The following is a 144,179-nucleotide window of genomic DNA, read 5'->3' on the forward strand; positions in this document are numbered from 1 at the left end:
TGAGTTAAAAATGTCATCCCATACTTTCTTCTCCTCTGTAATGTCTAAGGCCTAGATTTGGAGTTCGGCGGTAGCCGTCAAAACCAGCGTTAGAGGCTCCTAACGCTGGTTTTGGCCGCCCGCTGGTATTTGGAGTCAGTGATTAAAGGGTCTAACGCTCACTTTTCAGCCGCGACTTTTCCATACCGCAGATCCCCTTACGTCAATTGCGTATCCTATCTTTTCAATGGGATCTTTCTAACTCCGGTATTTAGAGTCGTTTCTGAAGTGAGCGTTAGAGCTCTAACGACAAAACTCCAGCCGCCTGAAAATAGCAGGAGTTAAGAGCTTTCTGGCTAACGCCGGTTCATAAAGCTCTTAACTACTGTACCCTAAAGTACACTAACACCCATAAACTACCTATGTACCCCTAAACCGAGCTCCCCCCACATCGCCGCCACTCGATTAAAATTTTTAACCCCTAATCTGCCGACCGCCACCTACGTTATACTTATGTACCCCTAATCTGCTGCCCCTAACCCCGCCGACCCCTATATTACATTTATTAACCCCTAACCTGCCCCCCACAACGTCGCCGCCAGCTACTTAAAATAATTAACCCCTAATCTTCCGACCGCAAAGCGCCGCCACCTACGTTATCCCTATGTACCCCTAATCTGCTACCCCTAACACCGCCGACCCCTATATTATATTTATTAAGCCCTAATCTGCCCCCCTCAACGTCGCCGACACCTGCCTACACTTATTAACCCCTAATCTGCCGAGCGGACCTGAGCGCTACTATAATAAAGTTATTAACCCCTAATCCGCCTCACTAACCCTATCATAAATAGTATTAACCCCTAATCTGCCCTCCCTAACATCGCCGACACCTACCTTCAATTATTAACCCCTAATCTGCCGAGCGGAGCTCACCGCTATTCTAATAAATGTATTAACCCCTAAAGCTAAGTCTAACCCTAACACTAACACCCCCCTAAGTTAAATATAATTTACATCTAACGAAATAAATTAACTCTTATTAAATAAATGATTCCTATTTAAAGCTAAATACTTACCTGTAAAATAAATCCTAATATAGCTACAATATAAATTATAATTATATTATAGCTATTTTAGGATTAATATTTATTTTACAGGCAACTTTGTAATTATTTTAACCAGGTACAATAGCTATTAAATAGTTAAGAACTATTTAATAGCTAAAATAGTTAAAATAATTACAAAATTACCTGTAAAATAAATCCTAACCTAAGATATAATTAAACCTAACACTACCCTATCAATAAATTAATTAAATAAACTACCTACAATTACCTACAATTAACCTAACACTACACTATCAATAAATTAATTAAACACAATTCCTACAAATAAATACAATTAAATAAACTAGCTAAAGTACAAAAAATAAAAAAGAACTAAGTTACAAAAAATAAAAAAATATTTACAAACATAAGAAAAATATTACAACAATTTTAAACTAATTACACCTACTCTAAGCCCCCTAATAAAATAACAAAGCCCCCCAAAATAAAAAATTCCCTACCCTATTCTAAATTAAAAAAGTTACAAGCTCTTTTACCTTACCAGCCCTGAACAGGGCCCTTTGCGGGGCATGCCCCAAGAAGTTCAGCTCTTTTGCCTGTAAAAGAATAAATACAATACCCCCCCCCCCAACATTACAACCCACCACCCACATACCCCTAATCTAACCCAAACCCCCCTTAAATAAACCTAACACTAAGCCCCTGAAGATCTTCCTACCTTGTCTTCACCATACCAGGTATCACCGATCCGTCCTGGCTCCAACATCTTCATCCAACCCAAGCGGGGGTTGGCGATCCATCATCCGGTGCTGAAGAGGTCCAGAAGAGGCTCCAAAGTCTTCCTCCTATCCGGCAAGAAGAGGACATCCGGACCGGCAAACATCTTCTCCAAGCGGCATCTTCGATCTTCTTCCATCCGGTGCGGAGCGGGTCCATCTTGAAGCAGCCGACGCGGATCCATCCTCTTCTTCCAGCGTCTCCCGACGAATGACGGTTCCTGTAAGGGACGTCATCCAAGATGGCGTCCCTCGAATTCCGATTGGCTGATAGGATTCTATCAGCCAATCGGAATTAAGGTAGGAATTTTCTGATTGGCTGATGGAATCAGCCAATCAGAATCAAGTTCAATCCGATTGGCTGATCCAATCAGCCAATCAGATTGAGCTCGCATTCTATTGGCTGATCGGAACAGCCAATAGAATGCGAGCTCAATCTGATTGGCTGATTGGATCAGCCAATCGGATTGAACTTGATTCTGATTGGCTGATGGAATCAGCCAATCAGAAAATTCCTACCTTAATTCCGATTGGCTGATAGAATCCTATCAGCCAATCGGAATTCGAGGGACGCCATCTTGGATGACGTCCCTTAAAGGAACAGTCATTTGTCGTTCAGTCGTCGGTCCGGATGGATGTTCCGCGCTGGAGGTCTTCAGGATCCTGCCGCTTCGCTCCGGATGGAATACCATAGAAGATGCCGCCTGGATGATGACTTCAATCGGATGGAAGATCCTCTTCTGCCCCGCTTGGATGAAGACTTTGACCGGATCATGGACCTCTTCAGCCCCCCGCTTGGGCTTGGATCAGGACATCGGAGGAGCTCTTCAGGACGGATCGGTGAACCTGGATGGTGAAGACAAGGTAGGAAGATCTTCAGGGGCTTAGTGTTAGGTTTATTTAAGGGGGGTTTGGGTTAGATTAGGGGTATGTGGGTGGTGGGTTGTAATGTTTGGGGGGGTATTGTATTTATTCTTTTACAGGCAAAAGAGCTGAACTTCTTGGGGCATGCCCCGCAAAGGGCCCTGTTCAGGGCTGGTAAGGTAAAAGAGCTTGTAACTTTTTTAATTTAGAATAGGGTAGGGAATTTTTTATTTTGGGGGGCTTTGTTATTTTATTAGGGGGCTTAGAGTAGGTGTAATTAGTTTAAAATTGTTGTAATATTTTTCTTATGTTTGTAAATATTTTTTTATTTTTTGTAACTTAGTTCTTTTTTATTTTTTGTACTTTAGCTAGTTTATTTAATTGTATTTATTTGTAGGAATTGTGTTTAATTAATTTATTGATAGTGTAGTGTTAGGTTAATTGTAGGTAATTGTAGGTAGTTTATTTAATTAATTTATTGATAGGGTAGTGTTAGGTTTAATTATATCTTAGGTTAGGATTTATTTTACAGGTAAATTAGTTATTATTTTAACTAGGTAACTATTAAATAGTTCTTAACTATTTAATAGCTATTGTACCTGGTTAAAATAATTACAAAGTTGCCTGTAAAATAAATATTAATCCTAAAATAGCTACAATATAATTATAATTTATATTGTAGCTATATTAGGATTTATTTTACAGGTAAGTATTTAGCTTTAAATAGGAATAATTTATTTAATAAGAGTTAATTTATTTTGTTAGATGTAAATTATATTTAACTTAGGGGGGTGTTAGTGTTAGGGTTAGACTTAGCTTTAGGGGTTAATACATTTATTAGAATAGCGGTGAGCTCCGCTCGGCAGATTAGGGGTTAATAATTGAAGGTAGGTGTCGGCGATGTTAGGGAGGGCAGATTAGGGGTTAATACTATTTATGATAGGGTTAGTGAGGCGGATTAGGGGTTAATAACTTTATTATAGTAGCGCTCAGGTCCGCTCGGCAGATTAGGGGTTAATAAGTGTAGGCAGGTGTCGGCGACGTTGTGGGGGGCAGATTAGGGGTTACTAAATATAATATAGGGGTCGGCGGTGTTAGGGGCAGCAGATTAGGGGTACATAGGGATAATGTAGGTGGCGGCGGTGTACGGAGCGGCAGATTAGGGGTTAAAAAAAAAATGCAGGGGTCAGCGATAGCGGGGGCGGCAGATTAGGGGTTAATAAGTGTAAGGGTAGGGGTGTTTAGACTCAGGGTACATGTTAGAGTGTTAGGTGCAGACGTAGGAAGTGTTTCCCCATAGGAAACAATGGGGCTGCGTTAGGAGCTGAACGCGGCTTTTTTGCAGGTGTTAGGTTTTTTTTCAGCTCAAACAGCCCCATTGTTTCCTATGGGGGAATCGTGCACGAGCACGTTTTTGAGGCCGGCCGCGTCCGTAAGCAACTCTGGTATCGAGAGTTGCATTTGCGGTAAAAATGCTCTACGCTCCTTTTTTGGAGCCTAACGCAGCATTTGTTTGAACTCTCGATACCAGAGTTAAATTTATGGTGCGGCCAGAAAAAAGCCCGCGGAGCGTTAACAGCCCTTTTACCGCCAAACTCCAAATCTAGGCCTAAGTCTTTTTCACATTTCAATATTATTGATGATTTTGTGTCATTAAACAATTATTAGATCGCTGTGTATAGTCTGGAGTTAGTTTGTTTGGGTCTATGTGGAGTTTTCAGTAGAATCTCAATAATTGTGGACTCTGAGTGATGTGGTGAACGAATGTGTTGTTGGATAGCTGATGTGACTTGAAGATATTGATACCACTGTAGTTTCAGTGGTTTTAAGATGTTCTGTAATTGATTAAAAGTCATGGGTTTCCCGACGTCCACTACATCTGCTACCCTATATAACCGCTTGTTTGCCCATTTGTCAACTGTTGTTTGAGTGTCTTTAGGTATGAGGTATCTAAGAGGTGACAACAATGTGTGTGTTCTTTAATTTAGCCATAGTAGAGCAAATATGAACAGTAGAATCTAAAGTGGGGAGTTTATACTTTCCGCATTACTTGTTCTGAGTGAATTTTCACATAAAATCTCATCTGGGTGAGAGGACCCATATAGATTGGCCTCCAGATGGGTCCAATGGACTTCTCTGGATTTTCCTCCTAATAAAATCGTTTGTGCTTATCTCGATGCTTTGTAATAATCTAACAGATTTGGAGCTCCCACCCCTCCTAGTGTTCTTTGTCTTGTAATAGTCGAGATTGGTATTCTCAACATTTTTTTTCCCTCTAATGAATGCCACTAATTCTTTTTGCAGAGACGCTAAGTCAGGTTTTGGAATTTTAATGGGAAGAGCCCCAAACAGGTATAGCAGGCAGGGTAGAATAGTAATTTTTACTACTGATAATCTTCCCAGCCAAGAAAGTGTAAACTTATTCCACTTATTTATGTCCTTTCTTATCTCTTTAAATATTGCTAAGTAATTATGTTTATAGAGTTGATTAAACTGTGTAGTGAGATGTATCCCCAGATATTTAAGAGAATGATTAGGTCAAAGTTAGTCTCTATTATCTTCTTAGTATGTTCTGCTAAGGCTATTGGTAAAGCTTCGCATTTGTTGAGGTTATCTTATATCCTGAGATTTCACAGAATTGGTCTAAGAGATTATACAGATTGGGTAATGAAATAAGGGGTCTTGTCAGAGTCAGCAAGATGTCGTCAGCGAATAGTGTTAGTTTGTAATCCTGGTCCCCTATCCCTACACCCATGATGTCTGGAGTATTTCTAATTTTAGCTGCTAAAGGATCAATGAATGCACAGAGCAAAAATGAGGGGGGACAAGGGGCAACCTTGCCTTGTACCATTTAGTATGGGGACATTTTTTGATTTATATACAGAGATCGAAATCGGAGCCAACAGTGTCGAGTAAATCATTTGTATTGCCTTAAGAAAAGAGCGCTCGAACCCCATGTGAGCCAAAACCGCCTTCATATAGTCCCAATCTATTCTGTCGAATGCCTTCTCAGCATCCAAGGATAGGAGCAGAGAAGGCATCCGACATTCACCCAGATAATCTATGATGTTGATCATCTGCCTAATATTATCCGGTGCTTCTCTGTCTCTGACAAAATCCACTTGATCCTGGTGTATTAACGTAGGAAGGATATGTTTTAATCAATTGGCTAGGATTTTGGTTAGTATTTTTAGGTCTTTTTATGAGTGAAATGGGGCGGTAATTGGAGCATAATTTAGTATTTTTCCTAGGTTTTGGAATTACCACTATTTTGGCCTGTAACATTTCAGGAGGGATCGGATGACCCTCTAGAATGTGGTTACAGAAGTCTGTAAGATGGGAAACTAATATATCTTTAAAAGTCTTATAATATTCGCCAGCAAATCCATCCGGTCCTGCCGCTTTCCCCTTCTTAAGGTCTTTTATAACTGTTAAGACTTCCATCTTTGTAATTGTAGTGTTAAGGATGTCCCTATCCTCTTTAGAGATGGCTTTTAAGTTTGCTTCTTCCAAGAAAATTTTGTTTTTTGTGCTTAGGTTTGGGGGAGGGTATTATCTTTTTACCATTGTATAGTGTCCCGTAAAAGTCTGCAAATGTGTCTACAATCTACTGTGGGTGAGTGGTCAGTGAGCCATTTGATATCAAAATAGAGGGGATATTTAAAGCTTTACATCTTTCCCTCAATTTATGTGCTAGGAATTTATCCGGCTTGTTTGCAAAATAATAGTATTGTGTTTTCAGCTTTTGAATTGCTCTAATGGATTGTGCGTTCAACATGGCTGCCAGTGATTGTCTTGGTTTCCAATTATTTATGGATACTTGGCCTTTGAGTGAGTTTATGTTGTATTTCCATCTTCTCTATTTCCCGATGAAGTTGTGCTATGTAGGTTTTGTGCTGTTTAATTTGAAATTATCTACTTTGTATTAGTAGTCCCCTTATGTGTGCCTTGTGTGCGGCCCATGGGGTTATTGGATTATTGGTAGACCCTTTTTTAATAGTCCAAAACTCAGATAGTGATATTGTAAGTTTGTTCTTTCTTAGTGGATCTTTTAAATGAGTGAGGTCATAAGTCCAAGACTTGGACCTCTGATTATCCACTACTCCATCTAGATGTAAATAAAGAATGGAATGATCTGACCAAACACAGGTATGGATTGCTCAAGACCTAAGTAGTGATTGTAATATCCTACTGATATAGCTAATAGCTAATAGCTAATAGTAGGTAGTGTCTGTAGTGGCCCCATAAAGGGTAAACCAAGTATCTATTAGTGTATGGGGAGTAAGTGTTCTTGTATATTGTTAACCATTCTATTGTGTCTATATAATTTGGAGTTAGGTTTGCTTGGTATATCCGACCTTTTCGTCATTGTAATGTTAAAGTCTCCCGCTAAAATAATTCTGTATTGGGACCAGATGATTAATAATTTAGAAATATTTCGAAAAAAATATTATGTTGGCTGTCATTAGGTGCATAGATATTGCATAGGATGCAATAGGATGCATAGGATGATGTCTGAGTCAGAGATCTGACCTTTGACTTAAGTACCTGCCTTCCTCATCTGCTATTGTAGATTCATGTTTGAATACTAGTGTAGACTGAATTAATATTGATACTCCTCTATTTTTTTTATCTGTAGTCGCATGATAATGCTGGGTGTAGTTCCTTGACCAGTATTTGGGAATTTGTGCCTTGAAGTGAGTTTCCTGAAGGAAAACAATATTGGCCCCTAGATTCTGATATTGATTCATGGCTGTACGGCGTTTAACATCCGTGTTCAGACCTCTTACATTGTGTGAGATAAGGTGTATTTGGGAGGTCATGAGGATAATTTAGGAGAGTGCGGTGTTAATATTGATTTGTATATGAAATTTGTATGTGTTACTAACCTGAATAGAACAAGGAACTCCCCTGTTAAAGGATGGACATATTGGATTCCACAGAATTTTGGTACAATCTCGGTATCTCTAGCTAAACTATAATAGAAAAACCAAACAATAAATAACAAACATAAAATAGATAAATAGCAAAGGTCCTCTTTGAGGGGGTGAACATACATTAGAGGTGACTGCATCCACCTAATGGAAGCAAAAGCTGCATCTATATGTAAGCACATGGATAAAACATATGAAATCAGTAATATACAATATTTTTATTATTAAACCGGTAAACTAGTAACTGTAGAACTAAGGGGAAACCCAGAAACATAGGATCTGATCAGTCAACCTAGTGACCTGGATTTCAAAGTAACTTAAAAAGTCAATGTCAGTAAAGGATACATGTGATCAAGGATCCATTGTTGGATCAATATTAGTAGCGGGATGCTTCCCCGGGAATGTCATTTCTTAAACAGTTTCCTGTTCACTTTCTCCCATCTAGGGGTCCATCCGATAAAAATCGTCGCCCGCAAAAGCCGGCGACGCCAATATTTGCGCGGATTTGGTATCACATATACGGCGTAACCTAGAAGTTACGCGCGTATATTTCTGCCGTCGCCCGTAGTTTTTTGGGCTATAGGCAGGTATACCAAACCCGCGCAGTTTGGTATCCAATATGCAGCGTAAGGACTTACGTGGCGAAAATGGAGAAAACTTACTCCATTTTCACCTCGCCACAAAAAGCAGCCGTAAGAAGCCTTACGCTGACTATTGGAGCCCCGTAACTCCCTAAACTGGCTGCTAAAATAAACCTAACACCTAACGCATGCGCAATGTCTATCTCCCTGTCAACCGCGATCTGCTAAAATAAACCTAACACCTAACGCATGCGCAATGTCTATCTACCTGTCAACCACGATCCCCCCCCCCCGAAATCCCTAATAAAGTTATTAACCCCTAAACCGCCGCTCCCGGACCCCGCCGCCATCTACATAAACTAACCCCCTACTGTGAGCCCCTAAAACCGCCGCCATCTACCTTATCTATCCCCTAATTAGAACCCCTTACACCGCTGTCATCTACCTTATCTATCCCCTAATCTGACCCCTTACACCGCCGCCACCTATATAAAAATTATTAACCCCTAATCTAATCCCCCTATACCGCCGCCAGCTATATTAATATTATTAACCCCTAATGTAAGCCCCTTACACCGCCACCATCTCTATTAAAATGATTAACCCCTTATTTAATCTACCTACCCCGCCGCCAGCTATGTTATCTATATTAACCCTAAGTATATTATAGTTAATATAGGTATTACATTATATATATTAACTATATTAACCCTAATTATATTAGGGTTAATATATTTAATATAGTTACTATAGTATTTATATTAAGTATATTAACTCTATCTAACCCTAACACCCCTAACTAAATTTATATTAAATTAATCTAATTCATTTATAAACTAAAATATTCCTATTTAAATCTAAATACTTACCTATAAAATAAACCCTAAGATAGCTACAATATAATTAATAATTACATTGTAGCTATGTTAGGGTTAATATTTATTTTACAGGTAAATTGTTAATTATTTTAACTAGGTATAATAGCTATTAAATATCTACCTAGTTAAAATAATTACCCAATTACCTGTAAAATAAATCCTAACCTAAGTTACAAATACACCTACACTATCAATAAATTAAATAAACTACAAACATCTATCTAAAAATACAATTAAATTAACTAAACTAAATTACAAAAAAAACCAAACACTAAATTACAAAAAATAAAAAAAGATTACAAGATTTTTAAGCTAATTACACCTATTCTAAGCCCCCTAATAAAATAATAAACCCCCAAAATAAAAAAAATTCCCTGCCCTATTCTAAATTAAACAAATTTCAAAGCTCTTTACCTTACCAGCCCTTAAAAGGGCCTTTTGTGGGGCATGCCCCAAAGAATTCAGCTCTTTTGCATACAAATACAATACCCCCCCCATTACAACCCACCACCCACATACCCCTATTCTAAAACCACCCAAACCCCCCTTAAAAAAGCCTAACACTACCCCCCCTGAAGATCTCCCTACCTTGTCTTCACCACACCGGGCCGAACTCCTGATCCGATCCGGGCGATGTCTTCCTCCAAGCGGCAAAGAAGAATTCTTCCTCCGGCGATGTCTTCCTCCAAGCGGCAAAGAAGAATTCTTCCTCCGGCGATGTCTTCCTCCAAGCGGCAAAGAAGAATTCTTCCTCCGGCGACGTCTTCCTCCAAGCGGCAGCAAAGTCTTCATTCTTCCGGCGGCATCTTCAATCTTCTTTCTTCGCTCCGCCGCCGCGGAGCATCCATCCCGGACGACTACTGAACTTGGAATGAGGTACCTTTAAATGACGTCATCCAAGATGGCGTCCGCCGAATTCCGATTGGCTGATAGGATTCTATCAGCCAATCGGAATTAAGTTAGAAATATCTGATTGGCTGATTGAATCAGCCAATCAGATTCAAGTTCAATCCGATTGGCTGATCCAATCAGCCAATCAGATTGAGCTCGCATTCTATTGGCTGTTCCGATCAGCCAATAGAATGCGAGCTCAATCTGATTGGCTGATTGGATCAGCCAATCGGATTGAACTTGAATCTGATTGGCTGATTCAATCAGCCAATCAGATATTTCTAACTTAATTCCGATTGGCTGATAGAATCCTATCAGCCAATCAGAATTCGGCGGACGCCATCTTGCATGACGTCATTTAAAGGTACCTCATTCCAAGTTCAGTAGTCGTCCGGGATGGATGCTCCGCGGCGGCGGAGCGAAGAAAGAAGATTGAAGATGCCGCCGGAAGAATGAAGACTTTGCTGCCGCTTGGAGGAAGACGTCGCCGGAGGAAGAATTCTTCTTTGCCGCTTGGAGGAAGACATCGCCCGGATCGGATCAGGAGTTCGGCCCAGTGTGGTGAAGACAAGGTAGGGAGATCTTCAGGGGGGGTAGTGTTAGGCTTTTTTAAGGGGGGTTTGGGTGGTTTTAGAATAGGGGTATGTGGGTGGTGGGTTGTAATGGGGGGGGGGGGTATTGTATTTGTATGCAAAAGAGATGAATTCTTTGGGGCATGCCCCACAAAAGGCCCTTTTAAGGGCTGGTAAGGTAAAGAGCTTTGAAATTTGTTTAATTTAGAATAGGGCAGGGAATTTTTTTTATTTTGGGGGTTTATTATTTTATTAGGGGGCTTAGAATAGGTGTAATTAGCTTAAAAATCTTGTAATCTTTTTTTATTTTTTGTAATTTAGTTTAGTTAATTTAATTGTATTTTTTGATAGATGTTTGTAGTTTATTTAATTTATTTATAGTGTAGGTGTATTTGTAACTTAGGTTAGGATTTATTTTACAGGTAATTGGGTAATTATTTTAACTAGGTAGATATTAAATAGTTAATAACTATTTAATAGCTATTATACCTAGTTAAAATAATTAACAATTTACCTGTAAAATAAATATTAACCCTAACATAGCTACAATGTAATTATTAATTATATTGTAGCTATCTTAGGGTTTATTTTATAGGTAAGTATTTAGATTTAAATAGGAATATTTTAGTTTATAAATGAATTAGATTAATTTAATATAAATTTAGTTAGGGGTGTTAGGGTTAGATAGAGTTAATATAGTTAATATAAATACTATAGTAACTATATTAACTATATTAACCCTAATATAATTAGGGTTAATATAGTTAATATATATAATGTAATACCTATATTAACTATAATATACTTAGGGTTAATATAGATAACATAGCTGGCGGCGGGGTAGGTAGATTAAATAAGGGGTTAATCATTTTAATAGAGATTGCGGCGGTGTAAGGGGCTTACATTAGGGGTTAATAATATTAATATAGATGGCGGCGGTGTTAGGGGCTCACTTTAGGGGGTTATAGATATAATATAGCTGGCGGCGGGGTACGGGAGCGGCGGTTTAGGGGTTAATAACTTTATTAGGTTGCGGCGGGGTACGGGAGCGGCGGTTTAGGGGTTAATAGCTTTTTTTATTGTTAGGATAGTGAGGGGGGATAGCGGATAGAGGGTTAGACGTGTCGGGCTATGTTAGGGAGGCGTGTTAGACTTGTCGGGCTATGTTTAGGAGGCGTGTTAGACAGTGCGGGTGTTTTAGACTTTAGTCAGGTTTTATAGGCGCCGGCAGTTTCTAACGTGCCGCAAGTCACTGGCGACGCCAGAAATTTGTACTTGCGCAGATTTCTGGACATTGCTGGTTTGTCAGACTTACGGCACGTTAGCATCTGACGGCGACATATATGGGATAGCTCGAGTTGCGAGCTGAAACTGCGGGCGACGCCGGTTCCCTCGCTTGCGCCGCAAACTGCGATCTATATCGGATCGTGCCCCTAGATGGGTTTGAGGTATTGGGTTTCTGTGAGAGTGGTTCTTCGGTAGGGATGAGTGGTGGGTCCAGGCCCAGTATCTTGCATGTTGTTTGTATTTCTTCTATTTCTCTCAAGGTGATAGTTTTATTATCTTTCAATATGTGAAGGGCAAAGGGGAGCCTGCATCTATATTTTATTTGGTGCTTTTTCAAGATTGTAGTCAGGGGTCTAAGAAGACTTCTCCTTTGTAGCGTTCTAAGACTGAGATCTTGAAAAAATTGATTTATTGTTCCTTAAAATTTGAAGGTGGTATCACGCTCGGCCGCTGGGAAGCTCCAGCTGTCCTCTCTGTGTGCTTGATTGACAGGTAGTCTGAGCCGCCCCTTCCTGATGATGTCACTACCAGGCTTTTTATTCCGGGCTTCCTGTTTCCTCAGTGCCCGTTTGTTTGTTTCTCTTTGTGGCTCCTGTGAGGACTTCGCTGTGGAATCTCTCTAACTGCCAAACTCTGCAAAGACTGACTATCCTGGGTTAATCCTCTAACTTCCTGATAACCTGTTGCCGAACATTGCAAGTACTATTTATTCTGTGAATCTCTCAATCTGCATGTTTACCTGTTGCCAAAACTCTGCAAATACTGGTAATTCAGTGTAAACCTTCAAACTGCTTGATATCCTGTTGCCAAACATTGCAAAGACTGTCTATTCTGTGAAACTCTCACACTGCATGTTTACCTGTTGCCAAAACTCTGCAAATACTGGTAATTCAGTGTAAACCTTCAAACTGCTTGATATCCTGTTGCCAAACATTGCAAAGACTGTCTATTCTGTGAAACTCTCACACTGCATGTTTACCTGTTGCCAAAACTCTGCAAAACTGGTAAATCAGTGTAAACCTTCAAACTGCTAAATATCCTGTTGCCAAACATTGCAAAGACTGTCTATTCTGTGAAACTCTCAAACTGCATGACAACCTGTTGCCAATCCTTGCAAGTACTGATTAATCTGTATTAACCCTCAAACTACCTGTTATCCTGTTATCTAACTCTGCATGTACTGACTATTCAGTATCAACCTACAAACTGCCTGATAACCTGTTGCCAAACTCTTCAAGGACTGACTACACAGTATTAACCCTCAAACTGCCTGATAACAAGTTACCTATCCCTGCTCTCCTGATTCTGTGGAAGACTTTTCCTGTAACCAGTTCCTTACTCAGAAGTCTATTTGGCTGATATCTTGAATTACTTTGGACTCAGGCTAACCCTGCTCCATATCGTGAGTACATTGTTTTTTAGAGGTTGTCGTGGGGTCACATCCTGGAGTGCAAAGGTGTTGTTTAAGTTCGCCCTAGCATTTGGGTCTTCTTCTGGACTTTTCCTAACCTGACAGTACAAACGGGCCATAATATGGACCCTGATGAGTTATCCAGGGCTGTGGCTCTACAAGGGCAACTCATGGGAAATCATTCTGCTCATTTGCAATCTTTGGATTCCAAGCTTGACCAGTTACTGCTCTGCTACATAACCTCTCCGCTCCTTCTCTAGCTACTGTGACTCCTACTGCAGCTGCTACTAGCTCCAATGCTGTCTTTAACCCACCTCAACCTGTTGGACAGTATATACCACGAATCCCACTTCCAGATAAATATGACGGTAATCCTGAAGAATGCCGTGGATTCCTTAATCAATGTCATTTACACTTCAGAAACAATCCTCAAGTTTTTTCCAATTCTACTTCCAAGATCACCTTTATTATTTCCCTCATGAAGGGTAAGGCTCTAGCCTGGGTGTCTCCTGTTTTAGAGAAGAATGATCCTTTACTACAGGATGTGGAATTATTTGTGTCCATTTTTTCTTCTGTTTTTGACAAGCCTGGGAGGTCTGCAGCTGCAGAGGCAGGATTGTTGGATCTGAGACAGATATCCCTTTCGGTAGCTCAATATGCTATTGAATTCAGGATTTTAGCCACAGAAACTGATTGGAACCATGGAGCCTTATGGGCAGCCTTTCGCAAGGGACTTTGCAAACGCCTTAAGGATGAACTTGTATTTCGGGAACTCCCCGATTCATTGGAGGGTCTTATCAATTTGTGTATTACTCTTGACGCCCAGCATTCTGAACGTCTTCAGGAGAGAGATAAATCTTCTTTTCGTCCTCCTATTCGAACCTCAAGTCTGTCTCATAATAATTCTCAATCTCCTGAGTCTGTGGAACCCATGGAAGTAGGAGCTATTAAATTGATGGAAGCTGAATGCAATAGAAGGCGTACTCTTGGATTATGTCTGTATTGTGGTACCAAAGGACATTTACTGAAGGACTGTCCTATCCGGCCAGTAAAAGCCAAGGCTTAACTTTTGATAGAGGGACAGAGTTAAGCCAGAATCCCATGTCTTCCCTCAATTATAAACTTTTTGTTCCTGTAACTATCTCTTTTGGAGACACCAAGTTTCGAGCTCAAGCCCTCATTGACTCTGGAGCTGCTGGAGTTTTCATTGATTCAAACTTTGCTGACTCTCTCAGGATTCCTCTTTAAGCCAAGAAACAGTTAATTAAGGTAACCACTGTTAGTGGACAGCCTTTAGGTTCTGGTATCATACAAAATTCTACCATTCCTCTTCTTTTGTCTGTGGGCATACTCCATTCTGAAGTTATTAGTTTTGACGTCATCACTTCTCCCCACATACCGTTGATTCTGGGGTTACCTTGGTTGCAGCTTCATGATCCAGTCTTCTCATGGTCTAAAGGAGAACTTATTTCCTGGGGAACTACCTTTTTCAAACATTGCCTGCAAAATCCCTCAAAACCATCTGGTCCTGTCGTAGCTATGGTGGAAGTTCCTGATTCATTGCCTAATTACTATCATGCCTTTAGTGATGTGTTTTCTAAGATGGAGGCTGAGACATTACTTACACTCCGGATATTTGACTGTCCTATCAAATTGTTTTCAAGGGCTCCTCTACCTAAGGGAAGGACCTATCCCCTCTCTCGTCAAGAAAATGTCTCTCTTGAGGAATACATAAAGGACAACTTAGCCAGAGGATTTATTCGTCCTTCCTCATCACCTGTGGGTGCAGGTTTTTTCTTCATTGGGAAAAAGGATGGAGGTCTCCGTCCCTGTATCAATTATCGGGCCTTGGATCAGATTACTGTCAAAAACAGCTATCCTCTGCCGCTCATTCCTGAGCTTTTTGATCGTTTTCAAGGTGCTTCTATTTTTTCCAAGTTAGATCTCTGTGGGGCCTACAATTTGGTCAGAATACGTAAAGGAGACAAATGGAAGACGGCATTTAACACTAGATTTGGTGACTACGAGTATCTAGTAATGCCATTCGGATTGTGCAATGCACCAGCAGTATTTCAGCACTTTGTTAACGAAATCTTCAGAGACTATCTGAATCAATTTGTATTCATTTATCTCGACGACATTCTGATCTATTCCAAAACATTACAGGAACATGTACGTCATGTAAGAATGGTACTTCAGAGGTTACGAGACAATTCTCTGTTCACTAAATTGGAGAAATGCTCTTTTCATCAGAGTTCCATTCCCTTTTTGGGTTATATCATTTCAGAATCAGGTTTTGAGATGGATCCTGCTAAACTTTCGGCTATCAAGGACTGGCCCAGATCAACTACTCCCAAATCCCTTCAGAGGTTTCTTGGCTTTGCCAATTACTATAGAAATTTTATTAAGAACTTTGCTGACATCACGTCTCCGCTCACTTCACTTACTAAGAAAGGGCAAAATTGTAAGAACTGGTCCACTTCGGTAGTACAGGCTTTTGAAACGCTAAAATCAGCATTTTCTTTAGCACCTCTTCTCAGTCATCCAATTCCTGATCTCCAGTTTATTTTGGAGGTTGACGCTTCTTCTGTAGCAGCTGGAGCTGTTCTCTCCCAACGTGATCCGACTACCAGCAAGATACATCCTGTGGCGTTCTTTTCGAAAAAATTCAATCCTGCCGAGTTAAATTATGATGTGGGCAATAAGGAGCTTTTGGCTATAAAATTAGCTTTGGAGGAATGGAGGCATTGGTTAGAGGGTACCAGTCAACCTTTTTTCATTCTGACAGATCATAAGAATCTTTTATACCTCCATACAGCTACTCGTCTCAATCCTCGTCAGGCTCGGTGGGCCTTGTTCTTCTCCAGGTTTAATTTTGTACTTTCCTATGTTCCTGGTTCAAAAAATTCCAAGGCAGATGCTTTATCTAGGCAGTTCCAATCTTCTGAGCCTTCTCCTTTGGATTCTGAACCTATACTACGTCCAGTCAAAGTTTTGGCTCAAGTACCCTCTTTTCCAGTACAGGCTTTACATGCTGCTCAAGTCCGGGTACCATCTTCTTGCAAACTACCTTCTGGTATCCTGTATGTACCCAAAGCATTACGTCTTAAGCTTCTACGTTGGGCTCACGACAACATTTCAGCAGGTCATCCTGGAGTAACCAATACTTTGTGGAAACTGAAGCAGCATGTTTGGTGGTCCACTATGAGGAGGGATGTTAAGGATTATATTGCTGCTTGTGGTTTATGTGCTTCGAACAAACAATCTTCTCATCAACCGTTTGGTCTATTACACCCTCTTCCTATTCCTCATTACCCTTGGTCTCACTTATCCATGGACTTCGTTACAGATCTTCCTGTTTCTGCTGGAAATACGACCATTTGGGTAGTGGTGGATCGGTTCTCAAAGTCTGCTCACTTCATACCTCTTCCAGGCTTGCCTTCAGCTCAAAGACTTTCTGAACTCTTTGTTCTACATATATCTCGTTTACATGGTTTTCCCACTGACATAGTCTCAGATCGCGGAGTTCAATTTGTTTCCAAGTTTTGGAGGTCTTTTTGTAAGCACTTCGGAATCAACATATCACTTTCTACTGCACATCATCCTCAATCCAACGGACAGACTGAGCGTGTAAATCAAGCCTTAGAATCTTTTCTTAGACATTATGTAGACCATCACCACTCCAACTGGTCTCAGTTATTGCCTTTGGCGGAATTAGCTCACAACTCACATTATAACGCCTCATTACAGACCTCTCCCTTTAAGGCAGCTTATGGTTTTGAACCTAGAACCTTTCCTATGATTACCAGTTCTACTGAAGACCCTGGAGCAGATCGTATTGTGAAAAATCTCAGTAACCACTGGCAACTCATTCATCAAAATCTACTTTCTTCTTCCTTAAGACACAAGAGATTTGCTGATCGCAGAAGGTGTAAGGCTCCTTTACTTCGTACTGGAGACAGAGTATTTTTATACACCAGATTCATACGTCTAAAACAACCTTGTACTAAGTTGGGTCCTAAGTACATTGGACCTTTTCAAATTGTTTCTAAAGTTTGTTCTTCTGCATACTGCCTGGCTTTACCCAAGACTCTCAAGATCCATCCAGTGTTTCATGTCTCCTTACTCAAGCCAGTCATCTACAACCGGTACTCTATCAAGAGTAGACCACCTCCTCCACTTTCCGTAGAGGGAACTTCTGAGTTTGAAGTCAGACAGATTTTGGATTCCAAGCTACGGGCAATCGGCTGTACTACCTAGTCCATTGGAAAGGCTATCCTATCTCTGAACGATCTTGGGAACCAGCCTCTCATGTTCATGCTCCAGCTCTTGTCAAGTCTTTTCACAAGAAATACCCTGCCAGGCCCAGTCAGGTCCCCCGGAGGGGTCCTTGAGGAGGGGGCACTGTCACACTCTGCCACTGGGAAGCTCCAGCTGTCCTCTCTGTGTGCTTGATTGACAGGTAGTCTGAGCCGCCCCTTCCTGATGATGTCACTACCAGGCTTTTTATTCCAGGCTTCCTGTTTCCTCAGTGCCCGTTTGTTTGTTTCTCTTTGTGGCTCCTGTGAGGACTTCGCTGTGGAATCTTTCTAACTGCCAAACTCTGCAAAGACTGACTATCCTGGGTTAATCCTCTAACTTCCTGATGCCGAACATTGCAAGTACTATTTATTCTGTGAATCTCTCAATCTGCATGTTTACCTGTTGCCAAAACTCTGCAAATACTGGTAATTCAGTGTAAACCTTCAAACTGCTTGATATCCTGTTGCCAAACATTGCAAAGACTGTCTATTCTGTGAAACTCTCAAACTGCATGACAACCTGTTGCCAATCCTTGCAAGTACTGATTAATCTGCATTAACCCTCAAACTACCTGTTATCCTGCTATCTAACTCTGCATGTACTGCCTATTCAGTATAAACCTACAAACTGCCTGATAACCTGTTGCCAAACTCTTCAAGGACTGACTACACAGTATTAACCCTCAAACTGCCTGATAATAAGTTACCTACTCCTGCATTATTAACTGTTTCTTGTTTGCCCTTCCTCTGTCTGAGTATAAGTGACTATCCCTGCTCTCCTGATTCTGTGGAAGACTTTTCCTGTAACCAGTTCCTTACTCAGAAGTCTATTTGGCTGATATCTTGAATTACTTTGGACTCGGGCTAACCCTGCTCCATATCGTGAGTACATTGTTTTTTAGAGGTTGTCGTAGGGTCACGTCCTGGATTAAACTCAGAGTGCAAGGGTGTTGTTTAAGTTCGCCCTAGCATTTGGGTCTTCTTCTGGACTTTTCCTAACCTGACAGGTGGGATTATTTCTTGAGGCCTGGAGGATTCTTTCTTTGTCTTGAAAAAAGAGAATTTGATTATAACGTCTCTAGGAGGGGAATCCCCCTTAGGCCTTGCCTTTAAGGCTCTATGGGCCCTTTCCATTTCATAATCGGTGTCTTCTTTATCTCCTGTGACATGTTTGAAGAGTTGTTGTAGATATCGTTTGAGTTCGGTGTTAGTTATCGATTCTGGAACTCTTTTAAGTCGGATATTATTTCTTCGACTCCTATTCTCAAGGTCTACTTTATCTTGGATTTCTACAAAAGACTGTTGTTGTATTGATAGGTTCTGAGAGACTGTGGATAGTTCCTCTGTTATAGCCTCTTTGTGTTCTTCTAGTATTTCCAGTCTACCTCCCAAGTCGGCTATATCTGATCGAATCTCAGTGAGGCTTGCTGTAACTGCTGTGTGCATTAAGTCCATTTTTTTCCCATAGCCTCTCAAAATTAGAGGCTATGTCTTGCTTGGAGACAAGCTCACGTAAATCTGCTTTCGTTACTGGATTTTGGTCTTCCTCCTGTGCTAGCAGCATTTGTTCTGTATCAGACCAGTGACGTGCAGTGAGATCAAAGACTGGTGAGGCTCTGTCTTTGATACACCCAAGAAACACATACACACATACCTGAGAGGGTTCTCCATCTCATCAATATTTAAAATGTTCCAAGTTTGATATTTTTGCATGAAAGTTGTGTTTGTTTCAGTTTAGTAAGGATAGATTTATCCAGTCACTTCAAAAATTAACCTAAAAAAGTGCTGATCTGACACATGAAAATGCAGTCACTTGAAAATTATGCCAGGTGTAAATAGTCCAATTTACAAAACATAAATAAAAAACATACGGGAATACCAAGTCTTTAATTTTAACCAAAGGAGAAACAGGAAGCATTTCAAGTCTCCAGCACCATACAAGACATTTGATAAAACCCAAAACAAAAAGCTTGCCCACTTCCTCCCAGTCATCTAATTCATTAAAAGAGTTTGTTTGCTTTGGCAAAAGTAAGCTTTTTGCTGGTTTTGGCAAAATACAAAAAAAAATTATCAAGATCAAACAAATTACCTATTTTGGGAAGCTGAACATTTATTCCAGCAAAAATGAAACTTTGGGTCAGAATTATTGTATGAGATGTTAAGTCATATTTACAAAGGGGTTTTCTCTCTATGTTTTTGTTGTGGCTTATATCTTTGGAATGGGTGAAAATTACTTATTTGGCTGACATGTGGCAGTCTATATACACAAACACTCATACAGATTAGTTTAATTATTCAGGTATAAATATATTTATGACAGCAACACAGCAATTTGTCAGTTACTCTATAGGGCTGAGTATTTCAAAGCTTATATAGGTTGCATTAAAAAAAATCACAGATCTTTAAAGCTCTAGGTCTTCAAAATTAATAAAAAAATAACAAACATATATATAAAATTAATATAAAATTTGCAGTATACTTTTAATTTAATATATTGCAGAACCTGCAATATATTAAATAAAAAGTATTCCCTCCCTGGTAGTCTAGAGGGGGGAGCATTTAATCTGCACCTCTGACTGGCTCTCAGTGATGTGAGTCAGTGCATGCTGCACTCTTTCACACAAAGCTGGAACAAGGAGGAGATCAATTTGTATGGTCTGCATCAGAAGAGGTGCAGACCAAATGCTCCCCCACTAGACTACCAGGGAGGGAATACTTTTTATTTAATACTGTATATTGCAGTTCCTGTAATATAGTAAATCAAAAGTAAACTGCAAATTTGATAACTATGATGTTTAAAACAACCTTTATAAGCTTTGAAATACTCAGCCCTATTGAGTAACTGACAAATTGCTGTTTTTCTGTCATAAATATATATATATATATATACCTGAATATTTGAACTATTCTGTGAGTGTTTGTGTATAATTATGTATAGACTGCCACATTTCAGCCAAATTAGTAATTTTTACCCATTCCACAACAAAAACATAGATAGAAAACCCCTTTGTAAATATGATTTAACACCTTATACAATAATTCTGACCCAAAGTTTTCACTTTTTTTGCTGGAATAAATGTTCAGCTTTCCAAAATAGGTCATTTGTTTGAGCTTAATAACTTTTTTATTTTGCCAAAACCAGCAGAAAGCTTACTTTTGCCAAAGCAAGCAAACTCTTTTAAGTAGTCTGACTCACTGGCCCTGCTCGGTGCACTGCTAGCCCGCAGCAGGGCTAAAGGTGGGGGAAAAACATGGCCCATCATGCGACTCACAGTTCACACACACATCCTAACTTTAAATTTAGGCAGGGAGGGCAAGGGCGGACTTATAGGTGTTGCAGGCCTGAGGCTTTATTTTTAGTAAAACTAAAGCCTTAGTCCCGCAACATCTAAGTCCGCCCCTGCCCTCCCTTCCTAAGTTTAAAGTTGAGATGTGTGTGTGAACTGTGAGTCGCATGATGTACTATGTCAGTGTCACTTACCTGTACTGTAGAAGAGTCAAGTGACAGTAGTAGGCAGCAGCTGTCCTCCGCTATGAAAAAACAGGCTCTTCTGCTCTTCTTCCCTCTCTGGTGGTGCACTGTGGGGGGATCATTGGTTTGCGCATGCACACTGCGCAGGAAGTCAAAGAACGCCAGTCATGTTCTCCTGGTGCTGTCAATCACCAGGAGACCATACATGACTGGCGCTCTTTGGCTAAGAGGCTGCATGCCTCCTATATTAAGTTTTTAGCCGCGCTGCAGCACAAACCACCACCGGGTGGCGCAGCTGATTGGCTACAGATAGCAAATCATGCTACAAGTCAACCCCTGTGCCTCTCTATTGCGCAATATAGCGGGAAAAAAAAGAAAAAAAAAAGGAATTTTTTTATTTATTATTTTTTTGTTAAATTGATTTTTAAATAAAAAATACCCCAAATGGCAGGTGCGGCAGTGCCTCACCTGCCTCCTATGACTGCACGTCACTGTATCAGACTCCCCTTCTGCATCCATTTCTAACAATTCTGAGGTTTTGGTGTTTTTAGGGGTCTAAAAAAGTGCTCATTGTTGGATTTTTGTTCGATTTGTCACTTTTAGGAGGTTTTCTGGCAGACATTATCGCAGCTTTATATACCTATGCCTTTTTATTTAGGAATTAATTAATTGTATATATGTTGATGTTGTTCTGCTCTCCTTTCTGCGCTGAAGGGAAAGGGTCTGATGACTTTGTCTGATTTCCCCTTTTGTAGTAATGGATATTATTCCTCTGCATTCTAGAGGTATTTAGCCACGTATTTAGCCATATATTAGCCCCTTCAGTACATATATATAATTATATCACTTATATAGTCCTTTTCATTCTGTCCCCTACCAGATAAGAGTAAAAGGTAATTGGTATTTACCGGTCAGGGTCATTTGACTTTGCTGTAAAGATATGTCCTCCTAAATCCCCTTTACTTACTGCTTCTTATACAGCTTTCATTAGCTAGGGGACAAGTGATTTATATAGTTACTTCTGCATGTGATTGACAGAACCTGAGTTGCATCAAGATCTTCTAGCCGTCACTTGTTTTTTTTATATATATTTTTAGGGCCGGACTCTCTATTGTAGGTCCTCATACCTTCATCGCCCCCTTTTTTTTCCCTCTTTATTTTGTCGTGTTTCCTGTGTGGTGTTGTGGCTTACCGTTTTTCGCTGCTGACATAGGCTGCCTGTCAGGTGGAGACGAACCCATTGGCAGTCGTTCTCTATGTCCCCGGTGCTTGCATTGTCTCCTGCTATTAACGGATCGTTGCAGCTGCCCTGAGGACTGTTTTACTTTCCAACGGAGATGCGTAGTTCTGAGTAACAACCCGGAGTCATTTTGGCACGCTTCTGTTCCTCTATCCGTGTAAGTCTTGTATCTAAGTAATAGCTGCGGCTTACGTCCTCTGCGACTACCCTTATATTCAGCCTCTGTCCATCTGTGTTTTAGTCAAGGGATTCAAACCCATAGAGTAGTTTTAACCCTGATTTTTATCTATTGCAGCAAGGAGCTCAAAGATCAGGCATCCATCTCTGAGCTCGGTTAGGCTCTGCCTCCCCATTATGTGTATTTAAAGGGACATTAAACACAAACTGTAAACTACTTGATTATGAACCTTCATATATAATATTAATTTTGCAATCGAAACTGCATATTTATTTGGTCAAATAAGTATATTGTTTTATGTGTATTCCTTTTACTGATTTCCCTATCCCCAGAACAAAAGAACCCCTACAAACCAATATTCTATCTTTATTTGAAAAAGAAAGCATCTAAGCTTTCTTTGGAGCTCAGAACTCTGGACAGCACTTTTTTATTGGTGGATGAATTTATCCACCAATCAGCAAGAACAACCCAAGTTGTTCACCAAAAATGGGCTAGCATCTAAACTTACATTCTTGCATTTCAAATAAAGATACCAAGAGAATGAAGAAAATTTGATAATAGGAGTAAATTAGAAAGTTGCTTAAAAATGTCATGCTCTATCTGAATCACGAAAGAAAAAAATTGGGTTCAGTGTCCCTTTAAGGAGGTTTAGCACTCATTCAACTTAGTTACTGTTGCAAAGAATGATTTTCTATTAAGAATGTTGATGAAAACGAATAATCCAACTTTTAAAAGTATGTGACTCCATAGACGCTTCGGGAGGAATGTAAAAGTAAACAAAAGCTCACATAAATTGCCTTAAAGTATTTACCCAAGCCTCCCTGGGAGAAAGTCAAACAAGCACTATTTTAGATGTATTTTACAGCAAAAGACTGCAAAATAAATAATGAATGTACTGTATATTGCAATAATGTTTCACTTCCAATAATGAAACATTTTTGGGCTAGATTACAAGTGGATAGCTAATTTATTGTGCGTTCGCAACTAGGCAAATTTGCCCGTTTGCAGGCACACGATAAATAACCAGCCACACAAAATTGCTTTAGGAAATACAAGTATTATCACTTATTGTACCTTCACCATTTAGTGTGTCAATTCATTATTTTTTGCTTAAAGGAACAGTAAATTTTACTTTTTCTCAGAGTGTCTAAACATCATATATTATTATATTAATCTAAATGTGCAATATGAATTTGCTTTTTGTAAATAAAATAAATAAATAAATAAATAAATAGCTATTATATAAATTAAATAGACTTACTTCTGAATCCTAAAGTAATTAGTTTACTGTCCTTTTAAGGGGAAATCTCTATTCTTACTAAGTTCAAACCCAAAACCTCTGTTCTCCACTTTTAACAACCTTCTTCAACCCACCCCGACCTCCTATTTACACTTCTCTCTCAGCTAAAGATTTTGCCAATTACTTCACCAACAAAATAGACTCCATCAAAAATGAAATCATCTTCCAACACACTTCCAGTCTCCAACCCCCTCAACCAATAACCGATGTCCAAAACCTGCAAAGCCACAGACTCAGCTTTTTTGTTTCCACTATGGAGGAAGAAGTTTCTGCCCTTTCATCCTCCTCTCACCTCACTACCTGTCCCCCTGATCCCATCCAAACCCTCCAATCCTTCGGCATCTGTGACACAGCTCCCTCGTGGCTTTTCTCTTACCTGTCTAACCTGACCTTTAGTGTTACCTTCTCTAGCACATCCTCTGACCCTTTACCACTTTTTGTTGGGGTACCACAAAGCTCTGTCCTTGGTCCCCTTCTCTTCTCAATTTATACATCATCCTTAGGTTCCTTAATACAGTCCCATGGGTTTCAATACCATTTGAATGCTGATGATACCCAAATCTACATCTCTGCATCAGACCTATCCTCTTCCTTACTAACTCATGTCACTACTCACTAAAAGTCTTTCTAATATTTCATCCTGCATGTCCTCTCACTACCTTAAGCTAAATCTCTCAAAAACAGAGCTTCTTATTTTTCCCCCTTCTTCCAAAATCCCTATTCCCCAACTTTCTCTAACTGTTGATAACAACATCATTACCCCAACCCTGCATGCCCGATGTTTTGGGGTCACACTTGTCTCAGATCTCTCTTTCACTCCCCACATCCACTCTTTGGACAATTCTTGCTGCCTCCACATTTAAAACATCTCCAAAATTTGCTACTTCCTCACACAAGACACAACTAAGGCTTTAATTCACTCTTTAATCATTTCCCGCCTTAACTATTGAAACTCCATCCTCTCCGGCCTCCCTAGCTGCCGTCTATCTCTACTGTTTAGGGATGCATATAATATACACTAACATTTTTCTATCTTAGTTCCTCTCCTCCTTTAGTTATCCCTTGAACCCCTTAACATATAAGCCTGAGAGCCTAGCTGCTTTGTAGATCACTTTCATAAGAAATGATTTACAAGAGTGAAACTCTTGGCAGGGCCCTCTATCCCTTTGTCTCTCATAATTGTCACCTTGCATATTAGACCCATTTCTTTAGCGCTGCGGAACCTGTCGGCGCTCTACAAATAACTGATAATAATAATATAATAATAATAATAATAAATCTCACTGTTTATATGTTTCATTCTAATGAGAATCATTTGACACTCATTATTTTTATATATATATATATATATATATATATATATATATATATATATATATATATATATATATATATATATATATTTCTTTCATATAGGTGCCGAGAATCCACAAACTAGTTACTGATGGGATATACATTCCTACCAGGAGGGGGCAAAGTTACCCAAACCTCAAATGCCTATAAATACACGTCCAACCTCACTCATACCTCAGTTTTAAAAACTTTGCCTGATTTATTCAGTGAAAAGTGCTTCAAAGTATATTAAAGCCCAGTTCCTCTCTAAGTGCAGTGTTTGTCTGAGGGATGTGAAGAGAGTATTGCCTGATAATACCATGTTTTCGCCTATGGGAAAGCTTTTCATAAGGCTCTCTGTAAATCGGTCACAGAGATTCATCTGCTGCCTCCCTTTATAGATCAACAATATACTCTTGTACCATTACCTCTGCTGATATGTTTCAGTACTGGTTTGGCTGTCTGCTTTATGTGGATGGGTGTCTTACACAGTAAGTATATACAAGACACTCTCGGCTATGGATTGGGCACTTTTTAAGTAAAGTTGTTATATATTGTTTGTATACATGCCTTGAGTCAGTAATTCAGTGCTCTTTTTTAGCAACTTTATTTGTGGCTAAATATTTGGCAAGGTTGGTAGAGTCTTTGAAACATAAAGGTTTTTTTTTTGGAGCTAGTAATTTATTTATAAGTATTATGTTAGTCTCATGGCATGTTGATAATCCCATTTTATGCAGCTATAATAGAAGTATCTATTAGGCTTTATTTAGGTACATTTAGTTGATAGGTGTATTAGAAAATCCACTTCAGTTTTGAATGTCGCACATGTGATGATGCTATTTATGTCATAACGTGACGTGTCATCATTTTGCGCCATTTTTTTTTCGTGCCAAAAATTTTAATTTTCCTGCCAAAATTGCCTGTTATAAGCTCTGCCCCCAGCTAATTCAGTGTTCTCAGAAAACACTTAGAGAGCTTTCATGCAGCATTTTATTCAGTTTTCTTTTTTTCTTTTTTTTATACATTTTCACTCTGTTTCCCATTCTCTCAAACCCGCTTTATATATCATATATAGAAGCATGGATAAAAAATTTGCAGAATTAATTTCTTTTTTCAATTTTTTTTTTTTTTGCAATTATGTCTCAAACTGAACCTGCCTCTGATGTTACCATAGGATTTGAGCTGCCTGAACACGATATCTACCAAAGCTAAGTGTGTTTGTTGTAATAAAGCTGATCTAAATTCTTCAGCTCTATTATGTGGCTCTTGTTTTTACAAATTGTTAAATGCTGATAATATATCTATGAGTACAAATACACCCACTGTTATTCCATCTCAGTCTAATGTACATAGCATTACTGCAGAAATTAAAGATTTTAATGCTGCAGCTATAGAGAAGGAATGACTACTATTCCGCCTTCAAATAAACATAAAAGGGTTTTGCAACATTTTCCTAAACCTAGTGAATTAAGTTCTGACCTTCATCATACTCCTCCGATTTAGAGGATGCCACGTCAGAGACAGATATGGACAAATCTTTTTGAATTAAGATAGAATATATTCATTCTGTCTTAAAGGAAGTTTTGTTTACTTTGGGTATTGAGGAGTCTAAACCTCCTGATGATAAAGCTAGTAATCATCTAAATTCTGTATTTAAGACTACTGTTATTACTCCTGAAGTATTTCCTATTAATGATACTATCTCTAATGTGATTGCTAAAGAATGGTCTAAGCCTGGTACCTCTTTTAAACCTTTTTCTAGGTTTAAGAAATTGTATTCTTTACCTGTAACCAATTTAGAACTTTGGGAAACCATTCCTAAAGTTGATGGGGCAATTTCCACTCTTTCAAAACATACTACTATTCCTATGGAAGACAGTACTTCTTTTAAGGACCCTTTAGACAGGAAGCTTTAAACTAATCTAAGAAGGGCATATTTACATACTAGCTATATTCTTAGACCTGGTATATCTATGGCTGATGTTGCTGCTGCTTCTACTTTTTGGTTGGATAGTTTAGCACAGCAGTTGTCTTCAGATTCTGAATTATCTAACATTATTGTTTTACTTCAACATACAAATCATTTTATTTGTGATGCTATATTTGATGTTATGAAGATCAATGTCAAATCCATGTCTTTAGCCATTCTAACTAGAAGAGCTTTACGGCTTAAATCTTGGAATTCTGACATGGTGTCTAAAACAAGATTATTACTGTCATGGATACCAGGCTGCCAAGGCTACCTCCACCCCTCCTACTTGAATTACTATGCTTTGCCCTGTTTTCGGCCCATTGTGGATTACTGTGTGCCCCAAACTCCCTCCCTCTTGGGTTCTCACTGATTATACTTCATCTTAAAAAGAGCTGATCTCTTGCCACTTGGCTCCTTCCCGGGTGGCCAGACTTATGGAACTACTAGCCGGTCGGGCTACCCAGGAATCCAGCTGAACTTTACCCTAGGTTGCTTCAGAGGCCATTTGTCCCAGAGCGCTGCTCTTTTGAGGATTTGTTGTGCCTTTGGTGGCCAAGGGTTGGGGTGAATGCCGAGGGGGGAACAGTTCCTGGGCATCCCTGGTGGTGCTGGTACCCAAGCGGGACTGTACCACCCGATTTTGCGTAGACTACCATAGGCTTAAACGACAGAACCACAACTGATGCCTATCCTATACCCTCGGTGGATGACCTCCTGGACCTGGCGTTAACTTTCTGACCACCTTAGTCCTCGGCAAGGGGTACTGGCAGATTCCATTGGATCCGGTATCTATTCTGAAGTCGGCATTCATCACCCCATTCGGCCTGTACCAGTTTAAGGTCATGCCGTTTGGGATGAAGAATACTCCAGCGACCTTTCAGAGGATGGTAGATCACCTCCTCAATGGCTTCTAGGATTATGCCTGTGCATACCTGGATGATATCCAATCTACAGCGATACCTAGGAGGACCACTTGGTCCACCTAGGCACCGATTTGGACCGCATCAAGGCTGCAAGTCCAACGCTGAAAGCAGATAAATGTACGGTAGGGTGCGGTAGAGTGCTCGGAGGTCCAGTAGCTTGGACACAGAGAAGGCTGTGGGAAGCAGCAGCCAGAGCCGGCCAAGATTGAAGCAGTTGCAAACTGGCCAACCCCCTGGTCTGGCTCAACAAGGAGCACTGTCACGGATACCAGGTTGCCAAAGCGACCTCTACCCCCCTCCTACCTGAATTACTGTACTTTGCCCTGTTTTCTGGCCCATTGTGGATTACTTTGTGGCCGGGTAGTCGTACTTATGGAACAACTAGCCGACCAGGCTACCCAGGAATCCTGCTGAACTTTACCCTAGGTCGCTCCAGAGACCCTTTGTCCCAGAGCTCCGCTCTTTTGGGGATTTGTTGTGCCTTTGGTGGACAAGGGTTGGGTGATAGCCGAGGGGGAGCTCACCTGGGAACCGGGGGTTTTGGGCACCCCCACCTCAATAACTTTGCCAGGCTGCCGCTCCGGTCCCCAGTAACGAATCATGTCGCTTTTTGGACTGTGGCATCTGGGGACCGAGGGCTCTCCAACGACACCCTGGAATGGCCACCGCTCCCCGGGATCACCCCAAAACCGCAAACTAGCTATTGTGGGATTTCTATGGACCTATGGCTTCTATGGAGGAGCCAGTATGTCTGGAGGTGCGGGAATGGCGGGAGATCCTGGGAATAGATAAGACTCTTATCAAGATGAAAATGGTTATATAAGCTGTGTGGTTTTCCCACTAAAGTCTGTTTGTTTTTCACTTTAATACTGGTCTTGTCTGGTTATTAGGATGGGCACTTGCTAAAATCACTTCTTCCGCTCTACAGGTACAGGTTCCAGGTACAGCAAGGACCCTTTTGGTGGAGCTACACAGTTGGGGTAGCCAGAATCTGTCACAATTATCTCTCTCTTTTCAAGGTAAAAATGTTGGTTCACAATTGAATTCTATTATCTCCACTGTTACTGGTCTCCACTGTTACTGGGGTTAAGGGAGTTTTTCTGCCCTAAGACAAGAAATGTAAGGGTAAATTTAAAGCTCCCAATTATTTTAATTCCTTTCATCAGAATAGAGAATAGAAAACCACTCCTTCCCCTAAGGCCTCTGGCTCTAATTGGAGACAATCTCTGAATTGGAATAAATCCAAGCCTTATAAGAAACCAAATCCTGCCCCTTAACCTACAGACTAAAGCTATTTCAAAGAGTTTGGACAGACCCTCCAAAATCAGTGAATTCAGAATATAATTTCTCAGGGGTATCAAATAGGAATCAGAATAAGACTTAATTTGGGAAGATTCTTTCTTACCCATATATAAAAAAACAAAATAGTAAAAGCTCAAGCCTTTCTGAAATGTGTTTAAATCTATTCATTGTACCAAAGAAGGAAATTCTTTCAGACTAATTTTGGATCTGAAAACTTTAAGTCGTTTTGTAAGAGTCCCAACTTTCAAGATGGTGACAATAAGGACTATTCTGCCTTTTGTTCAGCAAGGTCACTTCATATCCACAATAAACTTACAGGACACTAACCTTCACAATCCGATTCATCCAGATCACTATCGATTTTTGAGATTCTCTTTTCTAAACAAGCATTACCAATTTGTCCGTTTGGCCTTGCAACAGCACCAAAAATATTGTCAATAGTTCTAGGTGCCCTTCTATCTGTAATCAGAGAGCAGGGTATTGCAGTGTTCCCTTATTGGGACGATATCTTGTTACTAGCTCAATCTATTCATTTAGCAGAATGTCACACAAAACAATTTCTGTTGTTTAATCAAAGACATGTTTGGAGAATCAATATACCAAAGAGTTTCTTGCTTCCTCAGACAAAGGTCACCTTTTTTTAGGTTTCCAGATAGGAATAGAGTCATGGACACTGAATCTAACAGAAAAGAGACATTTGAGATTGGTTTCAGCTTGTCTAAACCTTCAGTCTCTTATAATTTCCTTCAGTGGCTATGTGCATGGACGTTTTAGGTCTCATGTTTGCAGCATCGGATGCAATCCATTTTGCTTGTTTTCATATGAGACCTCTACAGCTTTGCATGTTGCACTAATGGTGCAGGGATTATACTCAGATAAACTTAAATCCCAACAATCACCTTATTGTTCTAGGAGCCTCCTGTATTCGTCCTACCTGGACTGTGATCACAACAGATGCAAGTCTCACAGGTTGGGGAGCTGTCTGGGGGTCTCTGACAGCTCAAGGAGTTTGGAATCCTCCAGAGGCGAGGTTACCAATCCATATTAATATCCCAGATGCAAAAGAACAAATTCCACTGTGTTAAGAAGCATACAGGCTAGGCCTTAAGCCTCAGAGTCTATTAGTTATAGTCTATTGTTTAATCAAAGACATGTTTGAAGAATCAATATACCAAAGAGTTTCTTGCTTCCCCAGACAAAGGTCGTCGTTTTTTAGGTTTCCAGATAGGAATAGAGCCATGGACACTGAAAATAACAGAAAAGAGACATTTGAGATTGGTTTCAGCTTGTCTAAACCTTCAGTCTCTTATAATTTCCTTCAGTGGCTATGTGCATGGAAGTTTTAGGTCTCATGTTTGCAGCATCGGACGCAATCCATTTTGCTTGTTTTCATATGAGACCTCTACAGCTTTGCATGTTGCACTAATGGTGCAGGGATTATACTCAGATATACTTAAATCCCAACAATAATCTTATTGTTCTAGGGGCCTCCTGTGTTCGTCCTACCTGGACTGTGATCACACCAGATGCAAGTCTCACAGGTTGGGGAGCTGTCTGGGGGTCTCTGACAGCTCAAGGAGTTTGGAATCCTCCAGAGGCGAGGTTACCAATCCATATTAATATCCCAAATGCAAAAGAACAAATTCCACTGTGTTAAGAAGCATGCAGACTAGGCCTTAAGCCTCAGAGTCTATTAGTTATAGTCTATTGACTCACTCTGGAGTTCACACAATGAGAAAACAAACCCATAAAAAATGCTGTTTGATAAGTAAATGTTAGCCGCTTATTAAAGCTGAATCAACTATGTCCCAGGAAGTATAGTGCAGGCATAACAAATTTTGTACTGTTTTTCTACCAATAAATATTAGAACTCTGTGCTATTTTCAGAGCTCTACAGGCTTGGCCTCTGTTAAACAGAGAACCATATATTCAGTTTCAAACAGACATATGTCAATAATCAAGGGGGGACTCGCAGTCCCCAGCAATGAAAGACGTGTCTCTAATACTTTCTTGAGCGGAATCCAGCTCTTGTTTAATTACTGCGATTCATATACCAGGTAAAGACAATTGGGAAGCGGATTATCTCAGCCATTAGATTCTACATCCGGGGAGTGGTGTCTCTATCCAGATGTGTTCTATCAGATTGTGCAGATGTGGGGTCTCCCACACATAGATCTGATGGCCTCTCGTCAAAACAAGAAACTTCCCAGATACATCTCCAGATCCAGGGATCCTTAGGCGGAATTGATGATCTAGCAGTTCCATGGTTTTACCAACCTGCTTACATTTTTCCACCTCTGGTTCTTCTTCCAAGAGGTATCTCAAAGATCATAATGTAACAATCTTACGTGTTTCTGATAGCATCAGCATGGCCTCATAGGTTCTGGTATGCAGACCTTGTCCGAATGTCCAGTTGTCAACTCTGGTCAATTCCTCTAAGACCATAAGACCAGAACTTCTTTCTCATGGCCCGTTTTTCTATCTGGATCTCAAATCTCTAAATTTGAAGACATGGAACTTGAACGCTTAGTCCTTAATCACAGAGTCAGAGAAAGCTTTATGACTAACACTATGATACAGGCTTGTAAGCCTGTTTCAAGGAAAATATATCACAAAGGTTTGGAAAATCTATATGGTGTTCCACTCATGATTATTCTTGGCATTCTGTTAGAGTTCCTAGGATTCTACAGTTTCTTTAGGATGGTTTGGATAAAGGTTTGTCTGCCAATACTTTGAAAGGACAAATCTCTGCTCTTTCTGTTTTGTTTTTTTTTGTTTTTTTTTATTGAGGTATGAAAAACAGTTACAAAGCAGATAAAAATTTGCCATATTCAACCAAAAGTAAAGGAACAAAATATAATAGAGAGTGCAAGTATATATGTAAGTACAATACACACCCCGCACAAGAGAATTCACTGTATATATACACTGTCAAGCCTTCATAAGAGTTAAGAGAAGGCAAATCTAATAGAAACCTCATATTTTATAGTGATCTATACCTCCTAGTGTATGGGTAGGCCACTTTTGGACCTTCTTATTAATAAAAGTTTATAGATGGAGGAAAGGTAATTGTGGACTATCGCCACTTTTGGGCTTGTGAATACATCAACAATATTTTATACACTGATGAGAACAGTTTAGTGTCACTGACTATGTGTAGAGGCCACATTGAAACGATATAAGGAACATGAACATGAACTCAAACCACCTAATACTGGTTACATGAATAATAACGAAAGAGTGACTGGCCATTTCCCTCAGCTCTGGGTAAAACTTTACACTGGTAACTGCGTAAAGGTGGAAGAAACCATTAGCGCAGTGGGTCATATAAAACCAGAGGTGCGCAGCAAGGTGAAGTCTGACAGGATGACATAGTCTTAGTTGACATCTAATTAGAAGGGCAAACCACAGGGAATTAACAGGACATACATACTATATTAGGAGCCCTATGCAGAGATAGTAGCTGACTGCATGAGGCTGAGTAGTAAAAGGAGGGTTTTCCCTCATATAAAATATTTTAGAGCTTATATATGTAAGTAGTTTGATGGAACTGACTGTCTCAAACTAAAAGGGATAATGACAGTCTTAAGACATACACTTGAGGCACCATAAAATTAAGGGAAGAAACCTTAGCTAAAAACAAATACTTAAGTCTGCGTCTGTATAATATAAGCAACATAGAAGATACCAGCGTTACACACCTTAATAGGGGGAGCTATACAGGACTGTAAAGTTATTGCTAATGGCAGATATTTAGACATGTCAATCCCACAAATACATATGTTATACCCATTTGACGTTAAACCAAAGTGAGACAGAGTAGCACAATGCAAGCCATAGACATCAGGCGAGTGACCATCCTAAAGCCCTGTAAACGTGTTGCAGTGTTTAGAGCCCAAGTTGACTCGGTTATGATTTAGCAAAGGAATACACAAAAATAAGCACGAGTATGCACAGACCACCAGGGATTATAGGAGAGGCTAAAAACATTTATATATCCCTTTAAGAGAACCTATAATAAACTAGGTAGCTTCCGTCCACAGTCAGTGCTATGACAATCCATATGGAAAATGTCTTTAACCTACGCCAGCTTTTGGAGTCAGGCTTCCATGCACAGAGTCTATGCTTCTATTAGTGTTTTTAGTCCCTGTCAGCAAACCTCCATATGGTGAGCAGCTCCAGCATCCCCAGAGTCTGATCCGGCCTCCACAGTAGCTCCACCGGAACGCTGCTCGCAGGCTGAGCACCTCTAGCTTGTCACCACGACCGCACTGGACCGTCCAACCGGGGGGTGTCTCCAAGGTAGGACTCAATTTGCAGATATCTGTAGCACTTATCCAGTGTCGCCACACTGTCTGTGCAAGCTGGCGAGTCACTCTCATTCTAACTGTCTGGGGCCGAGGTATCTGAGGTGGCGGAGTGGTACCATCTTGCACATATGCCATTTTCATACGTGCCTTCTCCCTCCCTGCAGCTGTCCCTCTATGTATCCTAGGTTTACCTCCCCTTGCAATCCATTGCTGCTGGGCTAGTTGGGAGCCGTTGACCAGTGAGGGGTTCTGCGCTATAGAGATTGCTCCAGATTCAGGGGTATCTGCCTCTCCATTATGTGTGGAAGCGGGATCTAGTCCCTGCCCGGCTGTTGAAGAGTTACATGCGGCAGTCATTGCTTGGGTCCCACTGCCGACCGTCTGCACCTTGTTTGTTGAGGTTCCACTATCATGCTGTATACCGGGCGGGCTCAAATATGCGCAGTGTGTGGAGGGCTCAGGGTCTCCTGCTCGTTTTGTATTTGTTAAAACAGACTCAGCTTTAGCAGGGTTCCCTTCGTATGCCCATGTTGCCGCCATCTTTTCTGAAAGTTGCAAGAAATGTTCATTCAGGAGGTTACAGATCCCCTCGATTAGTAAAGCTGCCTCAGGTTCCATATTGTTACATTTTTCAGTGTCTACGAACTGCATACCCGGCTTACAAGGTACCGGGGGGGGGGGGGTGTTGAGAGCCTCTCACTAAAGTGACTGCCTTAGGCCTCAACTCTCCGGATCAGTTATTAAGTGTGGTAGTCCCAATGTTGTAGTATCATTCGATTCCTCTTTGCAAGCAAAGCCTAATTATCAGGGAGAGGTAGATGGGAGATCCTCATAAACATTAATAAAAGGCAAAATATTAATGTCTCACTCAGAGCAACTGATAGTGCGTCCATTCAAGGAGCTGCCCAGAGTCACGCCCCCTGCTCTTTCTGTTTTATTTTACAGAAAGATTGCTAATCTTCCTGATGTTTAATGTTTTGTACATGCTTTGACTCACATCAAAGCTGTTATTAAATCCCTCTCTTCCTACTAAATTTTGTATTAAAGACTTTGCAGGCTCCTCCTTTTGAGCCTATGCATTCTTTGGACATTAAACTACTTTCTTGGAAAGTGTTATTTCTCTTAGCTATCTCTTCTGTTAGAAGAGTTTTTTAATTATCTGCTCTCTTGCAAGTCTCCTTATCTAATTTTCCATTAAGATAAAGTTGTTTAGCGAACTTCGTCTAAATTTTTGCCTAAAGTTGTGAATTCTAACAACATCAATAGGGAAATTATTGTTCCTTCCTTGTGTCCTAATCCTAAGAATACTCTTGAAAGGTCTTAATTCTTTGGATGTGGTAAGAGCTTTGAAATATTATGTTAAAGGTACTAAAGATTTCAGAAAGCCTTCTAGTCTGTTATTTTTTCTGGTTCCAGAAACGGTCAGAAATCCTCAGCCATTCTTTGGCATCTTGGTTGAAAGAATGAGGTTGAAAGAAGACAGAAGTCAATTGAGTTCAAACTATACAGATCCTACCTTTACAATAAAGTAGCAGCCAGTAGAACTTAAATGGATCTTCATACTAATTGCATTAATGTAACACATGCAATCATATCTATTAATTCTGTTTTTAGCCAGGAATGTATCTTTTAATTCCTAAATGTGATTGCTCTTACAGTGAAAAGCATTTACATTGCTGGAGATTAACTCTCCTTTCCTCTAGCTTGAAAGTGAGACTTCTTGTCACAAAACATTGCCCTGGAATAAACAGACCTTCCGCAAACCCTGTATATGGGTCTTGAATATATTTGTATAACTAATCATATCAAGCACCTTTTTTTCTAGTGTAAACAGACCCAATTTGGCTAACCTCTCCTTATGGCCTAGATTTATCAGTCAGACAGGGGTGTACATCTTTGCCCCTGTTTGTCCAGCATTTTGTCTAGCAGGCAGCAATACGCTACCAGCATTTAACATTGCACACTACGTGAAGTGCCATGAGAAAAGAATAAGCTGTTTATTGGTATTTTCATATTTTAAACAAAGGTTCTTTAAAAAATAAATACATTCATAAATAAATACAAATGCATTAGTGTTAGATCTCCTGAAAAAGTAAATTTCATTAGATATTTAATCACTTATGGAATTAGTACATGGTTTTTGTATAAAAAGAAAACCAAATTCCAGACAGCAGTGGAATAGTTATTTACCACCCCTTATTTTTTTGAGTACACAAGGCATGTTTAAACAGGTTTAATAGATAGCCAGCAAACAGACTCATGGAACTCAACAGAAAGCTTGAGTGACGGTCAGAGACAGACACTTTTTGGCCATGCTCCACCGAAGTTCAGTCTGTGCCTTATTGCTGATAATATTCCAACTGGGATCTTTCCGGCCAATCTCTGAGGAGGATCAGACTAGTAATGAAAATGCAGAGATCAACTCTGTTCCCATCTTGCAACCTCGGGGAATGAAGCCTGAGTCAAAGGTCCAGATAGACTCTGAACTTTTTAAGCTGGCAGCGGTAAGATTAAGGTTATATTTTTATTGTTGTAGTAACGTATAAAGGTTTAGATTTTTACTGTTTGGATAATAGTACACAAGACATGCTGTTTATTAGAGCATGTGTGTATAGGAATGTGTCTTCTAGTCTGGGTGTGCATGGATTCCAGTAGGCTTGCCCTGTATTTTGGACTCTTCTGTGGGTATTATTGCACACACTGATACCGGTAGAAATGTGTTGAGTACTATGTCCCTTTAACAAAGAGCAACAGTTAAAGGGATTTAAGAGTCAAAATTAAACTTCCATGATTCAGAGAGAAAATATTTTATGATACTTTTAAATTGATCTCTATTATCAAATTTACTTTGTTCTCTTGGTATCCTTTGTTAAAAATATGTACATATCCTAGACTACCAGGAGGTAGCTGGTTGGTGAATGGTGGCTATACACATTTGTCTCTTGTCAGTGGCTCACCAGATGTTTTCAGCTAGCTCCCAGTAGTGCACTGCTGCTCTGGAACTGCCTTTAATTATGTATTTAATCCATTTGCTAGGGTTAAACACACATTTATATACAAACAATACTTACTTTTTGTGAGTTTATATGCCTTTATGCATCTTTTTTTACATTTCTACATGGAAAAGGCTAATTAAAAGTTGTTCAAATTTAAGGTGAATCTAACAAAAAAAAAAAACACTGTAATTAGGGTGACCATATTTCCACTTTAAAAAGGGACGCATATGAAAAATACATATGTTAGGGCTGTTTAAAGAAATGTTTGGAATAATGTTCCATTATAAGAACCCTGACATATGTATTTTTCATGTGTCCCTTTTTAAAGCGGCAATATGGTCACCCTAACTGTAATGCATTCTGTAATGATCCCTTTAGAATGCAGCCAAGAAAGGTTGTGAATGTTTTGAATATCATGTCCCTTTAATGTGTGTATATGTGACCCTGTGTACTTTTATGCATACCTCATTCAATCGTTTTGTATTATAAAGTGTTTTTTCAACAACAACAAAATCCCAAAGCCAAGGACTTGCTGACTGCCACCTAAACTTATAGGGAATCCTGTTTTTCAATACAGCCCAGTTTTATAGGGAGGGGACATGGGCACTTAAAAAGAACATTGAAGTTATGTGTCATCTTGATTCTACCTCTTTATTGCACTTATGGGGAGCAACATGTGCTTATTTTACTTGAAACATATCCTGTTCGTGCAGCCTCCAGTCCAGAATGTTACTTTCAAATTGCATTTAGTTTTATGAGCATTTACATAAAGTAAATATGAATTACAAGGTATGTCTTAAAAATGCCTGCAGTCCTCTGATAGCATAATTAAAGGGACATTCAACTTTAACTATGTCTTCTTATACCTATAGTATGTGTTAAAGGGCCCATATAGTGACCCTGCCCCTCTATGTTTTTAATTTCCGCAAAGTACCATTTGGGACTCCCAGAGCACTACTGGTCCCAAAGTGAAAACTGCTGCTGACTGACCTAAAAAGCAATGCTAATAGCACAATCAAGCAATGTAAGTTGCAGTTTCCACTCTGGACCAGCAGCGCTCTGCAGATCCTGATAAGTACTTATACCTTGTGTTTATTTCTTTGCAAGGATTAAAGACACGGAGCATGTCATTATAAGCCTAATGATCATGCACCTCTAACAAATTAGAGAATATAATTTTTCAACTATAATGGCACATTTACACCTGTAAAGGAGTTTATGTGTAGTTAGTCAGCAGCAATACACTGGCAATCCTGAGAGGTGGCTTGTGATTAGCAGCTAATAAAATATGTGCAAATGGGTGTTAAATTTGCTATGATGTCTCTTTTTACTCTCCAGCTTCCCCAGGTTCTGTGTCATTGTCTACAGCTGATCATTAGAACTAGGTATACGTAAATGTTCGTATTCAGTGATCATTTTCTACACAAATGCTGAATACGGCTGCAGGCACAAAGATCTGGATTTACCCAGAGTTGTGTGTGTTGGTTTATTACACAAATACATCCAGCATCACAAATTGCTGAATGCATCTTGCTGAGAATAGGAACGTTTGCACCTAATCATAGCTCACTCATCTTTCAATTCTTTAATAAATCAGCTACATAGAATAATGGTGAGGCTAGAAAGATCACACATCTAATTGTGCTCAGTAAATCAGTGCTGGGCGTCATGTACATCTGTGATTTATCTATAACCAGCTAATCGGAAAAGACAACACATAACAATACTAGAGGAATTTTCAAGGAGTGAATCTTCAGACTGCACTGAAGTAAAATGCTGTGCAAGAAAATTACATTTATAAATGTTAAAGGGACACTGAACCCATATTTTTTCCTTTCGTGATTCAGATAGACAGAGCATGACATTTTAAGCAACTTTCTAATTTACTCCTATTATCAAATTTTCTTCATTCTCTTGGTATCTTTATTTGAAATGCAACAATGTAAGTTTAGATGCCGGCCCATTTTTGGTGAACAACCTGGGTTGTTCTTGCTGATTGGTGGATAAATTCATCCACCAATAAAAAAGTGCTGTCCAGAGTTCTGAACCCCCCAAAAAAGCTTAGATTACTTCTTTTTCAAATAAAGATAGCAAGAGAACAAAGAAAAAATGATAATAGGAGTAAAATAGAAAGTTGCTTAAAATTGCATGCTCTATCGGAATCAAGAAAGAAAACAAATTGGGTTCAGTGTCCCTTTAATAAAACATTTATATTTTCTGTAGTCTTTTGTGATGCTGTGTTTAATTGCTGCTATATACTGTGTTCATATAAATTACTTAATTAATCAAATTGCTTTTGTGTGTGTGTGCTCTTAGGCAGGGAAACCCTTCGATTTTGCGGGGCCCTTTGCAAGACAATTTTTTGGGGCCCTACAGTCCAGCACTCTTTTTCCCCTGCCCATGTATGCCCTGTATGGCCCACCCCGCCCTGTCCCAATATTTAGCGTTACCGATATAAAGAATTACGTTTATATTACCTCTCTTAAAACCATAAACACTTCTTCATAAACTAAATGCAAGACATACAGTGCACCTTCTCAGACCCTCACTCCTGAAAGTGATTAGGCTGTCGTTATGTCTGACTGAATGAGTTGTGCATATGAGGCAGTCTGCTATTTGTCTGTCAGTTTGCTGTGTGTGGTATCAGTGTATATTTAATCAAAATCATACATTTTAAGTCATTGAATACAGTGAACACAAATCTATTTTGCTTATGAAACCTATAGTCACACACACACACTGTATTTCATATCTTGTCTCCTTTGATATCTTGAGGCTACAGAGGGTCTAATTTACCTTCAAAGCACAAATAGTATGTGATAATTACAGTCCACCTGGTCCTTTATAATTACATCATGCATCTCTGATGTTTTCCTCCTCTGGGGAGGAAAAATTTACCTAGCAGTTATAAAGCAGAGCTTGTTACTGTGTAATTGGCTTAGACAGAGTAGTAAAGGCAGCACTCCTGGATTTAAATGATAAATGTGACTTGCACCACTGTAACCACTATTTTAGAAGAGGTTTTGTGCAATATCCTCTAGTGTTTTTATATACATTAAATACCTGAATAGTTGCAGACTGTACTTGTCCTTATAAAGCTGCAAGCTTGATACCCCTAGTAAGTCCAGTTGTACAAGTGGTGGATATTTTTTATACATAACAGCTTCTTATTTGGAAGACCTTGACCTAAAACATGTTAAAATATTTTGAATAAGAAAAAGATTTATAGCTTTTGATATTGAAGCATACAGAGAATAAGTAGCAATGTGCCCCCACAAGCATAAAAAACAAGTTTTTTTTCTTTTGCAAATTAACATCCTTATAAAAAAATATTATATGTATGAGGGAAAAAAAACAAATGTTGTGACATGTTATTTCCTCTAGAACTACCTCATAGATTTTGGGTACCTCCCTGATGAGAATGTTACAGAATACGCAGTACCAGATAGCCCCTATATCTCTGAGGATGACCTGCCAGAAGAGTTTATCAGTGGCCTGGAATGGTTCCAAAGACAGAATGGATTAAAAGTCACAGGTAACACATTTTACATAAAGTGTATCTCCAAACTGCAACGTTTAGCCCCATAATTAGCAAACTCCCAGACTGAGTCTGGGTGGACTAGTGGCAAGGTTCAGCTGCAGAGTCTTTTGTTTCAGTGTTTCTGATTGGTCAGTCCCAGATTTCTCTTAAAGGGACATGAAACCTCAAATCGTTTTATCATGATTTATATAGAGCGTACATTTCCAGTTTAATTCTATTATCAATTTTGCTTCATTAGCTTGGTATCCTTTAATGAAGGTGGAGCAATGCACTACTGGGAGCTGTAAACACATCGGCAAGCCAATGACAAAAGGCATAAATCCCAGCTCCTGATCCTACCTAGGTATGCCTTTCAACAAAGGATACCAAGAGTACAAAGCAAATGAGATAATAGAACTACATTGGAAAGTTGTATGTTCTTTCTGGATCACCAGAAAATCCCTATTTTTAGCCTTGGGCCTCTATGGCCTCTATTTATCAAGCTGTCAACCGCAAATACGCTGGAATTCTGCAGCATATTTGTGGCGAGCCTGAATCTTTTGGAAGTTATCAAGATCCTACCAGGTACGCTCGCCCCAGCGTACCTGGTTTTCAATCCGCCGCCCTGGAGGCGGCGGATGCCATAGGAATCAATGGGAGTCTGACAGCAGCGAAGGCTTATGTTCGCTGCTGCCTGATATCCCATTGATTCCTATGGGAAATGTCTACACCTAACACCCTAACATGTACCCCGAGTCTAAACACCCCTAATCTGCCCCCCCTACACCGCCACCTACATTATACTTATTAACCCCTAAACCGCCGCTCCCGGAGCCCACCGCCACTCTAATAAACTTATTAACCCCTAACCCGCCGCTCCCAGACCCCGCCGCCACCTACATTATATTTATTAACCCCTAATCTGCCCCCCCTACACCGCCGCCACCTACATTATATTTATTAACCCCTAATCTGCCCCCCCTACACCGCCAACACCTACATTATATTTATTAACCCCTAATCTGCCCCCCCTACACCGCCGCCACTATATTAATTTTATTAACCACTAAACCTAAGTCTAACCCTAACCTAACACCCCCTAACTTAAATATTATTTAAATTAATCTAAATAAATTTACTATTATTAACTAAATTATTCCTATTTAAAACTAAATACTTACCTATAAAATAAACCCTAAGATAGCTACAATATAATTAATAATTACATTGTAGCTATTTTAGGATTTATTTTTATTTTACAGGCAACTTTGTATTTATTTTAACTAGGTACAATAGTTATTAAATAGTTATTAACTATTTAATAAATAACTAGCTAAAATAAAGACAAAATTACCTGTAAAATAAAACCTAACCTAAGTTACAATTACACCTAACACTACACTATAATTAAAATAATTACATAAATTAACTACAATTAAATAAAACTAATTACAATTAAATAAAATTAACTAAAGTACAAAACCCCCCCACTAAATTACAGAAAATAAAAAAAATTACAAGAATTTTAAACTAATTACACCTACTCTAAGCCCCCTAATAAAATGAAAAAGCCCCCCAAAATAATAAAATTCCCTACCCTATACTAAATTACAAATAGCCCTTAAAAGGGCCTTTTGCAGGGCATTGCCCCAAAGTAATCAGCTCTTTTACCTGTAAAAAAAGAAATACAACCCCCCCAACATTAAAACCCACCACCCACACACCATCCCTACTCTAAAACCCACCCAAACCCCCCTTAAAAAAAACTAACACTAACCCCCTGAAGATCACCCTACCTTTAGCCGTCTTCACCCAGCCGGGCACAAGTGGATCTCCAGAGGGGCAGTAGTCTTCATCCGATCCGGGCAGAAGAGGACATCCAGACCAGCAGAAGTCTTCATCCAGGCGGCATCTTCTATCTTCATCCATCCGGAGCGGGTCCATCTTCAATCCATCCGACGCGGAGCATCCTCTTCCATCGACGTCCTAACAAAGAATGAAGGTTCCTTTAAATGATGTCATCCAAGATGGCGTCCCTTGAATTCCGATTGGCTGATAGGATTCTATCATCCAATAGAAATTAAGGTAAGAAAAATACTATTGGCTGATCCAATCAGCCAATAGGATTGAGTTTGCATTCTATTGGCTGTTCCAATCAGCCAATAGAATGCAAGCTCAATCCTATTGACTGATTGGATCAGCCAATAGGATTTTTCCTACCTTAATTCCGATTGGCTGATAGAATCCTAACAGCCAATCGGAATTCAAGGGACGCCATCTTGGATGACATAATATAAAGGAACCTTCATTCTTCGTTAGGATGTCGATGGAAGAGGATGCTCCGCGTTGGATGGATTGAAGATGGACTCGCTCCGCTCTGGATGGATGAAGATAGAAGATGCCGCCTGGATGAAGACTTCTGCCGGTCTGGAAGTCCTCTTCTGCCCGGATCGGATGAAGACTTCTGCCCCTCTGGAGGTCCACTTGTGCCCGGCTGGGTGAAGACGGCTCAAGGTAGGGTGATCTTCAGGGGGTTAGTGTTAGGTTTTTTTTAAGGGGGGTTTGGGTGAGTTTTAGAGTAGGGTTCAGTGTGTGGGTGGTGGGTTTTAATGTTGGGGGGGTTGTATTTCTTTTTTTACAAGTAAAAGAGCTGATTACTTTGGGGCAATGCCCCGCAAAAGGCCCTTTTAAGGGCTATTTGTAATTTAGTATAAGGTAGGGAATTTTATTATTTTGGGGGGCTTTTTTATTTTATTAGGGGGCTTAGAGAAGGTGTAATTAGTTTAAAATTCTTGTAATTTTTTTTATTTTCTGTAATTTTGTGTTTTTTTGTACTTTAGTTAATTGTATTTAATTGTAATTAGTTTTATTTAATTGTAGTTAATTTATGTAATTATTTTAATGATAGTGTAGTGTTAGGTGTAATTGTAACTTAGGTTAGGTTTCATTTTACAGGTAATTTTGTCTTTATTTTAGTTAGTTAGTTATTAAATAGTTAATAACTATTTAATAACTATTGTACCTAGTTAAAATAAATGCAAAGTTGCCTGTAAAATAAAAATAAATGCTAAAATAGCTACAATGTAATTATTAATTATATTGTAGCTATCTTAGGGTTTATTTTATAGGTAAGTATTTAGTTTTAAATAGGAATAATTTAGTTAATAATAGTAATATTTATTTAGATGTATTTAAATTATATTTAAGTTAGGGGGTGTTAGGGTTAGACATAGGTTTAGGGGTTAATAACTTTATTATAGTGGCGGCGGTGTAGGGGGGGCAGGATAGGGGTTAATATATATATATATATATATATATATATATATATATAATGTAGGTGGCGGCGGGCTCCGGGAGCAGTGGTTTAGGGGTTAAACATTTTATTTAGTTGCGGCGGGCTCCGGGTGCGGTGGTTTAGGGGTTAAACAATTTATTTAGTTGCGGCGGGGTCCGGGAGAGGTGGTTTAGGGGTTAATATATTTATTATAGTTGCGGCGGGCTCCGGGAGCGGCGGATTAGGGGTTAATAAGTTTATTTAGTTGCGGGGGGCTCCGCGGCAGTTTAGGGCGTAAAACTGTATAGTATAGTGTGGGTGCTTAGTGACAGGGTAGCAAGAAAGCTGCGAATAAGCCGAAGAGCAGCGAGATCGATAACTGTTAGTTAACAACAGTCTGCTGCTCATCGCACCGTACTTGGTGCGCAGCTTTTTTATAGCTTTCTTGATAAATTTGGCGAACGTATTCAGGTCCGCAGCGGCGGTTAGGTGATCTTAGGCGAGCGTATTGGGGCCGTCGAATGCAGGTAAGTAGACAGCTTGATAAATAGAGGCCTTGATCTGAACATATTAGAAGTAATATACAACAAGATAGCTGCAAATTTTAACAAAGAAAGTGTGTACTTTATTCCTGATTGTAGTCAGACTTGAAAGTGTTGCAAAAGGTAACAGCACACACAATCTCATACAACGCACACCACAAACACTTTCATACAACACACACACACACACCATATACTCTCATACAACACACACACACACACACCATATACTCTCATACAACACACACACACCATATACTCTCATACAACATACACACACACCATATACTCTCATACAACATACACACCCACCATATACTCTCATACAACACACACACACACCATATACTCTCATACAACACACACACACCATATACTCTCATACAACATACACACACACCATATACTCTCATACAACATACACACACACCATATACTCTCATACAACACACACACACACACCATATACTCTCATACAACACACACACCATATACTCTCATACAACACACACACACACCATATACTCTCATACAACATACACACACACCATATACTCTCATACAACACACACACACACCATATACTCTCATACAACACACATACACACACACACACACCATATACTCTCATACAACACACACTCTTATACAAAACACACACACACACTACACATACACTCTTATATAACAAACACACCAGACTCTCTCTCATACAACACATACATACACCCTAATACAACACTCACACACCACATACACTCTCCAACAACAAATACACACAAGTCGCGACCCAGTAATGGGTCCCGACATATGGTTTGAAGAACCCTTTGTGTATAGGTATGTTCATATGAAGCTGAACTTTGAAAGACATATGTCAAAAATATAAAAAAAAAATTGCCTGAAAAAATTAAAAAAAAAAAAGTTTAAGTTTAAAATGAAAGTAACACTGCAATGTTGGATGTGTATTTCATCCTAATTCTAACTACCAGAACAACTGACTGCCTCTGCAAGTGTGGCAAGAAATGATCATGCTTTAAAAAAATAAAAATAAAATGTTTTAGATGAAACAAATAGAAATGTTACATTACTGTTCATTTAAGCTGGCATTAAGTGTTAAGCTTGATGCAGTGATTGTTTAAAGTATGGTTCACTGTACATAGGCCTTTCTTATTTTTAACGTTGTAAATTTAACTAGAAATTTGTGTTGCTTTTGATGAGGTAGGGTTTGGTGACAAATGTTGAAAATAAGTGATTTTATTGCCAATCTCGTCTTAAAAGCACGTTGAAAAGTCTTATTATGCTTGTCCTGACCTGAAAACATGCTTAGTACACCTAAATATTATATGGTGCTATTCTCGGTCATTCTTTCCCAAAAATCAATTAAAATGTAAAAGGATAACTTATTTAGTTCCAAATAATAAAAAAATAATAATCCTATATTGTTCTTAGTTGACCGTTTCTAATCCTTTTAAACAGAGGAATCCCCAGAATGTAATTATTATGGGACACTTGTTGGAGGCCCACCAACATTTTGGGGGCAGGGCTTATTGGGTTTATGTGTGCTGTGGTTTGTGGGTGAGACTTGGTGGGGCTGGGGAAACCATTGACAGAGTGGTGATGGGAAAAGCAATGGGGGAATCACAGTTGGGGGGCAGCCATTATGCTGGAGGACCAGTGCTCCCATGCCCCTGGCAACATCACTGCATTTAAATAATTATATTTTATGACAAAAATGGAGTTACAATGGTATTAATTACACAAATATAAAAATAGATAACTTCAGTCCAATTATTAGTATTGTTCATTCTAATAATAATTAGAGGGTCATTTTCATTAGGTCAAACCGCAAATCTGCAAATCATGAAAGAAATCAATCTTCAACCAAAGATGGCACAAACTTCTTACATGGTCAGTTCTTGTCAAACAGTCATACAGTGATAAAAACAGAGGGGAAAAAATACATCATCAAGCGGAGACCCATTTAAGCCTTGTTAAACTTATTCATAACCATAATAGGCATTGAAACAACCTCCTTTAAATACCTCTAAACCACTACCAACACAACACCAATAGCAGATGGGTCTAATTTAAAATCATGCACAATTAATGCACAGAGCAAATCAGAAGAAAACTGAACATTAGTATGATAATATGGCTGACTAGTAAAATAAATGTAGTGAGAACGATATATGAAAATGAATTTAGCACAAATATAATAGACATTATATCTATGCAGATGACAGTAAAAAAAAGAGGTCACAGAGCACTTACTCTGGTGAGCTAAAGAAATTGTGTGGTAAAATATCTTCCTTTTTTAGAAAGAGATGTTCATGTTATATATATCGTCCGTTTTTACAGTTACGCTGCATTACTTTCAAGAGATTTAGTATTTAAGTATAATGTCCATTTAAGGGAACTAAATGGGTCACCCTTTTTTCCTTCCAAAAAATAAAAATACATAAAAATAATAATAAAAAAACCCACCCACACTGTTTGCAGGCTCTGGCTCTCTAGGCACTTATCATAGCCAATCAAAAAGGCCTAGAGACCACCATGATCACGTTTTAATAAAAAATAGTTGGCTAGATTACGAGTCTTGCGTTAGGCTTAAAAAGCAGCGTTGGCCGGTCCCAACGCTGCTTTTTAACGCCCGCTGATATTACGAGTCTTGAAGGTACAGGCTCACCGCTCACTTTTTTTGCCAGACTCGGAAATACCGCAAATCCACTTACGTCAATTGCGTATCCTCTTTTTTCAATGGGACTTGCATAGCGTATTACGAATCTGCCAAAAAGTGAGCGGTAGACCCTCTCCTGTCAAGCCCGGTACCGCATTTTAAAGTCAGTAGTTAAGAGTTTTACACTACAACGCCGTAGCATAAAACTCTTAACTAAAGTGCTAAAAAGTAAACTAACACCCATAAACTACCTATTAACCCCTAAACTGAGCCCCCCCCCACATCGCAAACACTTAAAAAAAATAATTAACCCCTAATCTGCCAAACCGGACATTGCCATCACTTTAATAAATATATTAACCCCTTAACCGCCGCACTCCCGCCTCACAAACACTAGTTACATTTTATTAACCTCTAATCTGCCGTCCCTAACATCGCCGACACCTACCTACGTTTATTTTTATTTTACAGGCAAGTTTGTATTTATTTTAACTAGGTAGAATAGTTACTAAATAGTTATTAACTATTTAATAACTACCTAGCTAAAATAAAGAGAAAAGTACCTGTAAAATAAAACCTAACCTAACCTACATTTACACCTAACTCTAACACTATAATTAAATTAATTCCCTAAATTAAATAAAATTATCTAAAGTACGAAAAAAACAAACACTAAATTACAGAAAATAATAAAAAAAATTACAAGACTTTTAAACGAATTACACCTAATCTAATCCCCCTAAAAAAATAAAAAGCCCCCCCCAAAATATAAAAAAGCCCTACCCTACACTAAATTACAAATAGCCCTTAAAAGGGCCTTTTGCGGGGCATTGCCCCAAAGTAATCAGCTCTTTTACCTGTAAAACAAATTACAAATCCCCCCCAACATTAAAACCCACCACCCACACAACCAACCCTACTCTAAAACCCACCCAATCCCCCCTTAAAAAAACCTAACACTAACCCCCTGAAGATCGACCTACCAGGAGACGTCTTCATCCAACCGGGCAGAAGTGGTCCTCCAGACGGGCAGAAGTCTTCATCCAGACGGCATCTTCTATCTTCATCCATCCGGCGCGGAGCGGGTCCATCTTCAAGACATCCGACGTGGAGCATCCTCTTCTTCCGACGGCTACAACTGAATGAAGGTTCCTTTAAATGACGTCATCCAAGATGGCGTCCCTTCAATTCCGATTTGCTGATAGAATTCTATCAGCCAATCGGAATTAAGGTAGAAAAAATCCTATTGGCTGATGCAATCAGCCAATAGGATTGAGCTCGCATTCTATTGGCTGATTAGAACAGCCAATAGAATGCCAGCTCAATCCTATTGGCTGATTGCATCAGCCAATAGAATTGAACTTCAATCCTATTGGCTGATCCAATCAGCCAATAGGATTTTGTCTACCTTAATTCCGATTGGCTGATAGAATTCTATCAGCCAATAGGAATTGAATGGACGCCATCTTGGATGACATCACTTAAAGGTACCTTCATTCAGTCATAGCCGTAGGAAGAGGATGCTCCGTATCGGATGTCTTGAAGATTGACCCGCTCTGCGCCGGATGGATGAAGATAGAAGATGCCGTCTGGATGAAGACTTCTGCCCATCTAGAGGACCACTTCTGCCCGGCTTGGATGAAGACTTCTGCCCGTCTGGAGGACCACTTCTGCCCGGTTGGATGAGGATGTCTCCCGGTAAGGTGATCTTCAGGGGGTTAGTGTTAGGTTTTTTTAAGGGGGGATTGGGTGGGTTTTAGAGTAGGGTTGGTTGTGTGGGTGGTGGGTTTTAATGTAGGGAGGGGGATTTGTAATTTATTTTACAGGTAAAAGAGCTGATTACTTTGGGGCAATGCCCCGCAAAAGGCCCTTTTAAGGGCTATTTGTAATTTAGTGTAGGGTAGGGCTTTTTTATTTTGGGGGGCTTTTTTATTTTGTTAGGGGGATTAGATTAGGTGTAATTAGTTTAAAATCTTGTAATTTTTGTATTATTTTCTGTAATTTAGTGGGGGGGGTTTTGTACTTTAGATAATTTTATTTAATTTAGGGAATTAATTTAATTGAACAATAACATATCAAACCCTAGAAAGTTTTGGAAACTCATAAACAACTTACAAAATCCACCAATCCACTCCCAACCCCCCACTGTCAATGTGGACAACCAAACCCTGCAACTCCCCTTAGAAGTAGCAAATGCCTTTAATAGTTATTTTGTCGGATGCTCCACAACCCTGATTGACCAACTAATAAATGACACGCATCCTGAAACTACAAATGTGGATCAGGCCCCACTAAATCAGCAAAGACCCAATATAGAGCAGTTCAATTTTAGACCTGTACCCATCAATGTCGTTAAGAAACACCTTAATAATCTAAAAATGAAAAACCAGTCTGGACCTGATCATATCCCAGCAATGCTGTTGAAGCTCAGTGCGCCGGCAATTGCTAAACCCATCACAACCCTAATTAACGAATCCTTGGTGTCTGGATACATACCCAAACTTTGGAAAACTGCAAGAGTAGTGCCTATCCATAAAAGTGGGGAGTTAACCTTGGTTTCTAATTATCGTCCTATATCTTTGCTCCCAGTATTGTCAAAAATCTTAGAAAAATGCATCCATATGCAACTATGTGAGTATTACCAACAATCTAACTACCTGACCCCTGATCAATCAGGTTTTCGCCCGAATCACTCCACTACAACTGTCCTCCTAAAAGTTTGCAATGACATACAAACTGGCATGGAACAAGGAGACCTAACTGGAGCTATTTTCCTTGATTTTGCAAAGACCTTTGACACAGTAGACCACGACATACTACTGCTCAAACTAAAAAAACTCAGGTATTGGTGATCGTCCGCTAACCTGGTTTTGATCATATGTATCAGATCGATCACAATTTGTCTCCGTTTCTGACAGCGACTCCCTCCCTCTCCCAGTCACGTGTGGTGTTCTCCAAGGTTCCATTCTCGACCCCCTACTATTCACATTATTTATAAATGATCTGCCTAATGTCTGCAAATCCTCAACTGTACACATGTATGCAGACGACACGGTAATCTATGCAAACAATTCCGATCTGCCGCAGCTTGAAGCAGTGCTCCAAGACCAATTCACAGAGGTAGAAAAGTGGATCTCAAAAAACAAACTCTTCCTAAACACTGACAAAACTGTCACAATAATCTTTGGAACGGGACCTAAATTACACAAATTACAAAGTTCCCATCTATGCATCAAAACAAAATCCAATTGCACACTGACCGCAGTCCACTCTTTCAAATACTTGGGTATGTTGTTAGACCCCAATCTATCTTTTGGCCTCCACATAGAAAAACTTGCATCTAAACTTTATCCAAAACTAGGTGCCCTGTACAGAAACAAATCCTGCCTCAGCCCTACAGTAAAGGAAAAGATTGTACAGCAAATGCTGATGCCTATCATGGATTATGCATCTGCTCCGCAAACTCACCTTAATAAACTTAATATATTGTATAACTCGTTCTGCCGCTTTGTGCTACAATGTAACTACAGGACCCACCATTGTGACATGCTAAAAGAACTAAACTGGCTGTCACTGGAATCCAGACGCTCCCTCCATCTTTCCTACCTTGTGTTTAAGAGCCTTTCTGGGAAGCTCCCACCCTACCTGAGCAGAATGCTCTCCCTGGCTATTCCCACCTCCTATAACCTCCGATCCCATACCAGCACATTATTTAGCTTGCCTCAATACAAAAAGAAATCAGTTCGATCCTCCTTTTCCTACAGAGCACCACAATTATGGAATGACCTCCCGCACACTTTCAAACCTTCACCAAGCCTAAAATCCTTTAAGAGATCCCTCTCTACATATCTCAAAACAGAATGTACCTGTCATGGTTGATTAAATATTTCCTACCTGTTCTATGTTACATTTTTTGCATATATTGTGTATTATTATTGTTTTTGTATTTTATTAACATAGAAACATAGAAACATAGATATTGACGGCAGATAAGAGCCATAGGCCCAGCAAGTCTGCCCGACCTTACCTAACAGTATAAACTTATCTAGTTCGTAGGATAGCCCTATGCTTGTCCCATGCATTTTTAAAGTCCCCCACAGTGTTTGTTGCTACTACCTCTTGAGGAAGTTTATTCCATAAATCAATCACTCTTTCTGTAAAGAAGTGCTTCCTCAAATTACTTCTGAATCTACTACCCTTTAGCTTGAGCTCATGACCCCTTGTTCTTGAATTTTCCATTTTATGAGGCTGTGGGTATTTTACATAAAATGGAAAATTCAAGAACAAGGGGTCATGAGCTCAAGCTAAAGGGTAGTAGATTCAGAAGTAATTTGAGGAAGCACTTCTTTACAGAAAGAGTGATTGATTTATGGAATAAACTTCCTCAAGAGGTAGTAGCAACAAACACTGTGGGGGACTTTAAAAATGCATGGGACAAGCATAGGGCTATCCTACGAACTAGATAAGTTTATACTGTTAGGTAAGGTCGGGCAGACTTGCTGGGCCTATGGCTCTTATCTGCCGTCAATATCTATGTTTCTATGTTTCTATGTTAATAAAATACAAAAACAATAATAATACACAATATATGCAAAAAATGTAACATAGAACAGGTAGGAAATATTTAATCAACCATGACAGGTACATTCTGTTTTGAGATATGTAGCCTATTGTATCAATGCAATGTCTTGTGGACCCAGGACATACTTGAAAACGAGAGAAATCTCAATGTATCCTTCCTGGTAAAATATTTTATAAATAAATAAATAAAATAAATTATAGTGGTAGTGTTAGGTGTAATTGTAACTTAGGTTAGGTTTTATTTTACAGGTACTTTTGTCTTTATTTTAGCTAGTTAGTTATTAAATAGTTAATAACTATTTAATAACTATTCTACCTAGTTAAAATAAGTACAAACTTGCCTGTAAAATAAAAATAAACCCTACGCTAGCTACAATGTAACTATTAGTTATATTGTAGCTATCTTAGGGTTTATTTTATAGGTAAGTATTTAGTTTTAAATAGGAATAATTTAGTTAATGATAGTTATTTTTATTTAGATTTATTTAAATTATATTTAAGTTAGGGGGTGTTAGGGTTAGACTTAGGTTTAGGGGTTAATAACTTTAATATAGTGGCGGCGACGTTGGGGGCGGCAGATTAGGGGTTAAGAAGTGTAGGTAGGTTGCGGCGACATTGGGGGCGGCAGATTAGGGGTTAATAATATAATGTAGGTGTCGGCGATGTTGGGGGCGTCAGATTAGGGGTTAATAAGTGTAATATTAGGGGTGTTTAGAATCAAGGTTCATGTTAGGGTGTTAGGTGTAGACATAAATGTATTTTCCCCATAGGAATCAATGGGGCTGCGTTAGGAGCTAAATGCTGCTTTTTTGCAGGTGTTAGTTTTTTTTCAGCCGGCTCTCCCCCATTGATTCCTATGGGGAAATCGTGCACAAGCACGTTTAGCCAGTTCACCGCTAACGTAAGCAGCGCTGGTATTGAGATGAGATGTGGAGCAAAATTTTGCTCTACGATCACTTTTTTGCGGTTAACGCCGGGTTTGTAAAAACCCGTAATACCAGCGGTGAGCATAAACTGCTCGTTAGCACCGCACAGCTTCTAACGCCAAACTCGTAATCTAGCCGAGTGTTAAGTTAAAATTCTCATTCTATTACGAAGCTCATGGTCTCGGAACAACATCAGCAAGGAATTCAGTGTCTCAGAACAATTGGTGAATCAAAGCAGAACACTAGTGAAGGTACAGAGGATCCTTCCCGGAGACAGGAAATATTATTTATATTTCTTATGGATCTGCAAACCAATATAAAAAAAACACACAAAAAAAGACACCAAGAATTTTGCCAATCTGTTTAACCAGGATTTCGGTATAAAAGCTTAATGGTACATCCTCACAATGTCTCACTGCAAAAATGTATGCAACAGGGCTGGAGGAACAATAAGCTTGAAACAACAAAAGCCAGTTTGCCAAGACAACAGAGGGTCAAATTTTCACCCTGAAGATATGTTCCTCTTTTGCAATGAGAAGATTAAGGAGGTTACACACATCTATGCCAAAAGCATGAACTGAAACTCAAGGATAGGTTTAATAAGTGTGAGAGATTTCCAGGTTCCAAAAAAATTTCAATTTTGAGGCAGTATCAGAGGGTACTATCAGAGGCTTCTGTACATCTGCATTGCAAAAGTTTGAAGAACATGCAGGGATTACATTTGTCCCCCTGATCCTACGGAATAACTATTTTCTATGATGAGAATAAATACCATGATATCACAAAAATGAAGCAAATGTGAAATAAATGTGATAAAATAATAAACAAAGGATGAAGACTAACAAAGTGTACTATAATATAAACTAAATACTCATAAAAAGTTCTTATAAGGATATGTGTGTGATTTTCGGAATCTTCAATCTTCTATTTTCTTTTGATCCTCATATAAAAAGAGAGAAAGAGATGCCACATAGCGTGATTCTGTGATTATTCAGAATGCAGAATGCGTGTTTACAAATGCTTACTCACATGAGATGGAGCTATAGCCTAGCTCAGGTTTATGCGCACACCCGATATTATACTGTTGGGTAAACAGTTGCTTGAACCGGATTTTAGTAAAAAAGATTTATTAAAATACAAGTGTAAAAAGCGTCACAAGAGCTGCAAGGAACACCAAATATACATAGGGTTGGCAATACAATTAAGTAATTGCTCGCATTGAGCTTATACACAGTACTAGAAACCTTGGTAAGGAGTGCAGAAACTTAACCACACAACCTTTCCATTCAGAGTCCAGCATATGTTGCTCTCCTTACTGGTGTGCAGATTCTTGGAAAGACGCCAAGGGTAAGAAACAATGTATCCGACGTACGTTTCGCAAAGGAGCTTTTTCAAGGAATGGTGTGCGCATGTCTGAAAGTCTTATTTGAGTATTTCTGATTTATTAAACCGGATATCCGGTATTGAGTCCTCCATTTTGAAAGTGGGCATATTTCTGGTTATTCCTTCTTATACTGCCGATAATTGTACACAGGAATCATAGGTACTATTTCTATATATATGAGTTAAGGGCAATAATGGTTTACATCAATTAACATTTATAAACGTCCTAATCATATTTTATTAAGACAATATTCGCTAGCAGGTCTAATACATAGCGTATCGTTCTATGACATTTGAGGATTATTGTGTGGCACATCGGTTTAAATCACATTATTCATCACTTGTACTTTCATATTATTTATCCATAACAAGAATATACATGTTTAAACTAAACATCACAAGGAATTAACCTTTAAGAAATATCTACACAGTATATATATAGATTAAATTTCCCACAACTCGTACTATTTGGTAACCTTCTCAGGCTGTATAAAACAGCATGTCCTCTTCAATCAGACACAGAGTTTTATCAGGATATCGATAATTTTTATATTATCTGATTTCACTATAAAGATATAAAATACTGAGGGAATTTTATAATAATGGGGGCTGAGTTATATTTTTATAAGAAATGATGTAACTCAAAATCCTTGTTAAGGCCGTTCGGTATGAAACTATCCATAATATGGATCCATTTCATCTCAAGCCGACCCAATTGATTTTGTACATCACCTCCTCTCCAGCTATATTCTACCTTCCTAATACCAAGGAAGTCAAGGTCTTCTATTCTCCTATTGTGTATTCTATCGAAATGTGCTGATAATGAGTGTTTTTGGAGGCCTTTTTCTATGTTGTAAATATGCTCATTTAGTCTGATTTTCAGAAGCCTAGAGGTACGACCAATGTAAATTAAATTGCACGAGCATCTTAATAGATATATTACGTTCTTACTGTTACATGTGATGAACTGATTAATATCATAAGTCTTATTGCCATCAGCAGAGTGGAATATGTTACAAGCTCTTGGTCCCTTTTTCATTTTTTTGCAAGCATTACAAAACTGACACCTTCTGAAGCCTGCTTGTGGAGAGGATAACCAGTTAGTATTAGGGTTTATTCTTTCCACTTTTGTTATATTATGTGAAAGTTGTAATTTTAAATTAGGTACTTTTTTAAAGATTATATTTGGTTTATCCTCTATAATTTCCGACATACTTGGGTCTCTAAAGAGAATACCCCAATGTTTCTGTATAATGTCTCTGACTTCTTTACTCTGAGTACTATGTTGTAGAATAAGTCTACTTGCTGTTTTTGTGTTGTTTAATGCCGATATCCCTTTATTTCTTTGTTTGTAATGTAATAATTCTTTCCTATCTAGTTTTGCAACTTCCTCTATTTTTTCCTCTAGGAAGGCTTTAGGATAGTTTTTTTCTTTAAATCTATCTTTTAATACTTTCGCTTGAGTCTGAAAAACAGTTTCGTCTTTACAGTTGCGTCTCAGACGAACAAATTGCCCCTTTGGTATATTCTTTAATCAATGTTTCTGGTGACAGCTGTCAAGACTGATATAATTATTCACATCGATACTTTTAAAAAAAAATTTTGTTTTCAGTGTATTGTCCTCTATGTAGATTTCCAAGTCGAGAAATTCTACCTTAGTATTACTATGGGTCCATGTTAATACTATGTTGAACTCATTGTTTGCCAGATATTTTTTAAATTCGTCCAACTGACATTCTGTTCCTGACCAGATCAGGAACAGGTCGTCTATGTAACGACGATAGGACACCAGATATTGCGCCCAGGGGGAATTATAGATGTAGAAGTTTTCCCAATTAGCCATATATAAATTGGCGTAGCTGGGCGCAAATCTGGTGCCCATCGCCGTTCCACTAATCTGAAGATAATAGTCATTGTTAAACCAGAAAAAATTGGTCTCAAGAATAATCCTAATCCCCTCCAGAATGAAATGTAATTGTTTAGGGTCAAGGGTAGTGTCTTCTTCTAAGATGTTTTGTACTGATGTAATACCTAACTCTTTATCTATAATGGTGTAGAGAGATGTTACATCTCCAGTTACTAATAGCCAATCTTTATTCCATTTGATATGTTCAAGATCATTTAATATACTAATCGTATCTTTTAAGTATGATTTTGTATTTTTGACATATGTTTGTAAAAACGTATCTATATAGGCTGATAAGTTGCTAGTATGTGAATTGATCCCAGACACGATCGGTCTCCCCGGGGTTTTTTTTTTATCTTTATGGATCTTGGGAAGTATATAGAAATTTGCAGTTTTAGGGAATTTATTATATATATATTGATATTCTTTCTTATTTAGAATGCTTTCTTTTAGCCCTTCATTTAAGTATTTTTCAATTCTTTTCTTGAAGGTAAATGTAGGATTAGAATCTAATTTTTTGTATGTGTTTGTATCGTTCAACTGTCTAAGACATTCCTCATTATATTTTTTTCTGTCCATAATGACTGTGCCCCCGCCCTTGTCGGCCGGCTTCACCACTATCTCATTGTTATTTTGTAATTCTTTTAATGCTACTTGTTCTTCCTTGGTTAAATTAGATGTATAGTTTGTTTTTAAATGTTTGATGTCCCTGTGTACTAATTCCAAGAAAGTTTCCATTGGGGCTGATTTGTATTGAGTGGGGTTAAACATAGATATGTTTTTAACTTCTGCATGTCTATATTTATTAGTTTCAGGGATTCTCTCTGTTATAAATGGACTGTTCAAAAAATACTTTTTAATACATAGGTTCCTTATAAATTTTTGTATTCCTATGTAAGTATCGAATTTATTAATCCTGTAGCTCGGGGCAAAGTTTAGTCCCCTATTCAGGACTGAAGTCTGTGCTTCTGTTAATGTTATTGTAGATAAATTAAAAATCCCTTTACCTGTTATCTCCTTATTTATATTTTCTGTAGTAGACTTTGGTTTACTGAATTTATTATTTGTCAGTGTTCTACCCTGTCCATATTTCTTCTCCTTTTGTTGAATAGGTCTGAATCTGTTCGATTGTACTTTCTTTTCCCTGCCTCTAAAAAAACCTCCTCATCTTCTTCTGAGTTATATCTATTAAGGGTGTCAAATCTGTTGTGTGTAGGGATGTCTTCCTGATAGTATACCCTCTGTTTTTTGAAGGGATTTCTGGGTTGTTGCCAGTCATAATCATCCTTCTTATATTGTTCTGTATGATAAAAATTCCCTTTATGTTGTATGTGGTTACCACCACCTGATTCATACTGGTAATCATTACCCTTATTACCCTGTCTTGGATCTCTCTCATTATTGTATGAGTAGTAATTTTCTCTTTCAGACATGCGCACACCATTCCTTGAAAAAGCTCCTTTGCGAAACGTACGTCGGATACATTGTTTCTTACCCTTGGCGTCTTTCCAAGAATCTGCACACCAGTAAGGAGAGCAACATATGCTGGACTCTGAATGGAAAGGTTGTGTGGTTAAGTTTCTGCACTCCTTACCAAGGTTTCTAGTACTGTGTATAAGCTCAATGCGAGCAATTACTTAATTGTATTGCCAACCCTATGTATATTTGGTGTTCCTTGCAGCTCTTGTGACGCTTTTTACACTTGTATTTTAATAAATCTTTTTTACTAAAATCCGGTTCAAGCAACTGTTTACCCAACAGTATAATATCGGGTGTGCGCATAAACCTGAGCTAGGCTATAGCTCCATCTCATGTGAGTAAGCATTTGTAAACACGCATTCTGCATTCTGAATAATCACAGAATCACGCTATGTGGCATCTCTTTCTCTCTTTTTATATGAGGATCAAAAGAAAATAGAAGATTGAAGATTCCGAAAATCACACACATATCCTTATAAGAACTTTTTATGAGTATTTAGTTTATATTATAGTACACTTTGTTAGTCTTCATCCTTTGTTTATTATTTTATCACATTTATTTCACATTTGCTTCATTTTTGTGATATCATGGTATTTATTCTCACTTTTTGTATTTGATACCGTTTCTTTGCCAGTGCACAGAACTTTTTGCAAAAAATTGTATAGATAGATTTTTAAGACATATCAAATTTTCGTAGCACTTTATGAATCATTAATAATTTAGCACTTCCTCGGTAGAGGATTCCGTGATTGTTTTGTAGTAGGTATTTGTTTTCACCATATGATACCGTCCACACGGTGCACAAAACTTTTACTGTTAGAAACTGTATAAATAGTTGGTTGATATATTTTCATAGCACCTAATCACAGGTTGTATCTTAGCACTTAATTATATGCATAAGGGTTTTTCTAGCATACTTAGTTCATATGAACTCATATACAAACTAAAAACACGTCTAGTCACTAATTTATAAATTTTATTATTTGTTTTTATAACATTTATCACCCGTAGCTATATGAATAGATAGGAAGACTAACACAATTGAAGTTGTCTTTTATACACCAACTCTGAAATAAATACTAATACGATTAGATAAGTTTGAAATTTAAGAAGCACTTTATTAGGATAAAGTTCTATTAATATTAGCAAATAATTATATTTGCTAATTTTTTTAGATCTAGACTTATTTCGCATCTAAGATAAAATAAGGACCAGAGATGTCTCTATTTCTTAATAGACGCACAACCACATCAGGTGCTGATGATTTCTTTGATAACTCTGACACCACTAATGAGAGCTTAGAAAATCTATTAAGGGAAGTAGAAAAACAGATGTCTAAAGAAATCAAATACCACCTAGAAATAGTTACTCTAGAAAAATATTTAAAAGAACAAATTACACCTAGAGGCTTAAGGATTTTTAAAAATCCAACCTTTGGACAAGACAATCTGATGTTTATAACTAAATGGAATCACATTCTTGAAGAATGTACTAAGAAATTGATGAACTTAATCATCAATGAAAGAAAGAAACTTTTGGATGCAGTAAATGAAGAAATTAATATGCTAGAACAAAAAATTATTCCTCATATGAGCAATAAAAATTATGAAGATTTGTCACAGAAAATAGCTGAAAACTTAGACTCTCTGAAGAAAGAGATAAAAAACACCAAGAGAAAAAAATACTTTAGAGATCATGATGATTACAAAGAGAGGAAAGAAAGGAATTTTAAAACCAGAAACTCCCGAGCTATTAATTTTAACGATAATAATAGAATTAACATAGACAGCCGACATAATGAAAACAGATCAAGACACAACAATAGAGCGATGTACAATAATAGTAATAGGAATAGATATTATCAGAACACTTTGGCAAACAGGGAGAGAGAAAATTACTACTCATACAATAATGAGAGAGATCCAAGACAGGGTAATAAGGGTAATGATTACCAGTATGAATCAGGTGGTGGTAACCACATACAACATAAAGGGAATTTTTATCATATAGAACAATATAAGAAGGATGATTATGACTGGCAACAACCCAGAAATCCCTTCAAAAAACAGAGGGTATACTATCAGGAAGACATCCCTACACACAACAGATTTGACACCCTTAATAGATATAACTCAGAAGAAGATGAGGAGGTTTTTTTAGAGGCAGGGAAAAGAAAGTACAATCGAACAGATTCAGACCTATTCAACAAAAGGAGAAGAAATATGGACAGGGTAGAACACTGACAAATAATAAATTCAGTAAACCAAAGTCTACTACAGAAAATATAAATAAGGAGATAACAGGTAAAGGGATTTTTAATTTATCTACAATAACATTAACAGAAGCACAGACTTCAGTCCTGAATAGGGGACTAAACTTTGCCCCGAGCTACAGGATTAATAAATTCGATACTTACATAGGAATACAAAAATTTATAAGGAACCTATGTATTAAAAAGTATTTTTTGAACAGTCCATTTATAACAGAGAGAATCCCTGAAACTAATAAATATAGACATGCAGAAGTTAAAAACATATCTATGTTTAACCCCACTCAATACAAATCAGCCCCAATGGAAACTTTCTTGGAATTAGTACACAGGGACATCAAACATTTAAAAACAAACTATACATCTAATTTAACCAAGGAAGAACAAGTAGCATTAAAAGAATTACAAAATAACAATGAGATAGTGGTGAAGCCGGCCGACAAGGGCGGGGGCACAGTCATTATGGACAGAAAAAAATATAATGAGGAATGTCTTAGACAGTTGAACGATACAAACACATACAAAAAATTAGATTCTAATCCTACATTTACCTTCAAGAAAAGAATTGAAAAATACTTAAATGAAGGGCTAAAAGAAAGCATTCTAAATAAGAAAGAATATCAATATATATATAATAAATTCCCTAAAACTGCAAATTTCTATATACTTCCCAAGATCCATAAAGATAAAAAAAAAAACCCCGGGGAGACCGATCGTGTCTGGGATCAATTCACATACTAGCAACTTATCAGCCTATATAGATACGTTTTTACAAACATATGTCAAAAATACAAAATCATACTTAAAAGATACGATTAGTATATTAAATGATCTTGAACATATCAAATGGAATAAAGATTGGCTATTAGTAACTGGAGATGTAACATCTCTCTACACCATTATAGATAAAGAGTTAGGTATTACATCAGTACAAAACATCTTAGAAGAAGACACTACCCTTGACCCTAAACAATTACATTTCATTCTGGAGGGGATTAGGATTATTCTTGAGACCAATTTTTTCTGGTTTAACAATGACTATTATCTTCAGATTAGTGGAACGGCGATGGGCACCAGATTTGCGCCCAGCTACGCCAATTTATATATGGCTAATTGGGAAAACTTCTACATCTATAATTCCCCCTGGGCGCAATATCTGGTGTCCTATCGTCGTTACATAGACGACCTGTTCCTGATCTGGTCAGGAACAGAATGTCAGTTGGACGAATTTAAAAAATATCTGGCAAACAATGAGTTCAACATAGTATTAACATGGACCCATAGTAATACTAAGGTAGAATTTCTCGACTTGGAAATCTACATAGAGGACAATACACTGAAAACAAAAAAAATTTTTTTAAAAGTATCGATGTGAATAATTATATCAGTCTTGACAGCTGTCACCAGAAACATTGGTTAAAGAATATACCAAAGGGGCAATTTGTTCGTCTGAGACGCAACTGTAAAGACGAAACTGTTTTTCAGACTCAAGCGAAAGTATTAAAAGATAGATTTAAAGAAAAAAACTATCCTAAAGCCTTCCTAGAGGAAAAAATAGAGGAAGTTGCAAAACTAGATAGGAAAGAATTATTACATTACAAACAAAGAGATAAAGGGATATCGGCATTAAACAACACAAAAACAGCAAGTAGACTTATTCTACAACATAGTACTCAGAGTAAAGAAGTCAGAGACATTATACAGAAACATTGGGGTATTCTCTTTAGAGATCCAAGTATGTCGGAAATTATAGAGGATAAACCAAATATAATCTTTAAAAAAGTACCTAATTTAAAATTACAACTTTCACATAATATAACAAAAGTGGAAAGAATAAACCCTAATACTAACTGGTTATCCTCTCCACAAGCAGGCTTCAGAAGGTGTCAGTTTTGTAATGCTTGCAAAAAAATGAAAAAGGGACCAAGAGCTTGTAACATATTCCACTCTGCTGATGGCAATAAGACTTATGATATTAATCAGTTCATCACATGTAACAGTAAGAACGTAATATATCTATTAAGATGCTCGTGCAATTTAATTTACATTGGTTGTACCTCTAGGCTTCTGAAAATCAGACTAAATGAGCATATTTACAACATAGAAAAAGGCCTCCAAAAACACTCATTATCAGCACATTTCGATAGAATACACAATAGGAGAATAGAAGACCTTGACTTCCTTGGTATTAGGAAGGTAGAATATAGCTGGAGAGGAGGTGATGTACAAAATCAATTGGGTCGGCTTGAGATGAAATGGATCCATATTATGGATAGTTTCATACCGAACGGCCTTAACAAGGATTTTGAGTTACATCATTTCTTATAAAAATATAACTCAGCCCCCATTATTATAAAATTCCCTCAGTATTTTATATCTTTATAGTGAAATCAGATAATATAAAAATTATCGATATCCTGATAAAACTCTGTGTCTGATTGAAGAGGACATGCTGTTTTATACAGCCTGAGAAGGTTACCAAATAGTACGAGTTGTGGGAAATTTAATCTATATATATACTGTGTAGATATTTCTTAAAGGTTAATTCCTTGTGATGTTTAGTTTAAACATGTATATTCTTGTTATGGATAAATAATATGAAAGTACAAGTGATGAATAATGTGATTTAAACCGATGTGCCACACAATAATCCTCAAATGTCATAGAACGATACGCTATGTATTAGACCTGCTAGCGAATATTGTCTTAATAAAATATGATTAGGACGTTTATAAATGTTAATTGATGTAAACCATTATTGCCCTTAACTCATATATATAGAAATAGTACCTATGATTCCTGTGTACAATTATCGGCAGTATAAGAAGGAATAACCAGAAATATGCCCACTTTCAAAATGGAGGACTCAATACCGGATATCCGGTTTAATAAATCAGAAATACTCAAATAAGACTTTCAGACATGCGCACACCATTCCTTGAAAAAGCTCCTTTGCGAAACGTACGTCGGATACATTGTTTCTTACCCTTGGCGTCTTTCCAAGAATCTGCACACCAGTAAGGAGAGCAACATATGCTGGACTCTGAATGGAAAGGTTGTGTGGTTAAGTTTCTGCACTCCTTACCAAGGTTTCTAGTACTGTGTATAAGCTCAATGCGAGCAATTACTTAATTGTATTGCCAACCCTATGTATATTTGGTGTTCCTTGCAGCTCTTGTGACGCTTTTTACACTTGTATTTTAATAAATCTTTTTTACTAAAATCCGGTTCAAGCAACTGTTTACCCAACAGTATAATATCGGGTGTGCGCATAAACCTGAGCTAGGCTATAGCTCCATCTCATGTGAGTAAGCATTTGTAAATAGAAGATTGAAGATTCCGAAAATCACACACATATCCTTATAAGAACTTTTTATGAGTATTTAGTTTATATTATAGTACACTTTGTTAGTCTTCATCCTTTGTTTATTTTCTATGATGACCAGTGGTGATTAGGCTTGATTGGCGACATCAGCGAGGAAAACTATGATGTTTTTCCAAAACATGAACTAAGAACATAATTCAAGATATCTACTGTGGACAAAGCATAGGTTCCCATGAACAATGTCCTCTGAAAATTGCTGAGTTAACTTCCGATACAATAAGCTCCCACAACAATTTTGAGACTGGGTGAGGAAATCACACAGCTTCTAATAAAAAAAATGCGGCATGAAATTAAGGTTTGTCAATCATAAACATTAGTGTAAAATAAAGTTCATTTTTATTATATGTTACATTTATATTACATCTTGCCACTTATATAAAGTAGGCTTTTCTACAGTTTTTTTCTACCCCTAGCTCTGTAACCTGTGGCATATCAAACTCATTTTTTTTACAGGAGAATGCTACTATAAATGACTTATCTGTAAACATTTTAGGTTCTTATCTGGTCCCCCATCATAGGTAATCAACCTGAAAAGGAGGGGAAATGTTTAAAAAAAAATCTGCACTTTCTTGATAAGCCTCAAACCTGAAATGTTCTGAATACCCACTATACTTTCCTAGGTACCCACTAAAAAAATTAGGACTGAGACTGGAACCATTTCCATTATAAATTGACCCTAAAAGTGGAACTTTTAGTGATTTTCATCATAACATTAGGACAAAGTGATAGTAAATCCTAGCGTTTGTGAAATGCTAGGATTTACTAGTGCAGGAAATAAAGGGGCCTTTTAGTCATGAAGTATAAAATACTTCATGCTGAAAGCTCCTTTATTGGACTGTAGCGTTCGCCGTGCTGAGCACTCTTAGGTCGTCCGCATCCACTAGCTATCCGTCATAATGCAAGCTGTGGTGCAAAGCAATTGGCTAAGCGGTGTAAAGTCACCTCATTGAAAAAAATAGTGTTCTGTTGCATGAGGCCTGAGGTGCTCAGATTGGCGAACTTTCAGCATTTTTTTAAATATATGTGTAGCACAATTATTGGCACCCATATGAGAAAAATATATTTGAAGTATATTCCCATTGATATTTTAAATTGTATTAGTACCCTTGGGTGACTAGGAACAGGACATTTTTCAACCATGACTTCCTGTTTCACAGGGGTATAAATATGAGCTAACACATAGGCCAAATGTATTTAGTCATTTATCACAATGGTTAAGACCAAGGAATATAGCTGTGATGTGTGGCAAAAGGTTGTTGAGCTTTACAAAATGGGAAGTGGCTATAAGAAAATAGAAAAAGCACTGAAAATGCCCATTCCCACCATCAGGGCAATAATTAAGAAGTTCCAGCCAACTTGAAATGTTATGTATCAACCTGGAAGAGGATGTGCGTCTATATTGTCTTAACGCACTATAAAGAGGATGATTTGAGTGGCCAAAATATCTCCAAGGACCACAGCTGGAGAATTGCAGTAGTTAGTGGCATCTAACTACAGAATGTCTCCAAAACTACAATCCAACATCACCTACATCACCACAAGTTGTTTGGAAGGGTTTCAATAAAAAAGCCACTACTCTCATCCAAAAACAAACTCAAGCATCTTCAGTTTGCCAGAAGCTACTGGTACTTCAAATGGGATTGGTTCTATGGTTAGATGAAGCTAAAATAGAGCTTTTTGGTAATAAACACCAGTGGTGGGTTTTGCGCACACAGAGAGGTAGCCATATGGAAGAGTACCTCATGCCCACAGTTAAATATGGTATGTTTTGGGGCTGTTTTTCTGCCAGAGGACCTGGACATTTTATTAGTTGTTCAGTTAATATATGTTTATAGTTGATAGATTCCATGATGCCATGTATCTTGACTGCCTCTGAAAACCTCTGCCTCAGAAAGCTTAAACTGGGCCATGGTTGGATCTTCTAGCAGGACAATGATCCAAAACATACATCAAATTCAACACAAAAATTGTTTACTGACCCACAAATTCAAGGTCCTGTCATGGCCATCCCAGTCCTCAGACTTGAACCCCATAAAAAAACCTGTAGGGTGAACTGGAGAGGAGAGTTCACCAGCATCAACTTCGAAATTTGAAGGATCTGGAGAGTTTCTGTATGAGGAATGGGCTCAGATCCCTTGCCATGTATTCTCCAACCTCATCAGGCATTATATGAGAAGACTCAGAGCTGTTATCTTGTCAAAGGGAGGGAGCACAAAGTATTGACTAAAAGGATGACAATAATTGTGCCACACATATATTTAACACAGATATTTTTTTATAACCAATAATAGCAAAATGGCATAACAGCACTAGTGGTTTTATGTGATATAATCACTCAAAAGCAGTGTAGTATTAATCTGGGGTGGAAGTCATATATATATATATATATATATATATATATATATATATATATATATATACAGGGAGTGCAGAATTATTAGGCAAATGAGTAGTTTGACCACATCATCCTCTTTATGCATGTTGTCTTACTCCAAGCTGTATAGGCTCGAAAGCCTACTACCAATTAAGCATATTAGGTGATGTGCATCTCTGTAATGAGAAGGGGTGTGGTCTAATGACATCAACACCCTATATCAGGTGTGCATAATTATTAGGCAACTTCCTTTCCTTTGGCAAAATGGGTCAAAAGAAGGACTTGACAGGCTCAGAAAAGTCAAAAATAGTGAGATATCTTGCAGAGGGATGCAGCACTCTTAAAATTGCAAAGCTTCTGAAGCGTGATCATCGAACAATCAAGCGTTTCATTCAAAATAGTCAACAGGGTCACAAGAAGCGTGTGGAAAAACCAAGGCGCAAAATAACTGCCCATGAACTGAGAAAAGTCAAGCGTGCAGCTGCCAAGATGCCACTTGCCACCAGTTTGGCCATATTTCAGAGCTGCAACATCACTGGAGTGCCCAAAAATACAAGGTGTGCAATACTCAGAGACATGGCCAAGGTAAGAAAGGCTGAAAGACGACCACCACTGAACAAGACACACAAGCTGAAACGTCAAGACTGGGCCAAGAAATATCTCAAGACTGATTTTTCTAAGGTTTTATGGACTGATGAAATGAGAGTGAGTCTTGATGGGCCAGATGGATGGGCCAGTGGCTGGATTGGTAAAGGGCAGAGAGCTCCAGTCCGACTCAGATGCCAGCAAGGTGGAGGTGGAGTACTGGTTTGGGCTGGTATCATCAAAGATGAGCTTGTGGGGCCTTTTCGGGTTGAGGATGTATCAAGCTCAACTCCCAGTCCTACTGCCAGTTTCTGGAAGACACCTTCTTCAAGCAGTGGTACAGGAAGAAGTCTGCATCCTTCAAGAAAAACATGATTTTCATGCAGGACAATGCTCCATCACACGCGTCCAAGTACTCCACAGCGTGGCTGGCAAGAAAGGGTATAAAAGAAGAAAATCTAATGACATGGCCTCCTTGTTCACCTGATCTGAACCCCATTGAGAACCTGTGGTCCATCATCAAATGTGAGATTTACAAGGAGGGAAAACAGTACACCTCTCTGAACAGTGTCTGAGAGGCTGTGGTTGCTGCTGCACGCAATGTTGATGGTGAACAGATCAAAACACTGACAGAATCCATGGATGGCAGGCTTTTGAGTGTCCTTGCAAAGAAAGGTGGCTATATTGGTCACTGATTTGTTTTTGTTTTGTTTTTGAATGTCAGAAATGTATATTTGTGAATGTTGAGATGTTATATTGGTTTCACTGGTAAAAATAAATAATTGAAATGGGTATATATTTGTTTTTTGTTAAGTTGCCTAATAATTATGCACAGTAATAGTCACCTGCACACACAGATATCCCCCTAAAATAGCTATAACTAAAAACAAACTAAAAACTACTTCCAAAACTATTCAGCTTTGATATTAATGAGTTTTTTGGGTTCATTGAGAACATGGTTGTTGTTCAATAATAAAATTAATCCTCAAAAATACAACTTGCCTAATAATTCTGCACTCCCTGTATATATATATATATATATATATATATATATATATATATATATATATATATATATATATATATATATATATATATATATATATATATATATATATATATATATATTTGCAAGAAAAAGTATGTGAACCCTTTGGAATGATATGGATTTCTGCACAAATTGGTCATAAAATGTGATCTGATCATCATCTAAGTCACAACAATAGACAATCACAGTCTGCTTAAACTAATAACACACAAAGCACAAAGAATGAAATGTTGCCATGTTTTTATTGAACACACCATGTAAACATTCACAGTGCAGGTGGAAAAAGTATTTGAATCCCTAGACTAATGACATCTCCAAGAGCTAATTGGAGTGAGATGTCAGCCAACTGGAGTCCAATCAATGAGATGAGATTGCAGGTGTTGGTTACAGCTGCCCTGCCCTATAAAAACACACACCAGTTCTGGGTTTGCTTTTCACAAGAAGCATTGCCTGATGTGAATGATGCCTCGCACAAAAAAGTTCTCAGAAGACCTACGATTAAGAATTGTTGACTTGCATAAAGCTGGAAAGGGTTATAAAAGTATCTCCAAAAGCCTTGCTGTTCATCAGTCCACGGTAAAACAAATTGTCTATAAATGGAGAAAGTTCAGCACTGCTGCTACTCTCCCTAGAAGTCCTGTAAAGATGACTGCAAGAGCACAGCGCAGACTGCTCAATGAGGTGAAGAAGAATCATAGAGTGTCAGCTAAAGACTTACAAAAGTTACTGGCAAATGCTAACATCCCTGTTAGCGAATCTACAATGCGTAAAACACTAAACAAGAATGGATTTCATGGGAGGATACCACAGAGGAAGCCACTGCTGTCCAAACAAAACATTGCTGCACGTTTCCAGTTTGCACAAGAGCACCTGGATGTTCCACAGCAGTACTGGCAAAATATTCTGTGGACAGATGAAACCAAAGTTGAGTTGTTTGGAAGAAACACACAACACTATGTGTGGCGAAAAAGAGGCACAGCACACCAACATCAAAACCTCATTCCGAACTGTGAAGTATGGTGGTGGGGGCATCATGGTTTTGGCTGCTTTGCTGCGTCAGGGCCTGGATGGATTGCTATCATTGAAGGAAAAATTAATTCCCAAGTTTATCAAGACATTTTGCAGGAGAACTTAAGGCTATCTGTCTACCAGCTGAAGCTCAACAGAAGATGGATGTTGCAACAGGACAATGACCCAAAGCATAGAAGTAAATCAACAACAGAATGGCTTAAACAGAAGAAAATACACCTTCTGAAGTGGCCCAGTCAGAGTCCTGACCTCAACCCGATTGAGATGCTGTGGCATGAGCTCAAGAAAGCGATTCACACCAGACATCCCAGGAATATTGCTGAACTGAAACAGTTCTGTAAAGAGGAATGGTCAAGAATGACTCCTGACCGTTGTGCACGTCTGATCTGCAACTATAGGAAACGTTTGGTTGAAGTTATTGCTGCCAAAGGAGGTTCAACCAGTTATTAAATCCAAGGGTTCACATACTTTTTCCACCTGCACTGTGAATGTTTACATGGTGTGTTCAATAAAAACATGGCAACATTTCATTCTTTGTGTGTAATTAGTTAAAAAAAAAAAAAAGCTTGAGAAAGGCTGTGAATCAGCCGAAACGCGTTGCTTAGTACTTTGATCGTTTTGGGCTTCCATAGCCTGAAGTTTCTGTTTTGGCGCACAGGAGCGCCTTGCTTTCTTGAAGTTCCGTCTGGCGGGCTGAGCTTTCTGGAGGCTGGTTGATACAGCAAAAGACACACCGGACCTCTGTCTGCTACAAAACCCTTGGGACACGCTGAGGAATTACAAGCGGTTCGCCATGAGAAGAGCCCCCTGAGACGGTTCTTAAACATCTGGTGTAAGTAAAAGTGTGCACCTTATGTTTTTTTGTATCTCCATATTGTTTAAAGGATTGTGTATATCCTTCTTCTCGCCCTATCACTTAGCTTTCACGCTGTCTATTAACCCATCAGGAGCTTGCTTGATGCCCTTTCTGCTTTTTTAACACACCAACTGGCATACCAAAATACTTTTTACCAACGGACTATATCTATTAAAGAGACTGTGCATTCGCTCTCCCTCTCTTACCAATTGTAATATTTGTTGTATTGTTGTGATTTTATTGTATATGTTTATGTACTACATTTTAAATGATTATGTGTGATTTTTACCTATAGGGATTAATATAAGCAATTAAATATTTTTAAAGTCAACCCCTTCACTTTTTGGTTGCTGCACTCATTTAGCTATCCGTTGAGAGAGCGCAGCAGTGGTCAATTACCTGGTTGCAGTTCTCTGCAATCAGTGTAATTAATTCTTTTTTAGTGTAATTAGTTTAAGCAGACTGTGATTGTCTATTGTTGTGACTTAGATGATGATCAGATCACATTTTATGACCAATTTGTGCAGAAATCCATATCATTCCAAAGGGTTCACATACTTTTTCTTGCAACTGTATATAAATACATACAAACACTCAGACGGCTAGATTTGGAGTTTGGCGGTAAAAGGGCTGTTAACGCTCCGCGGGTTTTTTTCTGGCCGCACCATAAATTTAACTCTGGTATCGAGAGTTCAAACAAATGCTGCGTTAGGCTCCAAAAAAGGAGCGTAGAGCATTTTTACCGCAAATGCAACTCTCGATACCAGAGTTGCTTACGGACGCGGCCGGCATCAAAAACGTGCTCGTGCACGATTCTCCCATAGGAAACAATGGGGCTGTTTGAGCTGAAAAAAAACCTAACACCTGCAAAAAAGCAGCGTTCAGCTCCTAACGCAGCCCCATTTTTTCCTATGGGGAAACACTTCCTACGTCTGCACCTAACACCCTAACATGTACCCCGAGTCTAAACACCCCTAACCTTACACTTATTAACTCCTAATCTGCCGCCCCCGCTATCGCTGAGCCCTGCATTACACTTTTAACCCCTAATCTGCCGCTCCGTAAACCGCCGCCACCTACGTTATCCCTATGTACCCCTAATCTGCTGCCCTAACATCGCCGACCCCTATGTTATATTTATTAACCCCTAATCTGCCCCCCACAACGTCGCCGACACCTGCCTACACTTATTAACCCCTAATCTGCCGAGCGGACCTGAGCGCTACTATAATAAAGTTATTAACCCCTAATCCGCCTCACTAACCCTATCATAAATAGTATTAACCCCTAATCTGCCCTCCCTAACATCGCCGACACCTACCTTCAATTATTAACCCCTAATCTGCCGACCGGAGCTCACCGCTATTCTAATAAATGTATTAACCCCTAAAGCTAAGTCTAACCCTAACACTAACACCCCCCTAAGTTAAATATAATATTTATCTAACTAAATAAATTAACTCTTATTAAATAACTTATTCCTATTTAAAGCTAAATACTTACCTGTAAAATAAATCCTAACCTAAGATATAATTAAACCTAACACTACCCTATCAATAAAATAATTAAATAAACTACCTACAATTACCTACAATTAACCTAACACTACACTATCAATAAATTAATTAAACACAATTGCTACAAATAAATACAATTAAATAAACTAGCTAAAGTACAAAAAATAAAAAAGAACTAAGTTACAGAAAATAATAAAATATTTACAAACATAAGAAAAATATTACAACAATTTTAAACTAATTACACCTACTCTAAGCCCCCTAATAAAATAACAAAGCCCCCCAAAATAAAAAATTCACTACCCTATTCTAAAATACAAATATTACAAGCTCTTTTACCTTACCAGCCCTGAACAGGGCCCTTTGCGGGGCATGCCCCAAGAATTTCAGCTCTTTTGCCTGTAAAAAAAAACATACAATACCCCCCCCCCCAACATTACAACCCACCACCCACATACCCCTAATCTAACCCAAACCCCCCTTAAATAAACCTAACACTACCCCCCTGATGATCTTCCTACCTTGTCTTCACCATGCCAGGTTCACCGATCCGTCCTGGCTCCAAGATCTTCATCCAACCCAAGCGGGGGCTAGACATCCACTGAAGAAGTCCAGAAGAGGGTCCAAAGTCTTCCTCCTATCCGGCAAGAAGAGGACATCCGGACCGGCAAACATCTTCTCCAAGCGGCATCTTCTATCTTCTTCCATCCGATGACGACCGGCTCCATCTTGAAGACCTCCAGCGCGGATCCATCCTCTTCTTCCGACGACTAGACGACGAATGACGGTTCCTTTAAGGGACGTCATCCAAGATGGCGTCCCTCGAATTCCGATTGGCTGATAGGATTCTATCAGCCAATCGGAATTAAGGTAGGAATTTTCTGATTGGCTGATGGAATCAGCCAATCAGAATCAAGTTCAATCCGATTGGCTGATCCAATCAGCCAATCAGATTGAGCTCGCATTCTATTGGCTGATCGGAACAACCAATAGAATGCGAGCTCAATCTGATTGGCTGATTGGATCAGCCAATCGGATTGAACTATATTCTGATTGGCTGATTCCATCAGCCAATCAGAAAATTCCTACCTTAATTCCGATTGGCTGATAGAATCCTATCAGCCAATCGGAATTCGAGGGACGCCATCTTGGATGACGTCCCTTAAAGGAACCGTCATTCGTCGTCTAGTCGTCGGAAGAAGAGGATGGATCCGCGCTGGAGGTCTTCAAGATGGAGCCGGTCGTCATCGGATGGAAGAAGATAGAAGATGCCGCTTGGAGAAGATGTTTGCCGGTCCGGATGTCCTCTTCTTGCCGGATAGGAGGAAGACTTTGGACCCTCTTCTGGACTTCTTCAGTGGATGTCTAGCCCCCGCTTGGGTTGGATGAAGATCTTGGAGCCAGGACGGATCGGTGAACCTGGCATGGTGAAGACAAGGTAGGAAGATCATCAGGGGGGTAGTGTTAGGTTTATTTAAGGGGGGTTTGGGTTAGATTAGGGGTATGTGGGTGGTGGGTTGTAATGTTGGGGGGGGTATTGTATGTTTTTTTTTACAGGCAAAAGAGCTGAAATTCTTGGGGCATGCCCCGCAAAGGGCCCTGTTCAGGGCTGGTAAGGTAAAAGAGCTTGTAATATTTGTATTTTAGAATAGGGTAGGGAATTTTTTATTTTGGGGGGCTTTGTTATTTTATTAGGGGGCTTAGAGTAGGTGTAATTAGTTTAAAATTGTTGTAATATTTTTCTTATCTTTGTAAATATTTTATTATTTTCTGTAACTTAGTTCTTTTTTATTTTTTGTACTTTAGATAGTTTATTTAATTTTATTTATTTGTAGCAATTGTGTTTAATTAATTTATTGATAGTGTAGTGTTAGGTTAATTGTAGGTAGTTTATTTAATTATTTTATTGATAGGGTAGTGTTAGGTTTAATTATATCTTAGGTTAGGATTTATTTTACAGGTAAATTTGTTATTATTTTAACTAGGTAACTATTAAATAGTTCTTAACTATTTAATAGCTATTGTACCTGGTTAAAATAATTACAAAGTTACCTGTAAAATAAATATTAATCCTAAAATAGCTATAATATAATTATAAATTATATTGTAGCTATATTAGGATTTATTTTACAGGTAAGTATTTAGCTTTAAATAGGAATTATTTATTTAATAAGAGTTAATTTATTTCGTTAGATAAAAATTATATTTAACTTAGGGGGGTGTTAGTGTTAGGGTTAGACTTAGCTTTAGGGGTTAATACATTTATTAGAATAGCGGTGAGCTCCGGTCGGCAGATTAGGGGTTAATAATTGAAGTTAGGTGTCGGCGATGTTAGGGAGGGCAGATTAGGGGTTAATACTATTTATGATAGGGTTAGTGAGGCGGATTAGGGGTTAATAACTTTATTATAGTAGCGCTCAGGTCCGCTCGGCAGATTAGGGGTTAATAAGTGTAGGTAGGTGTCGGCGACGTTGTGGGGGGCAGATTAGGGGTTAATAAATATAACATAGGGGTCGGCGATGTTAGGGGTAGCAGATTAGGGGTACATAGGGATAACGTAGGTGGCGGCGATTTGCGGTCGGAAGATTAGGGGTTAATTATTTTAAGTAGCTTGCGGCGACGTTGTGGGGGGCAAGTTAGGGGTTAATAGATATAATACAGGGGTCGGCGGTGTTAGGGGCAGCAGATTAGGGGTACATAAGTATAACGTAGGTGGCGGTCGGCAGATTAGGGGTTAAAATTTTTAATCGAGTGGCGGCGATGTGGGGGGACCTCGGTTTAGGGGTACATAGGTAGTTTATGGGTGTTAGTGTACTTTAGGGTACAGTAGTTAAGAGCTTTATAAACCGGCGTTAGCCAGAAAGCTCTTAACTCCTGCTATTTTCAGGCGGCTGGAATCTTGTCGTTAGAGCTCTAACGCTCACTGCAGAAACGACTCTAAATACCGGCGTTAGAAAGATCCCATTGAAAAGATAGGCTACGCAAATGGCGTAGGGGGATCTGCGGTATGGAAAAGTCGCGGCTGTAAAGTGAGCGTTAGACCCTTTAATCACTGACTCCAAATACCAGCGGGCGCCCAAAACCAGCGTTAGGAGCCTCTAACGCTGGTTTTGACGGCTACCGCCGAACTCTAAATCTAGGCCAGAGTATGCTGACAAACCAGAACGGTAAATAAATATTTACGATCAGTCACTTAGGCAGTATTTTTACTCGTTGCTTTTTACCATTTGGCTGCAACACGCCATCTCCACTGATTGACCTTCTGTTCTCACGCCTATTGTCCCTTAGGGTAACACTGCTTCCGGGTGCTGGTTCACTGCCTCAGCACTGTTTGTGAGAGCCCAGTGGTGTAGTCCATAATACTCGCACAGCTAGAAAACGATCACCAGAGCGGCTCAATCATCAACACCATTTATTGACTAAAAAATGTTTTAGTCAATAAATGGTGTTGATGATTGAGCCGCTCTGGTGATCGCTTTCTTGCTGTGTGATTTTTTTTTTATAAACCTGTGTTGTGTTTGCAATTGTTTGATATCCATGAGAGCAGAGTATTTTTGTGTATTTTTTTTAACAAAAGATCAAAAGGTTAAACAATAAAGACAATTTGTCATAGCCTTCTTTGCTCATATTTACCAAGGATGCCAATATTAGTGTAGGTCACTGTATGTGGTGGTTTCTCAGTGAAAATGGTAAGCATCTAAAACTCCAAAACAGCACAGTGGTGGAAATGGCTTAGGAGTTAAAGGGTTAAAAAAAAAAAAAAACAATTGAAGAATCCATTAGAGAATGGTACACCAATATGAAGTACTAAGTATTATTAGAATTCTGGCTAGTGATTTTGACATCCTGACTGTGAGCTCTTTTGGTACCTGAAAAAAGGTCTGAAATTTTGATAGATACAATTGAAATTAAGACCAATTTTGTCAAAACCTAAATGTCCATTTTATGGAAGACATGCTAATTATATTCCTTATATCATTATTTGTCACTTGCAAATTATTATTTTTTTCCATCCTTTTTGTTACCAGGAAAATTAGATTCAGACACAACCGAAGCAATGAAGTTACCTCGATGTGGAAAGCATGAACAGCGAATGTCCTTCAATGTGGGTTCCAAATGGAAGCAAGAGTCATTGACTTATAAGATCATCAACACCACTTCAATCATTTCTGAGAAACTGGTCAGGGCGGAATTAATAAAAGCTTTAAAGGTACCACTAACAAAAATAATTAAAATTACTTGACTAGAAGAGTGAATAGTCATTTTATGCTGGATAATATTGTTAGATCTTCTTTATATTTTCTAAATTTCTAAGCAAGCAAAATTATTGTTTTGTTGATACCGTGTTAGCCAGTTAACTAATTGAAAAAAATAAAATAACAAACAAATTGTATAATTGATACCTTTATTGGCTAATGAAAAAAAAACTATTTATTTTTTTGCAAGCTTTCAAAGAACTATGGCTCCATCAGTCAGTTTTCTGATGAAGGAGCCATAGTGCTTTAAAAGCTTGCAAAACAAATTCCTTTTCATTAGCCAATAAAGGTATCACATATACAATTTGTGTGATATTTTATTTTTTAGTAAATTTCTTATAAAGACTAATCCTATTGGCCTTAAGATATAGTAAGAAAGATGTTTATACAAGTAATTTGTTATATTCTTTCAGGTTTGGGAGGATGTGGTCAACCTGAAATTTGTTGAAGTTGATGTTAACAAGACTGCAGACATTGATATATTCTTTGTATCTGGCCTGCATAATGATGGAAACCGAAACGCCTTTGATGGACCAGGGCGTGTTCTGGGTCATGCCTTCATGCCACCATTCACTAAAAAGAAAAAGGATCTAGATGGAGACTTACACCTAGATAACGATGAGAAGTGGACACTCAATGAAAAGAAAGGTAAATGCATATGTTGTTGGGTTACTAATATTTTATTTTACAGCAGGAACCCCCTTCTGTCAGACCCTACTTTAAATATGTGCTGATAATATAGAAGTGAAAAATCAAAAGGCGTTCAACAAAAGGTGAACTGTGTTTTGTGACCGTTTATTGCCCCCCCCCAACTCCAAGTATAAATAGACATGGACTGTTAATTTGATTGATAGTCAGATAGAGATAGATAGATAGATAAAGAGTGTATATAAAAAGTCTACACACCTTTATGAAATTGCAGATTGTTTTATTCTTTGTGAATAAGTCTCTATTAACTTTGCACATCTACTCTTTGGAATTTTATCACACTCTTTTTTTCAACAAAGTTCAAGTTTCTTCACATTATGAGGAGATTTCAGGTGTACAGCTCACTTTGATTTTCCATTTCTGAAGCCATGCCTTGGTCAACTTGAACATGTACTTTGGGTCATTGTCATGATGGAATGTGAAATCCCCCTTCATCTTCAGCTTTCTGACAGACACCAGCAGGTTTTATGCCAAACTATCTTCATATTTGGAACTGTTTATTATGCCATCTATCTTGTCTATATGACAATAGTCATGACAATAGTCCCTGACCCAGCTGAAGATAAGCAGCCCCAAAGCATGATGCAATCACCACCATGCTTCAAAGTCTGTAAAGTGTGTGATGATGAGCTTTCTTGATTTTGTACCAAACATATATTTTCCAATTTTGGCCAAAAAGTAAAAACTTTGCTTCTCAGAATGTAGCACATTTTCCCACATGGTTTGGAGTGACTGAATGAATATTTTGGCATAATTTAGATGTTCCCTTTTGTAAGAAAGGGTTTCTGCCTTGCCACCCTACACTTATCCCAGACACATGCAGAATACGAGAGATGGTGGTGACATGCAATCAGCGACTGGTACCTGTCAGAAATTCCTTTACCTCCATTAGTGGTGCTATTGGCCTCTTTGTAGCCTCCCTGATGCTCCTCGTCATCTCATCAGCTTTGGAGGGTCATCCTGATTGTTGCAATGTCTCTGTGGTGCCACATTTTTTCCACCTATTCATGATGGTTTTGACAGTGCTCCATGGTACATCCACTGCCTTCAATATTCTTTAATATAGCTCTACTAATTGGTACTTTTAAACAATTATATCTAGCAGTTTCTTTGGCAACTCTTTGTAGACCATGGCTCTCCTAGTAGGATGCAACCCCAAACATTCAAGCAAAGTCTACTGCACAGTTGACTTTAATCTGTGTTTAAACAGAATCACTTTAATTGATAGCATATCCCTCTCTGCATATCTCAAAACAGAATACACCTGTCATGGTTGACTTTATATTTCCTACCTGTTCTATGTTAAATTCTGCATATGTTATGTATTAATATTGTTTTTGTACTATTGTACCCTATTGTATCAATGCAATGTTTTGTGGATCCAGGACATACTTGAAAACGAGAGAAATCTCAATGTATCCTTCCTGGTAAAATATTTTATAAATAAATAATAGCAGGTGTATGCTATTTACCTACAAACATGATTTAGAATTTGATTGGTTAACTGTGAACACAGCTAGAGCCAGCATTATGAAAGGGCAAAGTTCTGCAGGGTGTTTTTTTATTTTGTTTTTAATTTCTTAATAATTAACTTTGGGTTTTTTTTCCCTCTGGATTTTTGTTTGTTGGAAGATCACATTACAGATGGAAATATTACATTGTTATTTCTGTCTTTACATTCCAAAAACCTTCAACTTCCTGTGTAGACTTTTTTTATCCACTGTGCATGAGCATTTAGAGGTTTTGGATGCAAACGAATGCAGAAAAAGCAGTCTGCTCATGGCATTTGGCTCTCATCAGAGCCAGATTTCTTCTTGTGAAAGTGCAACAGACTAAGATCTGTGCAAATAGCAAAAAATAATTTAAAAAACCCAGTATTCAAATAACAAGCCAGGAATCAAAACCAGGGCTGGTAGTCAGACGAGCCGAGTCAGGAGCCAAAGCGAATAGTCAGATGAGCTGAGTCAGGAGCCAAAGCGAGTAGTCAGATGAGCCGGAATCAGGAACAAGGAGAACAGCAGAGTCAGGAACAAGCCAGGGATCAGGAACCAGGAGGGACGTCAGACAGCTAGGTAATACACAGGAGCTCTCACAAACAGGTCTGAGACAACGCAAGGGCAAAGCATACTGAACAGAGGCCCTTTAAATAATAAGTGATGACATCACAATTCTGAGACTCCATCCTGTCTCACACGGATGATGTACACCAGTCTGGCCATAAAAGGAAGTGCAGGAAATGAGCAGCATCACACAGTATGCACCAGAGTCAGCAAGAGAGGTGAGTAAAATGGCTGCCAGCAGCACATGGCAAACAAAGCAGGGAAAAAACCCTGACGGTACCCTCCCCTCAACAACCCCTCCCCGCGGGAGGACAAAAGGCTTATTGGGGAAACGGGCATGGAAGGCATGGAGGGGGGCTGGAGCATGAACATCAGAGGAGGGAACCCATGAACGCTCCTCCGGACCATAGCCCCTCCAGTGAACCAAATACTGTACGCGGCCACTGGACATACGAGAGTCAATAATGCTGCTGACCTCATACTCCTACTGGTTGTCAACAAAGATAGGACAGGGACGAGGCAACACAGTGGTAAACTGATTAAAAACCATTGGTTTCAAGAGGGAGACATGAAAAACATTGGAGATGCGCATTGCAGGAGGAAGGTCAAGAGCGTAGGCCACAGGATTGACCCGTTGGAGTATTCAAAAAGGACCAACATAACAGGGAGCCAGTTTATTGGAAGGCACATGAAGGTTCAAGTTGCGGGAGAACAGCCAAACTCTCTCACCAACCTGGTAGGAAGGTGTGGGCAGACACCTACAATCAGCCTGGAACTTTTGGCGCTGCATAGAACGATGAAGGCAATCCTGAATCTGCACCCATGTGGAACGGAGTTGCCGGAGATGCTCCTCCAAAGCCGGAATGCTCTGAGACATGAATGAATCGGGCAACAAGAATGGTTGAAACCCATAATTCGCCATGAACGGGGATAACTTGGAGGAAGCATTAATAGCACTATTACGAGCAAACTCTGCCCAAGGTAACAGTTCCGACCAATTATTGTGGTGATCTGAGACATAGCAACGGAGGAACCATGACAGAGCTTGATTAGACCGTTCCGCAGCCCCATTGGATTGAGGGTGATATGCTGAGGAGAAGGAAATAAGTACCACAATGGTCATTTTGTCACATTAAATCTGTATTTGATGTTTCAGTTTCTCAAAGGGACTGGATTTCTAAAATCACCTGAGAATAACAACTTTTCATTACATCTGAGAGGATTGCAGGCGTTATCCTTGCCTGGTAAACTGGTGTTTGTTTAAATATCCACTCGGTTTTGTCTGAACGAAGCGTCACCTTAAAGCAGTGCTTTCCAAACTGTGTGTCGGGACACACTAGTGTGTCGGCAGCAGTTTGTAGGTGTGTCCCTGCTTCAGCACAATTTTTTTTAATTTTTTTGGGGGTTTGTGACTTTCCACCTGCCTGCTACGCATATCACATGGTTGACATGTGATTGATACCTAGGGGGGATACATATCATCTTAACCAATTGACACAGCTCAGTGGGAACTGAAACTATTCCCATTGGTGGCACATTGGCTCCTGACTGCACATGTAGTCTCCTTAATTGGCTTGTGACTGTACGTGTAATCAGTGAGTGGGACAGTAGTGTGTTTGCAGTGTGGGCAGTAGTCAATCGCACTCACGGAGCTCTGAGGGCAGCAGCTTAAATGCTGAGCTGAAGTCAGTGGGGTTTTTTTTTGGCAACTAGCTCCCTGTAGTGCATTGCTGCTCCTGCTCTTGATATATGGATAGGAAGTGGAAGCTTAAAAATGCTTGATGATGAAATGCGAGTGTCTTTATCTAATATTCCACCTAATATTCAGAAATTGTGTTCATCCCATCAACCTCATACATCCCATTAAAATAGCAAGTAGCTATTTGTGTTATTAAACTTTTTTAATTCTTGCACATACTTTTACTTTTAAATACATTTCATTATTATATAATTTATGTATGTGTCTGTATCTCTTAAAACAAGTTAGTTTAACCTCCTTTTTGCTAGTACAACTGAATTACTGTGTCGCGAAATCATGTAGGTCTAAAAAGTGTGTCACTAACATAACAAGTTTGGAAAGCTCTGCCTTAAAGGGACACTCAAGTCAAAATTAAACTTCAAGATTCAGATACAACATGCAATTTTAAACAACTTTCCAATTTACTTCAATTAACAAAATGTGCACAGTCTTTTTATATTTACACTTTTTGAGTCACCAACTCCTACTGAGCATGTGCAAGAATTCACTGCATATACGTATATGCATTTGTGATTGGCTGATGACTGTCACATGATACAGGGGGAGTGGAAATAGACATAACTTTGCAATTTATTTAACAAAAATCTGCTACTCATTTGAAGTTCAGTTTAAGTGCTATTCCATTGTCTTCTTATCATGCATTTGTTGATTATGCAAATCTACTGTATTGACTGGTCCTTTAAAGGATAACTGTTTAATTCTAATCACTCTTTTAAGGATAGATTAGTTATCTGGGATAAAACGATGTGTCCTTTCTGGTTAGGAAAGGTAGCTTGAACTGTGTCATTCCAAACCTGTAAAAAAATAAGCCCTTCTAGGATTTCAACCATTAGGTCAATGATTATCCATGAGAAATGACAAAGCCTTGATGTTGTTAATAACTTACGGTCCTGAAAAGTCTATTGTCTATCAGAAATAAATAAATAATAATAATTTTCCACTTAAAAACTAAAAAGGTGTATACTTGAGTGTAAAAGACTGAATGAAGTTAAAGGGACAGTCAACCCAAAATTTGTCATGCGTCATTCCTATAAAGTTGCAAACACTTATTATTCCCAACTATAGCTCAATTTTGTAACATATATCATTTATAAGTAATAGTACTTACTTTTTACGCCTCTGCCTGTTTAAAATGTTCGCCTGCCCCTTCCCTATTTCGTCACAAGTATCGTCATCATGTTGCTGTGCTCGCAGTTATTTTTCAGTCGTACATGCTCCTGTGTTTGGCGAATGCCCAATGCGCCGATAAGACTGTAGGGGGAAGTTTCAAAAAGGAAATGAAAATACATTATCATTATCCTAGCCGTGTCCTATTTGTGGCGTACCGGTATGCTTCAAGCTCAACGCTCCAGCCGCAGTTCCAATACCATTTCACCGATTGCAAGTATATGGTATGTAATAAATTCTTTTCATGAGTGTTTTCCGACTGGACAGGGTTTGTAATGGTGTCATGTAACAAGCCTGATATCGGATTCAATGCTACACTTGGCAATGATACCTTGCTGTTCCTTACTAAAGTGGAAGTAGTCTGTTATCTTTCTTTGCCTTCAACTAAATAAGTCTCAACCATCTGACCTTTTTTTTTCACCAACAAATAAAATAAATATGTTTGGTTGCACTGTTTTCTATATAAGATTGGTCTCTGCCGCATGATGCACTATGTGAGAGTGGGAGATGGCAGTACATTGCTAACAAGAGCTCAGTATTACCTGCTCTCACTGTGGCTGTCTCTTCAGGAAGATCAGGCAGGTTACAGACGGGGAACACAGCAGATCAGAGGCACTCCCTGTGACGGTAAGAAGGAGGTGATGAGCTAAAAATCTGAAAGGGAAGCCATATGGAGTCATCATATAGCCATCTTGAAACAAAGAAGTGGAAAAATTAACTTTTTTTCTTGGGACAATGGAAACACTTTAATAAAAACCTTGTCCATAGGGTTTTAATGTTAGAAAGATTTCACTATCTTCAACAGGGAAAAATATAATTCTTCACAACATGATTTTTCTATGGGAAAGTTATATACATACCCCTTCCCAACAACACGCACATACACATTCAAATCAGCCAAATAGCCTTTACTGAAACCTAGTCAAATACTACTAGACCTAGGAAACAAGCATGTTTACACAGAGTAATCTATTATTCAAATAATATTATGGGTTCATTGAAAGGGCTAAGAGGCAAGAATTTTTTGTAGAGTTTAGAGTTCTTTAAAACAAGTATTTTCTATTACCATCTCAAACACTGTTACTATTTAGTATTGTGTATAACTGCTCAGCATAATGATCCCTTACCCAACATTCTGCGGACTAACCAAGGGACTGAAACTGGGATTAAAAAAACCAAGGTCCTCCATTTTATGACTATTATGAAAAATGACCAGAGAGAAATATTTTGAAACAGCTGTGCATCTTCTCTATGCACATTGTATTTGAAATTGCAACACTTTTTCTTATGTATTGTGTTAGTCAAAATTCAATAAAAAACACAAAAAAAACCTTGTCCATATTCCTGTAATGGAACAGAATGCATAACCAACAGGTTCTCAGTGACCTTCAGAAACATAATTTATGCTTATCTGAAAATTTTTTATTTCTTTCATAGTGGCGAGAGTCTATGATCCATTACATAAAGAATATAAATTCCTACCATCAGGAGGAGGCAAATTTTCCCAAACCCCAAGAGCTCTATAAAACCTCCAACACATACCTTAGTTTAACATGAAGCCAAGCAGTGAGGTTTAACAAGAAATAAGAGCCAAAAATTAAGTAGGAAAAAAAGATGTGCTTGAAACAAAAATAATCCTAGAAAAGGGTGGGGGCTTGTTGACTCTCGCCATCATGAAAGAAATTAATATATCAGGTAAGCATAAGTTATGTTTTCTTTCAAAATGGTGGTGAGAGTCCAAGATCCGTTACTTATGGAATCTAAAACACAAGCTGTGGAAGTCCACAAGTAACTATAAAGGGAGGGATTGAAAACAACAATTTTTTTTGCTGAGAAATTAAATCCATAACCTAAAAGCACATATATATCTTATAACAAACTCAAAAAGACATGCACAATCATCACACTGGGATAACTGCCTTAAGAACCTTTCTACCAAAGGCTGCTTTCAGAGGAAGAAACTTTTGTAAAGATATGCAAAGGCTGCTTTGCAACGTTGATCAACTGAAGGCTCATTTTTGAAAGCCGCAGAAGTGGCAACTGATCTAGTCGAATGAGCTGTAATTCTCTGAGGCAGAGGCTGGGCTGCCTCCAAATAAGCTCTGTGAATCAAAAGTTTTAACCAAGAGGTTAAACAGGGTCTTCTGACTTTTCCTAGAGCCAGAAAAAAGAACAGATAGACTAGAAGCTTGTCTGAAATCCTTAGAGCATTGAAATATTATGTTAATGCTACTAACAGCATCCAAAAAATGCAAAGATCTTTCAGAAGAATTTTTTTGGTTAGGACATGAGGGAACAACAATCTCCCTATTTATGTTGTGTGAGGAAACAACTTTAGGTAAAAACTTAAATGCAATCTGTAAAACAGCCTTATCCTGATGGAATATCAAATAAGGAGACTCACAAGAGAGCAGACAATTCAGAAACTCTTCTAGCAGAAGAGATGGCCAAAATATACAACAGTTTCCATGAAAGTAGTTTAATGTGCAATTTATGCAGAGGCTCAAAATGTGGAACCTGCAAAACCCTTAACACTAGGTTAAGACTACAAGGAGGAAAAATAGGCTTAATAACACGTTTAATTCGGACTAGAGCCTGAACGAAACAATGAATATTAGGAAGATTAGTAATCTTCCTGTGAAATAATACAGGAAGAGCAGACATTTGTCCTTTTGGAGAACTAGCAGATAAACCCTTATCTAAAACATCCTGCAAAAACTGAAGAATCCTAGGAATTCTAAAAGAATGCCAGGAACAAATTATGGTCAATACACCAATAAATGTAAGTTTTCCAAACTTTGTAATACATTTTCCTAGAAACAGGCTTACAAGCCTGAATCAGAGTGTTATTCACAGAATATGAGAATCATCTATGACTCAGAACTAAGCATTCCATTTCCATGCCATCAAGTTTAGATACTTTAAATCTGGATGGAAGAAAGGACCTTGAGACAGAAGGTCTGACTCTAGAGGAAGAGGCCAAAGTGAGCAACTGGACATTCAAACCAGATCCACATACCAAATACTGTGAGGCCACGCTGGGGTAATAAGGAATACAAATTACTTTCTATTTTATCTAGGAATAGGAAAGTAGAACGAGAGGAGTAATCAGATAAGCAGGCTGAATCACAAACCATACTTCCTCTGACAAGCACTGTACTTTGAGGGGAACTGGGCTTCGATATAGACTGAAAAGCCCCTTTCACTGAAGAAATCATGCACATCATCATGCTTCAACCACCTCCAATGGAGGAAAGTAATAACTAAGGTATGTGTGAGGTTGGAGGTGTTTTATAGGGCTATTGGGGTTTGGAAAACTTTGCCTCCTCCTGGTGGTAGGAATGTAAGTCGCATATGTAAAGGATTGTGGACTCTTGCCACCTATATGAAAAAAAGGAGACAAAATAGGACCTCAATGGCCTTCAAAAAGGAGACAAAAAACATGGGATAATTATCCTGATCACCCAAGGGCTTGTCTTAAGAAAAAAAAACTGCCTCCTATAGGGTTAGTTTTAAAGAGAGTAGAATCAAGGTCAGATCATATTTGACTTGCGTAATTTTTGCGTGTGTGATCCAGCAGAAATTAGTGGACCCAACCCATCACTTTCCTAATGCAAGATGTTAACCAAGAAACAAAAAATCTAATGTATATGCATCTATTAATTATAAAAGGAAGCACAGTAAATTGTCAGTGCATGGGATAGCAGTGCATAGTTCAATTGCATAAGACGTACATTTTTCATTTCAAAATGTCCTGAGTTATGGAAAGATTGCTCTGAAAAATATTTATAGATAAATCAGCATGCTTTGGTACTAGTTCAATAAAAGACTCTTGGGAGAAATAATGGGGGAGGACTGGGATAATATGTGATTGTCATGATAGCAGTAAAGTTCAAGTTTAATAGAAGGATAAAGATTATGGGATAGTTGGGCTGTGAGATAGTGAGAAGAGTTCTGTTGCCTCTGTAATGGATTATGTAAAGCAGTGTTTCTTAACCGCCATCCTCAAGTACCTACAACAGGCCATACACTGATGTAAAGAACTGAATTGTATAAATATTAGCAGAACAGGTGTGTGTGTGTGTGTGGGGGGGGGGACAGGACATAAACCTTGGACACACTACATACTGGTTGTTACTGTGTGTTTAACACATGCATAGCCACAGCCCACGGGGCAGGATTATTCGAAGTGAATGGGGTTAAAAATATATACTGCTGTTTCCAATAAACAGCAATCTGTACCTTTGTATAATAAAAGCCACATTTAGTATTAGAGTATTAGTCAGAGGTGAAAATAACCTGCGCAATGTATACATTCCTGTAGAATACTTTATAACAAAATGTTTAAAGAGCCATAAATATATTTACGCAGCTGTATCATTAAAGAGATACTAAACTCAACATTTTTATTTAATGATTCATTTTTGAAACCTTAATGGCCACATATAAATGTATGACTAATAAATAGTCAAATAATAATAATATTCTTCTTAAAAATGTTTGAAGGTACAGATGATATAGGTAAGGTTGCTGTTCTGCCCTCTAGAGAGCTCTTTTGAATTTTGGCCACCCCAAAACACACATTAATAGTTTGTTTGTTTTTTTCCAGGGGCCACAAAAACTACGGCACACATTCTTTCTTCTGCTTTTTCCTAGGGGCTGCAAAGACTAGTGCATAGGGCCAACAGTTTGCCATTCCTGCTCTAAATAACTGGAAACAAAACTGGAATATGAGAGTAATAATTACAGAGGCAGTGAAAGAGCCAGAGGACTTTGTACCTACTCCAATATAAGGTTGATTTATCAAGCTGCGGCGGACAGGGGCGCATATACGCACCCCTGTCCACCCCAGCTCGCCTCTGGTGGGCTGAGTTCCGCTACCGGAATTCAGCATTGCAGACGAGCACTGTTTTGCGTTCGCGTGCAATCCGCCCCCTGCTCGCGCAAGTTAATCATGTGCGGACAGGAGCGGTCTATCTCCGGGCTCAGACGAGCCCGGGGAGAGTGAAATTTGCCACCTAAGAGTTTGTGAAAAGTTAGGGAAGCAGCGGTCTAATGACAGCTGCTTGTTAAATACGGACTGCAGGTTCTCTTGTACGAACCTGCAGTCGTAGGCAGCCGAAGCCTGCCAAATGTGTTGATAAATCAACATGCAAATAGGCATGAAGTGACAATCAATCATAAACCTGGTGTCTTTAGAACATGAGAGACCTGTTTTATAATTATATTGTATTATACATATTTAAAGGAACAGTCTACACCAAAATCTTTATTGTTTTAAAAGATAGATAATCCATTTACTACCCATTCCCTAGTTTTGCATAACCAACACGGTTATATTAATATACTTTTTACCTCTGTGATTACTTTCTATCTAAGCTTCTTCAGACTGTCCCCTTATTTCAGTTCTTTTAACAGACTTGCATTTTAGCCAATCAGTGCTGACTCCTAGGTAACTGCACGTTGCGTGAGCACAGTGTTTTCTATATGACACACATGAACTAACACCTTCTAGTGGTGAAAAACTGTCAAAATGCATTCAGATAAGAGGCAGCCTTCAAGGTCTAAAAAATTAGCATATGAACCTCCTAGGTTTGTTCTCTTGGTATTCTTAGTTGAAAGCTAAATTGGTTATAAAAGTAAATTGGAAAGTTGTTTAAAATTACATGCCCAATCTGAATCATGAAAGTTTATTTTGGACTAGACTGTCCCTTTAAGAAATTATATTTTGTACAATGGCACTGCATTGCATTTACACTGATCTATATAAGAGTTCATGCGTATGTCTGTTCTTGTAGGGGTGAATCTGTTGCAGGCAGCAGCACATGAGCTGGGACATTCTCTGGGACTAGATCATTCCACCATTCCAGGAGCACTTATGGCCCCAACATACAAAGGTTATAACCCAAAGTTCAAACTTCACCAAGATGACATTGATGCAATCCAGGCTTTGTATGGTAAACCTCCCCCGAAAATCAGTCAGGGCTCAAGCTCTCCTCAGACAGCAAACATCTCCAAAGAGGCAGCATCTGTAGATGTTAAAAAAAATGCCACTGTTACTACAGGACCTTCAGTAAAAAATCAGGCTCCTAAGAAGCAATATAACATCCAAATGTGCGGAGAAGATCCAATTGATACATTTGCATCCATCAAAGAAGGTTCCATTTACTTATTCAAAGGTAGGTGTAGTTACTGCAAATAGACGTAAAACTATCCAGCTTTATTATAGAACCTTTCCAAAAATTACCTCTATTTTAATGTCATTTTTGGTTTAAAATAATAATTCTTTTGTGGAAAGCCATTTCAGTATCGCAATAATTTGTTTTGTTTTTTACAAGATGCTTGTATACCCTTGTTGTTATATATGTGACACATTTTTGCAGGAGACTATTTCTGGGAGTTAAGTCATGGGAAGCAGCCAATGACGCCTAAGAAAAAGCAACCGCAGCTCATTTCATCCAAGTGGAAAGAACTTCCAGGATCCATTGATGCCTCTATTAGAATGCAAAATCCTGCAGCAGACCAGGATGGGAAGATATTCTTTTTTAAGGTATTTGCTTTGGTTGGTTTCAGGCTAAGACACATTGACAGAACTCTTTACACATAATGGTGCTCTGGATTTTTAACAGAAACAAATATTTACCTATTTAAAGGGATATCATGTTCAAAAAGTAAAATATACTCTACCAAAGCATGGAGAGATAATAGGTGCGCCTATGCAAGATGTGGTTGTACACAATTACTTATGATATAAATATAAAATAGAGAAATCAAATCAAATATATATAAAATATTAAATGTATAATATAAAGTCTCTTGGAGATCACTTAAAAGTGAATATTTAAATGTCCCTTATGTGCCCCAGATGGGATCTTGTTTGGGGAAACAATAACTTACAGAATCCTCCAAAGTATGAGAGAAAAAATAAGCAGGCAGCTCTTCTGGAGTGAGGTGACCAATCACTTAATAGTAATCCTTTAAATAAACAGAAAGAAGGTGCCCATAGCGTAATATGTTCAAATTAAAAGAGAGGGATAGATATGTGAATAGATTTCACTCACATTTATTAGAGCACTATCAAGTGCTATACTGGCAGGCCAGATATTCAGGAGTAGTCTGGCTAACTCTCATCCCATGTCAGGAACCAGATTCTCAATCTCCTTTCCCTCAGGCAGCAAATAAAAAATGGATCCAATATTGCAGGGTAATGCTAGTTATAAAACCGCACCAATACCCCAATAAGACAATGTGTATAAAAAATGTTTGATAAAAAATAGTGTTTATTATCTAAAAACACATACACAGCGACTTGTTTCTCAGTGGATACACTGTTTCATCAGGCTGATCTAATAAATTTGATATAATAAACACTATTTTTTTATAAAGTACTGATTTCCCTCTCTTTGTAAGATATTTTAATTTCCCTAATTATTTATTTGATTTTGCATTAAAAATGTTCTTGCCTCCTATAGAGGACAAAAAAATAAATTCTAGAAGTATTATGCTACAAAATAATTAAATTGCCTTCTTACATGTAAAGTATTTATTTTCATAAATAGCTACAAAATAGTACTTGGCTACTGTCAGCATTGTCAAGTCACTTCTGTGAGAGAGTGTAGCCCACTATTTGATAACTATGCAGTACAATTGTGCAAGAAAACATCAAATTGAGCAACATGTTCCGGTGTAAAGCTAAAAAATTCTGCAATACAATTAGTCATTTCTAACACATGTTGTTCTGTTACCATTAAAAGCGCTAGTTCTTAAACTATATTCAGTTTCTGTATACAAAATTACTATCATTTTCTAAATAGCAGATAACTATAACCTAGTCTGCATTTTTAAAATATCAAAACAAGAGTAGTATCTTTTTAATATCTAATATGTTATAAATTAAAGGTTTGTTTACAAATTAAAATATTCGATTTTAAATGCACGCACAAGAGGTTAAAATGTGTTAAGGAAAAATAGTCTTCCAGTAATATTAAAGGGACACTGAACCCAAATGTTTTCTTTCATGATTCAAATAGAGCATACAATTTTAAGCAACTTTCTAATTTACTCCTATTATCACATTTTCTTCATTCTCTTGCTATCTTTATTTTAAAAGCAGGAATGTAAATCTTAGCAGCCAGCCCATTTTAGGTTCAGCACTATGGACAGCACTTGCTTATAGGAGGCTTACATTTACCCACCAATAAGCAAGCATAACCCAGGCTCTCAACCAAAAATAGCCCGGCTCCTATGCATCATATTCCTGCTTTTTAAATAAAGATATCAAGAGAACAAATAAAAATTGATAATAGGAGTAAATTAGAAAGTTGCTTATCATGAAAAAAATGGGTTTGGTGTCCCTTTAAATATAAATGAAAAGGAGGAAACAATGTGTATATTAGTTTGTTAGCTTCTATAGGCAAATGCCTTTTCTTTACAATAATATGAGATTTGAACTGTAAAATGTTGCTGATCCCTAAGATAAAGTAGTTACAGATTTATAACAAATCTTGTGAAACATCTCGTGTACTAAGTTTAAAAAATAAATAATGGTTTGCACTGAAAGTTCTGTCCTCTGAATTTCTAGATAATACGGTTTGGAGAACCTTGAACTTGAAATCAGAACAGATAAAAATCTATATATTAACATACAGACATGTTTATTCTCTTCATGACCTGACATTGCAGACCAAATGGTAGTGTATTGCCAGTGTAGTTCTGTTAATTATTAAATAAACAACTGTACATGCTAAAGATTATGATATATTTAAAGCTGAAATATGCTTTAGAACAATATATACATTTTGTTTTTAATTATATTAGTTTTATTAGTTCTTTAAATATTGAACGAAATATGTGATATGTCATAAAGTACTTTAGTTATTATAAAGTAAATGGAGCAGACATGTTCCAACCTAGGTTTCTCTTATCTAATCTTTTCAGGACAATTAGGGATAGGGACATTTTTGGGGAATATTAAGGTACCAATTAAAATTTCTTGCTATACACTACACAGTTATCGTTTGCACACTATTTCTTATTGTTCTAAATAGAATTGATTAGTTAAGAGAGAACCTAGATTTCAACATGGCAGTACCCAATACTTTATAGGAACTCATTGCAATTAAAAAGCCCACATCTTTCACAGTTAGATTTCAGAAAAAGGGAACCAAATAAATAACAAAAATATATTGCAATTTTTTTTAATGCACCTATTTAAACATTTTATATTACTATATTATATGATCTATATTTAAACATGTTTAATATCCCTTTAACTTTATAGCAGTGCTTTAGAATTTGATGTGACCCTTTTAATTGTATATAAAAAATTGTATATATATATACACACACAAACACTCCATGTGATACTAAAACAAAACCATTAAAGGGACATAAAGTCATATATTGTTATACCAGCTACAGTGTATAAAATGTATGGGAAAGTGATCCTTTAATTTGTTTTTGTATATGAAATAGTTTGCTTGTTTTTACCACAACCCATTAAGGACTAGATTTTGAGTGGCACACTAACTGTTGTGTGTGAGTAAAAAGGGGTATTATGAGTTAAAAGTAACCGTGTTTGCTTGAGCACAATTGAAAATGCACGTTAGGATACAGCAACTTTAGAGCTCTGTTTAACTGTTATGCTCGACTAAGAAGTAAAAAAAAAGAAATACACTCATCATAACACTGATAAAAATTTAAAAAAAAAATATTGCACAAAAAAAACAACTTATAAGGACTCAAAAGATATGAGGTCTCATTCAAATGGTACCACTCCACTTGTAATCTAGCCTCAAATGGGCTGAACTAACAAGAAGAGCAGTCAACCTTATCTTATCACTTATTTCCTAATCTTATACCTGTCTGCATACAACAAAGCCCAATGCTTTTTAGAGAACAACTGAAAATTAACATTTTAGTAGCTCTCCCTTCAACCTCCACTAGGAGTGTGATTTTTTTGCTCCGGCTCTTTTTCTGTAGCCATTACTGCAGTAATGTAGGTGGCAATTTCATCAAGCAAAATCATCTATTTCAAATGACAAAACAAAATTAAAGGAGCTATTTGTAAACTATTTAATACACTGCAGCAGGTAAATGGATCACTGGAACACATTAAATGTGAGAATTGTATACAGTACACTGTCACTTTAAGGATCAGTAAGGTGGGAAACTGTTTCACAAACACCTTTTTATTCTAATGACAGGGAAACAATTACTGGAAGTACAACAATGATCGCATGGAGCCTGGGTACCCCAAACTTATTAAGGACGGATTTCCAGGTGTTCCCAGCAATCTAGATGCTGCATTTACCCAACCAGCTATCATAGCAAAAGGAGGCAAAGTAATAAGGGATGAAAGGATATTCTTTATTAAAGGTATGAGAAAAACAAGGGTAAACACTCACTAAGATATCATGTACTCAGGGCTGCCAATTCAAATGGGAACAATTACATGGAAAATGTTCATGAAATATGGTTAATAATGTATTACTCTCCTGTAAATGTACTCATTGTGATAAAGTGTTAATAACGTTATGTTCTTTATCAGGAAAAAAGTACATTCTGTACGATCCAGCAACAGGAAACAGCACAAGCCCCCAATCACTACAAGACGACTGGGTGGGTGTTAAACTTCCTATCACAGCTGCCCTCAGCTTGAAGAATGAAATGTATCTAATTAGCAAGAAAAAGTTCCAAAAGATCCTTCTGCTAACGTACATACAAGATCGCGTCTATGGTAACATTCACCAGGCAAAGGATTTAAAGCATTTAATCCAATGTGAGGCTACAAATCTATAGTAGTAATCTGAAAAATATAGTGGCCTTTCTGTTGTCTGCCTTTTGTTCAGTATGAAATAATGGAAGATATATAAACATGTGTCTGTGCCTTTTACCTTGTTATTAAACTATTGGTATTACATTCTGCTTGATATCTATCACCCACTTAAGAATGATCTATTGCAACAATAACTCTATATGACAGAATATACATTTTATAAATAATGTAACATTTAAATGTTATCAATAATAAAATTGTTATGATCTATGATGCCAATTCTTGGGTAAGTTTATATGTGCACAGCAAGTAAAAAACAATTAAAGGGACAGTTCACTGTAAAATTGTTTTTCCCTGAATGTGTCCTCCATGACTTGTTATACCAGCTACAGTGTATAAAATGTATGAGAAATGTTGCTCATTTATGCTTCTTTTTGCAAAATAAATAGTTGGATTTACTCTTTGAAACCACAGTCTATCAAAATAATCTTGGCTTGATGAGAGATCAGATCTTGTGATCTTATCACTCAAATACTTCCCTTTCTTATCTCTTTCTCTGTACAATACTTAGAAAGAACAATTGAAAATGAACATTTTAGAACTTTATCTCTTCCACCTCCCACTGTGAGTGTGATTTCATCTGCTGGCTACATAGTTTCTCAATAGCCTAAACCTAGGTATAGAAACTTAGGCAGGGATACTACAGGCTAAATTAGTTATTTCAAATGCCAATATAAAGGCTAAGGAGCTATTTGTAAATAATTTAATATACTCCAGCTGGTAAAATGGATCATTGGGAACAAATTAAAGGAGAGAAACTTTTTTTTGTAAACTGCCCCTTTAAAAACAAATTATGGTCTCTGGATTTGAAGTCGTACCATACTTTCCTCTTACAGTGGATATATGCTTCAATGTCTTGTACCCACCCATAAGCAGGAATCAGTCCTTTGACTCCGAAGACTGGGAGTGCTAACAAAGATGACCACAAGCTATATAGGAAGGGTGGAAGATGGTATGGGTGTGGCGTGATCATTTTTCACTCTTTTCTTTTTAAATATCTTTTTTATTGTTAAGAAAGACAAGAAACACAGTTATACAATTGCACAGACAATACAATATAATCAAGGTCATTATGGAACTTAGTATCATGTATCAGTAATTTGTGCCTTCTTTAATAATAAACCCTGGCAATTTCAATATCTATGATTTTCCTTCTGACCATTTCAAATCTACAGTCATAATCCTTTAAACAACACTCTGGAAAGGTTATCTTTTGGCTATTCTGTATCTGTGTTCAGGTTTTACTTTCTCTCTTTGTGTTTCCATCCCCTCCCAACATCTTTTTTCTTTCTTTTTTTCTTTATTCTACACCCTAACTAACTTAAACCTAACTTCTTAACACAAAAATAACTAAATACTTAAATAATTGAATAAATAGCCTGGAAATTGTCATCGGCCGTGGGGTCCGGTGTCGAGAAAAAAATAAGGGTTAGGGAAGGGTAAGGGGGGGGGGGGTCAAGCATGGTCGCACATTGTTGGTCATGTGCCTTCACAAGCTACTATAGTTATCCCATTCAGAACAGATTCGCCCATTCCCCTCTCAATGTGTCTTCTGCAAATATGACGGAATCTTTAAATGGTATTAGGAGCATTCTCTGTATTTCTAGTTCAAAGGTTAAGATGAGTCTGCGCCACTTCCGTAAGAACAGACTTAGTCTGTTTTGGACGTCCATTCTTACGTCCATTTGTTTTGTAAATATTTGTAGTTTCAGCATGTTCTTGAAGCCTCCAAAGGAGGGGCCTAGTCTCTTGGTCCAATGTTTTAATATACATTTCCTAGCTACTAATATTATCAAACTCAGTAGTGAATTGTGATGTTTGTGTTGCGGATCCCATTGCAAGAACAATATAGATTCAGGGTGTAGTATAAGCGGAATTTGTAGTGTTTGGTTAATCCAGTATTGAATTCTACCCCAGTATTGTCTAACTGGCGGGCACTCCCACGTGTAATGTAGGAGATTTGGAGAACCTAATGAACATTTAATGCATCTATTGGACCAGTTGGTCGCCCATTAGGTCATTGCCCTTAGTGTGAGGTATGCTCTATGAAGAATGCATATCTGGGACTCCCTGAACATTGCAGACAGCATGGCTTTCCTTGTCTTTTCCATACTATCCCGTATTTCTTCCCAGGTAAATTCCCTGAGACCCTCCCGAACCCATCCAGATTGCAAAGTAGGTTGCAGGCCTAATAAGCGGCTGTGTAAGAGAGTGTTTGGTATATCCCTGAGAGAAAATTTGCCTGTTTGATATAATGACTGAGTAAGACAGAAGGGGGATCCCTCCCAGAAGTCCGGTCTGTCTCTGACCAATGCCCCAACATAATGGCGCACCTGCAGGAATGCATAAAAATGTGTCTTAGGTAGGTTATATTCCCTCTGTAGAGTCCCAAATGTTTTCCCTGTTCTCATGAGGGGGGTCTAATAATTGTTTAATAGACGTTAGGCTTCTTTGTTCCCATAATAGGAAGGGCTTTGTCTCAAATCCCGCTGGAAAAGCCAGATTTTTAACTATAGGCAAATAAGATGCATGACACAATTTTTTCAGAAAATTGTGTGCTTGGTGCTAAGCTTTTAAGGGGTCTCGATATAGCATATTTAGACCCAGGGTTTTAACAGTTCGTAGGTTTGTTATATGTGGAAGGTAGGACAAGGATATGTGTCCTAAAACTGCTTGCTCTAGTGTGCGCCTACAGAAGTGATGGGTACCCACTTGCCAGTCTATTACTAGGCGAATCAATGCCGCCCAATTGTACAGTCTAAAATCCGGGAGAGCAAGTCCCCTGTTAAGGAGACCCAGACTCAGCTTATTCATCGATATTCGTGGTTTCCCTCCATATTAAGCACCTTGTCGCGCCATTGAGCATTTTTATGTCTGACTTGGTTAGAAGTAAGGGAAGCATAAGCAGCAGGTATAACAACCGAGGGAGGATTACCATTTTAAGGAGGCTGATCCTTCCCGAAAGCGACAGTGGCAAGGATTTCCAGCCTCTCGTCTGTGCTTGCAGTTTGGCACATAAAGGGGTTAAGTTATTAGAGTATAATTTATTGGGGTTAGCCGCTATCCTAATACCCAAATATGTGATATTATGCTTAGCTATAGTGAAAGGGTATCCATTACCCGAACATGCTTTCCTATGAAGCCAAAGAATCTCAGACTTTTGTATAGTTACGTTGTAGCCCGAGAAAAGGCCGAACTCGCAGAGAGTGTTCATGATAGGGGTTATATGTGTCTGGGGATCTTGGACGAATAAGAGCATGTCATCAGCGTATAACAATAAGTGTTGAGGTGCTCCTGCTATATCAATACCGGGAAAGGACTGTCATAGCTTAATGGCCAGTGGTTCTAGGGCTATGTTGAAGAGAAGGGGTGATAAGGGGCAGCCCTGCCTCATTCCCCTTTGTAGGTGGATGTCTGGCGAGAACATGTTGTTAAAGAGTATATTGGCGAGTGGGGAGTGATACAAATTCTTTATAAACTCCAAAAAAGGGCCTGAAAAATTGGCTTTGATCATAGCAGAAAAGAGGTGGTCTCACTTAACTCGGTCAAAGGCCTTCTCTGCGTCCAAGGACAGCAGGAAGGCCTCCGGTGTCCCCCTCCCAGAGCTTCCCTGCTCCCTGGCCCAAAAGTGTTGGACTATCTGCAAAACCCTGTGTACATTAACCACTGACAACCTCGCATACATGAATCCCATTTGATCCTCATTAATTATGCTGGGTAGAATAAATTTCAGTCACTCAGCCAATAGTTTGGTTAATATCTTATAGTCCAAGTTCAATAAAGAGATCAGCCTATAAAACTCCGGCATAAGATTATCCTTTCCCAGCTTCGGAATCAGAGTGATATAAGCCGCCGAAAATGCAGGGGCCCTGTCAACTTCCACTCTGCTTATGGGAGCGTTTAGTTTATCCTTTTGCGCCTCTGAGATTTGCGGGACATCAATAGATTCCCAAAACCTTACCTGTACCTCTTTCCCTGGGGAGCGATCGCTGGCATAAGGAGGAATAGTATGATGGAAACGCTTCTGCTATTAGTTTAGAATCCCGTACAATATTTCCCTGCAATTTCAGCGCGGCTACGTGTTTAGTAGTAGTGTTTATATTGACTAATGATGTTAGAAGTTTTCTTGACTTATCGCCGTATCTATAATATTTGCCTCTGGAACACATGAGTGACTGCGAAGCTTGGTAAGCAAGCACGGCATCATATTCTTTTTTAATATCTATGTACTTCCAATAATGCTGATTAGAGGGGGTGGTACAGTACAGAAGGTAGGTTTCCGCCAAGCCATCGCTCAACTGATTAAGTTTCTCTGTACATTGTTTTTTTCCGGTGGGCCAGATAGGCAATGACGTCACCCGACAGTACAGCTTTCGCCGTGTTCCAGAATAGCTCTGGAGTGGTCAGGTGTTGGATGTTATTTGTTTGGAAATCTTCACAACAGTGTATTTGGTAGTTTTGGAATTCTTGGGAAGACGCTAAATATTTTGGGAATCTAAAAGTTTGTCTATTGCTCGTGGGGGTATCTTTGCTTACAAAAAGTGCTATAGGGGCATGGTCAGAGACAGCCACCAATCAGAAAGAGGTCAATGTGCAACATGGAGGGCGAAGCCCGTGAAATGCATGTGCAGTCCTTTCCATCTGGGTTTAATTGTCGCCAGATGTCTGCAACACCCAGGGACCTCCCCAGCAGGGCAAAAAACATCCCTCTCAAATTTGTCTGATATCTTGGGGGCCTTCTCACCCGCTAACCTATGCAAATCTCTAAGCCTGTCACATTGAGGGTTGGGGGCAAGGTTTAAATCCTCTCCCAGTATGATATGAGTGCCCAAGTATGGAGTGAGTTTGGATATCAGGGCGTCCCAGAATACTCTATCTTTTTGGTTAGGAGCATATAAGTTACACAGAGTGTATAGTGTCGTCCCTGTGATGCGGACTTGTGCTATTATGTACCTGCCCTCCTGATCCTTGAGTACACTTATGATGTCATATTCCAGCTTTCTCCCAAAAAGTATAGCCACCCCCTACTAGCAGTTTTATAAGACGCAAATTCAACCCTCTCCACCCAATCTGATCTTAGCTTTTCATGTTCTACATCCGAGAGATGCGTTTCTTGAATAGTTGAGTTAGGATTGTTTTCCTTTTGATGGGGGAATGAATTCCCCCTACATTCCACGAATATAGATTAAATCTACAACTTTAAAGTGAACACTGAGTGGTCGCTGCGCAATCGTGTGGGGAAAAGGTTGTGACCCGTGTGGGGGCAGGGGGAGAGGGAGAAGAAAGAGAGGAAGAGAAAAAAAAAAACACCATTTATCACCGCAATACACAGGCTCCCGATTCAGCCTCTCACCACGCCAAGTCACCACCAGGCCACACCATCCAACATGATTCCTCTTTTGCAATGGAGAGAAATAGAGATTTGTCACCTCGCTACAATCAATTACATTTTCATAACAATCAATAGTTAGCATAGTGGGACATGTATTCTCATAGTGTGTTCTATGCGTTCTTTTTAACTTCTTTCCAGACGTAAACCAACCTAAAAACTTCACATATTGCAATTTAAACTTTTCTATCTCCCAATAGAGATAGCCTAGCCACCAGCCAGCTCAGCCCTGCAAGTTTCCCAGGGCAGAGACAAACCGGTTTCTCATGAACACTGCTCCTAAATAACATTCAACCAGGTAACCATAATTATTGCTCCGGGTGCTGCGTGTGGTTGCCTCAAGATGGCCCTGTGGGCCGCATCACACTCTCCTTCCTGGAGCCCAGCCGGCAGAATAGGTTTTTGGCAAGCAGAGTTGGATGGGTCTGGGTGCTTCTAAGTGACTCTCTTCCCCTGTCACCTCTCTTGCGTTGAGTGACCGACTGGTCACTGTGGCTCTGTTCCATACGGGCCCGTCTGGCCGCTGTTCTTAATGATTTATCAAGCTAAGGTCTTCCGTCAGGGATTGATGTTCCTTCTCCAGCTGCAGGTGATGTCCGGGCACAATCTTTGCCAAGGACCAATTTGCTCGAGCTGAGAAAATTGGTGGTGCTAGAATAATGATTAGGATTGCTTAGCACCCCTCACAACTACTGCTTTTAATTCTGTATGCGGATATGCAAATTAATGTAAGTAGATCAGAAATTCTACTTGCCAGGTATCAAACAATGGTCACTTAAATGGATTCCTCAACTCTTGTTCAATGCTATAACAAACAGGGCGTGCAACAGTCCACAAGACTCACACACAAACAGGATTTAAGTACTTCTCCAATAATAGGTGAGATAATCAATGTAAACTGGACAGCCCTGTTTTAAAGCATAAATATTTATTATAAAATATCCACTTTTCATACGCAATTAAAAAGATCAACTCTAGGACCCCTTTACCATTCTCATGTTGCTTGGTGGATACTTTTGTCCCAACTGAAGTACATGGAAACTTGCCCAAGTCTTTGAGACTTCACTGGTTTTCTTATGTTCACTTTAATTCATGTATAGTTAAACTGGGATCTATTTTGTGAGGGAAGAGAGAATCGACACTCAATAATTACACATAGGAAGACCAATATACAGACATGGATATACTTTATGTTATATACATTTTAAAATAAAGATTAAGTAGTTGATTAGTAAGAGTTTCATTATATACATGATATATGTGATTTCACTAGAGTATTAGTAGTAGTACTAAAGTTGCCCTTATGGAGCCATGTTTGGTATATGGAAAAAATATGACATTTATGCTTACCTGATAAACGGCTAGATTACGAGTTGTGCGTTAGGGTAAAAAAGCAACGTTAAGAGGTCCTAACACTGCTTTTTTACGTCCGCTGGTTTTACGAGTCTTGAAGGTTTAGGGTCACTGCACACTTCTTTGGCCTTACCGCAAAACGACTTACGTAAACTTAGAACGTAAAGCCTTTTGCTATGGGACTTCCATAGCGCTGATATTACTAGTCTGTCCTGGGAGACCAAAAAGTGAGAGGTACACCCTACCCTGTCAAGAGTCCTAACGCATTTAAAAGTCAGTAGTTATGAGTTTTGCACTACAACGCTGTAGCATAAAACTCATAACTAAAGTGCTAAAAAGTACACTAACACCTATAAACTACCTATTGACCCCTAAACCGAGGCCCTCCCACATCGCAAATACTAAAATAAAAATTTTAACCCCTAATCTGCCGCTCCGGACACCGCCACCACCTACATTATATGTATGAACCCCTAATCTGCTGACCCCAACATCGCCAACACCTACATTATATTTATTAACCCCTAATCTGCCGCCCCCAATGTCGCCACCACCTACCTACACTTATTAACCGTGTGATCTGTGGGGTGACAGTAGAGCGCTGGTATAAAGGAGATACCACACACTTACAAATGAGAAGATCCTTCGTTCTCCTCAGAAATTTAAGTGAAAAAAAAGGGGGGAGTTGGGTAAGTGCGCTGAAAAAGCTAAAGGTATCAGAACAAAGTATATTTTTATACCTTAATTACCGATATATATATTATAATAGTGAATGGAAATTAATTAATAAAACTTCATTTTTTTTTTAAATAAACCAATTGTTAATAAAGGTGTTTCTTAAGAGTGAATTTAAACTTTGTGTAAGTGATATAGAAAAGTAACTGAAATTGTTGCTAACGAGGTGATGTGAAAATTAACTAAAATTGTTGCTAATAAAATAATGTGAAAAAATGTGTCATAAACAGTGTTTGGAATTTATTCTGTTTGGAAATATCCTATATTTAGGATAATACAATACTTGGAGACTAGGTAGAAAATGTAGTACCAATAGCAATATTGAGAATATATATTTATTGGTCCAGACTAAAAGTTAGCAGGATTCAAAGGACCTAACAGATAACCCTTATATAGTAAATGCACACAGATGTTTAGGAATCTTACAAATTTATTTTTGAAAAAATATTACATATAACAATTATATAGGGGACGTCTCCCCAATTGCACAGCCTAAAGTTGCTCTAGAGTCATAAAAATCATAAAAATCTAAAAGACTTCTATAAAACAATCTATGTGATGAACAGCAAATAATAAAAACTATATGTCATATAGGCACAGTAGTTAACTCTCGTAATAGCTTTTGGTGTGATAGATTCTTTTATCCAGACTTAGTTGTTTTTGTATCGCCTTAAATTTTATATGTGGATCATAAAAAAGTCTCTATGTAAGTTCCGTAATAGATAGTAATACCACACAGAGGTAGTCTCAAAAGTCTCTTATGTAAGTTCCGTAATAGATTGTAATATCACACAGAGTTATATTTTCTAGGGGTAATTGTATTCTCCCTTCAGATGTGGTTAAGACAAATTTAAAAGCTTACTTTCTTTAAGTCCTGGAGGAGCTTCTGGAGCTTGTGTCCGCCGGCTATTTCTCAGCCGAGTCAGTGCGCCGCATGGATCTTGGCGTCTGACGTCACCGGTAAATCTTCCGGTTGTCAAAAAAGGAAGAAGAGACTCCCAGCTTAAGTGTATATTTTATCCAAATAGGATTTGGGAAATAATTTCTTTGTGAGTCAGATGAAATTACACCCTGCACCTAGTGCCAATGCACGCAGGGATATTTAGACTCCGGTATTGATAATTTCAGGACGTAATAGAATAACCCGGGTTACCTCAAATGTTCGTTAAAAGTTGATCTGAGATTCAGATGTCCTTATCTGTAGTAGGCACAGTCACTTAGATCGACGCGTTTCACTCACCAGGGAGCTTTATCAAGATCTTGATAAAGCTCCCTGGTGAGTGAAACGCGTCGATCTAAGTGACTGTGCCTACTACAGATAAGGACATCTGAATCTCAGATCAACTTTTAACGAACATTTGAGGTAACCCGGGTTATTCTATTACGTCCTGAAATTATCAATACCGGAGTCTAAATATCCCTGCGTGCATTGGCACTAGGTGCAGGGTGTAATTTCATCTGACTCACAAAGAAATTATTTCCCAAATCCTATTTGGATAAAATATACACTTAAGCTGGGAGTCTCTTCTTCCTTTTTTGACAACCGGAAGATTTACCGGTGACGTCAGACGCCAAGATCCATGCGGCGCACTGACTCGGCTGAGAAATAGCCGGCGGACACAAGCTCCAGAAGCTCCTCCAGGACTTAAAGAAAGTAAGCTTTTAAATTTGTCTTAACCACATCTGAAGGGAGAATACAATTACCCCTAGAAAATATAACTCTGTGTGATATTACAATCTATTACGGAACTTACATAAGAGACTTTTGAGACTACCTCTGTGTGGTATTACTATCTATTACGGAACTTACATAGAGACTTTTTTATGATCCACATATAAAATTTAAGGCGATACAAAAACAACTAAGTCTGGATAAAAGAATCTATCACACCAAAAGCTATTACGAGAGTTAACTACTGTGCCTATATGACATATAGTTTTTATTATTTGCTGTTCATCACATAGATTGTTTTATAGAAGTCTTTTAGATTTTTATGATTTTTATGACTCTAGAGCAACTTTAGGCTGTGCAATTGGGGAGACGTCCCCTATATAATTGTTATATGTAATATTTTTTCAAAAATAAATTTGTAAGATTCCTAAACATCTGTGTGCATTTACTATATAAGGGTTATCTGTTAGGTCCTTTGAATCCTGCTAACTTTTAGTCTGGACCAATAAATATATATTCTCAATATTGCTATTGGTACTACATTTTCTACCTAGTCTCCAAGTATTGTATTATCCTAAATATAGGATATTTCCAAACAGAATAAATTCCAAACACTGTTTATGACACATTTTTTCACATTATTTTATTAGCAACAATTTTAGTTAATTTTCACATCACCTCGTTAGCAACAATTTCAGTTACTTTTCTATATCACTTACACAAAGTTTAAATTCACTCTTAAGAAACACCTTTATTAACAATTGGTTTATTTAAAAAAAAAATGAAGTTTTATTAATTAATTTCCATTCACTATTATAATATATATATCGGTAATTAAGGTATAAAAATATACTTTGTTCTGATACCTTTAGCTTTTTCAGCGCACTTACCCAACTCCCCCCTTTTTTTACACTTATTAACCCCTAATCTGCCGCCCCCACTATAATAAACATATTAACCCCTAAACCGCCGCACTCCCACCTCGCAAATATTAGTTAAATATTATTAACCCCTAATCTGCCGGCCCTAACATCGCTGCCACCTACCTACATTTAATAACCCCTAATCTGCTACCCCCAACGTCGCCGCCACTATATTAAAGTTATTAACCCGGCATGGAGCGGGTCCATCGTCAAGAAATCCATGCGGAGCATCCTCTTCATCCGACGACTAAAACAGAATGAAGATACCGTTAAGCAGCGTAAAACTCACTAACGCAGCCTCATTGATTCCTATGGGGAAATACATTTAATGTTTACACCTAACACCCTAACATGAACCCCGAGTCTAAACACCCTTAATCTTATACTTATTAACCCCTAATCTGCCACTCCGGACACCGCTGCCACCTACATTATACTTGAACTCCTAATCTGCTGCCGCAATGTCGCCGCCACCTACCTACACTTATTAACCCCTAATCTGCCTCCCCCAACGTCGCCGCCACTATAATAAACATATTAATCCCTAAACCGCGGCACTCCCGCCAATTTTTTAGATTAAGGTTTGGGCGACAAAAGAGCTAACTGCCCTTTTAAGGGCAATGCCCATCCAAATGCCCTTTTCAGGGCAATGAGGAGCTTAGGTTTTTTTTAGCTAGTATTTTATTTGGGGGGTTGGTGGTGTGGGTGATGGGTTTTACTGTTGGGTAAAAGAGCTGATTACTTTGGGGAAATGCCCCACAAAAGGCCCTTTTAAGGGCTATTGGTAGTTTAGTTTAGGCTAGTTTTTTTATTTTTTTTGGGGGGGGGGGGCTTTTTATTTTAATAGGGCTATTAGATTAGGTGTAATTAGTTTAAATTTTTGTAATTTGTTTATTATTTTCTGTAATTTAGTGTCTGTTTTTTTGTACTTTAGCTAATTTAATTTAATGTAGGTTATTGTATTTAATTTAGTTAATTTATTTAATTATAGTGTAGTGTTAGGTGTTAGTGTAACTTAGGTTAGGTTTTATTTTACAGGTAAATTTGTCTTTATTTTAATTAGGTAGTTAGTAAATAGTTAATAACTATTTAATAACTATCCTCCCTAGTTAAAATAAATACAAACTTGCCTGTAAAATAAAAATAAATCCTAAACTAGCTAAAATGTAACTATTAGTTATATTGTAGCTATCTTAGGCTTTATTTTACAGGTAAGTATTTAGTTTTAAATAGGAATAATTTAGTTAATGATAGTAATATTTATTTAGATTTATTTAAATTATATTTAAGTTAGGGGGTGTTAGGGTTAGACTTAGATTTAGGGGTTAATAACTTTAATATAGTGGCGGCAACGTTGGGGGGGGCGGCAGATTAGGGGTTAATAAATGTAGGTCGGTGGCGGTGATGTTAGGGCCGGCAGATTAGGGGTTAATAATATTTAACTAATGTTTGTGACGCGGGAGTGCGGCGGTTTAGGGGTTAATATGTTTATTATAGTGGCAGCGACGTTGGGGGCGGCAAATTAGGGGTCAATAAGTGTAGGTAGGTGGCGGCGACATTGCGGCAGCAGATTAGGGGTTAATAAATATAATGTAGGTGTCTGCGATGTTGGGGGCAGCAGATTAGGGGTTCATAAGTATAATGTAGGTGTCGGTGATGTCGGGAGCGGCAGATTAGGGGTTAATAAGTGTAAGATTAGGGGTGTTTAGACTCGGGGTTCATGTTAGGGTGTTAGGTGTAAACATTAAATGTATTTCCCCATAGGAATCAATGGGGCTGCGTTAGTGAGTTTTACGCTGCTTTTTTGCAGGTGTTAGACTTTTTTTCAGCCAACTCTCCCCGCTGATTCCTATGGGGAAATCGTGCACGAGCACGTTACACTAGCTCACCGCTGACTTAAGCAGCGCTGGTATTGGAGTGCAGTAATGAGCAAAATTTTGCTCAACGCTCACTTCTTGTCTTTTAACGATGGGTTTCTGAAAACTCGTAATACCAGCGCTGTAGGTAAGTGAGCGGTGAGACAAAACTGCTCGTTAGCACCGCATAGCCTCTAACGCAAAACTTGTAATCCCGGTGAAAGTTATTTATTTCATAATGGTGGGAGTCCACAAAATTCCCCCACTGACCACTAGAAGGACTCAAAAGACACCCCAAAAAACAGAGTGTTAAATCCCACAAACTTACCCTGAATCCTTAGTCATACATACAGCAAATGAAGGAAACACAAAGTCCACAAGTCATAACATGTGGGAATCTACAACAAAGCAGTAAAGTCCACACGATCACCATGGAATTGGGGGAGGGAAGCATTTAAGGCAGGTAAGTTACTGATCAGGAAATGAGGCCCACAGAACTTTCCTGCCAAAAGCAGACTCAGAAGAAGCAAAGACATCAAAATTATACTTTGAAAAAGTGTGCACAGAAGACCAAGAAGCAATCTAGCAAATCTGATCAATAAAAACTTAATTACGTGCTCTAGTAGAAAGAGCAGTAATGCACTCAGGGTGAGTCTTCGCCGTGGCCAAATATGTCTTATTGATTAGGGTTTTAGGCCAAGTAGCTAAATTAACACCCATCTGAAATCTTTTGTGGCTTTTACATAATATTTGAGAGCTTTCACAGCATGTAACTTGTGAAAAAACATAATTTATGTAAGAACTTACCTGATAAATTCATTTCTTTCATATTGGCAAGAGTCCATGAGCTAGTGACGTATGGGATATACAATCCTACCAGGAGGGGCAAAGTTTCCCAAACCTCAAAATGCCTATAAATATACCTCTCACCACACCCACAATTCAGTTTAACCTATAGCCAAGTAGTGGGGTGATAAAATAAGGAGTAAAAAAGCATACAAAAAGAGGAACTGGAAATATAATTTTGCTTTTATACCATAATCATAACCACCAAAAAAGGGTGGGTCTCATGGACTCTTGCCAATATGAAATAAATAAATTTATCAGGTACGTTCTTACATAAATTATGTTTTCTTTCATGTAATTGACAAGAGTCCATGAGCTAGTGATGTATGGGATATAAATACCCAAGATGTGGAAGACCACAGAAGAGTCACTAGAAAGGGAGGGATAAAATAAAAACAGCTATTTCTGCTGAAAAAATTAAATCCACAAAAAAATAAGTCTTTCTCATAAATTTAAAGAAAAAAAAAACTTAAATGATAAGCAGAAGAATCAAACTGAGACAGTTGCCTGAAGAACTTTTCTACCAAAGACTGCTTCAGAAGAAGCAAATACATCAAAATGGTAAAATTTTGTAAATGTATGCAAAGAAGAACAAGTTGCTGCTTTGCAAATCTGATTAACCGAAGCTTCATTCTTAAAAGCCTAAGAAGTGGAGACTGATCTAGTAGAATGAGCTGTAATTCTCTGAGGCTGAGACTGTCCCGCCTCCTAATAAGCCTTGTGAATCAAAAGCTTTAACCAAGATGCCAAAGAAATGGCAGAGGCTTTCTGACCTTTCCTAGGACCAGACAAAAACAACAAATAGACTAGAAGTCTTCCTGAAATCTTTAGTAGCTTCGACATAATATTTCAAAGCTTTTACAAAATCCAAAGAACGTAAAGATCTTTTAAGAGTATTCTTAGGATTAGGACACAAGGAAGGAACAACAATTTCCCTACAACCTTAGGAAGAAATTTAAACGAAGTCCGCAAAACAGCCTTATCCTGATGGAAAATCAGAAAAGTAGACAAGAGAGAGCAGACAATTCAGAAAATTTTCTATCTGAAGAGATAGCCAAAAGGAACAATACTTTCCAAGAAAGTAGTTTACTATCCAGAGAATGCATAGGTTCAAACGGAGGAGCCTGCAAAGCCTTTAAAACCAAATAAAGACTCCAAGGAGGAGAAATTGATTTAATAACAGGCTTCAAATGAACCAAAGCCTGAACAAAACAGTGAATGTCAGGAAGATTAGCAATCTTTCTATGAAATAAAACAGAAAGAGCAGAGATTTGTCCCTTCAAAGTACTTGCAGACAAACCTTTATCCAAACCACCCTGAAGAAACTGTAAAATTCTAGGTATTCTAAAAGAATGCCAAGAGAAGTTATGAGAAGAACACCATGAAATATAGGTTTTCCAAACCCGACAATAAATCTTCCTAGAAACAGTCTTACGAGCCTGTAGCAAAGTATTATTAACTGAGTCAGAGAAAACTCTATGACTAAGTACTAAGCGTTCAATTTCCATACCTTCAAATTTAGCGATTTCAGATTCTGATGGAAAAACGGCCCTTGAGACAGAAGGTCTGGCCTTAAATGAAGTGACCAAGGTTGGCAACTGGACATCCGAACAAGATCTGCATACCAAAACCTGTGAGGCCATGCTGGTGCTATCAGAAACACATGCGATTGTTCCATTATGATCTTGGAGATCACCCTTGGAAGAAGAACCAGAGGCGGAAAAATGTAAGCAGGTTGGTAAAACCAAGGAACTGCTAACGCATCCACCATCTCCGCCTGAGGATCCCTGGATCTGGAAAGGTACCTGGGAAGCATTTTTTTAGATGGGAAGCCATCAGATCTATTTAGGGAAGATCCCACATCTGTACAATCTGACAAAATACATCTGGATGGAGAGATGACTCCCCCATGATGTAAAGACTGACGACTGAGATAATTCGCTTCCCTATTGTCTACACCTGGGATATGTATCTCAGAAATTAGACAGGAGTTGGATTCCACCCAAAAAAGTATCCGAGATACTTCTTTCATCACTAAAAGACTGCGAGTCCCACCCTGATGATTGACATATGCCATAGTTGTGATATTGTCTGTCTGAAAATGAATGAATGATTCTCTCTTTAAAAGAGATGAAGCCTGAAGAGCCCTGAAAATAGCACAGTTCTAAAATTTTGATTGGTAACCTCGCCTCTTGAAGATTCCAAACTCCTTGTGCTGTCAGAGACCCCCAAACAGCTGCCCAACCTGTGGTACTTGCATCTGTTGAAATCACAGTCCAGGAAGGACGAACAAAAGAGGCCCCTTGAATAATCCGACGATGGTCTAACCACCAAGTCAGAGAGAGTTGAGTGTTGGGATCTAAGGATATCTATTGTGATTTCCGTGTATAATCCCTGCACCATTGATTCAGCATGCAAAGCTGAAGAGGTCTCATATTAAAATGAGCAAAGGGGATCGCGTCCGATGCTGCAGTCATGAGACCTAAAACTTCCATGCATATAGCCACTGAAGGGAATAATCGAGACTTAAGGTTTCGACAGGCAGAAACCAATTTAATTTGTCTCTTGTCTGTTAAAGACAGAGTCATGGACACTGAATCTATCTGGAAATCTAAAAAGGTGACCATTGTCTAAGGAATCAAGAAACTCTTTGGTAAATTGGTCCTCCAACCATGTCTTTGAAGAAACAACACAAGTTGATTTGTGTGAGATTCTGCTAAATGAAAAGATTAAGCCAGTACCAAGATATCGTCCAAATAAGGAAATACTGCAATACCCTGCTCTCTGATTACGGATAGAAGGGCACCGAGAACCTTCAAAAATATTCTTGGAGCTGTCGCTAGGCCAAATGGAAGAGCGAAAAATTGGTAATGCTTGCCTAGAAAAGAGAATCTCAGAAACTGATAGTGGTCTGGATGAATCGGAGTGTAAAGATATGCATCCTGTAAGTCTATTGAGGACATGTAATGACCTTGCTGAACAAAAGGCAGAATAGTCCTTATAGTCACCATCTTGAAAGTTAGGACCCTTACAAATTGATTCTAAAACTTCAGATCCAGAACTTATCTGAATGAATTTTCCTTCTTCAGGACAATGAATAGATTTGAATAAAAACCCAGACCCTGTTCCAGAAGTGGAACTGGTACAATTACCCCTGAAAGCTCCAGATCTGAAACACACCTCAGAAAGGCCTGAGCTTTAACAGGATTTGATGGAATGTGAGAGAGAAAAAATCTCCTCAGAGGAGGTCTTATTCTGAAACCTATTTGATACCACTGAGAAACAGTATTCTGAATCCAAGGATTCTGAACGGAACCTGCCCAAATGTCTTGAAATTATTTCAATCTTCCCCCCACCAGTAGAACTGGATTGAGGGCCGCACCCTCATGCAGTCTTGGGGGCTGGCTTTGGCTTCTTATAAGGCTTGGATTTATTCCAACTCGAAGATGGCTTCCAATTGGAGCCAGAGTCCTTAGAGGAAGGAGTGTTTTTTTCTTCTCTATTCTGATGAAAGGAACAAAACCGATTAGATGCTTTAGATTTATCCTTAGACTTTTTATCTTGGGGCAAAAAAACTCCCTTCCCTCCAGTAATTGTGGAAATAATAGAATCCAATTGGGAACCAAATAAATTATTACCCTGGAATGATAGAGATAGCAACCTAGATGTATATACCATGTCAACAATAGCATCCCATGATTTGAGCCATAAAGCTCTTCTAGCTAAAATAGTCAAAGACATAGATTTGACATCAATCTTGAAAATATCAAAAATAGCATCACAGATAAAATGATAAGCATGTTCAAGCAAAAGAACAATGCTATTCAAATCAGAATCTTTTTCCTGTTGTGCTAAGCTATCCAACCAAAAAGTTGATGCAGCCAGAACATCAGCCATAGAAATGGCAAGTCTGAGAATATAGCCAGAATGTAAATAAGCTTTCAATAGATGAGATTCAATTTTCCTATCTAAAGGATCCTCCATAGAAATAGTAGTACGTTTAGCAAGAGTAGAAATAGCCCCATCAACCTTAGGGACTTTTCCCCAAAACTCTAATATAGCCACTGGCAACTGATACAACTTTTTAAACCTTGAAAAAGGAACAAAAGAAGTACAAAATTTAGAACATTTCTTAGCAATCACATCAGAAATAGCATCAGGAACAGGAAAAACCTCAGGAGTAGACACAGGAGGTTTATAGACAGAATTTAAAATGTTTACTGGATTTATTATCAAGAGGACCAGACTCCTTAATATCCAAAGTTATCAACACTTCTTTTAACAAGGAACGAATATACTCAATCTTAAAAATATAAGATGATTTATCAGTGTCAATGTCTGAAATAGGATCTTCTGAATCAAAGAGATCCTCATCAGAGGTGGATATATCAGTGCGTTGTCAGTCATTACAAATTTCTTCAGTAGTATGAGAGGTTTTAAAAGACCTTTTACGTTTATTTGAAGACGGAATAGCAGACATAGTCTTCTGTATCACATTAGCAATATCATTTTTCATATCAACAGTGATATCATGTACTTTAGATGTTGAAGGAACAACAGATACTGTACTAGCACTAATAGAAACCTTTTCTGCATGCAAAAGCTTATACTGTACTAGCACTAATAGAAACCTTTTCTGCATGCAAAAGCTTATCATGACAACTGTTACATACTACAGCTGGAGATATAATCTCCACTAGCTTACAACAGATACACTTAGCTTTGGTAGAACTGTGTTCAGGCAGCATGGTTCCTACAGCAGCTTCTGAGACAGGATCAGATTGGGACATCTTGTAAAATGTAAAAGAAAAAATAACATTTAAACAAAAATATCTTATTTCAACATATAGCAGTTTCAGGAATGGGAAAAAATGCAAATGCTAAAATTGACAAAAAAGCGAATAGCATAGCCCTCTGAGCATAAAGAAGGCAAGGAGCATATAGGAATTGAGGTAAATTAAACTAAAGTTTTTGGCGCCAAGTATGACGCACAATGCAAAAGGAAGTTGAAAAAAATGTTGGCAACAAACATCCGGAAATTATGCAACTTGCGTCATAAACACAATTTCGCGCCAAACAACCTGGCGTTAATTAAGGCGCAGGAAATGACGAACTTGCGTCATTATAGACGCACATTCGCTCCAAAAGAATTCTTGCGCCAAGAATGACGCAATAAATAAACGCATTTTGTGCCCTCGCAAGCCTTATTGCCCGCAAGTTTTTCAAAAGAAAAAGAAGTCAAATTGAAAGACTATTCCTCAGGAAAGACAAACTTCCTAAAACATGATTCCCATAATGAAACTGCCAGACTGCAAAGCGAAATACACATAGGCCTGACTCATGGCAAATATAAGTAAATACATATATTTAGAATAGATATGTGCGATTCGGAAATTTCGGCAAATTCGGCGATTCGGATCGAACTGAATTTCCGAATTAAAATACTGCTGAATTTTCCGAATACATCTGAATTAGTTCGAATTTATTCGTAAATTCGGATGGCCATTGGATTACACTAGCATTGTACAGTATGTTAGGTTATATCACTCTGCTATGGGTTACACCTAACATACAGTACATAATACTAGTCTAATCCCACCTAACACTTACCGAAATTCTGAATCGAACCGAATCCAGCCGAATTTCCTCGAAACCGAATGAATCCGAAACTAATCGATTCAAAATTTTCCGAATTCGAATCGATCCGAACCGAACTTCGAAAAATTCTGAATCGATCCGAACCGAATTTTTTCGCCATGCACATGTCTAATTTAGAACTTTATATTAATACATAAAGCGCCAAACCATAGCTAAGAGTGTCTTAAACAATAATACATACTTACCGAAAGACACTCATCCACATATAGCAGATAGCCAAACTAGTACTTAAAACTAACAGCAAAGGTAATGGTATATAAGAGAATATCGTCGATCTTAAAAGGGAGGTAGGAGATGAATCCCGATAACAGAGAACCCTTGAAAAGATTTCCTGCGAGGGAAACCATAAAAAATCAATAGGCGATACTCTCTTCACATCCCTCTGACAAACACTGTACTCTGAGAGGAATTGGGCTTCAGAATGCTTAGAAGCGCTTATCATAGAAGAAATCATAAAAATCAAGCACAAACTTACTTCACCACCTCCATAGGAGGCAAAGTTTGTAAAACTGAATTGTTGGTGTGGTGAGGGGTGTATTTATAGGCATTTTGAGGTTTGGGAAACTTTGCCCCTCCTGGCAGGATTGTATATCCCATACGTCACTAGCTCATAGACTTTTGCCAATTATATGAAAGAAAGATGCATCTTGGAATTCTTAGGAGTTGGTCAAAAAAGAAGAAACCACAATTTCTAGGTTAATAGTACCTGTAGATACCACCTCAATTAAAGAATAGATAGTGCAAAGAACATCCTTATCCTTTTAAAAAGTAAAAAAAAGGAGGTTTGCTAGACAAAGCTAAAAGCTCAGAAACCCTTCTGGCAAAAGAAATAGAAATAAGCAAAAGAAACTTCCAAGATAAAAGCTGAAGGTCTAAAACATGCATCGGCTTTAAAAGTAGGTGTTTGAAGAATCCTCAAAATCAGTTTAAGATTCCAAGAATGAGAAACTGGATGAAAAGGTCTGAAAATCTGAAATTTTAGCAAACCTCTTAAAAAACAAAAGGGAAAGACACAAAATTTGACCCTTAAGATAACTAGCTAACAAACCTTTTTACCAAATCCTCATGAAACTTTAGTCTGCTCTGATTTGTTAGAGACAGATTGAAAGTCACCGAATCGACTTTGAACCCCAGAAGAGACACATGGGTCTGAGGAGTTAAAAGGACATTGTACACTATTTTTCTTTGCATAAATGTTTTGTAGATGATCCATTTATCTAGCCCACCTGAAAGTGTTTTTGTAACAATGTATAGTTTTGGATATTTTTAATAACTTTGTGCTTATTTTCAGACTCCTAACCAAGCTACAAAGTATCAGATGTAGACTGAAGTTTACAGATTCCTGCTGGCTCCTGTTTGTTTAATGGGTCTTTTCATATAAGGGGGAGGGGGGAGTGTCTGCTCTTCCTGCTTTCTCAGCCCTTTTTCAGTGGGTGTCCCAGCCAAACCTCATCAACAGCATTAAACTGGGAGCTTATAAGTAAGTTTTTTAAAGGTTTTATACTGTATTTTCAGATCAGTGTCAGTGCATATTTTTCTTTATAGTAGTGTCTATTATATGCAGTTATATGAAAATTGGTGTATACTGTCCCTTTAAGTAGCTCTTTGGAACATTTATTTTCCAACCGTGACTTTGAAGAAATTGAAGAGTGTGGAAAACAGCCAGATTAAAAAAAAAGAGTGCCTGAACCAAAAGGTTGTCCAAGTAAGGAAACACAGAGAATCATTGAACTCAAACCACAGACAACAGAGCTCCTAGAAACTTTTTAAACACTCTGGGTGCTGTAGCCAGATCGAAGGTACGGACCCCAAACTGATATTACCTGTCTAGAAAAAAAAATCTTAGGAACTTGACATGATCCCTTTGAAAAGGGATATATAAATAAGCATATTTTAAGTATTTGGTTGACATAAACTGACCATCCTGCACTAAAAGCAGTAAAGTACTAATTGTCTCCATCTTGAAAGTAGGAACTTTCAAAAAAACTGTTTAGGATTTTGAGATTCAAGACAGGCCGAAAAGTACACTCTTTCTTTGGTACTTTAAAGAGATGTTAAAAACCCCTGGTTTAATTTTAAAGTTGAAACTTGGGCAATAAGTCCCACAGATTCCATATCTCTTACATGTGCTAGAAAACTTGGGCCTTTAAAGAATCTCAAGGCAGTAAAGACGGAAAGAATCTTCTTTGAGGAGGCTTTGAAAAAAAAGATTATTCTATACGCCTGAGAAAATATTTCCAGCACTCAGGAATCCTGAACAGATTCTGTCTTCAAACTTCCTGAAAGAGACTCAGGGCCTGATATTCAAAACCTTGCAAGCATAAAGAGAAATCACACAAAATCTTTGATATCTTCTGTTGTAATGTAGGAGTCTTTGTTTCACATAAAGAACACTACATAGCAACATAAACATGTCTAGTTAAAATTTGTGCTTCTTCATTTATTTATTTTTAATATCAGGCCGGCAATCTGCCCCCTAGCAGAGATTGATTTGGCATGAAGGACACACCTTCATGCAGATTTAGAGGCTGAGGTAGTTTCTTGGTCCGTTTGTTTTTAGAGCAAGAACATTTGGAGAAACTAGAAGTCTGGGAAGATGAGGAAGCTTTCTGATTCTTGCATTGCCAAAAGACCTCTGGGGGCCCAGCTAATATACAGAGTGAGTGAGGGAGAAGAACAACATACAGAGTCTATGGTATCTGAATGGAGGTAAACAATCCAATCATGCAATCGGGAAATGTGGATTGGAGATGTTTTGGAAAAGCAAGAGGACAATGCCAAGGTCATGGCTTTCAGGAAGCAAGAGAGCTTGAAATGATGGCAGCAAAACTTGAAGCCATATTCCTTAGGAAGCTTGTAGCAGACGGCTTGGCTTTCTTCAGCTTCAGAGACAGCAGTGTACAATACAAGGTGCGCAAACAATAAAATCAGTCATATAACCCCCTCTCGACAACCGCAGGTGTAACAAAAACAAAATCTATGCTTACCTGATAAATTTATTTATTTCCGGATATGGATAGTCCACAATGTCATTCAATTAGTAAAGGGAATATCACCCCTGGCCAGCAGGAGGAAGCAAAGAGCACCACAGCAAAGTTGTTAAGTAACACTCCCCTACCCATAATCCCCAGTCATTCCACCGAAGGGTAATAGAAAAAGGAATAACACAAAGGTGTAGAGGTGCCTGAAGTTTAGACAAAAATAACTGTCTTAAAGGGCCACTGTAAGTAAATATTTTCTATGCCTGTTACTAACTAACTACCCCAAATACGCTTTTTATCAATAGCATTTCATTAACATATCTCTACCGTATATCAGAAATTTTGTCTGCAAATGTAATTGTTTTCCAAACCCACTCCGTGGGTATCCTTTGCTCTGTACCAATCCGTTTACAATACCTAGGTTTCAAAATGGCGCTTTAAACACAAAGTTACAGGTTTAAGTATTTTGAACACTCAGTGCTGAAAATAGTGGGCAGGATAACGTGACATCATCGGCGAATAAAAGATATAACTTTTAGAACGTTATGAAACTTTGTTTTGGAGAAAATATAGGTCAGTAGGTTTTAATTAATATTTATTAACTTTAATATGTTAGTTGTTTAGCTTAAAAATTATAACACAAAGTAATCCTTTAATAAAGGGTGGGGTCGTGGACTCTCCATATACGGAAAGAAAGAAATTTATCAGGTAAGCATACATTTTGTTTTCTTTCCTAAGATATGGAGAGTCCACAACGCCATTCAATTTCTAGTAAGAACCAATACCCAAGCTAGAGGACACAGAATGAATAGGGAGGGAGAACAAGACAGGCAGACCTAAACAGAAGCCACCACCGCTTAAAGAACCTTTCTCCCAAAAGGGGTCTCAGCCGAGGCAAAAGTATCAAATTTAGAAAATTTTGAAAAAGTGTGCAGAGAGGACCAAGTTGCAGTCTTGCAAATCTGTTCCACAGAAGCTTCATTTTTGAAAGCCCAAGAAGACGAGACAGCCCTGGTGGAATGAGCCGTAATTCTCTCAGGAGGCTGCTGACCAGCAGTCTCATAAGCGAAACGAATCATACTTATCAACCAGAAAGAAAGAAGTCGCAGTAGCCTTCTGACCTTTACACTTTCCCGAGAAACAAATAAAAAGGGCAGAAGACTGGCGAAAATTCTTAGTCGTCTGTAAATAGAATTTTAAAGCACACACAACATCCAAGATGTGCAACAGACACTCCTTATGAGAAGAAGGATTGGGACAGAGAGAAGGAACAACAATTTCCGGATTAATATTTCTAATCAAAACTACTTTAGGAAGAAATCGTATGAAGTACTAGCACGAAGAACCACTTTATCCGCATGAAAGATAAGATAAGCGAATCATACTGCAAAGCCGAGAGTTCTGAAACTCTCCGAGCCGAAAAGATAGCAACAAGAAACAAAACTTTCCAAGATAACTTAATATCTATGGAATGCATTGGCTCAAATGGAGCCAGCTGCAAAACTTTAAGAACAAGGTTAAGACTCCAGGGAGGAGTAACAGATTTAAACACAGGCCTGATTCTGACCAAAGCCTGACAAAAGGATTGAACAACCGCAAGACGCTTATGTAACAGAATAGATAAAGCAGAAATCTGACCTTAAAGAAAACTGACTGACAACCCTTTTCTTTCATGTAATTAGCAAGAGTCCACGAGCTAGTGACGTATGGGATATACATTCCTACCAGGAGGGGCAAAGTTTCCCAAACCTCAAAATGCCTATAAATACACCCCTCACCACACCCACAAATCAGTTTTACAAACTTTGCCTCCTATGGAGGTGGTGAAGTAAGTTTGTGCTAGATTCTACGTTGATATGCGCTCCGCAGCAGGTTGGAGCCCGGTTTTCCTCTCAGCGTGCAGTGAATGTCAGAGGGATGTGAGGAGAGTATTGCCTATTTGAATGCAGTGATCTCCTTCTACGGGGTCTATTTCATAGGTTCTCTGTTATCGGTCGTAGAGATTCATCTCTTACCTCCCTTTTCAGATCGACGATATACTCTTATATATACCATTTCCTCTACTGATTCTCGTTTCAGTACTGGTTTGGCTTTCTACTACATGTAGATGAGTGTCCTGGGGTAAGTAAGTCTTATTTTTTGTGACACTCTAAGCTATGGTTGGGCACTTTTTATATAAAGTTCTAAATATATGTATTCAAACATTTATTTGCCTTGACTCAGGATGTTCAACATTCCTTATTTCAGACAGTCAGTTTCATATTTGGGATTATGCATATGAATAATTCATTTTTTTCTTACCTTAAAAATTTGACTTTCCCTGTGGGCTGTTAGGCTCGCACGGGCTGAAAATGCTTCATTTTATTGCGTCATTCTTGGTGCAGACTTTTTTGGCGCAAAAATTATTTTCTGTTTCCGGCGTCATTCGTGTCGCCGGAAGTTGCGTCATTTTTGACGTTCTTTTGCGCCAACAGTGTCGGCGTTCCGGATGTGGCGTCATTTTTGGCGCCAAAAGCATTTAGGCGCCAAATAATGTGGGCGTCTTTTTTGGCGCGAAAAAATATAGGCGTCACTTTTGTCTCCACATTATTTAAGTCTCATTGATTTTTGTTTCTGGTTGCTAGAAGCTTATTCACTGGCATTTTTTTCCCATTCCTGAAACTGTCATTTAAGGAATTTGATCAATTTTTTTTTTTTTTTTTTTAAATAGTTTTTTATTGAGGTACTCAGGATAGGCAAACAAACAGTAAATAATGTAGTACAGTAAGTGATTACATTCCATGACATATTAATATACAGTGCCTATATAGAAATTAACCTTCCCTATCATACTCAAAAGGCCACTCATGGACCTTACATGGAAAGGCAATACTGAAAATAGGGGAAGGCATAATATAATAGAGGGACCACTCTTGGATCCCGTTGCAAGTACCTCAAGTTTTTTTGTTTTCTTTTCTTTACACCAGTGATGTGCAGTCACTAGAGGCAGGTGAGGCAGTGCTTCACCTCTCATATGGGCAAAAATATATATTTTTTTTATTGGCTTTAAAAAAATAAAATAAAAAAATTGCAATTTTTTTCCCCAGCATTTTTTTTCTTCACAGATACATGTTGTGCAATGGAGAGGCACAAGCAGGTCTGCCCACCATTACACAACATGCTGCGCCATCTACTGGATGACAGTGGTTAAGATCATTGGATGGCCCATTAACTGCTTATTTGAGGCAGTCCTATTTGGGCTGACCCAATCCAGTGAGAGGCATTAGTAAGTGGAACTTAGGGTTGGGGCTGGATGTTAAATCATATAAAACAAAACAAAAACGGAAAAAACTACTTTCATTTATTTTGTTGCTGTGCTGTGAAGCTGCCAGCTTTTGCTAAAGTGAAAAAGAGAGTTCTGTACTTCCCCTCTAAGTGCAGTGGAATGTTCCACTGTCACTTCCTTAATACAGACAGAGGCAGAGCAGGAAGAGATTCAGTCAATAAGCAGTGTTTAAGACACATCTTTGAAGTAAGTTCTACAACATTAGATTTCACTGAAAGGGATTCGGTTAGTGAAAATTATAATTTAATGAATGTGGTTTAGTGTTTTTTTACTCTTTTACAGCAGGGTCGTTTTTGTATTTTGTTTCCTCAACCTTTACACCCACTAACTTAACAGCTTGCCTTCACTTTCTGAACTCTCTGTAGCTCTGCTGTTTTATTACTTAAAAATGCAGTGGTCTCTCTCCCTCCCCCCTTGTGTGTGTGTCTATCTATCCATCTATCTATCTATCTATCTCTATCTATCTATCCATCTCTCGCCTTATGTGTTGTTCTCCCCATGGTCTCTCTGTCTCTCTTCCTCCCCCTCTGACTCTCTCATCCCTTATGCGTCTCTCTAACCCTCTGTGTTTGATTGTGTCTCTCTCTCTTTCTCTAACCCTCTGTGTGTGATTGTGTCTCTCTCTCTTTCTCTAACCCTCTGTGTGTGATTGTGTGTCTCTCTCTCTCTCTCTCTCTCTCTCTTTCTCCTCTGTGTGTGTCTCTCTTTCTCTCTCTCTAACCCTCTGTGTGTGTCTCTCTCTCTCTCTCTCTTTCTCTCTCTCTCTCTCTAACCCTCTGTGTCTCTCTCTCTCTCTCTAACCCTCTGTGTGTGTCTCTCTCTCTCTCTCTCCCTCTAACCCTCTGTGTGTGTCTCTCTCTCTTTCTCTCTCTCTAACCCTCTGTGTGTGTCTCTCTCTCTCTCTAACCCTCTGTATGTCTCTCTTTCTCTCTCTCTCTCTAACCCTCTGCGTGTGTGTCTCTCTCTCTCTCTAACCCTCTGTGTGTGTTTCTCTCTTTTTCTTTTTCTCTCTCTCTCTCTCTCTCTAACCCTCTGTGTGTGTCTCTCTCTCTCTCCCTCTAACCCTCTGTGTGTGTGTCTCTCTCTCTTTTTCTCTCTCTCTCTCTAACCCTCTGTGTGCGTCTCTCTCTCTCTCTCTCACCCTCTGTATGTCTCTCTTTCTCTCTCTCTCTCTCTCTAACCCTCTGCGTGTGTGTGTGTCTCTCTCTCTCTAACCCTCTGTGTGTGTCTTTCTCTTTCTCTCTCTTTCTCTCTTTAACCCTCTGTGTATGTGTTTCTGTCTACCTTTTATTTATTTATTTAATTAATGAATTGGTAGTGCCATCTGATGGTGTGGCTTTATTTAAAGGGGTGGGGTCAAGCGCCCCACCATCTTTAAATTTCACCAGCCGCCACTGGATCATGACATTTTTATATTTACTGAATAATGAAAGAATCTATAAGCATAATTTGCAGCATTAAAGTAAAAAGTATGTTTTAAACATATATTTTAATGGGCATGGATTTCTAGATCTCATAATCAGAGCAAGCATTTTGTTATCTGGCAAGTGTTTCTGTTACAATCCTTTAGACTAAAATCAGATGTTTACTAAGTTTACCAGTTTTCCAAGACACCATTTAAAGGGACATGAAACCCATATGTTTTCTTTCATGATTTAGAAAGAACATGCAATTTAAATAACTTTCCAATTTACATCTAATATCTAATTGTCTTCATTCTTTTGATATCCTTTGTTGAAAATCATATCTAAATATGCTCAGTAGCTGCTGATTGGTGGCTGCACATAGATACCTCATGTGATTGGCTCACCCATGTGCATTGCTATTTCTTCAACAAAGGATATCTAAAGAATGAAGGCGTATCCAAGCCACTGCCTCACCAGCCTCTGACGTCACTGCACGTCACTGCTTTACACTGCTTAAGCAATCGGATAACTTACTTTAATCACTAAGCTATAACAATATCAAGGGTCTCTGAAGAACACTCATGAGCGTAAATAAAGTAGTGATCCTCTAGAATACTGTCAAAATGAAAGTACAGCCTGCAAATAGAAAATACATTCAAAAGGGAATTTTCAATACAGATTTTTCAACCACAGGGACAGAATTATCAAACTATCAAAAGTTAGGTCTTCTGGGGGACAAGCTGCGGCGTTATTAAATGGGGACCATTCATATGCAAGCTTTAAAAAGAGTACATTCATAAGCCCCTGGTGTCTCAGAAAGGGCATAAATATAAAGGTGTTTTCGTCCTCACATCTCATCTCTTACAGTAGTATCAAAAAGTTAATATACAGACCCTTAGTCTACTTGGCAAAACATGAACCTTGGTCTCCAGCGTTGCAATTAAACATAAACCCTACACGCCATGGCAACTAAATAATCAGATCATGTATGAGTAGCCCCGCACAATACATCATTCCCCATTCACACACCTAAGCAATACTAAATAGCTGTTCCCTGTGGTTTATGTGCATAGAACAATACCTAGCCTTAAAGAAACAAGTAAATTTAGCATACAGGCTGCACAGACATCACAAACATGGAGGACAGTAGATCAAATAAACTGTTATTATGTATAGAGGGGGGGGGAGGGGAGGACACATATAGGTACAAAGGAAAACTAATTCACATATACCAACCAAACCTAGAGTGAAATATTTGATGTAGCAACTAAACTAAGCAGATAGACAGACTATGCATGTAAGAGCAATACTTAGTTTTTCAAATAGTATTAAAATGGTCAAACATGGTGCATAAACATCTACCAAATCTAACAGTATATCTAATAGAACAAACATTTTGCTAGCTCATTTATATGTGGGGCCTTACTAAGCGTTATTCAGGCTATATAGACGTTGGGGAAACATGTTGCATAGAATGGGTATTTTTAAACCTTAAACACGTAATAGACAGCCAACAAGAACCTAAACTTTAAAGAAACAGTTGAATATTTTGATAAGTAGCCAGTCCTCATCTGAGTATCAGACACCAGGTCTTCATGGATACGGTGGTATATTTACCCACAGTAAAGAAGAGGGATAAAAAAAAAAAAGGCATTTCAATAGAGTTCCTAATCGTCTCAGTAGGACAAATCAGGCGTTAGAAAGTTCAGGCTGTGAGGTCTGTCCATCCTGTTTAACCAATACCTGTTCTTAATGTCCGCATCAATCTAAGTGTGGATCGCTTTCCAGACCAAAGACTCCTGGGGGAGCAGTAACTCGCAGCCCAGTATGGCTGCACGAGCCGATGAGGTTCCCAGCAGGGTTGCAGTAACAGGCGTGCTGAGTTGGTGACTGGGATGAGCAAGCCTGGAGATGCCTGAGTACCGGTACGCTCTGTGTTACCTAAGGTACCTGCCATCGTGTGCGAGCGGCCATAGTGCGCTCCCCTCCATGTGTGTAAGTCACCCGGATAAGTAGTGAGAGGGTGGCACTTCATCAAGAGGCTTGTTTTCGATGGAGACACTGGCGAGGAGCGCGCCTGGGGAGCCGCAGGGACTAAGTCGCTCTGTGACTCCTGTACTTCGTTGCGGTCCGCTGCGGCGCTGTCTCTCCGTAAGCTGGTCTCTTGAAATTTATCAATAAGGGTGTCCAGCCTCTCACATAACCTTCTGCCATATTCCTCCAGCAGGTCTTTTAACCTAGTGTGCAATGCTTGGGTCTCCATGCTGGGTAGTTGTGTGCGCTGTTAGACATGTGAGTCCACCAAAATGGCGCCCCAGCGTGTAGCAAGCAGCTCTGAGATCGGTTTTCAGTACAGCAGCACCCATACATCTACCGATAGTTTATCAGATTGGCTTAGGCTGCTCCCTGTGTCATTAGCTCCCGGTTGCAGGGCTCGTTTTTAGGCTGTCCACTGTCAATAGGGCTTTTCTTAGAAGCTGTACACACAGAGCTCCCAACTCATGCGTCCATGTTAGTTGCTGGGCAGCTCCGCCCCCCGAATTTGATCAATTTTGCTTTATATGTTGTTTTTTCTATTACATATTGCAAGATGTCCCACGTTAAAGCTGAGTCAGAAGATACTTCTGGAAAATCGCTGCCGGGTGCTGGAGCTACTAAAGCTAAGTGTATTTGCTGTAAACTTTTGGTATCTGTTCCTCCAGCTGTTGTTTGTACTGTTTGTCATGACAAACTTGTTAATGCAGATAATATTTCCTTTAGTACTGTTACATTACCTGTTGCTGTTCCATCAACATCTAATATTCAGAGTGTTCCTGATAACATAAGAGATTTTGTTTCTAAATCCATTAAGAAGGCTATGTCTGTTATTCCTCCTTCTAGTAAACGTAAAAAGTCTTTTAAAACTTCTCATTTTTCAGATGAATTTTTAAATGAACATCATCATTCTGATACTGATATTGGTTCTTCTGATTCAGAGGATTCTGTCTCAGAGGTTGATGCTGATAAATCTTCATATTTATTTAAAATGGAATTTATTCGTTCTTTACTCAAAAAAGTCCTAATTGCATTAGAAATTGAGGATTCTAGTCCTCTTGATACTAAATCTAAACGTTTAGATAAGGTTTTTAAATCTCCTGTAGTTATTCCAGAAGTATTTCCTGTCCCTGGTGCTATTTCTGAAGTAATTTCCAGGGAATGGAATAATTTGGGTAATTCTTTTACTCCTTCTAAACGTTATAAGCAATTATATCCTGTGCCATCTGACAGATTAGAGTTTTGGGGCAAAATCCCTAAGGTTGATGGGGCTGTCTCTACTCTTGCTAAGCGTACTATTATTCCTACAGCAGATGGTACTTCCTTTAAGGATCCTTTAGATAGGAAAATTGAATCCTTTCTAAGAAAAGCTTACTTGTGTTCAGGTAATCTTCTTAGACCTGCTATATCTTTAGCGGATGTTGCTGCCGCTTCAACTTTTTGGTTAGAAGCTTTAGAGCAACAAGTAACAGATCATAATTCTCATAGCATTATTATTCTTCTTCAACATGCTAATAATTTTATTTGTGATGCCATCTTTGATATCATTAGAGTTGATGTCAGGTATATGTCTCTAGCTATCTTAGCTAGAAGAGCTTTATGGCTTAAAACTTGGAATGCTGATATGTCTTCTAAGTCTACTCTGCTTTCCCTTTATTTCCAGGGTAATAAATTATTTGGTTCTCAGTTGGATTCTATTATCTCAACTGTTACTGGAGGGAAAGGAACTTTTTTACCACAGGATAAAAAATCTAAAGGTAAATTTAGGTCTAATAATCGTTTTCGTTCCTTTCGTCACAACAAGGAACAAAAGCCTGATCCTTCATCCTCAGGAGCGGTATCAGTTTGGAAACCATCTCCAGTCTGGAATAAATCCAAGCCTTTTAGAAAACCAAAGCCAGCTCCCAAGTCCACATGAAGGTGCGGCCCTCATTCCAGCTCAGCTGGTAGGGGGCAGATTACGTTTTTTCAAAGAAATTTGGATCAATTCCGTTCACAATCTTTGGATTCAGAACATTGTTTCAGAAGGGTACAGAATTAGCTTCAAGATAAGGCCTCCTGCAAAGAGATTTTTTCTTTCCCGTGTCCCAGTAAACCCAGCGAAGGCTCAAGCATTTCTGAAATGTGTTTCAGATCTAGAGTTGGCTGGAGTAATTATGCCAGTTCCAGTTCTGGAACAGGGACTGGGGTTTTATTCAAATCTCTTCATTGTACCAAAGAAGGAGAATTCCTTCAGACCAGTTCTGGATCTAAAAATATTGAATCGTTATGTAAGGATACCAACATTCAAGATGGTAACTATAAGGACTATCCTGCCTTTTGTTCAGCAAGAGCATTATATGTCCACAATAGATTTACAGGATGCATATCTGCATATTCCGATTCATCCAGATCACTTTCAGTTTCTGAGATTCTCTTTCCTAGACAAGCATTACCAGTTTGTGGCTCTGCCGTTTGGCCTAGCTACAGCTCCAAGAATTTTTACAAAGGTTCTCGGTGCCCTTCTGTCTGTAATCAGAGAACAGGGTATTGTGGTATTTCCTTATTTGGACGATATCTTGGTACTTGCTCAGTCTTCACATTTAGCAGAATCTCATACGAATCGACTTGTATTGTTTCTTCAAGATCATGGTTGGAGGATCAATTTACCAAAGAGTTCATTGATTCCTCAGACAAGGGTAACCTTTTTAGGTTTCCAGATAGATTCAGTGTCCATGACTCTGTCACTAACGGACAAGAGACGTCTAAAATTGATATCAGCTTGTCGAAACCTTCAGTCACGATCATTCCCTTCGGTAGCTTTATACATGGAAATTCTAGGTCTTATGACTGCAGCATCGGACGCGATCCCCTTTGCTCGTTTTTACATGCGACCTCTTCAGCTCTGTATGCTGAACCAGTGGTGCAGGGATTACACAAAGATATCTCAATTAATATCTTTAACACCGATTGTACGACACTCTCTGAGGTGGTGGACATATCACCATCGTTTAGTTCAGGGGGCTTCTTTTGTTCTTCCGACCTGGACTGTAATTTCAACAGATGCAAGTCTGACAGGTTGGGGAGCTGTTTGGGGGTCTCTGACAGCACAAGGGGTTTGGGAATCTCAGGAGGTGAGATTACCGATCAATATTTTGGAACTCCGTGCAATTTTCAGAGCTCTTCAGTCATGGCCTCTTCTAAAGAGAGAATCGTTCATTTGTTTTCAGACAGACAATGTCACAGCTGTGGCATACATCAATCATCAAGGAGGGACTCACAGTCCTCTGGCTATGAAGGAAGTATCTCGAATTCTGGTATGGGCGGAATCCAGCTCCTGTCTAGTTTCTGCGGTTCATATCCCAGGTATAGACAATTGGGAAGCGGATTATCTCAGCCGCCAAACGTTACATCCGGGCGAATGGTCTCTTCACCCAGAGGTTTTTCTTCAGATTGTTCAAATGTGGGGACTTCCAGAAATAGATCTGATGGCCTCTCATCTAAACAAGAAACTTCCCAGGTATCTGTCCAGATCCAGGGATCCTCAAGCGGAAGCAGTGGATGCATTGTCACTTCCTTGGAAGTATCATCCTGCCTATATCTTTCCGCCTCTAGTTCTTCTTCCAAGAGTAATCTCCAAGATTCTGAAGGAATGCTCGTTTGTTCTGCTGGTAGCTCCAGCATGGCCTCACAGGTTTTGGTATGCGGATCTTGTCCGGATGGCCTCTTGCCAACCGTGGACTCTTCCATTAAGACCAGACTTTTTGTCGCAAGGTCCTTTTTTCCATCAGGATCTCAAATCCTTAAATTTAAAGGTATGGAGATTGAACGCTTGATTCTTAGTCAAAGAGGTTTCTCTGACTCTGTGATTAATACTATGTTACAGGCTCGTAAATCTGTATCTAGGGAGATATATTATAGAGTCTGGAAGACTTACATTTCTTGGTGTCTTTCTCATAATTTTTCCTGGCATTCTTTTAGAATTCCGAGAATTTTACAGTTTCTTCAGGATGGTTTGGATAAAGGTTTGTCTGCAAGTTCCTTGAAAGGACAAATCTCTGCTCTTTCTGTTCTTTTTCACAGAAAGATTGCTAATCTTCCTGATATTCATTGTTTTGTACAAGCTTTGGTTCGTATAAAACCTGTCATTAAGTCAATTTCTCCTCCTTGGAGTTTGAATTTGGTTCTGGGGGCTCTTCAAGCTCCTCCGTTTGAAACTATGCATTCATTGGACATCAAATTACTTTCTTGGAAAGTTTTGTTCCTTTTGGCCATCTCTTCTGCCAGACGAGTTTCTGAATTATCTGCTCTTTCTTGTGAGTCTCCTTTTCTGATTTTTTATCAGGATAAGGCGGTGTTACGAACTTCTTTTAAATTTTTACCTAAGGTTGTGAATTCTAACAACATTAGTAGAGAAATTGTGGTTCCTTCATTGTGTCCTAATCCTAAGAATTCTAAGGAGAGATCATTGCATTCTTTGGATGTAGTTAGAGCTTTGAAATATTATGTTGAAGCTACTAAGAATTTCCGAAAGACTTCTAGTCTATTTGTTATCTTTTCTGGTTCTAGGAAAGGTCAGAAGGCCTCTGCCATTTCTTTGGCATCTTGGTTGAAATCTTTAATTCATCATGCTTATGTCGAGTCAGGTAAAACTCCGCCTCAAAGGATTACAGCTCATTCTACTAGGTCAGTTTCTACTTCCTGGGCATTTAGGAATGATGCTTCGGTTGATCAGATTTGCAAAGCAGCAACTTGGTCTTCTTTGCATACTTTTACTAAATTCTACCATTTTGATGTGTTTTTTTCTTCTGAAGCTGTTTTTGGTAGAAAAGTACTTCAGGCAGCTGTTTCAGTTTGAATCTTCTGCTTATAATTTCAGTTTTTTTCATTTAATCTTTATTTTGGGTGTGGATTATTTTTCAGCGGAATTGGCTGTCTTTATTTTATCCCTCCCTCTCTAGTGACTCTTGCGTGGAAAGATCCACATCTTGGGTAGTCATTATCCCATATGTCACTAGCTCATGGACTCTTGCTAATTACATGAAAGAAAACATAATTTATGTAAGAACTTACCTGATAAATTCATTTCTTTCATATTAGCAAGAGTCCATGAGGCCCACGCTTTTTTGTGGTGGTTATGATTTTTTTGTATAAAGCACAATTATTCCAATTCCTTATTTTTTATGCTTTCGCACTTTTTTCTTATCACCCCACTTCTTGGCTATTCGTTAAACTGATTTGTGGGTGTGGTGAGGGGTGTATTTATAGGCATTTTGAGGTTTGGGAAACTTTGCCCCTCCTGGTAGGAATGTATATCCCATACGTCACTAGCTCATGGACTCTTGCTAATATGAAAGAAATTAATTTATCAGGTAAGTTCTTACATAAATTATGTTTTTTCAAACTTTCCTGGAGAAAAGACAAAATTCGAGGAATCCTGACCCTACTCCAAGAGTAGCCCTTAGATTCACACCAATAAAAGGTATTTACGCCATACCTTATGGTAAATTTTTCGAGTAACAGGCTTGCGTAAAAAATAAAGTCTAAACTTTACATTCTAGAAGCCCTCATTAAGCCTTCAGTCTCTCACAATACCAATGCCTGCACCCAGCCTATAAATATCCTACCTATTGGATATTAAATGCCCACAAATAAAAATTGCAGTTTAAAATTTCCTTGAAGTGCAAGTCTCCAAAACCTTGAAGACAAAAGCACTTACCTGCAATTCAACTGTCAGGCAGGATGACAGCTCACAAGGCGTGAAAGGACACATACTCCTTACAGAGACCTGTAGAAAAAAGAATGAACAGAGTAACCAACTCTGGCCTTCTATAACGAGGGCAGCAAAAAATGTTAGGAAACAAAGTAAGGACACCTTAGACAACTTCCTAACTGCTTAAAAGTCACCACTACTCTACTGCAGAGATTGACGTGGACTACAGCTAGACCCAAATCCTTGCTTGCAGGGAAAAGTACCCAAAAAAGGAATTCATTTCTTCAGACACCAAACTTCACCTCCTCCATTGACAGAGGCAAAGAGAATGACTGGGGATTATAGGTAGGGGAGTGACACTTAACAGCTTTGCTGTGGTGCTCTTTGCCTCCTCCTGCTGGCCAGGAGTGATATTTCAACTAGTAATTGAATGAAGTTGTGGACTCTCCATATCTTAGGAAAGAAAAGCAAACTGCTTTCCTGTCCGTGCACACGTCTTTTTAGTGTCAGGTGGAGCACTGTTGCTTCAGAATGAAACTAGCAATGAGACTAAACTTAGTAGCTGAACTCTCTAAAGTACTTTAATAAGCTCCAACAAAACAAACAACAATTAAGTATTAGAATGAAACTCAGTTTGTAAATTCAGACATCAACAAAAGACATAGCTTCCTAATAGTTTAGTCTTTCTAATTAGACAAATATAAACTTGCATACAATACTTAAATGCAGATCTTCTGATAGCAGGGGAATCCAGAGTTAAAGTAATCTAAGTCAGACACAAACCAGCATGTCCAAATAGTGATTGCCAGAGTAAGATAAATTAACTTAAAACACAAAAAACCTCATGCTACAAACAGAGAGCTAATATGGACTGTAATTATAGCCTAATTGATCTCCTTAAAGGAATAGTCAAGTTAAAATTAAACTTTCATGATTCAGATAGAGCATGCAATTTTAAGCAACTTTCTAATTTACTTCTATTATCAATTTTTCTTTTTTATTTGATAAAGCAAAAATGTAAGCTTAGGAGTCGGCCCATTTTTGGTTCAGCTCCTGGGTAGTGCTTGCTGATTGGTGTGTAAAATGTAGCCATCAATCAGCCCCTCAATTATTACTGTAATACCTACACTAGAACAGAACAATCTAGAAGTTACATTGTATAGACCAATTTCACTTCTGAATTTAGATTATAAAATCTTAGCAAGTATAGTAGCTAAAAGATAGCAAAAAACTCTCCCAAAGTTTTCTTTAATGACCCCTTCTTTAATGTCCAACTGGCGAGAATCGGGAATAGTTGACTGCAAAAAATGTAAAAGAGCCAGGGCAGACATAATCCATTGCTTTTTTGAATGTTATAAAATTAAAAAGTTCTGGTTCAGAGTAAATTACTGTCTGTGTAAAGTAGTAAAGTGAAGGATAGATCTTTCAGCATTTGATATTATATTTTTAGTGAAAGGAGAGCTCGACAAAAACATTACTAGGTTTATTAACATGATATTTCTAATAGGGAGAAACATAATTTTGAGGCAATGGAAAAAAAAAAAAGAACCAAAATTTAAGGTTCTGTTTAATAATTTATATAAACAGACGATAATAAAGCCATACGATAAAAAAACTTGTCAGAATAGTCTGAATAGAGCAAATGGAAAGTTTACATAATTGATAGGTAAGCATGTATACCACGAGTACCACCGTTATACCTGTGTCTAACTTTATTTTACTGTGTTCCATTGCAGTTACAAAAAGTATGCCCTCTTTCTACATCTAGGCACATATGGCACTTGAACTTGGTGCATTGTAAACTCCCAGTTCGTTTAGATAACTGATCTGTTTTAGGCGTAAGAGGTTTGAGAGGACTTGCTGGTGCCATAATACTTTTAAGATACTTGTTTTTTCTAATATTCACCTCAGGTTTTATCACCTAAAGTTGTTCCTATTATGGGGTCTGCCTTAATTATTCCTTAATGTTTAATGAGGATCGTTTTAATGCGACTGTGACCCGAACAGTATATCGTAATTAATTTAGCACTACCATCTCCTCTATAGTTTTTTTTTTTTTTAACTTAAAAGGAGAGTAAAGTATTCCTGTCCAAAACAGAGCGCGTTTTAGCGATTTTCCTAAGATTGTAGCGTCTTCATTTCACACTGTAATAAACTTCACACTGTAATAAACTACTGTAGTTGCAGCGTCCTTAAAGGACAAGTCAACCTAAAAATTATTATTACATATTTAGATAATGTATTTAACGATGTTGACAGCAAACTGTACGCCAATTATGCTCTAAATAAAGTTTGTAAGTAAAACCACTTACTATTTCACCTCAGGACGTTTAGAAATGGCTGTCTGACCCTGTCCTAAAGTCACCCTCCAGCTCCACTGAGTGTTCCAATTCGATCCTGCTTGTTCCTCTGTTTCACGCATGTGCAATGCGCCAGTTTTGGAATCAGGAAGAAAACAAACCGCTTAGTATGTTGCTTGTGTGTTTGTAGCATGAGGTTGCTTGTGTTTTGCGCGGTTGTTCTATGCGGCGCATCAGTGTCCCACAGCAGTTGGAGTGGTAATTGAAGTCATCAGAAGTACAGAGGTCCCACAGCAGTTCTTACCACTCCAACTGCTGTGGAACTGCTGTGCTTCTGATGTCTTCAATTACCACTCCAACTGCTGTGGGACATTGATGCGCCGCATAGAACAACCACAATAGGAAAATGCTCGTAGTTCAACAAGATTTGTAGGCAACAGTAACGTATAATTGCATCTTCATACACCAATGTAACAGATTGCACGTTATCGCAAAGCAGATATAGCAGATCTCTTCTGGCTCCAGTAAAGCATCTTTTAATCTCCCGTGTAGGCATGTGCAGATATAACAGCACCACCCTAGTTTTAAATGCAATGCAATGTAACTCCTTAAGTAAACCCAAAGGGCTGGTCCATTTTTGCAAAGTCCTGCAACCGCTCAACACTGTATGCTCTGATCGCTTTGCTATAATGTGCAATCTGTTACATTGGTGTATGAAGATGCAATTATACGTTACCTACAAATCTTGTTGAACTACAATGAGCATTTTCCAATTTAGCCTGACATCAGTACCAAAATAAAAGCAGACCTTGAATATAACATGCTGGCTGGCAGTCAAAGACTACCATTCCAGTGACTACCAAGTGATCCTCAGCCTGGGATCAACCCTGCGGCTGTCAGCAGCAATGTGGTAATTGAAGTCAACAGAAGCACAGCGGTCCCACAGCAGTTTGAGTTGTAAGAATTGCTATGGGACCGCTGTACTTCTAAAGACTTCCATTACCACTCCAACTGCTGTGGGACACTGGTGCGCCTCATAGAACAACTGCTATGGTACTGAGCGGTGTGTTTTCTTCCCGACTCCAAAACCGGCGCATTGCGCATGCTCGAAACAGGAACGAGCAGGATTGATTTGGAACACTCAGTGGAGCTGGAGAGTGAGGTCAGGACAGGAGGCCATTTCAAAACGGCCCGAGGTGAAATAGTACTTGCAAACTATATTTAGAGCATAATTGGCCTACAGTTTGCTGTCAACATTGTTAAATACATTATCTAAATATGTAATAATCATTTTTAGGTTGACGCCCTTTAACCCCTTAATGACCGAGGACGTGCAGGGTACGTCCTCAAAAAAAAGGCAGTTAACGCCTGAGGACGTACCCTGCACGTCCTCGGTGTGGAAAGCAGCTGGAAGCGATCCTGCTCGCTTCCAGCTGCTTTCCGGTTATTGCAGTGATGCCTCGATATGGAGGCATCCTGCAATAACCTTACATGGCCATCCGATGCAGAGAGAGCCACTCTGTGGCCCTCTCTGCACCGGACATCGATGGCCGGTATCGTTGGTGGGTGGGAGCCGACTTGGGAGGCGGGTGGGCGGCCATTGGTGTGTCCTGTGAGATCAAGGGGGGCGGGATCGGAGGCGGGATGTTAGGGGGCGCACGCGCGTGCACGGAGGTTGGCGGGCGGGTGCGTGCACGGGGCGGGAGCGGGAGCGGGTGGGAACCGCTACACTACGGAAAATAGTGTAAAGAAAAAAATGAATAAATTCCCAAATCTTGTTTGTGCAAAAGCACAAAAAGAGATCGCGGAGGGTGGGGGGTTGGTTTTGTATGGGGGGAAGCTACACTACAGAAAATTTTAATAAAAATTAAAAAAAAAAACATGTTTTCTTCTAAAATGGGTACTGGCAGACAGCTGCCAGTACCCAAGATGGCACAGATTAAGTTAGAGTGGGAGGGTTATAGTGCTGTTTGGGGGGGATCAGTGAGGTTGGGGGCTAAGGGGGGGATAGTACACAGCAGCATATGTAAATATGTTAAAACAACAAATATAGCTTTTATTTTAGTACTGGCAGACTTTCTGCCAGTACTTAAGATGGCGGGGACAATTCTGGGGTGGGGGAGGGAAGAGAGCTGTTTGGGAGGGATCAGGGGGTCTGATGTTTCAGGTGGGAGGCTGAGCTCTACACTAAATGTGATATTAACCCTGCAAGCTCCCTACAAGCTACCTAATTAACCCCTTCACTGCTAGCCATAATACACGTGTGATGCGCAGCGGCATTTAGCGGCCTTCTAAATACCAAAAAGCAACGCCAAAGCCATATATGTCTGCTATTTCTGAACAAAGGGGATCCCAAAGAAGCATTTACAACCATTTGTGCCATAACTGCACAAGCTGTTTGTAAATGATTTCAGTGAAAAACCTAAAATTGTGAAAAATGTAACGTTTTTTTTTTATTTGATCGCATTTGGCGGTGAAATGGTGGCATGAAATATACCAAAATGGGCCTAGATCAATACTTGGGGTTGTCTACTACACTACACTAAAGCTAAAATTACCCCAAAAAGCTCCCTACATGCTCCCTAATTAACCCCTTCACTGCTGGGCATAATACACGTGTGGTGCGCAGTGGCATTTAGTGGCCTTCTAATTATCTAATTAAGCAACACCAAAGCCATATAAGTCTGCTATTTATGAACAAAGGGGATCCCAGAGAAGAATTTACAACCATTTGTGCCATAATTTCACAAGCTGTTTGTAAATAATTTCAGTGAGAAACCTACAGTTTGTGAAAAAAATTGTGAAAAAATTTTTTTTATTTGATCGCATTTGGCGGTGAAATGGTGGCATGAAATATACCAAAATGGGCCTAGATCAATACTTTGGGTTGTCTACTAAAAAAAAATATATACATGTCAATGGATATTCAGGGATTCCTGAAAGATATTGGTGTTACAATGTAACTAGCGCTAATTTTGAAAAAAAAAAATAGTTTGGAAATAGCAAAGTGTTACTTGTATTTATTGCCCTATAACTTGCAAAAAAAGCAAAGAACATGGAAACATTGGGTATTTCTAAAATCAGGACAAAATTTAGAAACTATTTAGCATGGGTGTTTTTTGGTGGTTGTAGATGTGTAACAGATTTTGGGGGTCAAAGTTAGAAAAAGTGTGTTTTTTTTCAATTTTTCCTCATATTTTATAATTTTTTTATAGTAAATTATAAGATATGATGAAAATAATGGTATCTTTAGAAAGTCCATTTAATGGCGAGAAAAACGGTATATAATATGTGTGGGTACAGTAAATGAGTAAGAGGAAAATTACAGCTAAACACAAACACCGCAAAAATGTAAAAATAGCCTTGGTCCCAAACGGACAGAAAATGGAAAAGTGCTGTGGTCATTAAGGGGTTAAATGTATAGTATGTCTGCAGATAATATCTGTTGTGTGCTGTGTATAGTCCTGTATTGCAGGAGCTACAAACCCCTGAGTTTCTCGGGGGGGTCATCACCTTACTGAGAGCCACCGCTGAAGGCCTCATCTGTCTGTTTCATGGCTCCAAAGTTATTAACACAGCTAAAGAAGACATCTTGACTTAACCTTAACAAGTAGTGGAGACAAAGTTCTTACTAAAACTTACCGTAAACCTATTGCAGGCAACACTATTCTGCATGCTGCCTCACAGCATCCTAAGCACCTCATAAAATCTGTTCCTTAAGGACAATTTATAAGATTAAAAAGAAATACACAATCTGCAGATGTTTTTGAATCTCAGTCAGTTGATCTCAAAAATACACTTATAGCAAGAGGTTATAATGCATCATTATTGGAGACATGCAGGAAAGAAGTTAAATCGTATGATTCCTTTTAAAAAAATCCCCACTGATAGCTCTTTTAAGGATGCGATAGTGTTCACTACGGAATATACTAGTCAATATACACAGATAGCTAAAATATGGAAGAAACATCTTAATATTCTTCAAGGTGATCCTATTCTTGCACCAATTATCAAGCATTGTAAGTTTGTTTAAAAAAAAACAAGAACATTGGCCAGTAAGCTTTCCCCCAGTTATATCACTAGAGTTGACACTACCCGTTCTCAATGGCTTGCTAGATAAGGAAATTTTAAATGTCTCAGTAAAAATTGCCATATGTGTGCATGCATTGGACCTGGCAGTTCGTTTGCAAGTAGTGTAACTAATAAAAGATACAGCATTAATTTTAATGCCAACTGTGGCACTACTTTCGCTGTTTATTTACTTACTTGCAGAATATGCCAGCTCCAATATGTGGGACAAACCTCTAGGGGGGTTAGAAAAAGATTTAGTGAACACCTTAGGGACACTAAAAACTATGTCAAAGAGTCAGCTATTGCCAATCACTTCAATGGTGAACACTTTACCAATGTAGCTAATCTTTCTGTACAAATTAAAGATTTAGCTAAGGTTCCCCCTAGAGGAGGAAATAGGTATAATATTCTACAGAGAAAGGAAATTTATTGGATTTTACTATTGCAAACCAGGGTGCCGCTGGGCATGAACAGAGAGTGTGACATGAATTATTTTATAGATGTTTAACTTCATGTATGTGCTCCTCTCTGTTCATGCTCCGTGATCATCCCCTCTGCTTTCTTCAATGTTTATTAATAATTTTCCTTTATTTTTCCTTAAATCCTTTATAGAAGGGTTAGTTTAAACCTAGGTCATTAATTTATCTTTGTTTGTGTCTTTATTATTCTTTTACTTTTTCATGTTTATATTTTTTTACAGCTAAGTTTATTTTTTCAGCATATGGTGTCAGGATATCTTTCAATGGATGTGTAACATTTAGCCTGTCTCATTGTACTGTTAGTTTATACATTTGTCATACTCTGCTTCAGTATATTGACATAACCATTTTTTCCCCAGTTCCTTGTTTTTAGCTACTTTAGGATACTAAGGGGTTAATTTTAATTGGTTAGGGTATATATAGCACACCTTGTGCTATTCATGTATTAGGTCTATGAGTAAGCGCCTGTAGGGGGCGCGAAACGCGTCAGACCATTGCCTCTGTCCACACCACCTGTCTGTATGCTTCATTTGATGAACTGTACCGCACTGTTTTGTACTTTTTGGATTGGTATTTACCCTGTACAACACTAATAAAGTGGATGATTTTTATATGCATACCATACTAGTGTGAAGTGCCTGCCGTTTTTTTCTGTTCACAAGACATGTATACAGTCCTCGCGAAGTGGAGCACAAGTATATTAATATAGATGCTATGATTTGCAACCAAAAAACAGAAGATTAATGGTAGGTCTTCAGGAGCCCCTGAAAATGCTTCTGCTTCTGAAAATGGTTCAAATATAAATTAGCATATGATGAGGCAAATCCTTGGATTTGCTTATAGTACCTGTTATTGAAAAGCGAATGGTTGTGTTCCAGAATGAATAAAAGACCATCCATAAAAAATTGTAAATGCATGTCTGAAATGTCCCAGGTCCAGAAAGCAACTTTAAATTATCGCTTCAACAGCTCACATACAGGACACACAGACAACTTTTCAAAAAACATGGTTTTATTGGATAACAAGTCCTAAAGCCCGTGTACACGGGCCATTTTTTTGCAGTACAGCGGTCCCACACCTTGCTCTCTCTCTATCCCCCCTCTCTTTTGTGCTCTCTCCCCCCTCTCTTTTGTGCTCTCTCCCCCACTCTTTTGTGTTTTTTCCAACTCTCTTTTGCGCTCTCTCCCCCTTCTCTTTTGCGCACTCTCCCCCCTCTCTTTTGCGCACTCTCCCCCCTCTCTTTTGCTGTCTCTCTCCCCCCTCTCTTTTGCTGTCTCTCTCCCCCCTCTCTTTTGCTGTCTCTCTCCGCCCTCTCTTTTGCCGTCTCTCTCCCACCTCTCTTTTGCCGTCTCTCTCCCACCTCTCTTTGGCTGTCTCTCTCCCCCCTCTCTTTTGCGCACTCTCCCTCTCTTTTGCGGTCTCTCTCCCCCCTCTCTTTTGCTGTCTCTCTCCCCCCTCTTTTGCTGTCTCTCTCCCCCCTCTCTTTTGCTGTCTCTCTCCCTCCTCTCTTTTGCTGTCTCTCTCCCCCCTCTCTTTTGCTGTCTCTCTCCCCCCTCTCTTTTGCTGTCTCTCTCCCTCCTCTCTTTTGCTGTCTCTCTCCCCTCTCTCTTTTGCTGTCTCTCTGTCCCCCTCTCTTTTGCTGTCTTTCTCTCCCCCTCTCTTTTGCTGTCTCTCTATCCCCTTCTCTTTTGCTGTCTCTCTATCCCCCCACTTCTGCTCTCTCTATTCACCCTTTTCTGCTCTCTCTATCCACCCTCTTTAGAGCTCTCTGTCTCCCGGCATCTGGCCCCGCCCACGTCAGGCCCGGGCCCTGCCCGCGTCACGTCCGGCCACGCCCATGTCCCACCTGCCCGGCCATGCCCACTCCACCACACGACGCCAGGAGGTCAGTTGGAAGGCCAGGTGTGTTTGTCCTCGCGCACAGTCTCTACTGCGCATGACAGCTTCGGACAAACACACTTGGCCTTTTATTATATAGGATGTACAAGACAAAAGAGTGAATGTGGAACATTGGGTTCTAGAGTTGAGGGGGGGAAAGGGGAAGCTTGTTTGACAGCGACAGAGATAAGGAAGAGGATCCGGTGGTCTGGCAGAAGAACCCTAAAGACAAAAGAAACAATAAGATAAGCATCTATCTCAATCTTATCTATTTCTTACCCACCTTTTATTCAAATTTTCTTTTTTTTCCCCTCTTACTCTATTTCTTTCTCATTATTTAATTTTTTCTTATTAAACTTGGAGAGGAATCTGAACACAGTGAAATTATTCTTCAGATTTTTGGTCAGGTAATATTGTGTTACAATGTTTATATAGGAGACTATGAATAACTAGTATAGAATTTGTACATGACATACCTGTGTAATTATTGATTCAGTGTGATCGTATTCTTCCCTAATAAAAATTATTTCAACTCAATTATCGCTTCAACACCTTTTCAGTGTGGAATACATATATAAAGTGAGGAGACATCACACGTTTACCACCAAAAGTTTTGACTCCATTCTATACCTTCCAATTTGTTAACATCATCCATTGTATCTCTCAAATAGGACCTTGCTTTTTTTTTTTTTTTTTTTAAACTATCAGTTAAAGTAATCTCTATACATAGTAAAATTATTAGTTAAAAGGACATAAAAGCCAAAATGTTTCTTTCATGATTCAGATACAGTCTTAAACAATTTTCCAATTGACTTCTATTACCAAATGTTCTTAATTTTATTAGTATCCTTTGTCGAAAATACCGACAGTAAGCTGGGGAGCATGCATGTGTCTGCATCACTATAAGGCAGCAGTTTTGCAAGAATGTTATACATTAGCAAGAGCACTAGATGGCAGCACTTTTTCCAGCCATGTTGTGCTCAGGACAAGTGCATGCTTCATATATTGATATTACTTCAACAAAGAATAACATGAGAATGAAGCAAATTTGATAATATAAGTAATTTGGAAACACTATTTTTTTTTAAATTGCTCTGTCTGAATCATGAAAGAAAACATTTGAGTTTCATGTCCCTTTACTGATCCTATTCCAGATATGATAGGTCTCCTTGGAGAGTTTGTAAAACCATTGTAAATTTTGGCGAAGTGGTTAAAAAAAAAAAAAAAGTGGGAATACTTGGATTAAGAAGCTCACACAGAAATTTATACTTCTCCATTTTAACCCCTTAACGACCAAGACGTGCCCTGTACGTCGCTGGTCGTTAAGAGATTGTTTTGCTATAATAGTGTGGGTCTTGCCGCAAGATCGCACTAATGAAAACGGCTCCCCCATTGAAAGACCAGCTACGTACAGGGTCATTAAGGGGTGAATGATATATTCTTCTTTTGCTCTCCTCAAAAGGATAGATATTTTTTCTCTGAAGTGTCTCCGTTAGGTTTTCTTTTAGAATCTCCTAAAATATTGTTAGCTCCCTTCAAGTAATCCTCACAATTTTGAATAACTACATTCCCGTAATTAGTGAAGCTGGGGCAGGGTCTAGTGTCGTGACTTCCTCCTTAGTTGCTATTTCCTCAGCGTGCTTGCAGGTTAATCTTTGGACAGAGGACAGTTGAGGTCCTAGTTGGATCCACATCACCAGCACAGGGCGGCACCTAGCATGGGAAGCAGTGTAAGCCACATGGGGACTGGTGGGGGGGTCGCAGCACATCCACTACTTGCTTTACCGCCAGCGGCAATGGCCACCCTCCTGGCCCTCACCCAGTCCCTCGCTGAAGTGATATGCCCAGAGGGGGCTGGGAGAGAGGGTGATGGTGCCGTTCTGCTGGTGAAGCAGCGTGGTCCCTTGCGGCCTTCTTTGCTGTTGGCCATGATGATGTCATCGGGACCCGCCCACACGCACGAAACATCATGCGCTACGTCGCCGCCTGACTTCTCAGACGGGTAAGAGCGTGGATGGGTGCGGGAGGTTCGGAGGCCCAGGACGCAGCACCGGAGTACTCCCAGTAAGTGGGGGAGTCTCTGGGCAGAGGAATGGTCCTTGGGGGGCGGGGGTTGCGGCACTAGAGGCCACAGTTGGCACGTAGTGAATATGGAGGCCAAGGAGCGGGGGCTGTCCAGAGCGGAGGCTGCAGGGCTGAGTAGGGTCCAATCAGGAGAGCAGAATGTGCAATGGGGGTATCAGGCGGTAGCGCGCCAAACAGGTTTGATTGGTTCAGAGGCTGCAGATATGGGTGGTGCATATGAACAGAGGGTGGATGATGTGGGGAAGCATGATCCACAGATAGAAAGGGAGCTGGTGAGGGCTAGCAATCCCATGTTTGTGGGCTCACGTATGGGGCAGGATGCTGTGAGGGGCCTGAACAGGCACAATAATGTTCAGGTGCTTGTGAGTGATAATGGGAATTGAGAGCAGGGAGGTGGCTCTGCTAACACTAATCAAGCAGGCAGGGGGCCAAGTAACCAGAATTTGAGCGTGCATGAGGATGTGATAAGGAGGGCAGTGTCTGCTGCATTGGGGTTGTGTGAGACTGGAAGGCAGGGTTCAGTGCATGGGGAGGCCCCCCTGGGGGTCATTACTTTGCCCAGAGTACTCCCCAAAATGTCTTGTGTTCCCAGATCAGCATTGTGGGTTCATCAGCCATGGATCCTGGATCATCAGGCGCTTTGATGGTAGCTGGGCCCAGCAGAGAAGTGGCTAGAGAGGCGGCAGCGGACACCCAGGCATCTGCGGCAGCAGCACCGGATACGTCTATCCCTAGCGGTGAGTACGACCACACTAACATCACACACTCTGACATGGGTTCATCCTCTAGTGACTCAGGGTCTGTAAGTGGTGAGGAGTTAGGGCTAGTGGGTAAAGGTTAGCAGCAGATGTTCAGGTGGATCAAGAAATTGGCGGTTGGGCAATCCAAGGCTAAGGCTGCTAGTAAGGAACCAGTAGGAGGGCCTTTGGGTCCGCAGGCACAGGGGTTTCCTGTCCTTGGGCAAGGGCAGGTGGTAGCCAGGAAAGTGGAGGTGCAAGGGGATACTTAACCTTGTCTGGTGCATTCCCTTTATGGCCATCTTATGTCAAAGATAATAAAGAAGATTCACGAGGGGAAGTACGTGAACATCTTTGAGCTGTCTTTAGATGCTTTTAGAGAAAAGGAAAGGGTGGCAGGCGGCACTGGGCCTAAAAAGGTCTGCAGGCCGGAGACGTACGAGCAATGGCAGAAATGCTTTAGAGTTTTGGCCTCCTGTAACGTGGACAAATGGCCAATGCAGGGACACAACCTGTTCAAGTTGTAAGATACAATTGAAGATATTCATACTAGATTCAAAGAGGGGGCATGGCGTGAGTATGACATTGCCTTCTGCAGAAAAATGGTGGGGAATCCTCTGTTACACTTTGGCACACAAGATATGCATTTGTTGTCTAAGTTGGGACTGGAAAGAGCAACCTCGTTACCGACGAACATGTTCAGCGGCAAGGCAAAAGAAGCACAGTAGGGAGTGCTGGAAATACCAGAATAGACAATGTTAGAGAGGCACGGCATGTTCCTTTCGGCACATATGGAAATTCTGCAGTGGGACACATCCAGGGATCGAATGCAGTAAATGAAGGGAACAGGGAGCGGAGAAACCTAGCCTCGGGGGGGGCGCTGGGGGCAAGGCGCCAACTCCACTTAAGCCGGCGGCAATGGCGCCTTGGCTGGCGCATTACTCTGATCCGGAAGCTGCTGAGCTGCTGAGATCTGGGTTGCAAGGGGGCTTTAGGATCCCAGTGGTAGGTGCAGTACTTGGGTCTTTAATACATTGTAATTTAAAATCGGCGTATTAATTCTCACAGGTGGTCAAGGACAAATTTGAGAAAGAAAGGAAATTGGGTAGGGTTGCTGGCCCATTTCCTAAGACTCCATTGCAGGACCTGGTAATATCCCCACTAGAGGTAGACCCTAAGGAGGAGTCTGGAAAGTATAGACTAATACATCATCTGTCATACCCCAAAGGGTCATCAGTGAATTACGCTATTGATCTGGATCTTAGCTCAGTACATTACCAATCATTTGATAACTCTTTGCAGATAGTGAGAAGCAAGGGTTGTTGAGCTTTGATGGCAAAACTAGATATTGAGTCAGTACGGCTTCTGCCCCTACATCCTTCGATGGGTATGAAGTTTGAGGGGGCGTACTATGTGGACAAATGTCTACCAATGGGGTGTTCATTTTCATACTCTCTGTTTGAATGCTTTAGCTCATTCCTACTTTGTGTAGTGCAGAAGACATCTGGCGGTAGGGCATTAGCCCACTGCCTGGATGACTTCCTGCTAGTAGGGAAAGCAGGCTCTGCAGAATGTTCAGAGTTAATGAAGGTCATGCAGGACATGATGGCAAAGTTTGGGGTGTTGCTTGTGGATAATAAAACTCGGTACAGGCGGTATGCAGGTTGCCACAGGACAAGGTCGAGCGCCTGTTAAAGGTGGTGCAACTGGTGTCCAGGGCTGATGTGATCTCCTTAAAGGAGCTGCAGTCCTTGTTAGGCTTGCTTAATTTTGCGGGAAGAACAGTCCCAATGGGGAGAGTTTTCAATCAACATTTAGAAAGTCAGTTAAAAGGAACTGAGGGTCAGCGCAAAAGTGTTAAACTCAAAGTGGACATGAGGGAGGACTTGAGTGTGTGGGAACATTTCCTCGTCTCCTTTAACGGGGTCTGTATTTGGAAGTCTACTCCAGTATCAAACCAGTTGTTGCACTTATTCACGGATGCAGCCGGTGGGTTTGGGTATGGAGCATACCTGAACGGGGAGTGGAGCGGGACTCTGTGGCCTAGGAAATCGTTCGCCGCAGGCTTGGTTAAGAACTTGACGCTGCTGGAATTGTTCCCCATTGTGGTGGCCATTGAGATATGGGGACACATTCTGGAGAACAGGGAAGTTATTTTCTTGACAGACAATATGAGTGTGGTGTACGCCATAAACAGATTGTCTGCTTCCTCTCCGATGGTTGTGACATACCTGAGACAGTTGGTGCTACACTGCTTGCAGCGTGACATCTGCTTCACAGCTAGACATGTGCCAGGGGTTCAGAACGGGGTTGCTGATGCACTCTCTTGCTTTAACTTGGAACAGTTTAGGAAACTAGCACTGAGGGCGGTGGCTACTGGACTAAAGTGCCCCTCCTTTCTTTGGCAGATGGCACACGATGGGAAGCCGTTCTCCCACTAATTCAGGCATCCTTGGCACTGAAGAAGTGGAAAGTGTACCGCAAACATTGGGAAGAATGTGTGACATTCTGCCATCAGAGGGGGTTTGAGGCACACAGAGCATCTCAGGTACTGTGCCTTGATTGGTTGGCGTGCTTGAGACAGGAAGGAAGATCTAGGCTGGGGGTAGGTAGTAGGCTGTCAGCAGTAGCGTTTTTTAACAAAGCACTGGGAAATGTGGATCATGGTAAATCGTTCCTGGTCTGGCAGGTATAGAAAGGCTGGGGTAGGAAGGTCCCTCGCACAAAGGACCAGAGAGAGACTATTACCCCACTTCGCTTGAGGCAGCTGGTGATGGCCTTGAGGGTGGTGTGTTTTTCTGAGTTCGAAGCTTTATTGTTTTGTACGGCATTCTCTTTAGACTTTGCAGGAGCTTTGCGTTTAGGAGAGCTTGTGTCTTCTTCCAGAGTGAAGGGCTCTGGGGGAATATAGGTGGGGCATATAAGGACATTGGATGATGGGCTGCTGCTGTTAGTCCAAGAGGGGAGGAAAGCATGGTTGTCATTGGACAAGCATGACATTCCCGAATGTTGCCCAGTAATGAGTGTCAGGGAATTTGAAAAGGTTAGACCGACAGGGTGTCAGCAATTCCTTGTGCATGAGGATGGCAGCGCCTTGTCCTTATACCAATTCAGGTCCTCGCAAGCGCAGAGGGTGCTGCTGAGTTGGATCCAGAAGAAATTGCCCCCCATTCGTTTAGGATTGGGGCTGCCACTAGGGCGGCGGCAAAGGGGTCTTCCGCGGCAGAGATCAAGCGCTTAGGGCGCTGGAAGTTGGGAACATACAAAGCTTATATTAGGCCTATGCCCTAAAAATAAATGTTATGGGTATCCCTCAAAGGTTACCTTTACTGCGGGGGGGGGGGGGTGGCATAAGGGTCTGCCACTCGGGAATGGTGAGATAAGAGTAGGGCCTAAGAATTGGATTAATGTGGTTCAATCATGTTTCACCAGGTGTTTTAACTGAGAATTCCCCTCCAGTTTGGGTGTGGATAATTGGACATTCCTTTATTCACTGAGCGTCCATCAGGGTGCTCTGTTCCCCAGAAGGTCATCAACTTGGATTTGCAATGTCCAGGGCCAACTTCAGATGGTTAGGTTGGAGGGGGCCAGCTCTCCTACAGGAAGCGTGCAGGAGGTGGGGACATACTCAGATTATCGTGTTGCACTTAGGGGGCAATGATATGGGGTCAGTGCCTGCACTAGACCTCATAAGAAGAATGGTGGCCAACATTAGATGGGTTCATGCGTGGCTTCACAACGTGAAGATAGGGTGGTCTAATGTGGTTGCTCGACTGCATTGGCACTACATTGCAATCCAAAGAGCGGCCTATTATATATGGAAGAAAGTCAACAGAAAGGTGGGTAAAGCGGTCATGGACATGGATGGCTTTGTTATCCGGCACAAACTTATCATGGCTGACAAAAAAACATAATTTATGCTTACCTGATAAATTTATTTCTCTTGTAGTGTATCCAGTCCACGGATGATCCATTACTTGTGGGATATTCTCCTTCCCAACAGGAAGTTGCAAGAGGATCACCCACAGTAGAGCTGTTATATAGCTCCTCCCCTAACTGCCATATCCAGTCATTCGACCGAAACTAGCCGAGAAAGGAGAAACCATAGGGTGCAGTGGTGACTGTAGTTTAATTAAAATTTAGACCTGCCTTAAAAGGACAGGGCGGGCCGTGGACTGGATACACTACAAGAGAAATAAATTTATCAGGTAAGCATAAATATGTTTTCTCTTGTTAAGTGTATCCAGTCCACGGATCATCCATTACTTGTGGGATACCAATACCAAAGCTAAAGTACACGGATGATGGGAGGGACAAGGCAGGTAACGTAAGGGACCACTGCCTGTAGAACCTTTCTCCCAAAAATAGCCTCCGAAGAAGCAAAAGTATCAAATTTGTAAAATTTTGAAAAGGTATGAAGCGAAGACCAAGTCGCCGCTTTGCAAATTTTTTCAACAGAAGCCTCATTTTTAAAGGCCCAGGTGGAAGCCACAGCTCTAGTAGAATGAGCTGTACAGCAGTCTCGTAGGCTAAGCGTATTATGCTCTGAAGCCAAAAAGAAAGAGGTGCCGAAGCCTTTTGACCTCTCCTCTGTCCAGAGTAAATGACAAACAGGGAAGATGTTTGACGAAACTCCTTAGTCGCTTGTAAGTAAAACTTTAAAGCACGGACTACGTCTAGATTATGTAACAGACGTTCCTTCTTTGAAGAAGGATTAGGACACAATGATGGAACAACAATCTCTTGATTGATATTCTTGTTAGAAACTACCTTAGGTAAAAACCCAGGTTTTGTACGCAGAACTACTTTATCTGTATGGAAAATCAGATAAGGAGAATCACATTGTAAGGCCGATAACTCAGAGACTCTACGAGCCGAGGAAATAGCCATCAAAAACAGAACTTTCCAAGATAAAAGTTTGATATCAATGGAATGAAGGGGTTCAAACGGAACTCCTTGAAGAACTTTAAGAACCAAGTTTAAGCTCCATGGGGGAGCAACAGGTTTAAACACAGGCTTAAGTCTAACCAAAGCCTGACAAAATGCCTGAACGTCTGGAACCTCTGCCAGACGCTTGTGCAAAAGAATAGACAGAGCAGAAAACATAATTTATGTAAGAACTTACCTGATAAATTCATTTCTTTCATATTAGCAAGAGTCCATGAGCTAGTGACGTATGGGATATACATTCCTACCAGGAGGGGCAAAGTTTCCCAAACCTTAAAATGCCTATAAATACACCCCTCACCACACCCACAATTCAGTTTAACGAATAGCCAAGAAGTGGGGTGATAAGAAAAGAGCGAAAGCATAAAAAAAATAAGGAATTGGAATAATTGTGCTTTATACAAAAAAATCATAACCACCACAAAAAAAGGGGTGGGCCTCATGGACTCTTGCTAATATGAAAGAAATGAATTTATCAGGTAAGTTCTTACATAAATTATGTTTTCTTTCATGTAATTAGCAAGAGTCCATGAGCTAGTGACGTATGGGATATAAATACCCAAGATGTGGAACTTCCACGCAAGAGTCACTAGAGAGGGAGGGATAAAATAAAGACAGCCAATTCCGCTGAAAAAATAATCCACTACCCAAATCAAAAGTTTCAATTTTAATAATTATAAGCAGAAGAATCAAACTGAAACAGCTGCTTTTAAAGAAGAGAAAACATCAAAATGGTAGAATTTAGTAAAAGTATGCAAAGAAGACCAAGTCATTGCTTTGCAAATTTGATCAACAGAAGCTTCATTCTTAAAAAGCCCAGGAAGTAGAAACTGACCTAGTAGAATGAGCCGTAATCCTCTGAGATGGGGAATAATCCGACTCCAAATAAGCATAATGAATCAAAAGCTTAACCAAGATGCCAAAGAAATGGCAGAAGCCTTCTGACCTTCCTAAAACCAGAAAAGATAACAAATAGACTAGAAGTCTGTCTGAAATCTGAGTAGTTTCAACATAATATTTCAAAACTCTTACCACATCCTAAAGAATGTAAGAATCTTACCAAAGAATTCGTAGGATTAGGACACAAAGAAAAGACAATAATTCCTCCATTAATGTTTGTTAGAATTCACAACTTAGGTGAAAATTGAAATGAGGACAGCAAAAAAAAACACCTTATCCTGATGAAAAATCAGAACAAGGAGATTCACAAGAAAGAACAGATAATTCAAAAACTGTTCTAACTGAAGAGATGTCCAAAAAGAACAATACTTTCCATGAAAGTAATGAATGTCCAGAGCAAGCATATGCTCAAAATAGAAGAGCCTGAAAAACCTTCAGAACCCAATTAAGACTCCAAGGAGGAGAAATTGGCTTAATGATAGGTTTGATACCAATCAAAACCTGAAAAAAATTATGAATATCAGGAAGTAACACTGCCTTATCTTGATGAAAAATCAGAAAAGGATATTCACAAAAAAGAACAGATAACTCAAAAACTCTTCTAGTAGAAGAAATAACCAAAAGGAACAATACTTTCCCAAGAAAGTAATTTAATGTACAGAAAAATGCATAGTTTCAAACGGAGGAGCCTGTAAAGTCCTCAGCACCAAATTGAGACTCCAAAGAGGAGAGATTGAATTAATGACAGGCTTGATATGGACCAAAACCTGTACAACACAATGAATATCAGGATGATTAGCAATCTTTCTGTGAAAAAAGAACAGAAAGAGTAGAGATTTGTCCTAACAAAGAACTGAAGACAAAACCTTATCCAAACCAACCTGAAAAAATAATAAAATTCTATGAATTTTAAAAGAATGCCAAGAAAAGTAGGTCTTCCAGACTCAATATAAATCTTTCTAGAGACAGATTTATGAGCCTGAAACATAGTATTAATCAATGAGTCAGAAAAACCTCTATGACTAAAAACCAAGCGTTCAATCTCCATCCCTTCAAATTTAATGATTTGAAATCCTGATGGAAAAAATGGCCTTGAGAAAGAAAAGGTCTGGTTAAAACGGAGGTGTCCAACGTTGGCAAATGGCCATCCGAATGAGATTTGTATACCAAAACCTGAGAGGCCATGCTGGAGCTACCAGCATAACAAACAAATACTCCATAAGAACCAAGGCGCTGCTAGAGCATCTATCAGCGTCGCTTCTGGGTCCCTGGACCTGGATCCGTAACAAGGAAGCTTGGCGTTCTGGCGAGACGCCATGAGATCCAGTTCTGGTTCGCCCCAACGATGAACCAGTTGAGCAAACACCTCCGGATGGAGTTCCCACTCCCCCGGATGAAAAGTCTAACGACTTAGAAAATCCGCCTCCCAGTTCTCTACACCTGGGATATGGATCGCTGATAGGTGGCAGGAATGAGTCTCCACCCAGCGAATTATCTTGGATACTTCCAACATCGCTAGTGAGCTTCTGGTCCCCCCTTGATGATTGATGTAAGCCACAGTCGTGATGTTGTCCGACTGAAATCTGATGAACCTCAGTGTTGCTAACTGAGGTCAAGCTAGAAGAGCATTGAATATTGCTCTTAACTCCAGAATATTTATTGGGAGGAGTTTCTCCTCCTGAGTCCACGATCCCTGAGCCTTCATGGAATTCCAGACTGCACCCCAACCTAGAAGGCTGGCATCTGTTGTTACAATTGTCCAATCTGGCCTGTGAAAGGTCATACCCTTGGACAGATGGACCCGAGATAGCCACCAGAGAAGAGAATCTCTAGTCTCTTGATACAGATTTAGTAGAGGGGACAAATCTGTTTAATCCCCATTCCACTGACTTAGCACACATAATTGAAGCGGTCTGAGATGTAGGCGCGCAAATGGCACTATGTCCATCACCGCTACCATTAAGCTGATCACTTCCATGCACTGAGCCACTGACGGGCGCGGAATGGAATGAAGAACACGGCAGGAATTTAGAAGCTTTGATAACCTGGACTCCGTCAGGTAAATTTTCATTTCTACAGAATCTATCAGAGTTCCTAGGAAGGACACTCTTGTGAGGGGTGATAGAGAACTCTTTTCCTCGTTCACTTTCCACCCATGCAACCTCAGAAATGCCAATACTATGTGCGTATGAGATTTGGCAATT

General features: G+C 39.1%; 1 protein-coding gene across 1 annotated transcript; it reads left to right on the top strand.

The window, feature by feature from the left end:
* Nucleotides 1-35,831: 35,831 nt before the first annotated feature.
* LOC128645104 (matrix metalloproteinase-19) lies at nt 35,832-90,927 on the top strand. Its single transcript, XM_053697867.1, has 8 exons — nt 35,832-36,077; nt 39,954-40,104; nt 73,950-74,131; nt 74,591-74,825; nt 85,670-86,050; nt 86,255-86,421; nt 90,077-90,248; nt 90,421-90,927. Exons 1-8 carry the CDS (start codon nt 35,886-35,888, stop codon nt 90,669-90,671), a joined length of 1,731 nt encoding a protein of 576 aa, XP_053553842.1. The 5' UTR covers nt 35,832-35,885; the 3' UTR covers nt 90,672-90,927.
* Nucleotides 90,928-144,179: the final 53,252 nt, after the last annotated feature.

The sequence above is a fragment of the Bombina bombina genome, chromosome 1 (assembly GCF_027579735.1).
Source record: "Bombina bombina isolate aBomBom1 chromosome 1, aBomBom1.pri, whole genome shotgun sequence".
NCBI lineage: Eukaryota > Metazoa > Chordata > Amphibia > Anura > Bombinatoridae > Bombina > Bombina bombina.

What these genes read in the sequence shown, in the direction of transcription:
- LOC128645104 (XM_053697867.1), top strand. Translation starts at nt 35,886, where the DNA reads ATGCTCCACCGAAGTTCAGTCTGTGCCTTATTGCTGATAATATTCCAA. An exon ending in TTCCATTTACTTATTCAAAG is followed by an intron (nt 86,051 to 86,254) that starts GTAGGTGTAGTT and finishes ACATTTTTGCAG; the next exon opens with GAGACTATTTCTGGGAGTTA. An exon ending in AAGGATATTCTTTATTAAAG is followed by an intron (nt 90,249 to 90,420) that starts GTATGAGAAAAA and finishes GTTCTTTATCAG; the next exon opens with GAAAAAAGTACATTCTGTAC.